The sequence below is a fragment of the Geotrypetes seraphini genome, chromosome 19 (genome assembly GCF_902459505.1).
Source record: "Geotrypetes seraphini chromosome 19, aGeoSer1.1, whole genome shotgun sequence".
Classification (NCBI taxonomy): Eukaryota; Metazoa; Chordata; class Amphibia; order Gymnophiona; family Dermophiidae; genus Geotrypetes; species Geotrypetes seraphini.
The window spans coordinates 35,500,377-35,644,555 of record NC_047102.1 but is presented as its reverse complement, the minus strand read 5'-3'; the positions used below and the strand labels follow the sequence as shown (position 1 = coordinate 35,644,555).

The following is a 144,179-nucleotide window of genomic DNA, read 5'->3' as shown; positions in this document are numbered from 1 at the left end:
CACAACGCTCACTTCGTTCTACTAACCAGAATCTTCTCTCAGTTCCTTCCCTGAAAATCATTGGTACAATGTGCTTGCTTATTATGTTGAGGGCAAGGTGGAGATTATGGAGCTGAGCAGTTAGTATGGATGGCTGGACTAGATAGGGAAAACAGGTTTGTTTGGGGGGGAGGTTTCTGTTTATACCAGTGGTCTCCAACTCAAACCCTTTGCAGGGCTACATTTTGGATTTGGAGGTACTTGGAGGGCCTCAGAAAAAATAGTTAATGTCTTATTAAAGACATGACAGTTTTGCATGAGGTAAAACTCTTTATAGTTTGGCTAACTCTTTCCTTTTGGCTAAGTCTTAATAATAATATTGTCATTTATAGCTAAAGAGACATACAATGAAGAAACTCTTTTATTTTACTTTTGTGATTATGATAAAAATACTGAGGGCCTCAAAATAGTACCTGGCGGGCCGCATGTGGCCCCCGGGCCGTGAGTTTGAGACCACTGGTTTATACCATCCTGTTCTAAAGTAAGTTACTGCTTCTTATCTTCAAGCTCATGTAGCCATTAGGGAACCTTCATGGGCAGACCCTAAAATACATTTTTCTCAAAGGCTTCTCAAGCTATTAGGGGATGTAGGACAAAAACCCTAAAATCAGAGGAACTGTTATAACTACTGTTATTGTAAACGTGTGATTTTGTGCTAATTAAAATATTTAAAGTTAAAAAAAATTGTGTTAAAATTTATGGCAAGGATGTCTAATTTTTGTAGATTATCTCACCAGGATCACCCGAATTTCTATTCTTGGATTGTATTCAAGTCAACCTTATTTCCTTATTTTTTGGGGGGGGAAGGTCACCTTGGTTTATATTCGGATCAGTTTATATTTGAGTATGTACGGTACTAGGTGGGTGCATTCAATTTCAATTTTTGACTTGGAATGCACACTACATTAACTTTCCTTTGGAAATTAAGAAGAACACATTCGATAAGAAGGATAGCTTAGAATAGTGTACTGCACTCCTGGGGAAGTGGGTTCAGTTCCCACTGCAGCTCTTTGTAACCTTGGGTAAATTACTTAACCCTCCATTGTTCCAGGTACAAAAACAGATTGTGAGACCACTAGGGACAAAGAAAATATATGTGTACACTTCTACATACATCTAGTAGCACTATACAAATGATTGATAGTAGTAAAGTCTGTGGGTAATTTTTACTGGCAGATTTTATATTAGTTTTCAAAGGAAAAAATTTCCCCTTGAAAATCGACTTGGGAAAATGACACGAATACTGGATGTCCGGTGCTATATTCGGAGAGAGCCCCCAGGAAAGAGACTTGGGTGTGTACTTGTAGACAAGTCAAGGAAACCGTCTGCGCAAATGTGCAGCGGCGGCAAAAAGGGCAAACAGAATGTTAGGAATGATTAAGAAGGGGATCACAAACAGATTGGAGAAGGTTACCATGCCGTTATATCGGGCCACGGTACGCCTCCACCTGGAATACTGCGCCCAACACTGGTCACTGTACATGAAAAAGGACATAGTACTACTTGAAAGGGTCTAGAGAAGAGCAACAAAAATGGTTAAGGGACTGGAGGAGTTGCCGTACAACGAGAGACTAGAGAAACTGGGCCTCTTCTCCCTTGAAAAGAGGAGACTGAGAGGGGACATGATCGAAACATTCAAGATATTGAAGGGAATTGACTTAGTAGAGAAAGAGAGACTTTCCACCCTCTCCAAGGTGAAGAGAACGAGAGGGCAGTTGCTAAAGTTAGAAGGGAAAAGATTCCGTACAAACGTAAGGAAGTTCTTCTTCACCCAGAGAATGGTAGAACTCTGGAACTGTTCCGGAGGCTGTTATAGGGGAAAGCACCCTTCAGGGATTCAAGAAAAGGTTGGATAAGTTCCTACTGGAACAGAACATACGCAAGTAAGGCTAGAGTCAAATAGGGCCCTTGTCTTTGACCTACGGGCCGCCGTGTGAGCGGACTGCTGGGCACGATGGACCATGCTTTGGAACTCAAACAGGGTTCTAGAATAGATTAAGTTTGGATTCCAAGGTACCACTGTATTCCTATATGAATCCGACTGGTATAGCAAATGTAATTAACTGTAAACTGTAATGCTATAGATGGGACTACAAAATCCACTGAGATGAGAGCTGGTAAAATGCAAGAACAATCCAAGTGGGCCAGGAGCATACATGGAGTCCACCGGTCACCCTTCTTTGATATTTTGCAGGAGAAGCAAAAGGTTTGGGTTAGCCAATTTTTCAAATCCACAAAATCCACAATCTCTTCTCCGTCCCTCTGTGTGTACAGGTGCATTACTTCTTTGCAGTCACCGAGAGCTGAATGTCACAGAAATGACTAGGTGGCTGCTACCCAGCAGATGGCAGAAGGGAAATGAAAGGGAGCGGGGCAGGCAGTGACACATTTGCAACAAGCCATAATTGGCATGTTGTTGATTGCTGATCCATTAAGAGCACTAATGACTAAGAGCAATTAAAAATCCACACACAAGTAAGTACACACCACGCACACACACAAAAAGGGTTTGCATATTATTTGCAAGTGGGAAAAAGCCATGACCGAAGTCTAAAGATTATCAGCTAGTATGAGGGTATTAGCGCCTAAGCAAACTTTCAGTCCTGTCCTCTCCCACTCCAAATTATCTCCCCCCTTCCCCCCCTCCGAGATGCTCATAATTAAATTCAACAACCACGATTATCCCAACATCATCTACACCAAAATAATGCATAGATAAGACTTCAGAGCTTTAAATATTGAACCTGCTTTGCCTGTATGTGTATAGTAAAGGTGCCTATGGTCTGGCCTTCCCCGAGTCGGCCTGTTTTTTTCTATTAGAAACTAAGCAAGCTCAGGCCTCGCTAGTTCCTGGATGGGGGGCCACTGTTTCTCCAAATTTCATGTTTTGTCTATTTCTTTTTTCCCTACCCCATTTTATTTTATTCTTGGTTTTTTAAAAATTCTTTTTACATTTTATTGTAAACCGCTTAGATTTACCTTGGGTTTTATATTAAATAAACTGAACTTGGTGCTGTATTTTTATTTAATTTTCTCTACTGTTCTCCCAAGGAAGCTTAGAATGGTTTACATTAATTTATTCAGGTACTCACAATCTATCTAATGTACCTGGGGCAATGGGAGGATTAAGTGACTTGCCCAGGGTCACAAGCAGGGCAGGATTAACCAATAGGTCAAGTAGGCACGTGCCTAGGGCCCGAAATGGTCAGGGAGGCCCGATGAAGGAGGGCATCAACATTGTTTTTTCCAAACGGCGATGGACCCCTCCAGCATCGATCGCCAATGAGGATAATATTACAACCACACCTTGAATACTGTGCACAATTCTCGTCACCACATCTTAAAATAGATAGAGCACAATTAGAAAAAATTACAGAGCAGGGTGACAAAAATGATAAAGGGGACGAGATGACTTCTATAGGAAGAAAGTCTAAAGTGGCTAGGGCTCTTCAGTTTGGAGAAGAGATGGCTCAGAGAGTGCCTTAGTAAGGGGAGGGACCACCCCAGGTGCCGGCAACTCTCTGCCCCCTCATGCCATGCTCGTGCCCTCCCTTTCCACCCCTCCCGTACCTCTTTAAATCTTTATCAGTGCGTGCAACTTCTCCGGCCTGCTCCTCGTGCTGGCCTGGCTCCCCTCTGAAATCACATCTGAATCATGGGGCCAGGAAGTGATGTCAGAGGGGAAGCCTATGCTGGCACGAGCAGCAGACCAGAGAAGCTGCTTGCGCTGGCAAAGATTTAAAGAGGTACCGTGGAGGGGGGAGGGTACGAGTGTGGCATATGGGGTGTGGAAGGAGCAAAGGGGTGGAGAGGTGGCTCGGGGGGGTTCCATTCGCTATATCACTGGACTCAGGGGAGATATGATAGAGGTCTATAAAAAACTGATTGGAGTGGAATGGGTAGATATGAATCTCTTGTTTGCTCTACCCAAAAAGAGAAAGAGGGTGGGACTTGATAAACCATCTTTCAGCGGTTGCAATTAAAGCAGTTATTTTGTATCTGGAGCATTGGAGGGCTAAGTGACTTTCCCAGTGTCACGAGGAGCTGCAGTGGGAACGGAATCCAGTTCCCCAACCACTGCAGTAACCGTTAGACTCCTCCTCTTTACTACGTAGTAGATTGAAAATAATCCAGAGAAAATATTTCTTCATTCAACGTGTAATTAAATTCTGGAATTGATTGCCAGAGAATGTGGTGATAGCAGATAGCTAAGCAGGATTTAAAAACGGTTTGGACAATTTCCCGAACGATAAGTCCATTATTAAGATGGACTTGGGAAAATCTACTGCTTATTTCCAAGATAAGCAGCATAAAATCTGTTTTATTCTTTTGGGACTTGCATTGGATTGTAAACAGGATACTGGTCTGTCCCAGTATAACAATTCTTATGTTCTTATGGGCGGAGGTCCCAATTACGCACGTCAGTTACTTAAGACTGTCACATTTAACAGGTCTATGGTTGGTACAACTGCAGCTGCACTGATACTGAATTACACTAGTATCCTATCACAAAATTTTGGTGCCCAGATACCCTTACAGAATAGACTCCCACTGCGCATTCTCAGGGCATCTGAATGTAGGTGCTCAGCTGGATTTTACATACATAAAATTTGGTAACCCTAAGAAGGATGCTAGGGTGCATAGGAAGAGGTATGGCTAGTAGGAAAAAAGGAGGTATTGATGCCCCTGAATAAGACTCTGGCGAGACCTCATTTAGAATATGGTCTACAATTCTGGAGACCGCACCTTCAAAAAGATATAAAAAGGATGGAGTCGGTCCAGAGGAAGGCTACTAAAATGCTGTGTGCTCTTCATCATAAGACGTATAGGGACAGACAAACATCTCAATCTGTATACTTTGGAGGAAAGGTGGAAGAGGGGAGATATGATAGAGATGTTTAAATACTTATGTGGCATAAATGCACTTGAGTCAAATCTTTCATTTGAAAGGAAGCTCTGGAATGAGAGGGCATAGGATGAAGTTAAGAGGTGATAGGCTCTGGAGTAATCTAAGGAAATACTTTTTGGTGGTAGATGCGTGGAACAGTCTCCCGGAAAAGGTGGTGGAGACAGAGACTGTGTCTGAATTCAAGAAAGCCTGGGATAGGCAAGTGGGATCTCTTCGAGAGAGGAAGAGATAATAGTTACTGCGGATGGGCAGACTGGATGGGCCATTTGGCTTTTATCTGCCATCATGTTTCTATATAAAATGTTCAAGATGTTTCGGGGAGAAAAGGTCAAAACTTGCTCTTCTTTCCCCAAACCATCAGCACTGCATCAGCTCTGCAAAGGCCTGAATATACAACCGTACAAAGATGTTGCCCAGGATGAAACCAAATGTCAAGTGTTTCTCCTTGTGAACTGTCTCCAGTGCTCTTCAGATTACAGAGCTCTGCTGGAAGAAGGAAACAATCCATCTGACCAAGTTTTCTGTGCTGTCTGGATTCCTCACTATTGCCTATTGGCGCTTGAGAGGTCTCCTGACACTTGTCCTTTCTGTTGTATTCTTAATGCTGAGTAAAAATTCCATCTGGAAAAAGGCGTATGCAACTTTCCAAAACGTACGTATTTCTTTTGCCAAAAAACTGGGATCAAAGTCTAATGTCTGAGAAGACTCGTCAGTGATCATAGTCTCATTAATGCAGTCGACCAGCTGATTCCCATCACACAGGAGCTAAAAGATACAAAAAATACCTCCTCTCCTAGCCCAGCTATGAATGAAAGGACCTGGCCATAGACGTCATAGGAAACACCAAATAACAGCTGTCTCCGGCCTGGCCCACGGACGCTTATCAAGGGCAAGCATGGACACACTGTGCTTTCTTTCTCCTCAAAGGTCCTCCATTCAGGGCGCTGTTTGCTCTGTGTGAGTGTCGCTGTGTGATAGGGGCTGCACAAAAGTTGCATAATGCAACCTCCTCCCCTCACCTTCCTCCTGTAAACCCATGCAGTCGTTTCTGTGGGGGGGGGGGCTATGAGCAGTTAAGATTTCAGTCTCTGAGGCTTTAGGTTCAATTTGTTCAATCTCTATTTTCTGTTTCTTATGGGGGGGGGGCTGATGAAAAGAAAATGTCTTACTGTACCAAGTGGTGAGATACAAAATGAATCCAGCAATGTGCTATGCAAATATACATCAGTTGTTCCATGCACTGGCACGGAGGTAATTGCAGAGCTCTGGGAATGCACCATGGTCTTTATCTGCTTTTCTCAGACCCAGTGCCACCAGTTTTCCTGAGCTGCTATAATGCCTGGCACAGCTGTGAAATGCATGCCTGTATTTCTGTGCCCCAAGGAAAAGGCTGGCTTAAATCCTTCCCAAACTGGGAACTCAGGAGTACAAGTGCTCTTTTGATCCGATGCTTCTCATCATTGAAAAAAGTAGGGCTGTTATCCAAACATACAAGGATGAATTAGACGGGCAGATTCAGACACGAGTGACGTTTTTGATGCTCAAATGGGGAAAACGAATGACACTATCACCAAGTTTAAAGAGAACTTTAAGTTCTAATTATTTATTGGGTTTTAGAATACAACAATAAACCAAGAATACAACAAGAGGTCAAACTTAAAAAATTCCACCGGGATGAAAGGAGCTACAAAAGCCTTAAAGGCTATTCGTGGATGCAGGAAGACGCAGCTACACCTGATACGCAAAAAGCGGTAAGCACTGCTCAACTCAAGTCATATTTTAAACAAAAGCAAGAATGTGACAAAAGAAGAGGAAGGAGCCAACAAGGGAATTGACCCTGGACAAGATCACAGGGGTCCAGGAATCAACCAGAATTAATGTATCTAATTACAGTTTGACCAATGAAGGGGCCAGTTCATTTCTCATGGTCTATCTTTTGTTCCCACAGACCCTTGTGACGATTTGGAGAAATTTCTAAGACGTTTAGAATTGAAATTATTCTTTGCAGAGAAAAATGACACTACTGATAGAACTATTATTCCACCAAAATCAATACGTAAGTGGACTGTCTATCTCACCACCTGAATCTTCAACTTGCAGGTGATGAGATAGACAGACCACTTACACATTTGCAACTTTGACCTTTTCACTATGGGTCTTCTGAGGCAGTCACCACGAAACGTGTCAGAACCCAAAGTACTATAGAATAAGCAGACACTTTTGCAGTCATCAGGTAAGTGTTTTAACAGTATAAGTCTTTTGCATAGTATAAAACATGTGTAATGTTTGAGGAGCGAAGTCGCAGCCATTCAAACATCCGGGTTCGTCCCGACTTCTGGTCTGACATTCAAGGAAACTCTTCTGAGAAGCAACGAAAGTATGTTATATGCAAGCAATTTCCTGACTGTGTGGATAGCTCTGTAGGATAGGCAGCGGAACGCTTTTTTGTTTGGGGATCCTGTAAGCTCCGCCCCAGACCCCACCCCATAATAGTACTATTTGTAATACCATTTTTTCCATTCATTTTTCATATATACACACAATATAATCTTATTGACAATACACAATGTTTAACCACAAAATTAAACTACACAAAGCACACTGTACTTATGCTTTTCAATATTCATTCCTACCAGAACACAGATAACCCCTATGGAAATACGGGACCACAAACTAAAAGTACTAATATATATATAAACGAACCCTAAGATTTAAGACTTTGCATGCAGTACAACCCCAGAGAAATAGAAACAAATGCATTTCTTCCTTAACAGTGCAAAATATAGACAGCAGATGTCATTTCTCAAAACTAACACAATTCAATCACTAGATTGAAACTAAAATCATTTCCCCTACCTTTGTTGTGTGGTGATCTTGGTGTTCAAACTATTTTTCCCAGTCTCTGGCTGCATTTCTTTCTGTCTGTGCTCTTAACTGTGTATGCAGGACCATCTTATCCATTTGCTGGTTTTCTCTCCTTCACTTTCTGTCAAACATCCATCTTTAGTATTAACTTTTCATATTCAACGTTCTTCCATTTTTCTGCTTTCTTTTCAAAATCTATTTTTCCATGCCTTCCCTTCCCATCTATCCATATGTACCATCTCCTCCCTATTCATAAGAAGCATTTCTTCTTATCTCTTCCCTGCTGCACCCTTTGCTGTGCACTATCTCTTCCCTCGGTCTCCCCTTCCCCTCCATCCCTATGCACCATCTCATCCCTCTCCCATGGTCAGACATCTCTGTCTTCTCCCTTCCTCTCCCATATGGTCTGGCATCTTTCTCCTCTCCTTTCCATAGCCTAGAATCTTTCTCCTCTCTCATGGTCTAACATCTCTCTCCTCTCCTTTCTGCCATCTGGCATCTCTCTCTCGCCTTCCCATTCCAGTGGTCTGACATCTCTCCCTTCTTTGGGTCATCTCTCCTTCCTCCCTCCTCTCCATCACTATCATGTCCAACAATTCTTCCTTTCCCCATATACATCATCTCTCTTTCCCTCTCATGCCACACACCTATGTCCAACAATTCTCCATTCCTTTTCCCTTCCCCACCGGCAGGATTTCTTTCTCTCCCTTCCCACTATTCCACCTGTGCAGCATCTCTCTTTTCCTCCATTCCTAACCCCTCCCTGCCCGTGCATTTCTCCTTCCCAACCCTCTCCCAGTATGTGCCATATCTGTCTTCCAAACCCCCTGAGCATCTGTCCTCCCTGCCTTCCCAGCTCCCTACCCTCTGCACCCAGCCTCTCCCTGCCAGGCTCTGCACCCAGCCCCCCTCCCTGCCCTGCCCTCCTACTTTGCTGCTAACCTGGTGGGTGGCGGCAGATGCGGGATGCATTTTCTTCTGCCACTCAGCAGCAACGAGCACGAGCGCGCTTTGGTGCACCTGATCGGCGCTGAGTAGCTTTTTGACTGGTTCCTGTGAATTCTTGGCAGAAGAAAACGCATCTCGTGACTGCCGCCACCCACCAGATTAGCAGCAGGGAGGAGCGTAGAAAGCTTGCACCTGCCCGCTGCAACTCTGAACCACCAGGGCTAAATTTTTGGGCCCATGTGACCACCCCCATTCTGACGCCTATGGACTCTGTAGTACATACAAAAAAATTACTGATACCCACTGATGTCCCTAATAGATGAGTACTGGAACCCAAGGGAGAGGGGGAGATCTTTTATTTTGTTACTAAAATTCAGAGGGCCCACAACAGAAAAAGATTCCATAACTCTGTCAGATACGTGCAGGCTGAATAGCACCACAACCCTGTTCACGTCTTTGAAGTGGGAATCCCTCCTTTGCATCCTAATCCCTCCATTTCTTCTGCAAATTAATGGCAGATTGGATCTCAGTTTGTAATTTGCTATAAACAAGTAGCAAGCACACTTGCCAATATTGTAGAAAGCATAGCAATTACATAGCAGGCCCGTGTTGCACTGTCCCCTTTTTCCCCCTCCCTGCATTGCATATCAGAGGATACTATTTCTAAGTCAATTTGGGGGTATAAATGACTCTATTTTGGCCTAAATGAAGGAGTAGTTGAAGAGATGAGTCAGTATAGGGAGGAAGAGAACAGGAGAGCGTGCAGGAAGAGCGATCTTTTGCATTCCAAAGTTCGTAGAGGAGGAACATCCACAGCCACTCCAAGTAATCGGGACAACGGGCAAAGGCATAAGCTTGGATTGGATTAGGTTAAAAGTTTATCTTCATTCCACAATGTCTTTGGGTTAGTATTAAGGGACTAAAGGCAAAAAAAAAAAGTCATTTTGTTTAGCTACATGTGCCATTTGCAATTTTCTGTTTTATTTCATTTTATTTTTGCAAGTTTTTGATTCAGGCACTTTTAAACCCTGTAATTGCTGCCTAAATAAAGAGCTGTACCCTTCTTCTCCACTGCCAATTCCAGACTTCATTCCTTTCATCTAGCTGCCCCCTATGCCCTGAATAAATTAACCGACTTTGTTTGCCAAGCCCCTTCCCTTCCATTGTTTAAAAACAGACTGAAAAGCCACCTTTTTGATATAGCCTTCAGTCCAAAACCCTACTCCCCACTCCCCATTGCCCTCCAATCCAGCCAGCAGATTAACTGTATCCATGATCTCCTGTTTGTCTGTCTTGTCTGTTTAGATTGTAAGCTCTTTGGAGCAGGGACTGTCTTCTTTGTGACTCTGTACAGCGCTGCATGCATCTGCTAGTGCTATAAGAACATAATAACATATGAATTGCCGCTGCTGGGTCAGACCAGCGGTCCATCATGCCCAGCAGTCCGCTCACGTGGCAGCCCCTAGGTCAAAGACCAGTGCTCTAAATGAGTCCAGCCTCACCTGCGTACGTTCCAGTTTTGCAGGAACTTGTCCAACTTTGTCTTGAATCCCTGGAGGGTGTTTTCCCCTATAACAGACTCCGGAAGAATGTTCCAGTTTTCTACCACTCTCTGGGTGAAGAAGAACTTCCTTACGTTTGTACGAAATCTATCTCCTTTTAACTTGAGAGTGCCCTCTCGTTCTTCCTACCTTGGAGAGGGTGAACAACATATCTTTATTTACTAAGTCTATTCCCTTCATTATCTTGAATGTTTCTATCATGTCCCCTCTCAGTCTTCTCTTTTTGAGGGAGAAGAGGCCCAGTTTCTCTAAACTCTCACTATATGGCAATTCCTCCAGCCCCTTAACCATTTTGGTCGCTCTTCTCTGATCCCTTTCAAGTAGTAACATGTTCTTCTTCATGCACGGTGACCAATGCAGGACGTAGTATTCCAGGTGGGGGCGTACCATGGCCCGGTACAGGGGCATGATAACCTTCTCCGATCTGTTCGTGATCCCCTTCTTAATCATTCCTAGTATTCTGTTTGCCCTTTTTGCCACCGCCGCAGATTGCACAGACGGCTTCATTGACTTGTTGACCAGTACTCCCAAGTCTCTTTCCTGGGTGGTCTTTCCGAGTACCACGCCGGACATCCTGTATATGTATATAAGATTTTTGTTACCGACATGGATTACACCTTATCCACATTAAACCTCATTTGCCATGTTGCGGCCCAATTCTCGAGCGTGCTTATGTCACGATGCAGGTCTTCGCAATCCTTCTGTGTCTTCACTACTCTGAATAACTTCGTATTATCTGCAAATTTAATCACCTTGCTCGTCATACCAATTTCCAGGTCATTTATAAATATGTTGAAGAGCACGGGTCCAAGCACCGAACCCTGCGGCACTCCACTCAAGTTTCAAGTTTTATCGTGATGCTTTTCCAGTCTGAGGATTGTCAATTTACCCCCACTCTCTGTTTCCTATCCGCCAACCAGTTTTTAATCCACGTGAGTATTTCACCCTCGATTCCATGGCTCGCAATTTTTCAAAGTAGTCGTTCATGCGGGACCTTGTCGATCGCCTTCTGAAAATCCAGATATACAAATAGATATAGAAATAATGCATAAAAGTAGTAGTAATAGTATGAAGAGTTTCAGTCTTTGGGAAGCAGAGCTAAGATTGTGATGTCATAATGCCTCATTCCACCAATAAGAGCCAACCTCATCAGTGATGTCACAATGGCTTGATTGTCCTGTACTCCCCACTGCCCTCCAACCCAGCCAGCTGATTAACCGTTCCTTTAACTGTATCCATGACATCCTGTTTGTCTGTCTTGGCTGTTTAGATTGTAAGCTCTTCGGAGCAGGGACTGTCTTCTTCTTTGTGACTCTGTACAGCACTGCGTAAGTCTGGTAGCACTATAGAAATAATAGTAGTAAATAACAGCTAAACACTTAAGACAAAGCACCTCAATCCCCCTTGATGACAACCCTATGGACATCCTCCCTTGACCCCCTCTGATCATCCCCAGCACCAGCATTAACTAATGTATTGCCCGTCCCTTACTGAAGAGCCAGCCAGTCACCCCCCTCCTCGAGAGCTTACTGGGAACATTGTTGGTGGTATAATATTGGTATAGGAGTGAGACTCTTCACTTCCAGTCCCACTGCCCTGAAGCAAAGATAGATGTAGTCTCTGGACTGGAGTAGCAGAAGCTGGAAGTTTGGAAAAAGGAAACAAGAAAGCGAAGGCAGATGTAACCTGGACTAGATGATAGAAGTGGGATTCTTGGAAGCTTAAAACCACACACTTGGGAATCTTGGAGCAAATAAGGGAACTCCAGATCTGGGGGTCTGTGGCAATTACAAAATCTTTCAGATTGTACAGAAGTGGATTGTTTTTATCCAATAGGGAATTAACCCATCATAAAGGTTCTCCTCGGGGTCTCTTTTGTAAGAAGCTCCTGTAGATGTGCCTGGAAGTCCTTCATAAGAAAACTCTCTAAAGCAGAGATGCCAAGTTGCCTAGTTCCAGGAAGGAGACTTTTTGGCCAATTCTGATTTAAACTTATACCCCAAAACAGTTTGGGTTTTATGGAGCATAATTCTACCTATTGAAATCCAAGCTGGTCCCTTAATGTATTATGATAGGGTTATCAAGAAGCTAGGGCTTTTTTTCTGTATTATTTTAAAGGTTTGTTCCTTTAAAAACTATGGGATTTTTAATGGAATCATTCCCCGATGTTGAGAATGATGTAATAAGGGGAGTGTGAATTTTGCACAGCACATGCATTGACGTTCTTTATATAAACTGGTGCCATTTGAGCGATTGTCAGTGTGTGATGCTGAATATGGTCCTGAGAAAATTAGAATCACGAGCTAGAAGGCAATGTTTTGTTGTGGATTAGGAATTGGTTATTGGACAAAAAACAGAGGTTAGGGTTAAATGGCCATTTTTCTCAGTGGAGGAGGTTGAATAGTAGAGTGGTGCAGGGATCTGTACCGGGACTGGTGCTATTTAATATATTTATAAATGATCTGGAAATTGGAACAATTGAGGTGATTAAATTTGCAGATGACACAAAACTATTCAAAGTTGTTAAAACGTATGCAGACTGTGAAAAATTACAGGAAGACTAAGAGGTGGCCGCCAATCATGTGTCAATCATGCATCACGTCTACATTGCTGAACAGATGCTTTAAATGTAGGCCAGCATTTTGCAGGTCTTCATTGGATCAGATGGATCAAAAATTGGCTGGCGGACAAGAAACAGAGGGTAGGAGTAAAGGGACACTACTCTGACTGGAAAGGGGTCACGAGTGGCGTCCCGCAGGGGGCAGTGCTGGGACCGCTGCTGTTCAACATATTCATTAATGACCTGGAATCAGGGACGAAGTGCGAGGTTATAAAATTTGCGGACGACACCAAACTCTCCAGTAGGGTTAGAACTGTTGAGGAATGTAAAGAACTACAAAGGGACCTGAACAAACTGAGTGAGTGGGCAAATAAATGGCAGATGAGCTTCAATGTAGAGGAATGTAAAGTCTTGCACATAGGGAAAGGAAACCCGATGTATAACTACACGATGGGGGGGAGGGGGTGGTGGTATTGGGAGAAGGCAAACTGGAAAAGGACTTGGGGGTGTTGGTGGATAAAACAATGAAGCCGGCGGCACAATGTGCAGTGGCCTCAAAGAAGGCGAACAGAATGTTGGGCATTATCAAAAAAGGTATCACTACCAGAACCAAAGAAGTTATCCTCCCGCTGTATAGGGTGATGATGAGACCGCATCTGGAGTACTGTGTCCAATACTGGTCGCCGTACCTTAAGAAGGACATGGCGATACTCGAGAAGGTCCAGAGGAGAGCAACAAGGATGATAAAGGGCATGGAGAACCTTTCATATGCTGAGAGGCTGGAGGAGCTGGGGCTCTTTTCCCTGGAAAAGCGGAGACTTAGAGGGGACATGATAGAGACTTATAAGATCATGAAAGACATAGAGAAGGTGGAGAGGGACAGATTCTTCAGACTAGCAGGGAAAGACCTTGATATTACAAACTGTCCTTTACTCACAGGCTGTGTTGTGGAGAGAATGATTCAACAGTTCACCCTTTTCTTTAGATTGCACTCAGTAATAACTACCCTTCTGTTCTCCACCGGGGTCCAAGTTCTGCCAATGAACCCTGATGGTGTCAGTGCCCTGTTCCTGACAGAAAGCAGTTCTCAAAGTGTTAATCCACATGGGCATTTAGAAAGAAAAGAGCAAAAATCAGATAATCCTTCTCTAAATATCACCATAAGCGCTGGAATCAGTGGGTGCTCAGAACTGGAAATGTCAAGGCGAGATTTTGATTCTTGTAGCTGTTCACATCTGTAATTATCATAAGCCATTTACAAGCTGCTTGGCTTGCCCCTCTTAACCTTCAGCACACCCTCCTTCCTCTCTTCTTAGCCTTCAGCATCCTTTTCTTCCTCCTTCCCCTTGCTCCCTCTAAATCTAAGCACACTTAGAAGGGCTGGAGGCGAGAGGAAGTCTGTAGATAGAGAACACAAGGCTCCTAGCAATAACTGATAAAAAAGTCAAACATTATTGTACTCATAAAGAGAACAAACTAGCCCACATCATCCGTGCTATCTGTGATCAATTTAATACCAGCAAAAAGACCAAGTGAGGGAATGAAGAAGAAGGAATGGAAAATAATGGGAGAGAAAGACCAATTGCCAGGTGATGTATTGACAGACAGTAAAAAAAAAAACAAAAAACAAAAATTTGGTCACTAAAAACTTTCAGTTCTGGGCCCATTCAAGGGGCTATGTCTTAGCTTCTGCCCCTATGGTGTCAGTGCTCTGTGTCTACAGACTCCATCTGTCTTCGTCTCTCAGGTCTTTTGCATAAACTGCATCAGACTATGGGAAGGTGCAATAATGTGGAAAGCTAATGTGGTTCCTGCAACAGTACACCTCAGCAAAAATGATGTAAGAATCCAGGTGTTCAGAAACCATTTGTGTCTCCTGTATCTGAGCTGGCAATCACTAGACAGTATGGGGTGATTTTGGTCCTACCAGAAACGAGCTAAGCTGATGGGTAGAGAAGAGGAGTAGGTCAACCAAACCATTACCACACCTCATCTACTGCTAGAAGAAATTTGTTGCAATAGTCTTTTCACTGAAAATTTTTTCCAAAAGCTCCCAATGCAGGTGTTAGGCGTTGCTATTATAAGAACATAAGAACCTTACTAGGTCAGACCAAAGGTCCATCAAGCCCAGTAGCCTATTCTCACGGTGGTCAATCAAGGTCACTAGTACCTGGCCAAAACCCAAAGAATAGCAACATTCCATGCTACCGATCCAGGACAAGCAGTGGCTTCCCCCGTGTCTTTCTCAATAACAGACTATGGACTTTTCCTCCAGGAACTTGTCCAAACCTTTCTTAAAACCAGCTATGCTATCTGCTCTTACCACATCCTCTGGCAACACGTTCCAGAGCTTAACTATTCTCCGAGTGAAAAAAAATTTCCTCCTATTGATTTTAAGAGTATTTCCCTGTAACTTCATCGAGTGTCCCCCTAGTCCTTGTAATTTTTGACGGAGTGAAAAATCGATCCACTTGTACCCGTTCTACTCCACTCAGGATTTTGTAGACTTCAATCCTATCTCCCCTCAGCTGTCTCTTTTCCAAGCTGAAGAGCCCCAACTGTTTTAGTCTTTCCTCGTACGAGTTGAATCTCTTTGTACTAAGTCAAGATGTTCCCAAAATGAAAATGATAAAACATACCAATAAAATTCCGACAAACTAATGCCGGTAGTAGAAACTCAGAAACTCTGATAGGCACTGAGGAGAGACAGACTGAAAGAGAAAAATAGGAAGAAAAAGAATTGAAGGGAAAGAAATTAAAGCCAGAGATACAGAAGGAAACGGCATCCTGGGAGAAAAAAATGCATTGTAAGTGTAATCCATTTTATTGGTGGAATACTGCCCCAGGTAAAGGTAAAGGCATAGGTATAGTTTGACTGTATCCTTTGGGGTCAAAGGGTGGGCTGTGACGCAGAAGCATATTTGGATTAGCTCCGCTATATCTCCTCTCTCATTTTGAATGGTACCGTTCAACTAGGCCTACTCGGCATACTGGTTTATTTACTTTTCCTAATCCCAAAAATTGCTGTTATAAAAAATATTTTGATCGATCTTTGGCTTATCATGGCTTAGATGACCTGATTCAACAATCTGCATCTTATTGCACCTTTAGAAAATTGGTTAATTCCTATTTGATAAAAAAATTTGTTACTTGATTGATGACTATGTCATAGTTTCTTATTGTATTTTTCACTATTGAAACATTATACTGCTTTTCTGTGTGCTTTGTATCATCACTGGAATGTCCAGTCCTCTTTATTCTGTGAACCACCTAGAACGTTTTAGGTGTTGGCGGTATAGAAAAATAAAGTTATTATTATTATTATTTACATTTCATACATATTTATTATGGTTAATTTTAAAAAAAAAATTCAAATAGACAGGGACAGGAACCTATTTTTTTGGACAATGGAGATTTCTTTTCCCTGAAATGAGCCTGTACCAAAGGAAGTTGGTCTCATGGTGCCCCCTCTCACATCCCCCCAAATCACTCTCCTCTTCGCCAAACTACTGCAGCAGGTTCTCTCTTTCTCCCTCTCTAAATCCCAGCTTTTTCTTTCTTCTTCCCTCCCTCCTTTCACCAGCATTCCCTCTTCCTCCATCATACCAGTATTTTCCCCTTTCCAGGCCATTGTGGACCTTAGAAATACGTAGGCTCTAGATCAGTGTCTCAAACTTTTTTTTTTAGCTCCGGCACACTAAACGGAGCAAAGATTTTTCTGGCACATTATAATTGAAATGATAAAATTTAAGACCCACAAAAAAATAAGATTTGAGATTTATTTATTTAAAGTTCTTTAAGCTATGTATGGGTAATTGTAACAATGGTGAAATTAAAGTGGATAGAATAGCATTGCTAATCAAAGAAATGGATAGGCTTGTTTTTTTTAGTGCAAATTAACTCAAAACGCGGCTTGATAGTCAACAAGCAAACAGGCATTTTATCATCCACCATCGGCAGTCGTCCTCTTTTTTTCAATTTAATTTCTGTCATAGCTGAAAATCGAAGTTCATACATGTTACATAAAAATTATACATGTAATGGAAGATAAGGCTTCCTTCTCAAGTCTGCAGTGGCTTGGAAGAACTGTGAGCTTCCTGTCCCTGCCTCTTCCTCACTTCCTTTCCCCATAACCGCTCTATAGGTACAATCAAAATGAAACTCTGTGCAGGGCTGTAGCCCTGTACATGCCACTGACTGCTCCCCCATAATGTAACTTCCTATTTAAGGAAGGGAGGGGGAGGGAAACCAGTAGAGCCTATGAGTGTCAGAGCTAAAAAAAAAAAACAAAAAACAACCACCCCCCCAATAACGTGGCTTCGTAAAAGGGGAGTAAGTTTTAATTGGTATAATAGATCTCAAACAATTAAGTCTTATGAGCCCTTCAGAGAACTACGGTATATAGGAATCCAGTTGTCTTATGTTAAGGGGAAGATGGTTCCAAACATGTTCCTGTTCTGGTTCCCACAAAACAATTGCTACTTTCCATCTGTACACTGTCGTGCGGTGACTCCATGTAAAGTCACGGAGCAGCTGTGTAACCAGCTTTACTCTGCTTTCTTTGCCCGACAGAGATTTATTCTTGATATCTGTACACAGATTCCTGTACCATTTTAATAGCCAGCTGGCTTCTTCGACAACACACTCTGTTGTTTCAAAGGATTTGTATTCAAAGCCATCTAGAATGAAATACACAGTATAGTGAAGAAGAACTCCATGCTGCTCAGGTTGCCTCAGGTAGACAAAACGGAAGGGGTGGGGGGTCTATTTCATACAACATTTCAGAACATTCCTACTAGAGGAAAGTCAAACAAGCTCAGATGTAACTTTAGTAGCTGTTGGAAGTAGGTCCTCTCTTAAACTGGGTAAGAGAGCTGCCTATTTGTTAGGGAAATTATTGACTGAGAAGCTATGGCGAAATATCCAGATCGATTAATGTCAAGAGGCTGAAAACTAATTTTTCATGGCTTTTTTAATGACTTTACTATGGGCTCCTTTTACTAAGCTGCGATACCGTTTTTAGGGCACACATTTTAGCATGCGCTAAACCCACGCTATGTGGCTAGAACTAACGCCAGCTCAATGCTGGCGTTAAGGTCTAACGCGCGGGGAAATTTAGCACGCGTTAAAGCCCTAACGTGGCTTAGTATAAGGAGCCCTCTAATTTTATGGCGTTCCTCTCCGCCGCACCATTGGGTGGAAGATTTCATCGCATTGTCTACGATGACACCCAGATCCTTTTCTTGGGCGCTAATCCCCAAGGTGGACCCTAGCACTTCTTCAGTCTTACCTGAGAGACATTGTCAACACATGCATGTTGTATGGTCAAACTTAGTGATTGCTTGTGGATGACAGACTAGGCAGTTGCCAATAGGATGGGTTCATAGACAACGGCGCGAAAGACAAAGGCGCCCCCGGACAATTGAGCGCAGCGTGGAGGCGCGCGCCGCTCTAAATTACTGTTTTTAGGTCTCCGACGTGGGGGCATGGGGGGGACCCCCCTAGTTTATTTAATAGACATTGCACCGGCGTTATGGGGGGTTTGGGGGGTTGTAACCCTCCACATTTTACTGTAAACTTAACTTTTTCCCTAAAAACAGGGAAAAAGTGAAGTTTTCAGTAAAATGTGGGGGGTTACAACCCCCCAAACCCCCCACAACACCCCCACAACATGGCACGATGTCTATTAAGTAAAGTGGGGGGGACCCCCCCACGCTCCCCCGTCGGAGCCCTAAAAACAGTAATTTAGAGCGGCGCGCACCTCCGCGCTGCGCTCAATTGTCTGGGCACGCCTTTGTCCCGGCGCGCTTTTGACCTGACACCATAGGATGAGGTGTATCTGACTAATTTCAGATAAGTGTGAGTTTTCTTTTCAAAGATGATTATTAATTAACATTTTCTTATATGTCATTATTTCTTTTTTTTTTTTTTTTTTATAGTTATTTGTTATTATAGTGATGTGTCTTCTGGTATACACACGCATTAGGAGTCTGATCTCAGATTAGTTTATTATAAAATGTGACTAAATAAAAAAATCCAGAGAGCATAATATAATTTTACTTGCTCATCTCTATTCTATCACATCTAGTGATGATTGTTATCGCTCCTACATTTATACCTGTTCTTTCTATTGCTATTTTTTCCTTATTAAACAATGCTTTTAGTTATGGAAATGGAAAACTGTATGTTATGTTATGTTAATCAGGCTTTATATTCTGCCTTTACCTATTCAGTTCAAGTTCGGATTACATTACAAGAGGTTAGGTCAGTTACCCAGGATGTTACAGTTTGACACAGATATTCAATAGAGTTGCTATTAAAGACAGGTCAGTACGGTTATTAATACACACAGTTAGGCCATAGTTACAAATTCAAGTAGGTCATCGTTGGCTCATCGTTATGACCCAGGAGTTGCATTAGACAGTTTTGAAATGGGCTTTTACAATGACCATTTCAGTTACTTCAGGGTTGGCTCCATGTCTTGATACAGAAATGCTTTTAGAAGTTTTCTGAACTTGAGATAGTGGTCACAAGACCATAGTGCAAATGGTAGTTGGTACATGCATTTTTGTATCACCAGTCAAACCTCACCCGTGAGTCTGTCTGCTTTTCACATGACGATATGTATTGTTGAACTCTATTCGCACCTTTACCAGACTATATACCTTTGCAAATGGCTTTTGAAATTGCTCTCATAGCATTAATAACTAAAATGTTCAATACAGCAAAGTTAAACATACCTCAGGAGTTGTAGTCAATTTTCTTTCTGGTGGTCTGTGTTAATATGTTCCACTAGAATGCTTGTCCTCTTCCTAATGTTGGAAAAGATGGGTTTTTCTGCTCCTCTCGTGGTGTCCACAAGAAGCAATCAGAAAGTGGTCCATGGTCTCATTATCAACTGTACAACTGCGACACTGTGCAATACCCCCACCACCTATATCCAAAATGTAACTTGGTCATCGTCTACCCTAAGAACTTCCATGTACCCTAAACATGACCATGTCACTGGGGAAGGAATTAAGCTAGTAGAGTAATGACCTGCGGTACTTTAACTCTCATTGCCTCAGGGATCTCTTTGGAGTACCTAAAACAAAAAAGCTGTAGCCAACTTGAGCTAAATTTAGAGGGGGCATCAAGAAACACAACATGTTTCCTTACCTTGGAACAACTGGACTTTCACATCTCTGTCTGGAACTCCCTATCCCACCTTCCATCAATTTTTGAGCTGGCGTTGCATGCAGCAAGTATTCAAATGGTCTTCTGCAAGTTAAGTGCCAGTGGCGTAGCGAAGGTGAGAGGCACTCGGAGGAGGTGGCGTCCCTCCCCAGCCATCTTCTCCATCCCCCCACCCCATCTGCTCCTTCCCCAACCCTCTCCTGCCACGTGCACGCGTGCCCCCTTCCCTTTCTCCACACTTCTTTAATGTTCCCAGCGCGAACAGAGAAAATGTTAATTATCAATTATATTTGGAAGGGTTTCAAAGAGGTCAAGGCAGATGACTTTAAAATATGCAATGTCACCTTAGTAACTATAGAAAAATAGATAAATATGGTGCAAAATATAGACAGCAGATATAAATTCTCAAAACTGATACATTTTGATTACTAAATTGAAAATAAAATCATTTTTCCTACTTTTGCTGTCTGGTGATTTCATGAATCTCTGGTTGCACTTCCTTCTGACTGTGCATCCAATATTTCTTCCTCTCCTTCAGACCTCATTCCATTCCGCAACCAACATCCAGGAGTCCAACTTTTCTTCCTCTCTCATCCCTCAGATCAGGTGCAGCATTTTTCACCATGGCTCACCAGCCTCATGCCCATTTCTCCTTCTATCACCCCTCTCCAACACCATGCCATATCTCTCCCTAAATCACTATGCCCAACATTCCATCCCCTTGCATCCCCTTTAATCTATCCCTTTGTTCCCTCTCCACCACCATATACAACATTTCTCCCTCTCATCCTTCTATTCCCTATGCATCTCTACCTCACTCCACTCTATGCCCAATTTTTCTCTTTCTTTCACCATGTGCACTATCTCTTTCCCTCTCACTCACACACTCAGGCCCAACAATTGTCCCTTTCTATTCCCTCCCTCCTTCCTATGTCCCAAGTTAGTGCCCCCCTTCCTCCCTCTCTTGTATAAAATGGCCACATTTACTGTTTTTCCTATTAATGCCCCCTCCTTTCCTTATGTGTCCTGAGTGTGTGCCCCCTCCCACTCACTGCCTTCCAGCCTTTGTCCCACCCTCTTCCTCCCTCCCTACCCTGAATCCAACCTGCGCCGAATCATGCCTGCCCCCAAGCTGACCCGCTGCCTGATTCCTTCTCCCCTCCCCCGGTCCACTGACACCGCCACTGTCACTACCACTCGCCACCCACCAGCTCCATTCAATTATCCCCCGCTGCAAGGAAGGACCAGGCACATGTAGCGATTGCACACCGCTGGCCCACAAGCCTCCCCCTGACGCCAATTCTGACGTTGGAGAGAAGTTCTAGGCCAGCTAAGCAGTGATTGGCTTGCCCGGAACCTTCTCTCCGACATCAGAATTGATGTCGGGGGAAGGCTTGTTGGCTGGCGACATTAAATCGCTGCATGCTCCTGGTCCTTCCTTGCCCAAAATTGTGGCGGTGGTGAAGGATAATTGAATGGAGCTGGTGGGTGGCAGTGGTGGGCGGCGGTGGGGAACGGGGGTTGCAGGGAGGAATCAGCGGAGCAGGCAGGGAGAGATCCTGGGCAGCGGTCAGCCCGCGTACCCCCAGCAGGCGGCCCGCTCACCCTCTAGGGTATGCGGACCGCAGGTTGAGAAACACTTCTCTAGCGTACAACACCTATTAACCAGCCACATATGGACACTGAGCTCCCTCCTGTGGCCACTGCCTTAAATGACAGGCCCCGTGCCAGATGCAAGTCTGATGCAATAATCCTTAAATAGTAAAGCACAAGAGTTCTTACACCATAGGTCTTTGTTTTGTCCATAGGTACTTAGCAACCATTCTTTATGGACATGGTTAAAGATTTAAGCTATTTTAGGAGAAAGGGATTATGGTGATGAGTGAGAGAAGAAGGAGCTTCTAGGAAGAGGCAAACAGAAAAAAAGAGAGACTGGAAAGTGAGAAAGAGGAAAAGCAAATGTATAGAACAAGAGTTCAGAAACATCAAGATGGGGGAGTGTGAGACGTAATATGTACTCTGCAATTATCCCTGGTGACTGGTGTTACCGGACAACTATTGCTGCTGGACATGGTTGGAGAATGACGATTAAATCTATTGCTGTGTCTTTTATTAATTTTTAAATGTTTTGAGCTGTTCTCTTCCCTGCGGATCCAGTGTCTCCTCTGCTTCCAACTTGGCTGACTGGGTAAAATCTGTGTTTGCATGTCAAAAAATTTCAAAGCAAAAGTATGCACTCACTTACAATTTGAAAATTCCTCTCTAAGAGAATTATTATAGAAGTACGAGGGATCTCCAAAAAGTTTCAGCACTTTCATATTTTCTTAGGAAATGGTTGGGGCCGGGAGAAGTGGTAAGAGGGTAAGTTAGTAGGATGCTGGGAAAAATGTATCGGAAAAAAAGGGTGATTATGTGGAAAAGTGATGTCATTTGCTTTTGAGATATTTAATAAATAGTGTTTAAAAAATAAATGTGGAAACTTTTTGAAGATCCCTCCTGCAGCAACCAGTGAACTTTCAAAAGTATGAACACCCTTAATTACCCCCAGAAATTTATTTTCTTATATTTTCTCCTTATAGGTTTTGTTGGGCTATTTTCAGTGCATTTTATGTTTATTTTTTAAAAATCACCTTCATAAACGCAAACTCCTTCCGAAGGCCGAGCCTAGGAACACAATTTCTTAGTTCAGGTGCAGGTAATGTTATAAGCAATTTTATAAACACCTATTTTTGCAGGTAAAACATTACTTTATATACAGACCTGGCATTTAAAATTGCTTTTCCACAGGTGAAACAGTGCTTTATGCATGGAAATATCCTTCTAGAAAACTAACTGGTGTAAACAGTATGTGTATATGAATTTACTGTCATGTTATTAAGGTTATTAGAGTTGGAGCAGTATTCGTATACAAGTATATTTTATAACATAAGAACATAACCACTTCCTCCCAGCATCTGCTCCGCTCTCTCTCTCCTTCCCACTTCCTTCCAGTTTCTGCTCCCCCCTCTCCACCTCCCTCCAGTGTCTGCTCTGTCCACTTCCATTCAGCATCTGTTCATCTCTCTCTCTCCTCCCCACTTCCATCAATAATAATAATAATAACTTTATTTTTATATACCGCCATACCACAAACAGTTCAAAGCGGTTTACAGGGGAAGAGACAATATACAGACAGCGACATTACAGAGAACTTTTGAAATTACATTGGCATGTTAAGCTTAGTCAAGTTTATCAGGAAGTGTTTTGGAAGTAAATCAAGGTTGAAGTGGGGTCAGAGAAATTTGTCAAAGAGATAAGTTTTGATTGACTTCCTAAACGTTTGGTACGTTCGGTTAAACATTTGTTCCATTTGCTTGCTTGGAATGATAATGTTCTATTGAGATATCTCTTTTAGGTGCAGCCCTTTAGAGATGGAAAAGTAAAGTAGGCACTGCGTGTATTAGTTATGGATGGGAATTCGAACTGGTGAGACAGATAGGTTAAAAACTTTTAAAAACTTATTTGTTTGAAATTTTTTTGACTTAATTGTATTTTTTATCTTTTATGATATATTTCAGCATGTTATTGTTTTGAAGCAAAGGCAAGCAAACTTTAAAATACCCTTGCTTCCACAGGTGCACCAATGTACGCACACAACTTTAGGAAGCATATAGAGAATTTGGGCCTATGTTGAAAGAGAGCAGACTCTTTTCCTGATAGGGAGAGCTTATGTACACTTGGGTGTTTATGCTTATTAAAACATAATATACTGCTTAATCTTACGTCAGGTCCAAGTGATTTATAAATATAAATAATAACAAAGAAAAGAACTCCATAAACCTACAAAACACAATCATACAAGAAACAGATGAAAGAAAACAATCAAACCAAAACACAACATGCGCACATGTGTGGTGGTTCCACTATTGAGAAAGAGTCTGTCCTCTTTCCAAAATAGTGACCCTCTTTCCACTGTTTCCAGAGAGTGCACACTATATGGAAATGTGGTGAAATCAGTTAGCTTAACAGGTTTTAAAAAAGGTTTGGATAATTTCCTAAAAGAGAAGTCCAAAGGCCATTATTGAGATGGCTAGGGGAAATCCACTGCTTATTCCTAGGATAAGCAGCATAGAATATGTTTTACTTCTTGGGATCTAGCTAGGTGCTTGGCTACTGTTGGAAAGAGGATACTGGGCTTGATGACCTTCAGTCTGTCCCAGCATGGGAATTCTTATATTCTTATGTGAGCCAAGTATAGGACAATCAAGCCATTGTGACATCACTAATGAGTTTGGCTCTTAGGCATTATGACATCACAATATGAGCTCTGGCATGTTGCTGCTCTTTAGGTTTCTGTCAGGTAACTTGGGGCCTGAGTTGGCCACTGTTGGAAACAGGATGCTGGGCTTGATGTTTGCCAGTATGGCAAATTCTTATGTTCTTTTTATCAGTAAATCATAAAACTCAAATTTTTTTTTTGTGTGTGTGTGTGTGGGGGGGGGGGTTTCGTTCTGCTAGTTTTCATTTAGTAACAACATGCAATGGCAAAGGATATATTGTTACAAGCAAAAAATAAAAGGAATGGACCCCAAAATATCCACAAAGAAGAAAATCCAGAGAAAATCAAAAAACCTCTGTGGAGTGACGATGTTCCCAAATGGACTTTATTTGAAAGTATCAAAGTTCCAAAGGTACACTGAAATCATCCACATAAAATAATTCCATCCACATAAGAGCCTTAAAGGACCTAGTCCACTAGGGATACAGGACCCAACGCGTTTCGACAAAAAGTCTTCTTCAGGGGTCCCTGGGGGTCCTATAAAGGTGAGTACGTGGGAAACAATTGTGTGGTGAACCAGAAGTGAGACACTGCTTGCATTTGCTCTTATGTGGATGATTTTAGTGTACCTTTGGAACTTTGATACTTTCAAATAAAGTCCATTTGGGAACATCGTCACTCCACAGAGTTTTATTGGTTTTCAAAGGATATATTGTTGACATTTGCTGAAATAAGAGCGGTGCTAAAGAAGACAGTCATACCTCATACGTTGTATGGTCTACTGAAAAGAGACAGAGGACAGAATGAGATAGAAAAGGAGCGTTACAAAGGTCTGCCATGTCCCCAGAAGAATGCTATGATGCCTTGAAATGATGGTGAGAAATGTCTCAGCAATTAATGTCAATTAGAAACAGAAAATGGACAAAAATTGCTGAGAGAAGATTGGTGGTGTCAGCACACAATCCCACACGCTAATATCCTCTCGGATCAATGGGAAGCACTTAAGTGTAATCTGGGCCTTATAGGCAGCAATTAAGCAGTGAACATGAAGAGAAGACAGGTTTAGGGTCTCAAGCAGAACTTCCAGTGAGATTTGGGGGGAAAACTCTGGCATTTCAGGCTGGTACAATGGATTCTTACTGGAATGCTCTTATCCCTCAAACTTATTTGTATGAAATTTTTTTGACTTAATTGTATTTTTTAGCTTTCATGATATATTTGAGCATGATTTCTATTAGCGTTGAAGCTTTTACCGCAACAGCTGGTGATAAAAAAAACCTGTAAAGTGGCTTGATAAAAGGGGACCTAAATAAGAAAGGAAGGGATTTTTTAATCACACAGTAGTAAGATTGTAGAACATTGTTGTGGATATGATGATATAGCTGAATACTAGAAAGAGAATTAGCACGATATTTTTGAGCTGATAACCAGAAAGGGTTTTTTTCATAGCTACAGAAAATAGCTCCAAAGGACTTTTACAAGCCAGATGTTAGCATACCAAATTTACAAAAATAAATGAAAAACATGTTTCACGTAAACCAATATAAGTTTTTTTTTTTTGAACCTTTGATAAATATGTGACAGTGTTTTCTCTTTAATATGGAATATGACTGGCAATTATATTTTGCTGTTCCTGTTTGGGTGCTGGGGAGGGAGGTCATGAGCTATCATTATGGGTTATTAAAATGCTTTTGTGGCTTTTGGTGATTGGGAATAAATTAAGCTGCGTATAGCAGAATGGATAAAACTCTACCATAATTGCTTCATGTGCCAAGCTGTAATTAACAGGATGCAGAGAAAGAAAAACTGAAAAAGAGAGAGAAGTGGAAAAGAGAAGGAAAAGAGAAGGAGAGCAGAGGGGATACTACAGGAGAGGGTCAACAAGAAGGGTCGGAGAAAGAAAGAACTGAGGAAATTAAGGGAGAGACAAAAGAGGAAGAAAAAAATGAAGCATAGGGATGGAAAAACGGAGAGAGAATATGGAAAGGGAAAAAAAGAATGAAGAATAAGAGAGAAAGAAGGAAAGAATAAGGAGGGAAAAGAGAGAAAGAGAAAATAGAACATAAGAACAAAAGAATTGCCGCTGCTGGGTCAGACCAGTGGTCCATCTTGCCCAGCAGTCCGCTCCCGCGGTGGCCCTTAAGTCAAAGACCAAAGCCCTAATTGAGACTAGCCTTACCTGTGTACATTCTGGTTCAGCAGGAACTTGTCTAACTTAGTCTTGAATCCCTGGAGGGTGTTTTCCCCCATAACAGCCTCCAGAAGAGTGTTCCAGTTTTCTATCACTCTCTGGGTGAAGAAGAACTTCCTTACATTTGTACGGAATCTATCCCCTCTCAACTTTAGAGAGAGCCCTCTCGTTCTCTCTACCTTGGAGAGGGTGAACAACCTGTCTTTATCTACTAAGTCTATTCCCTTCATTATCTTGAATGTTTCGATCATGTCCCCTCTCAATCTCCTCTTTTCAAGGGAGAAGAGGCCCAGTTTCTCTAATCTATCACAGTACGGCAACTCCTCCAGCCCCTTAACCATTTTAGCCGCTCTTCGCTGGACCCTTTCGAGTAGTACTGTGTCCTTCCTCCTGTACGGCGATCAGTTTTGGACGCAGTATTCCAGGTGAGGGCGTACCATGGCCCAGTACAGCAGCATGATAGCCTTCTCTGATCTGTTCTTGATCCCCTTCTTAAACAAGAAAGAAAAAAGTGAAGAATATGGATGGCAAAAGGGAGAGAGAATATGGAAAGGGAAAAAAAGAATGAAGGATAAGAAAGAAAGAAGGAAAGAATAAGGAGGGAAAAGAGAGAAAATGGAAAACAAGGAAGAGAACAAGAACAGAAAAGGGATTATGAAGAGATCAGTGAGAGAAAATAAAGGTGGGAGGGGGGCTAGAAGGAAATGATAATAAAAGATGAGAGAAAAGTGACAAAAAGAAAAATGAAAGAAAGAAAGATACAAGTTGAAAAGTTTGCACTTACATTATGACACAATAGACTTGATATTCAAAGTGATTTAATTGGCCAGGAGTCTTCTGGAAATTTAAATCATTTTTCCAGGGCTAAGTGGATATACTCAGTGGCTCTTAACTGGACAGTGCCACTAAATATTCTTGCTAACTGACCTTTCCCTAAACTGGAAGGTTATGGTGGACTAGGAACAGAGTTAGGACAGAAGGGTGACCTAGCTGTTTAGTGGTGATATTCAGTCTACTGACTAGTTAATTGCATAAAGTTGGGATGGCAAAAAGGCTGTCTTAATTTTATGTGGTGAGGTTAACTAGGCAGTGGTCTAAATTTGACTGGTGCCCAGTTAAACTTTGAGTAGTGGCAAATGTTTCTGCTGCTCTCTCCCCCCCCCCTCCCCTTGGAAGAACACCTAAGTTGTCCTGAGCTATCTATCCCACCACTGTAGGCCTCACCAGACCTAGCTTGTTGGCTTGTGGTGACCTAGGGGAAAATGGGCAGGAGCGATGCCCACTCATCTGCTTCTCCTCCTCCTCTATCCCTTTCTGCTTCATACTATCTCATCTGTACTCTTCCCTCTTCGACCCTTCACCAACCCCTTCCTCCACTAACTTCTCACACTATCTCCCTCTCTTTTCCTTCCCTTTTTCCCAAGCTTCTTTTTCCCAGCCCACCTTCCTTCTTCATGGAGGCTACAGTAGCAGCATGGGCTTTGGCTCCCTACAGCACACTCCAGCAGCATTTGCCATGACAGGCTGTCTCTTCAAGTACTTCTGACCTGAGATTCAAGCCGGCACTTTAGAAGTCTTTGCCATGACCGAAGCTGCTGCAGACTGCTTCCTCTGGTGCCACAGCACTTGAATTCCCCACAGCACACTTCAAGAGTCTGCTGGAGCCATAGCAGGTCACCTCCTCCAGAGCTGTAAGGTTTGGGCTCCCTGCAGTACACATATTTTCACTTTTCCGGCAACCCCAGGCTGCATCTTTTTGTGCCACATGTTTCAGGTCCCTGCGACATTGACTGCTCTGTTCATCACCATGTTTGCTTGTGTCTGTGCAACAAACTTATGCATAAGGATGAGTGAACAGACAGATGGATTGACTCTTGCCAATAGACACTATTGCTCAGTAAAATATGTGTAAAACTCATAAATGCAAGAAAAGATAGGCCGTGAAATGATATAAGAATGGAATAATTATTAGAAGAGAAGGGAAGTCGTTGAGGACGGATGCTTGAGAGGAACTCTCCAGTTCATTGCTCTGATTCAGTGAATCAGGGGAAGCTGAAAGGGACTATTTGCGTTCAGAAACCTCCACCCATGGGAGCCCCATCAAGTTTGACTCGGACCACGATCCCAGGATTGCTTACATTCCAGGATGTGGCTATGACTTCTGCTTCAGGAGGGAAGCCTGGAGCTGCGGCAAACCTTAGTGTAGACTAGGCTTTGCCAAGTTTCCAAGTTTATTTATAATTTAATATACTATCTACATGTATCTACCCGGTTTATAAAGCTAAAAGTATAAAAATAAATGTATAGAGGGGTCAATGAAAATTTAAACAAAATGAAGATGACATCGACATAACTGGACATGAAAGGAACTGGGGGTGAGGAAAGTTGATAATTACATCATAAAAATAAAAGTAAAGGAAGGTTCGAGGGGTGGGGAAAAGAGTATGGAATGGGGGTCGCTTCATAGAAGCGGTTCTTTATTTAAAAAAAAAAAAAAGTTGAGGAATGGTTTCTATCTTGTATTGTGGAATGAGTCTTTGAATATAAAGGTTTTGAGGTTGGTTTTGAATTTATCAAGAAAATTTTTGTGGCGGAGATGAGATGGCATGGCATTCCAGAGTGCAGGGGCTGTGGTGGGATAAATTGTATTTCTAGTGCAATAAGGTTCTTTGATTGGAGGAACGGTTAGTAAGTTCTGGCCTCCTGATCTGAGAGCCATAGTTGAAGAGTAGGGGATGATGTATTTCTCAAGGATTGCTGGAGAGCGCATAGGTTTTATTTTGACGACGAGAAGAAGAATTTTATATGTGAAGTGATGTGAGACAGGCAGTGCGCTTCACGGAGAACATGATTGTATTTTCTAGCTTTGTTTTGTTAGTTTGATGGCTGTATTTTGAATAAGCTGCAGACGATGTGTTTGCTTAGCCTGGAACAGCGTTCTGTGCCTCCATGCCCCGGAAGTCAAACAACTTGAAGAGAAGACCCATCACTGCAAAGCCGGGATGATGGTGTTTTTCTTCAGAGTGGAGGAACTGCAGTTCTGGAGCTCTTTGTGAGTGATGGATCTGTGGCAAGGAACGAGTCCCAAGCTGTTATAGGGTCAACTGTTACTGGAGTAAAATATTCTGTGCCTGTGGGACTGCAGAAACTGGCAGTAGTGGATATGAATGCCTTATGGGATGCTATAAAGGCCCTACGGTAGACAACCCTGTGAAATTTTCATCTTTGGAAATGAAGCAAGATATCAGGAATGTGCAAGCCAAGGCTCAAGCTCATGAGGTACAAGCCTTGTAACCTAGAGAACGCCTGGAATCTCATGAAAAGAGACTGGAAGAAATAAAGATCACGTGGAGCTTATTTTCATCAAAGAAAGAGAAGTTTTACAATGGGAAATGGAATATATGGAAAATCAGATGAGAAGAACCAACTTAAGGCTCCTGAATTTACCCAGATTTACACTAATCGCTCTAGTGGAGATGACACATAAGTACTTTCTTGAGATATTGACTATACTAGCTGAAAGTATGCCACCTATTGTGAGAACAAAATTATTTATCGCTCCCTGGAGCTGTTGGATCATCTGCTGCTATGGGCAAAGCACAGAGAAGCTCTAAATTTAACATCATTTTTTGAGAACTCAGAAGTTGTCACGGGTAAATCACACTTCTTGTGACTTTTGCCTTGGAGCATGACAGAAATTGCGTTCTTCATCTTTACTTCCATCGTTTCCATGAGCAATTTTGGGGGGGATCTGTAATTCAAATATTTCCTGATCTGTCTCCAGAAGAGTTCTTGGCTTTCAAGTCAAGAATTCTTATGCTTGGTGCTACATTTATCTTAAAATTTCCTGCTAAATGTCTTATGTCTTTAAGAGGTAGAAATGATCTTTTCTTTAATTCAAAACAGCTGCAAGAATGTTTGGTCTTTAAGGAGTTAAGAGGGGTAGTGGTTTCTTCCCATAATGTACACGTTTTGGCTGCAGTTTAGTGGCCTATATCATCTTTCTTTGTATAAAAGTATTTTAATCTCATTGGCTCCATTATTGTGGACTAAAGTAGAAGGTATTGTATATTGTGTATTTTTTTTTTCTTTTTTCTTATTTTAAAAAAAGAGAAGAAAAGAAAAAAGGCAGATAGACAGAAGAAGAAATAGAACTAGGCCAGCAATTTACCAATTAGCCATAGTGATTTGTTTGCATGTATACTGTGCTATAACCCAAGTTTCTGGGGCAGTACAAGTATAAGACAAGAAGTGCTGAAATACATCACAGCTCCAAATCCTCTCTACTGCATATTAGTTAGGTGCCATTGACTCATGCTCGAGTCCTAGCGACTTGATGAATTACAGATCTAAAAAGAAATCAGTTTTGAGTTAGTCCAGAAAGGTCCTCCAGCGTCATCCCCATGGTTGTTTTCAACATGGCCAGCCATCTGATTGCAGGTCATCCTCTTAGCCTGGTTCCTTCAATCTTTCCAAACATGATATCCTTCTCCAATGATCCTTCTCTTTTGACAGTATAACCAAAATAAGACAGTCGTAACTTCATCATTTGGGCTTCGAGTGATATAGCTGGCTTGATCTCTTGTAGTTCTTCTGGTGGTCCATTGCACACATAAAATCCTTCTCCAGCATCAAAAGTTCAGACAAGTCAATCTTCTTTCTGTCTTGTTTTTGCTCTTTTCCAATATCCATCTAACATTGGCAATAATGAATATTGGGGTGGGGTAGGAGTATTCTATTAAAAACCAAATAAACAAGCCCTAGTGTATGCAGAGATCCTTAATGACACTTATATACACCTGCTTTGGATAAGCTATTTTTAAAGACACATAGGTACCTATATTTCCTTAATAATATATACCTTTCCTGTCTAGATGCCCTGCTCTAAAATTGTCCTCTGATTTTTTTTTTAAACATTCTCCTTGCTATTTCACATTCCGATTCATTCTTTTCCCTATTTCTTCTTCCTGCTACCGTCCTTTTATCGTGCTCCCTAATTTTTCTTTTCTTTTCTCTCTCTCCTCTCCTGTTCTTTCCACCTTTTATTTAGGGCTCCTTTTACTAAGCTGCATTAGCGTTTTTTAGCACGCACTAAACCCGCGCTACGTGGCTAGAACTAATGCCAGCTCAATGCTGGCGTTAGCGTCTAGCGCGCATGACGATTTAGCGTGCGCTATTCTGCATGTTAATGCCCTAACGCGGCTTAGTCTCCCCATACCTTCCATTGATTCTCTGGGTTGTTTATATTTTGCTTTGTTTTGGGGTTTTTTTTTTTTTGCTTCTTGTCTCTCCTTTCCCCCCTCATTGTCGCAATCCGCTTAGATTCCTTGATGACACAAGTGGGCTATAAATGGTGAGAACAGCATAGCGTAGAATAGAACGATTTGCCAAAGTAGAACATGGCCATCCCTTTCAGGAAAAGGGTTAAATGCTTTGCACATAAAGCCTAAAATGGTTAAAATGATGAGAAAAAGGAATAATAGAAACTAATACGTCAAATACCGAAAATTTAAAAAATAAAGACGATTCTAGGATTCGGGTAACGATCAGTGTTTATATCTTTGACTATTCTTGCTCTCTCTCTGTCTTTTGAGGAAGGGGTAAAACGTGGATCGAAAACCTTACGTCCTTAAAAATCTGTTTCCTCTTGAGGGGGGGATGGGGTTTGGGGGGGACTGTTTTTGGAGGGGATGCCTTGTTCATTTAGGTGCCCTGGGGTCATCAAAGTCCAGACCCTGGGGGAATTTGGTCTGTGGTTTTTCTTATTCATGCCCTTGCATTCCTCTCCATTGGGGGGGGGGGGGGGGAAGGGGAGGGAGACTTGCAGGAAGGGGGGAACAAAGGGGGTCGGGGTTTGTGGGTGGTTATAACTGAGGCATGTTTTTGTCATGATGTACTTTCTTATGCGGATTTTTTCACCCATGTTCATTATGTTCCATAACTTGTTGTTTTCTTCGCTTCTGATGGTTTTTCATGTCAATAAAAATTGTTTACAATCTAAAAAAACCCCAAAATCGGTTTCCCCTTTCCTGATTCTCTTCCCTTTCTCCTGCTAGCTGTCTTTCTCATCCTTGTCTGTACCACTAAACTCTCAGTCCATGCTTATACACACCATACACGAAACCGTTTTGGCAAAAGCAGAGTCTGCCAGTTGCAACAGGATGAGAAGCGATCGCCTGATCGGTCCAGGAGTGGTTTTCTCTTCGCCCACCCCTTCTCACCCCCCATGCCTAAGGCTGGGCTCAGGGGGGGGGGGGGGGATGAACGACTTTGACGTCAGAGGCGTCCTATAAAATCGTTGACGGCAGAGGCTCGCTCACAGCAGGAGCCGGCGCAAACTAAGGCGAGACCTAAAGTTAGTCTCGGGATGCCAACTCCCAACCCTTCCAGCTCCGCGGGCAAAAGCTTCCGCAGAGCCGTGTCCGAGCTGGACTCCAAGCAAGCCGAGGCCATCATGGTAAGAGAACTCATGACAGGGCAGGGCGAGGAAGCAGTCAGACACAAGACTAAAAGCTGACTTTTTTTGTTCTCTGTTCATAAAAACGACAAAAAAAAACAAAATCGACCAGATTTGGGTGGTGGTGGAGTCTAATACAGAAAAATACGTCTTATACTCGGGGATCAGTCGGAAACAGGTTTTGCTTGATTCTTGCATGCAGGTTTAAAGTTTCCGAAGGCTGTAGCTCTAACCCTGCCACTTCCTCTCGTGGCTAGTTCTGTTATCAGCTTCTTTAGGATTCGGAGTTTTGAGCTTGGGGAATGTTAGGTCTGACATGTCGTATCGGGAGTTCCAAAGGCTCCCGGCGATTTCTTTCCAAAAGAGACTCCCGATGCAACTTTAGTCATCTAATGATGGGGTGAGTGGAGGGCTCACAAGGGTTAAACTCGGGCAATCAGTGACGAGCAAACTTTGAAGAAGGGGAAAGCAGCCACGAATGGCTTGACGAACTAGATAACGGGTGTCGTTTTGCTGTTGCCCATCAAGTCCGGCGATTTCCGTTGTGAAGTCGGAATTCTTCTCTCTTCCCCACAGTGCACCCTGGAGCCAGCCCAGAATATAACTTCAGATAGTCCAATATATATTAGAAACAGAATTCCTCGAAGGGGGGGGGGGTATAAATATTGCAGGTTTACTCTTTCATTGCAATTGTTTTACTTTGATATCATCTATTCTCCATTGGAATGATCTTCCTTTATCCAACGTCAACATAGGCGCAAAAACATCCTTAACCAAACTCTTGCCCATGGTCTGTTGCATTGAATAGGACAGACAGGTTTTCTTATTTCATTGTTATTAGGGATATTAACAATAATTTTGATTGCCTCTGTTTGCTATCCTACCTTACACAACAGTTCGTGCTCGCCTTGTCCCCTACTTTAAGAGTGAAGTTCACTACTGTCAGGGTTTGTCCCACCTAAGTCGTTTGAAGATATTGACAGTTCATAAGGTACCAGGGTCTCTGTTCACTTAGGCTGTTGGGTTTTCGGAAGAGTTGCAGAGCAGACTTTAGTAAAAGTAGCAACAGCTTAGGAAGTGTATAGTTATAGCATATAACAGAGTGGAAACTTTCCCATTGCTCCCATGGCCGACTGCAGAAGGGTGTGGTGACACGTGTCTCAGTTCCAATTCAGCAGGTATGTAAGGTGAGGGGGGTGGGGTTTAGATGTGTTCAAATTTCTAGATATGTTTGGGAGTGCATACACTTCTCCCTCCGTATTCGCTGTGATAGGGGATTAACAGAACCGCAAATATAGAAAAAACACAAATAACTTTTTCATATGTTATTCGCTGTTTTCTGTTAAAAACCATCGTGAATATGGTGAAACCGCGAGTAACATGGTGGGAGACCTGGTCTGTTCCTGAAGGAGAGGCAAAACACGGTGAAGAAAGTGCCGGGAATTGGCGATGTTTCTCTGTAAATGCTTGGAATCAGCGATTTTGCTATGCAAGCTGACGTAATTGGGGGGGGGGGGGGGAGAGAAGCCAGCAAGCTAAAAACCACAAATAATTGAAACGACCAATGCTGAAACCATGAATACGGAGGGAGAAGTGTACATGTAAATTCATGTGCACGAATGTATGTGTATACTGTATGTGTGTATGAGTTTGTGAATATGTATTGGTGTATATGTGTGGGTGGGCAGGAGGGGGATGGAAGAGGCACACGTTTTCCTCCCCCGTTCCACTCTCTGCTCTCTCCCCTCCTCCTTTACATCCCTCACTTTCCTCTTCCCACCCTCTCTCCCCTCCTTTTTTTCCTGCACTTTTTCCTTCCCTCCCTGCACGCTACACCCACTCCTTTCCCTCCCATTTCCCGTTCAATTGTATATCACTTGCTCTTCCTCTTTGAATGACAGGTACACTCTTCCTGCATCCTTCTACTATGTCCAAATAAAGGACTCAAATTCTCTGAAATGCACCTAAAACACCCCACAGGTAGCACGGTGGGTCTGGTGCCAAAAGCAGAGGAGAGAGCCACGTAAGGGTTAAAGCGGAAACCATCCACATGCAGGGCTGATTCTTCCAAAAGCTCAAACAATTTAGACCTAGCAAAGGAAGATATGAAACCTTCGAGTGAATCCCTTTAATGCACTCAGATAGAATCGTACTAGGAAATCAAATCACTGGAAGGCAGCAATATATTCACCGTGATATTTTTGTGCCAGGCTAACAATTAGAATTTCACTTTTCTAGGGTTCCGCGGAGTCACTGAGGGGCTGATTTTATAAAGGGCGTCTAAAGTTATGCGCCTAACTTAATTTGCAAAATACCCTTAATAGGCTCAATAATTGCTAAAAAAAAAAAAAAACCAACCCCAATTTAATTAAGTACTAGGCGCCTATCTGATTCTATAAAAGATAGACGTCTATTGCTTGGTGCTTATTGGCTCATAACTCCTAAATGGGCGTTTCTATGGGCGGAGCATGACTTATGCTCCGCTAAGCATGATTCTCTAAAAACGTTGGCGCCTGAAATGTAGGCCTTTCAATCCTCGCCTACATTTCAGGCGCCTAAGTTTTCACATATGCGCTGCTAGCCACGATTCTGTAAACGATGCCTAGGTGAGATTGACATGCTGCCAGGGCTGATTTAGGCATTGTTTATAGAATTAGCCCTTTAGTTTAGAAAAATGAAGGGTCTAATAGTGAAAATCACTTGTCCGTATAGTGGCAGCTGCTATGTGGGCAAATGCCCTATTTGTGAAAATAGAGAATGCCGTTGAACTTTCGTACAGTCTGCTCCAGCAACCATTCTTCCTAACGATGTAGTGCAGGAGTGTCCAGTACAGCGCCAGCTTAACCATTGGATCAGGTGATGGGCACCAGTAATTAAGGGTGCCAAATACCTCATGTGATCTTCTTCTGCCATGTCCTGCCTCCTCTGATGTAATTTCCTGTGGGTGGGACATGGCAGAGGGAAGACCCAGGGACTGGCCAAAAGCAGCCTGTCATGCTGCTGCCCCCCAGTGACCTACATAAACTTTATATAACAGTGGGGGCTTAAGAGAGGTGAGGGGAAAATGCTGGACCTACAGTGAGGGGGATCAGAGGAGATAGAAAGAGACTGGACAGGGAATAAGATGCCGGAACAAGGGAGGGAGAGATGCTGAACCTGCATGGTGGCAGGAGGGAATGAGGGAGGGGGAGCTGGAAGTGATACGAGGGGGGGAGGGGCACTGCCAAAGCAAGTTGGCTCAGGATGCGAACCGCCAACAAGGAGAGGGCAGTGGGAGAGGCAGGAGAGAGCAGCCGGAGCGCCGCGAGTGCAGGAAATCACTCGCGGTACGCTCCGACCACCTCTTCCTGAACTCAGTCAAGCTTTATCCAATCAGGAGCTCTTTGACACACAGCTCCTGAATGAATAAGGCCCGACTTAGTGCAGGAAGAGGTGGTCGGAGCATACCGCGAGTGATTTCCTGCACTCGCAGCGCTCCGGCTGCTTTCTTGCTGCCCTCTCCCGCTACCCTCTTCAGGCTCCTCCATGAAAAACCGTATTCGTGGTTTTTCGAGATTCGCGGGGGTTCCTGGAACGGAACCCCCGTGAATATCGGGGGAGTACTGTATCTGCAAACCATCATGATAAGAAACAGCGATCGCCATTCATTAATAGAAAAGTACATATAAATTAAATTCAATATCTGTTAATCTACATATCAAGGCATGAACAATGTATGTCTACATTTTAAAAATGAATATGAAAAATTTTATTACAAACAAGTGGGAAATGAACCAAAATATAATACAAATTATTAAAAATATCTAAAATATACAAAGATTCAAACATAAATTTATTCTGTGTATATCCTTGTTAGAAACAGAAGTGTTTGTATGCAATACCTGCACTTGCAATGTTTTCCGGTAAGCCTAATTTAACCTCAAACAGCATTATGATGTCACAGAGGTGACCTCTTGAGTTTCATCTTGGCACCAGCAGAGATAAGGCAGTAAGATGTCTGAGCATCTTAGAAACAAAGAAGTTGTTTCCACACACAGACTGGGCTGCTGACTTATCTGTTTATCTTTATGTGGATATTAAGCTGTGCTATCAATTTAAGTAGAATGCTATATATGTGCTCTTACAAGTAAATGGATAAATTGTCCATTTATACTGGGACAGCTGTTTATGCCGTCTTACTTAAATAGATTAAATTTAACTAGTTACGAGAGGGGTGCTGAAAAGTTCTCAGCCCAGCCAAGAAGAGAATGACATGGATATGGTTCAATCAATGCTCTGAAACAATGTCAAAATATAGAATTTTGTTTTTGCAAATTGGCACTTAACGAAATAAGATAACGCTCTTTTCAGCTACAGTGACAAAATAACGCTCAGAATTTAGGAAGTTGCTCGGTTGGGTGAGAACTTTTCAGCACCCCCTCGTATGTAATAAAAGTGAGCCAAGTCAAGCCATAGTGACATCACTGATGAGGTTGCCTCTTATTGGTGGAATGAGGCATTATGATGTCACAATACCAGCTCTGCTTCTCAGAGGCTGAAACTTTTCACACTTCGAGGGGGGGTGCTGGAAGGTTCTCAGCCCAACCACGAAGAGAATAACATGGATACGATTCGCAAAATGCTATTACATATAAACCTCGCACAAACTTAGGAAGGAAAGTACCCGCTGAACCAATCAACGATCTGAAACAATATCAAAACTTAATGAAACAAGATAACATTCTTTTCAGCTACAGTGGCAAAATAACGCTCAGAATTTAGGAAGTTGCTCGGTTGGGCTGAGAACCTTTCAGCACCCTCTCATATAGGACAACCAAGCCATTGTGACATCACTGATGAGGTTGGCTCTTATTGGTGGAATGAGGCATTATGACATCACAATCTCAGCTCTGGTTACCAGACACGGAAAGTCTTCACACTATGAGGTGGTGCTGAAAAGTTTCTCAGCCCAAACAAGAAAAGAATGACGTGGATATGGTTCGATCAGTGATCCAAAACAAGGGTGGGCAACTGCGGTCCTCGAGGGCCAGAATCCAGTCAGGTTTTCAGGATTTTCCCAATGACTATGCATTGAAAGCAGTAGATGCAAATAGATCTCATGCGTATTCATTGGGGAAATCCTGAAAACCCGACTGGATTCCGGCCCTCGAGGACCGCAGTTGCCCACCCCTGGTCTAAAACAATGTCAAAACATAGAATTTTGTTTTTGCAAATTGGCACTTAACGAAATAAGATCACACTCTTTTCAGCTACAGTGGCAAAATAACGCTCAGAATTTAGGAAGTTGCTCGGTTGGGCTGAGAACTTTTCAGCACCCCCTCATAGTTGCTGAATATCATCACTGTCTATTTAATCTCTTACGTATTGCCTGCAAGCTAATGAAGCCGTGTACATTTGGGTACAGGAGACATTTTACCATCACTGTTTAAGTTTGTTTCTGAGGCAATAGAGAATTACTAAACCTGTGCTTCCTGCAGGTTAAAATCCACTATTGTGGGGCATGCACAGGCATCCAGCAATAGTTTAGTGTTTGGCACATGCTACCCACATGCTAAAACATAGGAAAAAAACCAACTTAGCACTGGGGGGCCTGTTTCAGGGTGAAAAGTAACTGCATCACTGTGTGTTAACCCAGTGGTTCCCAACCCTGTCCTGGAGGACCACCAGGCCAGTCGGGTTTTTGGGGATCGCCCTAATGAATATGCATGGGGCAGATTTGCATGCCTGCCACCTCCATCATATGCAAATCTCTCTCGTGCATATTCATCAGGGCGATCCCCAAAACCCGACTGGCCTGGTGGTCCTCCAGGACAGGGTTGGGAACCACCGGGTTAACCGATTAGTTAGCATGGGAGCCCTTGCCACCTAGGAAATGGGTGTCTGTAAGGACTCCCATTATAGTGGCCACATGCCATTAGGAAATGGCCATTAATGGAAGAAAGAGGAAATGGGACCATTTACAGTCATCTAAAAGTGGATTTTAATGCAGCTTAGTAAAGGGCCCCTAAGTGATTTGACCACAGATGTAATTCCCTCTTCCTACTTCTACGTCTTCCTATCCTATTTTAAACTGTATTTATTTCCTCTTACCTCTTATAATCGCGGTTAGTCCATAATGTCCATGTGTACATTTACATTGTCTTGTTAATGACCAATGTTTGTATACCTCCATATTTAAAAAATTTTATTATTGTAAAACCATTTAGAAATCTGATAAAAGGAATAACAAATTTTAATGAAACTTGGATACGGAGCCGTGGCGAGATCGGAACCAGACTCCCCTTGGGTTTCAGCCCGCTACTTCTGCACGCCTATCGGGTTCCGTTTAAGCCCCATCTCCAGACAGCCTTGTACCCATATAGCTTTTAACTAGACTTTGAGAAGTTCTGGCAAAAGTTGAGCGTTGAAGGGACCAACATTTTCATCCCTAATTATCCATTCACTTAACTTTGAAGTTAAGTGCATAAATCGTTTTGGATACTGGCTTCCAAGTATTTATTTTAAAAACCACTTTCCAACAGAAAACAAATTAGTGTAAAAACATGGAAACTCATTTTCAGTGAGAGTTATGCATTAATCCATTTTTGTCAACATTTAGAGCTGGTCACCTTGAAACTTTTGTCCAGGTTTCTCTAGTTAGTACTGCACGACTATTAATGTTGTTTTTGTTCTGTTAATCAGTTTGTCTGTTTGCATCATTTTCCTTGATATGAAAACCGCCTCATAGACTTGGAAAAGGGCTGTACTTAAATGAGTTAGTTCACAGTTCAGTTTGATGAACTGTATTTCAATGGCAGACATCTAAGTAGTTTACAGAGTAAATAAAATATAGACGGGTTGAAGACAAAATGACAAGCCTGATAAGAAGGGAGAAATGGGGGCAGGGAGTACAAAGGATAGCAAGATTATTTAATCATGGTTTGAAAATTTGTGGACACAAAGAGGTCAGACAGGGAGGGAAAAATAGGGACCGAGGATAGCTATCCCACGGAAGAGAAGCAGGTAAGGTAATCAGCAATCATTAGGGAAATCTTGAGAGAAAAAAGTCTTCAGTGAGGTTTTAAACTTCCAGAAGGACAGGTTTATTTAAAATTTGTTAAATCACCTATACTTGGTTTGTAGGCGGCTTACAATTAAAAATCGTGGTAGCTTTACAATAATTAATATATTTATGGACGATAAATAACATAAACAGACTTACTTGTACAAGAAGATAAGAGGGGAGAACTACATTTTTGATAGGAGAGAGACATTTAAGGATAAAACAAAAGGGAAGGGTAAAAAAAAGAAACTCTCTCTTCTACGAAACCGCGCTAGCGTTTTTTTAGCGCAGAGAACCATGCTGAATGGCCTGCGCCGCTCCCAGCACTCGCTGAGTTCCTATGAGCGTCGGGAGCAGCGCGGGCCATTCAGCGCGGCTCCCTGCGCTAGAAACTGCTAGCGCAGTTTCAAGGGGGAAAATGTTTCTGCTCTGCTTAAAAGAAAGATATTAATAAAATTAAAATGAGATCTATCATCCTGATAAGGACGGTTAGAGGTTATAGGCATCTTTAAATAAAAATGTCAAGAGGAAGGTTATTCCAAAGACTAGGAGTCAAGATACTGAAACAAGAATGGAGGTGTCTACTTTCCTTTACAGAATACTAGTTTAACAGTGAAAAAATGTTCCTATAAGTTAGATGCGAGTACTCGCACCAGCTATATAACTGACGTGTTCCTATAATTTCAGTGATATGCCCGTAACTCATAGTATTTCCTAAGTTGTGCATGTGTGAGAACTGCCCACACTCCAATTTTGGGTGTGCTTTCTTATGAAATGCATGCTAGGTGCATATTTGGACAGAATATTGGTATTTGACCATTGTGGAATCCATTGTGGAATCTATAAAAAATTAAATAAACACTAGCTTGTGCTCTGAATTAACAATCGTTTATTAATATATCGATATAAGAGGACATACTCATCTTAAATGTAGACAAGACGTGTTCTAAATTCTGGTCTGAAGCCAGTCCTTATATAGTGAATTTGGCTTCTTAAACACAGAGAAAACACATGAACACATAAAAATAGATTCGTTATTACAGGTGCATACAGTAAGTTCGTTTACTTCTCCATAATACTCTCCTTCACCCCTTGACCATCTGGAGGCCTAGCGTTTATTAGGGTTATAAATTGGTAACTACCCAAGATGCAAGTGACTTCTTATGTTTTTCCAGAAGGGCAGTGAGATGCAGATTCAGCAAAGAGGTCATACATAGTGCATGTGGTCAGTTATCTTACTAGTTCCCTTTGGGGCAACTACAATGCTGTAGCAATTTATAATACTGTCCCCTAATGATTCTCCAATCTTTCCAGGGGCTGTGAGCCTGTGTCTTCAGCACCTCCAGTCCCAGCTGATTCCTAGAATGAATCCCAATTCAACACTCTCAATTGAACTGTGAAACCTCTTAATCACAACAGGAAAGATTTAACTTCCACCTTTTTCAGTAGTAGGTGAGCTGATATTGCGGAAGGGTTGCCTCTTTGCAGATGACACGCCGGATGGTGTGAATAACATGAAGAAAGACCTGGCGAAGCTTGAAGAATGGTCTGCAATTTGGCAGCTAAAACTTAATGCTAAGAAATGCAAGGTCATGCATTTGGGCTGCAAAAACCCGAGGGAACGGTACAGTTTAGGAGGTGAAGAACTTAGGTGCACGACAGAAGAGCGGGACTTGGGTGTGATTGTATGTGATGATCTTAAGGTGGCCAAACAGGTTGAAAAGGAGATGGTGAAAGCTAGAAGGTTGCATAGGGAGAGGGATGGCCAGTAGGAAAAAGGAGGTATTGAGACCTCATTTAGAATATTGTATACAATTCTGGAGGCCACACCTTCAAAAAGATATAAAAAGGATGGAATTGATCCAGAGAAAGGCTATTAAATGGCATGCGGTCTTCATCATAAGGCGTATGGGGATACACTTAAAGATCTCAATCTGTATACTTTGGAGGAAAGGCGGGAGAGGGGAGATATGACAGAGACGTTTAAATACCTACGTAATATAAATGTGCATGAGTCGAGTCTCTTTCATTTGAAAGGAAACTGCAATGAGAGGGCATAGGATGAAGTTAAGAGGTGATAGTCTGCGGAGTAATCTGAGGAAATACTTTTTTCCCAGAAAGGGTGGTAGATGCGTGGAACGGTCTCCCAGAAGAGGTGGCGGAAACAGAGACTGTGTCTGAATTTAAGAAGGCCTGCGATAGGCACGTGGGATCTCTCAGCGAGAGAAAGCGATAATGCTTACTGTGGATGGGCAGACTAGATGGGCCATTTGGCCTTTATCTGGCGTCATGTTTCTACACTCAGGCACTGTATGTATTTTAACCCCCCTGATTCTGCTAGGTGATGCCTAATGGTGCCGAAGTGGTGATAGGCCCCGGTAGACATTAAAACCTTAGGTGCACTCCCATTTGTGTCAGGATTTTCTTGGCCTAAGTTAAGTGCCTAAGTCACACCATGCCCAGAATCCACCTCTAACCAGGCCTACTTTCTGGTAGGCACCTCAGAATGAAGAGAACAAGAGGGCACTCGCTAAAGTTAGAAGGGAAAAGATTCCGTGCAAGCGTAAGGAAGGTCTTCTTCATCCAGAGAATGGTAGAAATCTGGAATGCTCTTCCGGAGGTTGTTTAGGGGAAAGCACCCTTCGGGGATTCAAGACAAGGTTGGATAAGTTCCTACTGGAACAGAACATACACAAGTAAGGCTAGACTCAAATAGGGCGCTGGTCTTTGACCTAAGGGCTGTCGCGTGAGCGGACTGCTGGGCACGATGGACCACTGGTCTGACCCAGCAGCAGCAAATCTTATGTTCTTATGCCTACCTCGAAGTTTTAGGTGCCTACCAGCTAATTAATTTTTTTAAACTGTTTTAAAATTACCTTTCAGTGGTATGTTCAATTATCGGTGCAGATTAAGTTTAATTAACACCCCCTTTTACAACCGCGTAGCATGGTTTTTAGTGCCAGCTGCGGCAGTAACAGCGCTGACGCTCATAGGAATTCTATGAGCAATGGAGCTACTAGCGCCGTGGCTGGCGCTAAAAACCCCCATTTTTCTAGAAAGGGTGGATGGGTAAATAATTAAATTAGGTGCATAAATCGGCTAAGTGTACCAGTCTAGGTGCCTAACTTTAGGCACCTAGATCGATAAGCTTTTATTGAATCAAGGCTTATAATCTAAGTTTGAACTTGAGGCAATGAAAGCTGAAGTAATTTGCTTAAGATCACAAGGAATAGCTGTAGGATATTATTGAAGGTACTTCTATGAGGCTGTTACAGCGTAAGATTTTAACCTCTTTGGGCTAGATTCACTAACGTCAGCGATCGCTGCTAACCGACCCGATTCATTAAACAGCCCACTGTGTCTTTACCCCTTGATCGCCCATTTTCCAGTCCAGCCATACAAATTAGTAAAGCCCCATGCCTACTCCCTCCTGCCATAAAGGACCTCCCCCCTCTGCCCCCAAAGAAAAAGCCAGGAGAGATGCCCACTCCCTCCTGTCCCCGAAGGTGCTTGCCTGCTCCCCGAAAAAAATCAGCAGGAGGGATGCCCACTCCTTGCTCCGAAGGCACCCACGCTCCCCCTAAAAAATGGCAGGAGGGATGCCCACTCCCTCCTATCCGCAAATACCTTCCCCCTCACCCCCAAAGAAAATGGTAGGAGGAATGCCCACTCCCTCCTGCCACCGGAGGCCCCCCTCCCCATCCCACGTCCCTTTGACTTTGGGAGCACCTCCTGCTCCAGCTCTTCTTCAATGACACTGGGCCTTAGGCCTTCCCCGGTGCATCATGTGATACACGGGGAAGGGACTAAGGCCCTGATTGTCTGAAACGCTTGGGCTCCTCCTTTGGAGGGGCCTGAGGCATCTGAGCCAATCAGGGACTTCCTTAGGAAGGAGCCTAAGTCCCTGATTGGCCATTTGTTTTGGCCAATCAGGGACTTCCTGATATTTGTGGGGCAGGAGGGAGTGGAAATCCATCCCGTCATTTTTTTCATGCGGCGGGGGCACCTTCAGGGCAGAAGGGAGTGGGCATCCCTCCTGCCATATTTTTGGGGTTCGGGGGAGGGGATGGTGGCTCAGAAATGCTAGCCGGGGGGGGGGGGAGGGGGCTTTTTAATGGAACAGATGGTGTACAGAACTTCTGTCCCATTAAAAAAACAGCAGTGACAAGAGGCTGCTTTCCCTGTCACTACTGTTAGGGCTCTGCATTGTGTCAATCCCTCACTGAGTGACTGAGTCGGTGGGTTTGCGTGCAAATGATTTGCACCTCCGTGCAAGTCATTTGCACGCAAACTTAATAGTGAATCAATCGCTGTTGGGAAATCGGCCAGAGAGAATTGGCCAACAGTGATTGAGTCGCTATTGTTAGTGAATCTAGGGCTTTAAAATGAAGAAACACAGTTTTATCACTGCATAGTGTGAATAAATAGGAAACATCAAGGCAGATTATTATGGAGCTGTCTGGTGTCCTGCAGCTTCACTCTTCGCTTGTGGGTAGGTCACTTGATCTCATCCATGTGGGATTATGATGGGCTTCCAAATCAGGTTTGTTTAATTTCTTGGTCAAAGTCTGTTCAAATTGATCTCACGTGCCGCAGAAGAACCCGAGAAAAATCCAACATCGTTTTTCTCTTTTAGTTGAGTTACCCAACTACGGTAAATAGAATTCTAATTGTGGAAATGGTGATCACTTGAGGAAGAAAATAACACAGCTTAGTCTTCCTCTGGTATGTTAACTCTGCACCACAGTAGGCATAAGAATCCACGATTGGCACCTGCGCTATTTCGTTATTAAATCACTTGACCTCTTTGGCATGCTCTCCTTAACTTTCTTTTCTCTTTTCCCTCCATTCTGGGTCAAAACGTACCACTCCAGAGGTAGCATCATGAATTTGAAAAATACATAGAGGAGTATAAATTCTTGTTATCAGATGGACACTGTAAAAGATTGGAATCTATCTCACAAACACAGCTGTGCTAGGCAAACAGCCTCCTCTCTCATCATTAGCATGTAAATGACACAATAGGGCAGGAAGGGGAAAGAGTCCTAATTAAAAAAAAAAAAAAACCCAACAAAACTTTAACGCACTCATTGCTGTAAATAATGTTTTTAAGTGGCAAAAAAAGGATGTTTTACTACTTGGGATCTAGCTAGGTACTTGGGTCATAAGAACATAAGAACTGCCATCTCCGGATCAGACCTTCGGTCCATCAAGTCCGGTGATCCGCACACGCGGAGGCCCTGCCAGGTGTACACCTGTCGTAATTTATAGTCCACCATATCCTTATATGCCTCTCTTAAGGAGATATGCATCTAGTTTGCTCTTGAAGCCTAGGACGGTCTTGGGTTGGCCACTGTTAAAAACATGATACTGGGCTTGATGGACCTTCGGTCTGTCCCAATATGACAATTCTTATGTTCTTAAGTAATTTAATACAGCCACAGTGCAAAACATGTGCGTTTTTAATAATATTACCCTTCACGTGTGCTTCAAACTAAGTTTTACTTCATGTTATAAAGCTGGAATTAGTAGACCAGGGAATCTTTCTCTTGATTTATTTGTGCATGGATGTGCTAACTGATTCTAAATGAGCCACAGCTATTAAAACCAATTTAGGAAAAAAAAAGGAAAGCAAATAACGCATGAGGCATCTGCGCCCGGAGGAGGCCGCAAGGTGTGGCTGGGCTTCAGAGTTGCAATGCTGTCTCTCCTAATCAAATCAGCAGCACTTCAGATTCATTTGAAATGGTTATCTCTGCTAATAGCAGCAGGGAAAGGACAGAGAGGTGAACAGGAAAGTCTAATGTTAGAAGAATGATGTCTCTGGCCTGAGAAGCCATCAGCTTCAGATCTATTTCATGCCTGATGTTAGGGATATGCACAGACAAAAAAAAACACTTGGTTCATTTTTGAGGCTTTATTTTTTTGCATTGTTTCAGACATATCTTAATTTTTTTTAACTTATAAAAAATGTAATGCACATTAGAACCTTTTTTCCCCCCCCCATATATTTTATTGAATAACCAGGTTTTCAGATGTTTACGGAAGAGTTGGAGGGAGCTCAGATTCCTAAGAGGGGAGGTAAGGTTGTTCCAGAGCTCAGTGATTCTAAAAGGGAGGGAGGAACCTAGTTTTCCTACAAGGGAGACGCCTTTTAGAGAGGGAAAGGAGAGTTTCAGTTTTTGGGTGGATCTGGTGGTAGTCTCCTATCCAGGTACCAGCTTGGCCCAACCCTGCTTAGCTTCCAGTAGTAAGAGCGGGCCTACTCAAGAGCAGCCAGGCCGTGGACAACTGCATAAAATTCAGTCCGTAAGCCTGGAAATTCAATGCCGGAGCTCGGATGTAGCCGGCCTTGAATTTCTAGTCTGAATATTGACCCTCACACGTTCATTTATAAATGTCCATCTCTATCTGGTATTATTGAAGACCACTTCACTAGATTCCACTGACAATCTTACAAGTTCATCTCATCTGTTAGTGGCAGCACTGCTGCTATTCCAGCACTGAACCCTATACATACTCCTCCTTTGCACCACTATTTTAACCTACCACACCATCTGCTAGACCGCCAATGAAACCTGGACATACATTTGCCAGTGACCTGTAAATAGCCTATGTAATTCATGCTTCAACTGAACTGAATTTATTTATTTAAAAATGTATATACCACCTAAAAACCCCAGGCGGTTTACAATCAAAATACAAAGAAATTAAAAACAATACATCACATAGTCAATAAAAGCTGTCCTGCCGACTTCCCTTCTGACCAGTCTTATTTGACTCACATAGACGCATCAACAAATGACTGTCTGCAAACGTTTATCGCTAATCTTGCATAAACGCAGCTGACCTGGCGATGAAGTCCAAAATTTCACTCCTGCTATTGAAAAACAGATAATTCCCAACCCCTCTCTCTCTCCATTGATAGTCTCATACCATTTTTAGATCTTAATTCCCTCCCTGGACAAACCTTGAATACAAAAACCTGATGAACTACTGATAGCACTTTATACTGCACTCTTTGCTGTATAGGAAGCCAATGCAGCTGATTCAAAAATCGGCATTATATGGGCCATCCGTGAAGCACCCATGATCGGTCTTACAGCAGAGTTCATCAAAAGCTGCAACGCCGTACTCTTTGTTTTCACCAAACCTAGATGCAATACGTTACAATAATGTAACCTACGTACCTAATACCAACTTTTGCACCACAGTGCGAAAATTGTGTGGCTTCTGCTTTAGACCACTAGCTTCAAAACAATATTAAAACAGGCATGGAGCCACGATCTTCATGGCATCAGTTTCCTGTTCTGGGGCACAGGACTGGCAGAGCTGACAGCATGTGAATGAAGACTGTACCCCTGTGACTGTTTTGTTGCTGCCGGTCTGGAGAAGCAGCAACTGTATCAGGGGTAACAGAAGATGCCGAGGGTACAGGAGAGACAAAAGATGGAGGGTGGGGGGAGAGGCACCTAGTCTATGAAGGAATGGAGCGTCCATGTTTCTGACCACATTGCTGCCACATGACTTAAAGGCGGAGCACTGCACTGTGTGTGGACGAACTAACCAGCGTTGTAACGGGGAGTTGAGGTCAGTGCTAGGCGGGCCTCCATCCTCATTACTGTACCCAGCTGAGTGGTTCTCTGGAGTGGTCAAAATGATAATTGCCTAAATTGAAAATAAAAACCAAAACATTAGGTTCAAAAAATAAAGCTTTTTATTCAGTCCCAGTCCCAGGGACATGCGAGCAAAAAAAACAACAAAAAACTCTGGATGTTATCACCTCACATCCAGCCAGTTCAAGTTCATGAAATCAGAGTCGCAAAATAGAATTCACTTTATTAGTTTCAAAACACAGTTCGTAATACAACTTCACAAATATCAATTCTTTCCTAGATTCTTTATAAGCAATTCCCATAATTCTGGATTCTTTATGTAGTCTTTGCATCGTTTACTTTTGTTTGAGATTTGGGAGGTTAGGCGAACTCGTCTTTTTATGGAAGTTTGGGATCCATATATTCAAAACCTTTCACCTAGAGTAAGAAGTTTAATTCTCAATGATTTACGCTGAAGCTAAGGTTGTTTAAATTACATTCCCAGTTCTTTATTTTTGTCAGCTTTCATCCAGGGAGGGGGAATTGATTATGGGATGGAAGGGAGGAAATGGGGGAATTGGGGTTTATTATATAAAATGGTTGAAGGAATGGTAGAATTTTATATAATATATGGATTAGAATTTTAACGTTTGTGAATTATTTATTATTTGTAAAGAATATCTTGTAATATTTTTACTGTCACCATTGCTCTTCGTCTTGGTTCTTGAACCATTACTGTTGGCCATTAAATAGGAACCTATGATTGAAGGAATACCTTGTGGTTCTGAAATTTATAAATTAAATGAGACTAGGTCATGAAACATCAAACTGGTATAAAATATCTGTTCAGCTGGAGCAGCGGAAACAAAATATAGTTAGTTAAAAAGATATATGGTCCCTTGAATTGACTGTGTCAATATCTGATGATCAATGGAAATTTATTCTTCTGAAGTACCTCAGATGCTGTCAGTCTGCTTCCATGAAACTCAGACGAGTTATATGGACTCTTGATAAATTAAATAAGATCAGTACTGATAAACTCCACTTTATGCTGGTCATGTGAACGTGAAAAGGGACAGCAAGTATGGAGTCATGTTCAATAGTATTACATATGATAATGTCTTTTTATCAATGTATCATTGCTGGGTATGAAAACTCAAGATTTATAGCTATACCACCAAGAATTTGCTCCATTAAGCAAAATGAATTGCAAATTTTAAGAAAAACGGAGCTTTATGCAATCAGTGGCTTTGAGCAACTCCAAGATGGGCTTTATAAAATGTTTTAAAATTATTTTCTGATCAAGCACAATCAGATTCATGGGGAAAACTTCAAGTCTTTGGAGGAAGGGTAGGCCGCAGGGGTGGAATCAGAGGCAGATTAACGAGAACTAATCATTTCCTCCCTTGTTATCTTCACAGTCGCCACGGTTCATAGGGAGAAGACAAAGCCTCATTGAAGATGCCCGGAAGGAGCGGGAAGCTGCTGTGGCAGCGGCAGCAGTGGCAGCAGCTGAGGCCAGTGATGTCATGGACAGTATTGTGTTTGAAGAGAAGAATGGGAAGGCCATGGTGAATCTGGTCTTTACACTGAAAAATACCAAGTCATCCTCCTTATCTCGCACGCTCAAAGTATTTGAGGTGAGGGTCTTGTGCTTTTACTCCTGTGCTTTCATTTATTTTATGTGTCACCTTGTGTACTTGCACATAAGGATATATGAAGGCAAAAACACTGCAAATGTGTGGTGAAGTATCTTGGGTTTAAATATATGTTTTTGGAACCTCAACAGTTGAGAATCTTCGTAGATATGAAAAAGATCACGAGAGGAATAGTCAACTAAGGAATGAATAGATATTGGCTCAATTGTTCTCTATCATTAGCCTTTCTTTTAATGATTTCTTTTTTTCCTACATGACCCCTCTGATAAAATTATGGTCTAAGGAGGATTACTGTGTATGTTTTCTTATTCCTTTCTCATTGTGAAGAAAGTGTGGAATTTTTTTTCCCCCTTGATTTATTGTTTCTTCCATGTTTTTGAATCAAGAGTGAATCTTGCAAATTTTTGTTTAAAAAGATAAATAAATAATTATTTTTTTAAGTAGATCTGTTTTCTATAGTTTATTTCCAGAGATAATATTTTCCTTATGGACTTTTCCTCCAAGAATTTGTCCAATCCATTTTTGAATCGCACTATTTGCTCATGTTGATCACGTCCTCCCGCAACAGATTCCACAGTTTACAAGGTGCTTCATTAAACAAATAAAAATCTACACTTTATTTTCATTCTGCTGGCCATTAGTTTCAGGGAGTGTTCTTTTGTTTTTGTGTTGTTTGACATTCCATCCCACTCATCAATTTATACATTTCTATCACTTCCTATATCAGTCTTCTTTTCTTCAAGCTGCAAAATCTTAGCCCATTTAACATCTCTTCAGAAGGAAACTGTTCCATTACCTTTAGAATTTTGTTGGTCTTCTCTGAACCACTTCTAGTTGAGATGGGGAAACCTGAAACGCATACAGTACTCAAGGTGTAGACAAACCAAGGACCTATACAGAGGCATAAAAATATTATCAGTTTTATTCTCTATCCCTTTTCAGATAATTCCTAACATTCTATATGCTTTTTTTTTTTTTTAAAGCAGGCATAGAAGGCCATTTATATGACGTCCTAATCCGAGTTTGGACGTTTTGTGGAACACGCACAAAAATCCAGCACCAAATGGCCATTTTCAAAACTGCAAGATATCTATCTTGTTTTTTTCAAAAATGGATATTTCTGCTCACTGTGTCTATCGTTTTGAACCAGTTATGAAAAAAAAAAACTCCCCACATCCAAAAGAAAAACGCACAAAACAAGACACTGGGATGTAGGACAAACTAGAATTATTAGTAGACTGACCACACAGACATCTCAGCAGAGCAGTGGGGCACCTTATTGGGCCACTGTACTGAACTTTACATAAAAAGGTCCAGGTGCACATCTCTCCATAACCCCCTTATATTATATGGTGAGCCTCCAAAAACCACCCAAAACCTACTGCTCCCAAGTGTACACCACACCAGTCGCCCTTTTGCCTGCAGGTGTCACCTATATGTGGGTTCAGTGGGATATGGGTGGATTGTGGAAGTCTAACAGATTCCAAAGAGAGAGCCCAAAAAGGCCTCAACGACAATAGAAGCACAGCACAACGGAGGAGTCGTGAAGATGATATGTCAATAATTCAGCCACGGTTATACAGTTCAAAGTACACTTTATTGGTAGTAGCACTGCGAAGATCGAAGACTCAACACCAACAGTGTTTCAGAATCAATACCTTTAGCAAGAGTTCCAAAGGATGGTTTCTTTATCACTTGAATAGTGCATTAAACACAGGTGAATGTTTGAAACGAGCAGAGCCAAAAAAACTGGTGACCAAAGAAAGGCTAATGGTCATGATAAATCATCCTTCGAGACTCTTGATAAAGGTATTGATTCCGAAACACTGTCGGTGTCGAGTCTTCACAGTGTTACTACCAATAAAGTGTACTTTGAACTGTATACCTGTGGTGGTTGAACTATTGACATCTCATCCTCATGACTCCTCCATTGGGCAGTCTCACACCCATAAGTGTAGTAGTTAGAGTGGGATATGGACCTGAGTCTCCATCTCAATGGTTTATTACACTGAACATGAGGCTACTCCAGGAACCTGATTGCGGCTGTACTAGGATTGGCCATAACATTTGAACCTATCATACGGGCAAGTATATACTGTTTCATTCACATCTTTGGGGGTTGGTGGTAATCACTGCATTGATACTTAAACATGTGCACTGCCCTATACACCCCAAAACCCTTTTTTACTCGCATATAAGTGGCTCTTGCAGCCATAAGGGCTATTGGGGTGTTAGATAAGCAGGTCTAGGGGATTCTGGAGGTGGTTTGGGGGGTTCACCGTAACCTATAAGGGAGCTGTAGGGAGGAGAAGACATGGCACCCTTTTTGTGAAGTTAACAGCAGTGCCCTGTAAGGTACCCCACTATTTAGGTGGCATGTCTGGGTGTGCAGACCCCTCCCATATCTAACAGGGCTTGTTCTAAGCGTTCTGGACTTGGACGGAAAGTTGGATGGAAATGTGGTATAAAGATGGATGATTTAGCAGCTTGGACGATCAGATCAGCAGGACGTATAATTAGACGATTTTCGAAATGAAAAAAAATGTTGGACGTATCTTTCGAAAATGTGTCTTAAGCTGTTTTTTACTTTGGACGACTTGCGAGATGGACGTAAACGGACTTAGACGTCCCTTTCGATTATGCCCCTCCACGAATCCAGTAGCTTCCAAGTGGAGGTGTTGTCACTTGCACACGGAAATGGCAATTTCACAACTTCCACATGCAGGTGGAACCATTTTCACATGCAATTTTGTACATTTCACAAGCCCCCCCAATGTATAAATGTTGCCGATTAAAGTGATGCCACAATTTTAATTTGGTTTCATTTTGGAGGTGGGATTAATGAGGACGACTCCTTTAATCTGTCATGTGATCCCTAGCTGAAACTAAGGCCCTCTTATTACAGTGCGCTAAGCATTTAGCACGCGACTGGCGTACGCTAAATCAACATGTGCGCTAATTGCTAACACATCCATAGGATAACATGCATGCATTAGCGTTTAGTGCATGTTTAGCGTGCACTAAAAAGCATAGCGCACCTTAGTAAAAGAGGGGGTAACTTTTGAAAAACCAACGTGTGCCACTGAACTAGTGTAAAACCTAACACGAACATTTTTTCTGTACATATTTGTCCCCTTTATAAAATGGGAATTTATGGTAGATCCAAGAAAAAGTCTCTGCCTATTTGGTCGACATTGCTGTGTGGATGTCCTGTCGCCATCTGAAATGAAACATGTCCAAAACTGAGCTGCTCCACTTTCTTCCTAAATCCTCTGCTCCTCTCCCTCCTTTCTCGTCTCTGCAAATAATACCGTCATCGTTTCAGTCTCCTCTGCTTGCAGCCATGGAGTCGTCTTCGATTCCAACCTCTCATTTTCTACGCACATCCAACAAACTGCTAATGCCTGTCACTTCTACCTCTACAACATCACCAACATTCACCCCTGCCTCTCTGAGCACACTACCCGGACCCTTGTCCACACTCTTATAACGTCACACTTAGATTACTGTAATCTACTTCTAACTGGTCTCCCACAGTGCCACCTCCCCCCATGCAATTTGAGCAAAACTCTGCTACACGACTCCTCTTCTACCAACCTCGCTACACTCATGTCACCCCTTTCCTTAAATCACTTCACAGATTCCCTATCTGCCTTTACATACAGTTTAAGCTCCTATGCAAGTGTATTCATTCTGCTGCCCCTCAATATCTCGCCTCTCTTCTCTTTCTTCCAGAGAACTCTTAACTGTACCTTTCTCCCCCATTGCCAATTCCAGACTTCATTCCTTTCATCTATGCCCAGAATAAACTACCTGAGTTTGTCTGCCAAGCCCCTTCCCTTGTTTAAAAGCAGACTGAAACCCCACCTTTTTGATATAGACTTCAATCCATAACCCTGCTCCCCACTTCCCCCAGTCCCAGGGCAGGAGCAATCTCCAGTCATTCTTTCCTGAGGTTCACATATACCCACACATGCTGTGTAGATCACAACGTGGAAGGCGCATGGTTCAATTTCTATGTCATATCTATTGCTCCCTGGGTCAGCTGGAGATAGGGATGCTTTGGAAGCAGTACTTGTAGCCTCTGGGTGAGGAAATCATGGTCTCTGCAGGAATGCCTAGAGCTGGAATCTTGGTCTGTGTAACACTACTCTAGCATCCCCACACTGTCCACTGTGCCACAGCCACTATAGGGAAGACAGTGGATGAGGAATGCCTCCCTTGCACAGCCCTAGACTTGCAGAAGCCCTAGATTCAGGGCCCATGATTGCAGGCTCCTAGACTGTTGCTGTAATGACATGCTTAGGTATGTTATTGATGAGGAGGAGGTGTGAAAACAGTGAAGGGGTGACAGAAGGATATACTCCCAAAGCAAAATCAATTATCTTGAGTTTGCAACAAAAGCATGACATATCCTGTCTGTAGATCCTTCATCTCCTTTCTCTGTGTGGACCTTGGCTATAACTCGGTGTTTGCACAGCCCCAGCTCATGGCTCATATCACAATGCAGCACTGGCGTCATCAGTGACACAGTTAGTTCTGTGCCTTGTCTTTCTGGACAGGCATGAATTTTGTGATTAACATGAAGGAATTAAAGATTCTTTGATGGCTCCGAAGCCTGTTATTGACAAAGTAAGAATTAACCAAGGATGACGAGCATGAGTTTTTGAGACCTAATGCTTTCCTTCTGAAGGGGGCCACGTTGACTTAGTTTCGATATTCAGCTGCACTTAGCCAGGTAGGAGTAGCCTCTCACTGTGCCCACGCCCAGATATTCATAATGCCACTGAAAATTCTTATTGACGACCTTGGCACTATCTAGGTTGAAAATCAGAATTTATCTCGGTATTGTTAGGTGCCATTGTCTTGTGTTCGAGTCCTAGCGACTTGATGAATTACAGATCTAAAAAGAAATCAGTTTTGTGCTAGTCCGGTAAGGTCCTCCAGCATCATCCAGATTGTTATTTTCAACGTGTCCAGCCACCTGATTGCAGGTCACCCTCTTCGCCCGGTTCCTTTGATCTTCCCAAACACGATGCCCTTCTCCAATGATCTTTCTCTTCTGATGGTGTGACCAAAATAAATAACAACCCAAAAAGGAGAAATATAGTAAAGATCCCTAAGTTAATTGCATTGTTTAAAAAATTTTGTGGAGAAAAAAAAAAAAAAAGAGACCTCAGAAAAATTGCCCACATATTTCAGCACACAATGCCCCACATTAAGGGCTAATCACAGTCATTGGTCTCTGTAACCCCCCCTCCCCCCATACACACACAAAATTACTGTAAATCACAAATTATCCATCGTCATGTAATGATATACTGATGCAAGTTTCCTCTTCTTAAACAAAGGGATACTAAGGACATTATACAAAATACCAAAAAGCAAAAGCAATTCAGAACACTTGTTCAATAAACATAAAATTTAAAAAAAACAGAAAAAATAAAAAAATAAAGCAGAGGCATAAGATAATATCAATACTAAGAAGTTAAGCCAGACCCAACTGCAGCCCTGTTTAGCAATGAAGCTATCTCAAGGGCCCTGGCATACAAAATTTCTCCCCAGCACACACGTTCCGATTAAGCAACAGCAAAAAAAAAAAAAAAATGTCCCATGAAAGGCTTATCAGCTTGTTCTGAAACCAGTGTGTTAAATCTTCTAGTTCAAACTCTTGCCGGTATCACCTGTCATTGTGAATCATGAGACGCCACGTGATCCCGCAGCGTTGTCACGCACAATCAAAATAAGATTGTCATAACTTCAGCATTTGGGCTTCAAGTGACACAGCCCAGAATCGATATCGGTGGAACCTGATATCCATGTATGGCATGGCACGAATGCCTGGGTACAACTTTATATGCTAAGGGCAGTATTTTAAAGCAATGCTAGCCACAGAGTTTAAATATCAATGGAATGTATTTCTCTCCTTGCATTGAGGATGAAAAATAATGAAATCTCTGATTTCTGGAGGTAAAATGACATTTCATCTGTAGAAAAGTTCTATTATTGCCCATCTAATCAATAACGTTATGCCATAGCCACAGCAGGGGTAGCATCGGGCTTCAAAATTTTAATTGAGTTGGAAACCACAGGAGCAGAAAGGAAAGTCACAGGCTTCACCCCCCTCCCCCTCCCCCCAAAAAAAAATTATATCACAACCTCGAAATCCATTCACTGGGTAAAAATTTATTTATTAAAAAATTTATATACCGCATATAACTAAATCCCAGCTTACACACACTTGTAAGAGTCTCTCTTGATGTGAGAATCATACAGAAAAATATACGTCCTGAAACAATAGGCATGGACTGAAGATGTCTACTGCCTGAGTTAATGCTGTTCCTTCTTGCTAGGCCTTTTGTGTGAACACATCCCAGGCGCTGTGCAAAGGCTTGTCAGATGGCGAATGTGAGGCGCTATCTGAAACCAGAGGATCATACCTCCAGCTCCCTCTGCTCATGCACAGGAAGGCTATGAGAAGAGACGTCCGGAATGACATTTACATGTTGAAGGCTGTGTCTGCTTAACACAATCAAGCTGTCAAAATAGAGCTTAATCTTTTCATTATGCCAGGATGGTGCAACAGGGAACTTGAAAGATAAATTAGAAAGCTGGAGTTTTAAATTGAATTCATTGGTGACGGCGTCTGTTCCATCTTGCATTTCTAATCGTGTAACAATCAAATACTGAAGAGCTAGAGGATTCTAGTAGGCTTAAGCCTGCCTGGATTGTTGCCCTGTTTCCTGTGGGAGTAAAAGGGGTTACACTTTTCCTCTTTCTTATAGCAGGAAAATCAATGAAGGAAACAAAGCTATTTTATGGACTGTCTGGTGATCCCTCCCTGACTGTCTTGTACTCCATGAGTAAGAATGTGCTGTTCCCCTTGGAATTGAGAGGGCCAAAGACCCTGAATTTGCTTCCTCCTGTGGCTGTTCATTTTCTTTCTTTTTTTAAATTTATATCACATATATGTGTGTGTATGTATATATGTATGTATATGTATACTGTCTCATTTCTAGAAACCATTTTCCCCTGGTTTGTGTTATTTTCGAGACATCTGGAAACATGGAAATATTGCTATTAAAAAAAAAAAAATCACCTCTTTCAGCCTAAAGAAGAGCCTAGAAAGTGATTCTTTGTCCTGGTGAAAAACAAAAATAACCAGAAGTGTCGAGCGACTTATAACTTCGTCCCCAGAAGTTTCCAGAATTCTTGTTATGTTCAATGGACTAGGGGAATCAGGTTGAGCCGTGAGAACTGAAGCTACTTTTTTCTTTGAGATCAAAGGGAAATATATTTTTTGAAGAGGAGGAAGTCCATCTACAGGGTACTTAAATACTTATTTCAAAAATCTATAGAATAGTTCCTTAAGTGACATTGTAAGTAATTTAGGAAAGTTTAGGATCCTATGATTCAAAGCTTTTATATAGTTTAGTTATCAAAGTTCTCAGCTTTCCTTACCAGCAATAGTCTATCTTGCATTAAAGAAGATTGTAACCCTTGGACCTTTTGGTCTGGGTGTATTACTTTTTCCCCCTGGGCTTTCAAATCTTCCTCAATTTTATCCAGCCTCATTGACTGAGCTTGTACCAGGGGAAAGGTTCCAGCACATCATTTATGGAGAGAGTCTAATGCCGTCTAGATTGACTCTTAAGCTGGACATTCACAAATATTCTATGTACTTATGGCTTTGTAGGCTCTCTTGCCATCCTGTAATTGAACCCGAACCAGTGAGTTGCTGTGGTTGTTTCCAGTTTGCTTCACTCTTTCATCTTCTGTATCCTGTTAGTTTTTGGGGTTTTTTTTTTTTTACACCAGTGGCATGTTACCATTTTTTTATTGATTAAAGCCTTCAATCAAAAGTCCTATCTTTTTGTGACCTTAGTGGAATCTGTTGTGTAAAGATATATAGATAGTGATTCACAAATAGATAGGGCCTCTGAGTTTAGGCTGTAAATCAATAACAACTGATCAAATACTACCTGTCCAGAAAAAGTAAAATAGGTGTTTATTGGATAAACACCAGAAACCCCAGAAACCCACTCTTACAATCTCTTTCCCCCTAGCCTGAAGCAAACTGCTAAGCTCCTCATACAGCCACCTGCCAGTGGCTAAAAGTACCTCATGAGTGCTTCTGGTGTACTCAGAAGACTTCTTTAACTGGTAAATTAGATAAAAAAGTATCGGGCTGTCATAAAACTAATGAAAATGTAACCAGCAAATATTGCCAGTCTTCCAGGAGCAGTCTGCTGAGGGAGTTTAATGCAGTCTCCAATGTAGTTGGAGTACAGCACCATGGACAGAGCTAAGCTCAGCTCATAAGGTTCTTTTTCTGTTGTCATTTTGCTTTCTCATGGTAGTTTGATTACACTATGACAATATTTTTTTTTTTTTTGTTCCCGGGTAATAATTGCTCTCTCTTAATTGCCTATGTCGCAAAAGTATAGAAAATGGCTACAATTCCCCTCAAACTTTGCTTTTCTGACCAGGACACTAATATGAAATTCACCTTTTTTTTGCAGAACATTCCAGATTGATTCCAAGCTGAGCAAACTTAGGGGCCCTGTAACTAAGATGCAGTAGGGAATTGCCATGCAGCAAATAATACTACAGGTGTGCCGCACGTGCTGCTGTGGATAAAAAGATTTACCTGCAGCTAAGCCACTGTTGGAAACAGGATACTGGGCATGATGGACCTTTGGTTCTTATGTTCTTAATTCAAGTGGAAGGGATTACTGCAGCTGTGGGCGGAGATGGGCAGAGGAAGGGGCATGGTGTGGGAGTGAATACCCACAATGCACTGGGGCACTGTGATAAAACTCCTGCGCTGAGTTAGCACAAGAGCCTTTACCGTCTGCGTTTGTGGGCAGAAACCTGCCTCTCGGCAGACATGCCTATAAGCTGTGCTTTGTTGACCTGTGGCAATTTCTGAATTGCTGCAGGCCAAAATTAGCGGTAAGAGCCTGTTGTGCTAATCTTGGCCATAGACCTTAGTAAAAAAAAAAAATAAAAAAGTCCTTAGAGTAACTTCAAGAACTTACTAGAACTTTCCATCAATATAAATAGTAGTATAGCATAATTATAGAGATCTTAAGCCCATCAGCTCAGTTCAGTTCCGACTACCTAAGTGGTAACATATCTGCATTATTTTAGATGGCATCCAGAGACTGAAAACTTCCAGCAAATGCATTGTGCTATATATGCGAACAATTTATCAAGACAAGAGGGGAAAAGTACTCCATCGAAGCATCTGCTAAGATGTGTGATGCCTACAAGGCATACTTAAGCATGCCTGTTGGGGATCAAGACAAACTGTGGGCACCTCACTTCACATGTGAACGTGCCCAAAATACTCTGAAAGGTAAGACAGTTTTGTTTCCCATTAGGAAAGTGGAATTTTCTGCTATAAAATTTTAGAATGTTTCATTTTTAAAACATTTAGGCCCCCCTTTTATCAAGCCATGTTAGGGTTTTGCTTTTTGAATATCTGGTTGCTGTAGTTAAAGCTCCAGCACTATAAGTGTCATGCAGCAGCTGGTGATTAAAAGCAAACAAAGTGTGGCTTCATAATAGAGGGTCTTAAATTTTAAAATTTTCAATGTTATTTGAAAATATATCATATATGAAATATGTTGTCAGAATCTCATGCACATTAGTCATAGGTGAAATAAATGTGTTTTCATTACCACAATTTAAATTGTGCTCTTCCACAGGATGGTACAGAGGGGGAAAAGAGCCATGAAGTTTGCTATCCCATGAATTTGGCAGGAATCCACTGACCTCTCAAGCAACTGCTACTTCTGCATGGTGGACCCTTCCAAACATCAAACCGACAAGTATTCATCTGCAAATACAAATCCGGACATTCATTCATCCATTGCCCTGAGCTCCCCATATCCACCCCCCCCCCCCCCGAGAGAGAGTAGATATAGTCAGAAGAGAGCAGGAAATCAGAGTGAGGGAGATGTTGTAGATCTAGTTTACAATATTAGTGGTGCAGTTGATGAGAAAAACCCATACTATCCAAACCAAAAAGAAACATAGAAACATGAAGGCAGATAAAGACCAAATGGCCCATCCAGTATGCCTATCCGCAGTAACCATTATCTCTTCCTCTCTCTAAGAGATCCCGCATGCCTATCCTCAACTTGATCAGAGATCTTGGTCTCATCAAGTCCAGTGCCAACCTTTGATGGCTAGGCTCAAGCAGTGGAATGTGTTGGATGAAAGTGTGCAAGTCACAGATTAGAGAAATGTCATTAGGATTATTCCACTTTCTTCACTCATCAAGACAGCTCATCCAGGAGCATCAAAGCTGTGCTGCTCCATAATGGGAACAAGTAACCATCTCTTCCACTGGCTCACTCAGTGCACCTCAAGGAGGATTATAACGCCATCAAGATCTTACTAGGTGCTGGAAGATCATAAGAGACTTCAAAATGGTGTCATTTCTAATGGGTCTTCAAGGTGGTTTTACCAAGTTCTCCTACTGTCTCTGCCTTTGGGTCAGCAGGGACACAAAGGTGCACTACCAAAGGCAGGACTGGTCAAAGTGGATCAAGTTCTCTGTGGGGAGAAACAATATCAAATGAGAACCACTGGTGGACCCCCAGAAGGTGAGGCAAAAGTCAAACCTGGTGTCTTTGTCAGTCCACAGATAAAGAAGATCCTGGAGTGCAAGAAATTTCCCAAAAAGCTAACCAGGAAGTTTAAAGTGATTTGGAACAACTTTGTTGCAATGGTTTGGGGCTTCCTGGGCAATCAAAGGCCAAAAACTACATGGAGTTCATTGAGTATCTGGTGAAGAATTACAGTAAAATGGGCTGCAGGATCTCAAAATCCATGTCCTTGATGCTTCATCTTGAGACATTCAAGGAGAACATGGGAGCAAAGTGAGTGCTTCCACCAGGATATACTAGACTTTGAATACCACTATCAAGGACAATATAATGAGAATATGATGGGAGACTACACCTGGGGGTTGATTTGAGAAAGTGACTTATAATGTAATTGCAAATCAAAAAAAAAGTATTCACTTCTAAATCTTTTGTGGTTATCTTTGTATAACTTAAATATAAATACATATTCTTTGTGATTCATATGTTACTTTTTATGATTTTATAAGAATGAAAAAGGTGAAAATTCAGTGTTTTTACATTTTAAATAGGTAAATTGCTAACATTTGACTATCCTGATCACAAGTTGACTCCCCAGTCATTAGTAGCAGTATAGAAGTTTTCAATAAACATAAGCAAAGTTTTATGGAAATAACAGATATTTTCTATACATTTTAGGCATGAGCAATTAGGAGATTAGATGTTAGTGTTAATGGGAAAGGGTGAGCATGTAGGTGGAAGCTGAAGATTGGTTGGAAGAGGAGAGTTACTGTAAATGGTGTGAAAATGTACAAACTATTAAGCAATACGTGGAACATAAGAACATAAGCAATGCCTCTGCTGGGTCAGACCTGAGGTCCATCATGCCTAGCAGTCCGCTCACGCGGCGGCCCAACAGGTCCAGGACCTGTCAGAAATCCTCTATTTATACCCTTCTATCCTCTTTTCCAGCAGGAAACTGTCCAATCCTTTCTTAAATCCCAGTACCGTACTCTGCCCTATTACATTCTCTGGAAGCGCATTCCAGGTGTCCACCACACGTTGGGTAAAGAAGAACTTCCTAGCATTTGTTTTGAATCTGTCCCCTTTCAACTTTTCCAGATGCCCTCTTGTTCTTTTATTTTTTGAAAGTGTGAAGAATCTGTCCCTCTCTACTCTCTCTATGCCCTTCATGATCTTATAAGTCTCTATCATATCCCCTCTAAGTCTCCTCTTCTCCAGGGAAAAGAGACCAAGTTTTTCCAATCTCTCAGCATATGGAAGGTTTTCCATCCCCAATCCCCAAGTGGACACTTTCCCTTGAAGAAAAGTATTACTGTTGAATTTTAGCTTTGAATTCTGCATATGTAAATCTTCTGAGGATGCACTTTAAGAGGTAAATAAATTAGGAAGAAATTGTGTTTTTTGATTACACACTTTTAAAGTTCATTTATCTTGAGTATGCTGGATTATTGCAACATTATATATCTAGGAGCCTATAAAAAGACACTTAACAAGCTGAGATTAATTCAGAACACTGCGGTCTGGCTAATCTTTGGCTTAAAAAAATGGGAACATGTCACCCCATATTTCCAGATGCTCCACTGGTTGCCGGTGGAATCCAGAATTCTCTTCAAGTTTGCCTGCATCAGCTACAAAGCAGTCTTTGGGTTGCTACCAACTTACCTTGCCTCTCAATTCATCCTCAACATCTCTAACAAGAGCTCCCGCAGAATAAATCTCTTTAATTATCCTCCCCTGAAATCATGCCATTGCAGGAAGTTCCTTGACAGAATGTTATCATTCCAGGCAACCAAACTGAACACATGGCTCGTAAAACCCATACTCGAGGCCACCTCATATGCTGACTTCAGAAAATCTCTGAAGACCCATCTATTTAACAAATTCTAATCCTAATTCATGTCCAATCCCTCCAACTTTCCTCTTCTCAATCGCCTTCTCTCTAGATTCTAGATTACTCATGCTCTTCCCTTTAGTAATTGTATTCTAACTCAAATCAGTCTTTGACTATTCACATCTTTAGATTCAAAACAACTTGGTTCTCTTCCATTTGTAATTTGTATCCCAGTTCAAACTGTTTTTTCTCCGCACTTCACATACTCACTGTATGTATCTTGTTGTAAACCGCTTTGAACTTATGGTATAGCGGTATATTAAGAAATAAAATTATTATTATTATTATTATTATTAATAGAAAAATAGTAACCATAAACAAACACTTAGTATCATTAAGGGCCACGTGTTACATGTTTAGGGTCTGATTTGCTACGTTTTTTCCTCATAAGCATGCCACTGAATGTGGGGAAAGTCTTAGGGGCCCAGCGAGCAGTTACTGAATGAATTAGCACATAGCTGCAGGAAGAGTTACCATGATGGCATGACAGTGTGTGCTAATTCACCTACGAAGGAGATAATTCTATAAGGGACTGTCCAACACTAGGCAGCACATATGCTCAGAAATGCTGGTCTTCTAGTCATTTACAAGTATGTACATAAATAATAATTCAGCTATGTACTATACTGCAAATATACACAAATTTATCTTCAACAGTGTTTACTTTATAGATGGGAATTCCATATGGAAACAGCTTATAGACTATTATAAGTTACTAGTCTTTAAGCCCGTTACATTAACGGGTGCTAGAATAGATCTGTCTTTCTTTCTTGCTCCTTGGCCGTTGTCTGTCTGTCTTTCTCTCCGGCCCCCTGCCTGTTTGTCATTCTTTCTGTCTGTCTCTCTCCCTGGCCCCTTGTCCATCTGTCTTTCTTTCTGTCTGTCTGTCTCCCTGGCCCCCTGCCTATCTCTCTCTGGACCCCCCCCCCCAAGCAAACCAAGATTGCTGCCTGCCCCCTGCCTTTTCCCTCTCCCCCTCCACTTCCCTGTGCAGCAGTAGCAGCCGGACGCCTCGCAGCACCTCAAAGGACACCCTCCTGCCACACGCACAAGCTGATGCACGCTGCACGCACCACAAGCTGCTGTGCGCTACAAATAAAACACGGCACGGAAGCACAAATCACAGCACTAGCTCTATGGTTTTCATAAATAACTATAATACCCTTGTTTATGCAGCTTCCTGCTGTCTAACACTAATACTGACCTCTTGTGCATAAATTAGCATATAGGGGGCCGTGCTATAAGAGGCTGTTTAGATCTATGTGCATAAGTGCCAGTATTTTAGTCATTTGCATGCATATGACAGGTCTCTAGCTACACACCATTCTGTAATATCAACAATATTTGATAGTCCGTATTTTGCAGGTCGGCATTTCAATGGGCAGAGTTTGGGCAGAACATGTGCAGGGTGCATAATTACATACATAGATGACCAAATATTATAATTTATGTTTATACTTATACAATATAGTCACTCATGCCTAAAACATAGGTGTATAATTGATCTATTTGGTTAATATTCTATAAAGAAAAATAGGAATCTATTTTTCTTTATAGGCTAGGCTCCATTCTTGGCACCTAAAAATAGATGCTGCTTTATAGAATCACCCTTATGGTATGAACACCTGTAATCACTGATGTCTAATCATCTCTGGTTTTGTTTTGGGGTTTTTTTCCTGAAGACATTTGAAGCCAAAATTCATCACCTAGAGACGAGACCCTGTAAGAAGGCCCAGGACACTGTGACAGAACTGGAATACTTTATACGTTGTGAAGTTCACAGCTCAGATCTCAGCACCTTGGTCAGCTCCATCAAAAGGATCTCTGAAGATGTGCGGAGTGCAAAAGAGGACAAATGTAAGTTATTTAGCCCAGTGGTTCCCAACTCTGTCCTGGGGGGACCCCCCAGCCAGTTGGATTTTCAAGATACCCCTAATGAATATGCATGAGAGAGATTTGCATATAATGGAAGTGACAGGTATGCAAGTCTCTCTCGTGCATATTCATTAGGAATATCTTGAAAACTTGACTGGCTGGGGTCCCCCAGGACAGGGCTGGGAACCACTGGTTTAGCCCATGCAACTTGTCCGTTTCCATAATTTTTCTGTGTTTGCTTTATCCTCATAACAAAAATGAATATTCTTTAGAATAATATTAAGGCCATTGTTTGCCCAGAATCAGTAGCATGGAATGCTGCTACTATTTGGGTTTTGCCAGGTACTTGCGACATGGATTGGCTGGTAACTACCCTGACAAGTTAGGACAGAAAAACTGGAAACTTTCTGAATTTCTGGATATTCGGTGGCTTTATCTATCACTGACTAGGTTTGGTGAGCATTGGTGATCCAGGTTGCAGATGCTGCAATCTGGCTAACTACCGTGTTTCCCTCAAAATGAGACCTAGCGCTGCTGCTGGCAAATCCAGAGACTAGGGCTTATTTATGGGTTAGGGCTTATTTTCAGGGTAGGTCTTATTTTCGGGGAAACATGGTAGCTATGAATGATTGCCCCTTAATAAATACAGTAGAAATACAAATAAAATGGGGGTAATATTCAGCTCATGGCAGTGAGCTAATTGTAATTTGCTTACAGCTATGGCCAATATAATCTTGGATATTCAATGCTGGGCCATGTGCAACTCCCGGAACTGCATATCCAGGTATGTGTGCTGACCCAGAAGTAAACTAGGCATGAGTTGATATTCATACCATTGCCCAGATAACCTGGTACATAAAGTTAGGACAACCTTTTTGCGGTCCTTACTTTATGTGCTTACTTATCTGGTTAGCAGACGGAATAGGATTAAGTTAGGTGATAGGCTCCGGAGTAATCTATGGAAATACTTTTTGGTGGTAGATGCTTGGAAAAAGTCTCCCTGAAGAGGTGGTGGAGACAGACTGTGTCTGATTTCAAGAGGGCCTGGGATAGGAACGTGGAAGCTCTCAGAGAGAGAAAGAGATAATGGTTACTGTGAATGGGCAGACTGGATGGGCCATTTGGCCTTTATCTACCATCATATTACAATGTTTCTATAACCATAAAGTTCTATGACATCACAATGCAAGTGTAAAGAGCCTTAGCCAATAGGGAGAGGAAGAGATAATGGTTACTGCAGATGGAAAGACTGGATTGGCCATTTGATCTTTATCTGCCATCATGTTTGTATGTTTTTAATACTGTCACTAACTGGCTCCGCCCAGGCTCCAACCTGACTGCCCCTATCCTAACTGGTTAGGGATATTCAGTGGCATTAACCAATTAAATGCTGCTAAAAATCGGCACCTGGCTGACTCAGTGGCGTTTAACCAGACAGGAGCTTGTGCTGTCCAGTTAAACCCCTTTGAATATCTACCTTTAGAAAATTACAAGTCAATGCTGCGTTTCGATCAAATAAAGATATATGATCTTATTTAGACCAGGTGCAGATATTGAGCCAACATTAGTGCCATTACCAGAACTCAATATCAAGATGATATCATGAGTTACTGCACAGACACATTTTGGATAATGCACTGAGGGCTGGGCTTTCCCTGGAGATATTGGGGGTTTCTAAATTTTAATAAATTCTACAGCTATCAATGTGGGCTACTGTTAAGAGTTATTTGACCACTAACACGATATTTCAGCATAACTCTCATTTTCTACAAAAAGACCTATCCCCTCTTTCACAAAGCTGAGCTAGCCCTTTAAATCTCTATGGGTTTCGGGGCCGTTACCGCGCAGCTTTGTAAAAGAGGGGATTAGTTACTAATAACTGGGGTTAACCGTAAAACAACATGGTAGCCCAAACTGATAACTTCCCCCCCTTAATTAAATATAAAATGTCTTTAGAAAATTGAAATTGCTGCTAGAAATCATAACAGTGAACCCAGTATGGGACAGTGAAGCCATTGTGACATCACTGATAAGATTGGCTTATAGGCATTGGTGGAATGAGGCATTATGACATCACAATACCAACTCTGGTTACCAGAACTGAAACTCTTCACCCTATGGAGGGATGCTATGTTATATTTTACCACTAATTCATGCTATTTTAGCACAAATCTTTTTTTTTTTTTTGCAAAGAGACCTAGTTATTAATAACTGGGTTTTATAGTAAAACAACATCTTAATGGTAACCTACATTGATAACTTCCACTCTATTTTATTCAAATTATTGCGAATTGCAAGAAGAATGGCATTTTGTCAGTGAATGCAGGTGGAGATGTAGACGGAGGCCCTGCCTCTACTGACTAGGTCTAGAAGCACATACAACCTTGGCTCTATCACCTTAGCAGTCATGACTACATCGTCGATCTGGAAATGGCTCACCTCCCCCGACTCTTTCTCTTTCCTTTTAGTGCACTGGTTTCCGAAGAAAATTTCTGATCTAGACAAGTGCCATCATCTGGTGAACAAGTTTGATCCAGACCTGGATTTGGATCACCCGGTGAGCAATTTCTTAACTCTTTTTGGCTTAGCTCTCAAGAATGAATTCCATCAGCATAACTGTTAAAAACACAATTAAACTTTCTGGGCTGTCTCAGTCCTTATCTTTGTTTCTCATCTTCTTACATATCTCTCAGCTGCCAACATTTATGCGATTCCTCACTAAGATTTTACGTTTTATTCTCTCTTTGTAATGTCTTTTCCCAGTCTCCATACAGTTCTTCTCTCTGTCTCTCATTCTTCAGCATTTCCCTTATACTCATTCTTGCTCTATTTTCTTCCAGGGCTTTTCTGACCAAGAATATCGTAAGCGGAGAAAAATGATCGCAGACATTGCCTTCCACTATAAACAGTAAGGCATTACGGGGATGTGTTGGTCTCAGGGGAGGCTCTCAGGGAAACTGCTGTCTGCCACTCCCCACAAACTCTCGGCCACAAGGCTCCGAGTATTATCTCTCCGGTCTCTTTAATGTGTGTTCAATTCAATCAGCATCCAAGGACCTGGCAGGGTTGACTGCTGGACAATGGCTTGAATTGAAAGCGGAGCTTGGATTCTACTAAGCCACCAATTCAAGTCAAAATGAGTGGTCAGATGTTTCCCTTTAATAAATACTAATCTGTTAGGATTCACAGCTTTCTCATGGTAGAAGACAGGCATCAAGTGAGAAAATTGTTACTCAGAGCAGTAATAATTAGATTCTTGTTTTTCTTATGTAGCAGCCCTCTCAGTAGTTGGGGATGAGGGTCACCCCTGAAGTGGATACATAATTAATTTGTAGGGTTTGTGGTCAACAATATTCGCCTTTCCTCTTCATTTTTAAACGTAGATGTACAGATTGTAAAGGGTTCCTTGCTAGTTAGTGAGCTTACTTTAGCAATTATACGAGGGATCTTCAAAACTTTTCCACTTTTTTTTTTTTTTAATACTATTTATTACATATCTCAAAAGCAAATGACATCACTACCTGCAAGGTGAGCTGGCTTACCTTACTGACTAGTCACATGACATTCTATCACTTCTCCCGTGAAAATATGAAAGTACGGAAACCTTTTGAAGAACCCTTGTAAAGAGTTGCAGGGGTATTCTGTGTATGGCACCTAACATTAGGTGCTGTTTCCAAATTTTTGGCACCAAAAAAGTGTTCAAATAGATACAAGGGGCAGAAATTGGAAAAAAAACAGCAGATTCACAGGAAAACACACACGCCCATTTATAGAATAGCGCCTAGGTGTTTCTCTGTGGATCTGCAAATGGGGCCTTTCCTTAAGATGGGCGGTACTGGGCTTGATGGACCTAGTAAGGCTATTCTTGTGTTGTTATGCAAAATAGAGCAGATCAGTGCCCAGCTTGAGTGCCAGGATTTGCACCAGGTTTCAGCCCAAAGTTGAGCGAGGATCCTGGCGTAGGGTTACCATGTGGCTCCAGAAAAAAAAGAGGACGGCTTCCCCATACCAGATGCTGCCATTATAGAGACATGGAATGTACCTTTCTGTTCTCATTTTTGTGTGGTGAAAGTTGAGTTACCAAATGGCTCCAGAAAAAGGAGGACGGTTTGAGACATCTGGGTTTTACTTCCATTGAATGCAATGGAAGTAAAACTCGGATGGCTCAATCTGTCCGCCTTTTTCTGGAGCCATATGGTAACCCTATGCGGAAGGAGGTCAATGAGCACTGGAGGAGTGTGGGAGTGTCTTTCGTTGATGCATGCAGTGGTCATCTGGTCAGTTTGGATACCTTTGTGGCACTTAGACGCTTCTAAAACAGGTCTAGTTCTAAACGTCTAAGTTCCATCCAGGATATCTTGTAAAATGTTTAATTATCGCTGCAAGACGTCCATGTCTAACCCGCCAATGAGACCATTCAAAGCTCGTCCATAACACGCCTCTACCTCCCCATCTCGTGCTCTGGACATAAAGAGGCCGGAACACCTTGCTAGACGTACAGAAAGATGGTTTTGATTATTGGCAATTAGGGTGCCGATTTAAGCTGCTTTTTCAACATCTAGGTTTTTTGATTATGAGCCCGATAGTGTTATTTGTGAACCAAATGTTCTGTGCTCAGAAACATTCTTGCAATACACAGAACCCTCTTTTACTTGTTCAAATATGTGATTATATATTTTTAAGCATTGTTTTAAGTCTCCCATATATTACATTCCAATAGACAGCAGCAGCTCACTACTCCAACAAATTGCCTAGAAAATACCTCTCAGAGAGGGGTCTATAACGTTAAGTAACAGAAAATACATTTCATTATTTTTATCTATATGATACTGACCACCACCAAAAATATATCCAAAACTGTATCGTAAAACAATCATATTTTCTGTATTACAACACTTATACAGGACCTCTGCAGCATTATCAGCTCTCACTTCCAGGTCCCTAAAAGCATACATGCTCATAGAGCTCCCCCTGCTGGCTCTTTCTCAGAATTGAACGTTTGGGCTCTGAACAGGAGTCAAACCTCACATTCACCATACAAATACAGTATAACTATACCGTTATAGGTTACAATTTGCCATAGTTCAATACAAGTTTTTATCTTGACGTAACATATACCAAGGATCTATTACCAATATACATTTCCTTATGATCCATCGGTCGTGGGCAGGGGAGTTAAGTGAAGGAGTATGTTTTTATTGCTTTCCTAAAGTTCAGGAGTCCTTCAAGGGATCTGATCTGTGGGGGGAAGTCGATTCCAGTAGGAGTAGGAACGTCGTTTGGCAGTTTGCAGTTGAAAGGCATGACCGTGCATGTGAAGTGAATTTCGGGATCAACTGCAGAATGAAGTTTGACTAGAAAATAATCTATATTAATCCTGAGTAGCGTTTTGTAGCAGACTTTTGTAGTGTGAAAAGAATAGACCTTATCCAAAACTGAATACTGTAGTAATTGCTTCTAAGGATGGGCTGCCATTTGCAATGCCATGAGAAATGTTAGCAACATATTCCCATGTTGTTTCATGTTGTTAATGAATGAAAACCTCGACAGAACTCATCTACCATCAGTCATTCCTCCCCCAAGTATCACACCTAATCACCCTTCAAGTAAACAGACCATAAAAAGATTGTAATCTTGCCTACTCTAACTGTGTTCCATTTGCTAATATCACACTGCTAAGCACTGTTAGTTCTCTATCCAACCCATAAGTTCCCCAAGAAAAAAAAAAAAAAAAAAAAATTTGTATCCTCACTGGAAAATGTCCAGTAAAATCCTCTGTAATGTGATCATCACTGGAAATGTCCAGTCAAATCTTTTGTAATCCGCCTTGAACTGCAAGGTATAGGCGGAATAGAAATCCGTAATGTAATGTAATGTAATGTAAAACAAGCAGGAACCCCCCCCCCCCATGACATTTGGGGCTCGATTCTTTAAATGGCACCTACCGAGTTAGCCTCAATAATAATTACGCTCAGAATATCTTATACAATCCAATGGGAATTCTGATTCCACTTTCTCAAAACGAGTCAGTGGTGTTGGAATTCTTCATCATTCCCAATACATGGAAAGTACTCAATATGTTTTTTTAGAGATATATTTTTTTCAAAAGATTTTTTCTCTCTTTTTTTTGCTTTTTAGAGATTTTTTCTATTTTCACATCAATATAACTTATTATGGCTTAAATAGCTTATATATAGAAAAAGGTTTAAAAGTGCATCACTTAACTTAAATCCTTATCGGTTCCCCTTCCCGACGCGTTTCGGAATTCTTTTTCAAGGTCGGGGGAACTGAAAAGCAACACACACACCATCAGAAATCACACCCAAACAATCTCTAAAACGTTTGAACCTTCTAAGTATTCAACTCACCAAGAGATAAGGTTAATCCTCAACCATACATTTACTGCCACTGGCTATCAAGAAAGATGGCCGCGGCGTTCATTCAGAGCATTATATAGTCCAAACGCATGGGATATCCTGTAAATAACGGGGTGGTTGAATAGGTTGGAGTGAGCTTAGATGGCAACTTAAGCATTTGGAACCTAGGACAATACCAGGTGGACTTTAGTCTATGGCCCAGAAATATCAAAGAAGAGACAAGTTAACTTAATCATGTATTTCTAATGAGAATAACTAATGGGCAGACTGGATGGACCGTTCAGGTCTTGATCTGCCATCGTTTACTATATTACTATGTGTATATGTGCAAGACTCGTGAAACCTTTTTAGTTGCAAACAATTTTTATTGATGAAATCCAGAGACAACTGGAAACGAGAATATTGCAGATATAAGAACAAATAACTTCCAGCATCAAATTTTTTGTTGGGTCCCTCCCCCACAATGATTATAAGAAGACAACAATCAATACAAAACATTCCCTCACAGGAGTCCAACAGATAACAGAACAGTTCTTGAGCTCGAAAATCTTTCCGATCCCCCTCCCCCTAAACAATAAATGTCAACTACTAGAAAAATGTTAAATATTCATACCACTTATAGAATACAATTAGATGAAAACAAAGAAAATAGCATCAGTTGCAGGATAAGAATTTCCGAAACAAGAATGTTTTCAAAGGACCTCACAATCCAAGAAAAATAAAGAGGATTCGGCTAACCATCCAAGCCAAATGAAAAGGAAGCAGGTGCCTAAAAGCGAGACTATTCTCCACCGTTCCAAAAAGAGCAAACAACAATCCTCAACCTTACCTCCCCCCCCATCCCAGAACCATAGGACTCTTATGAGCCCTGGCACATGTCCTTCCACAAACAACCAATCTCCTACCCTCAAACCCCCCAGATACCCCCTATCTACCCACAACTCCCCCTTATCCCCCACCCCAAACACCCTTAACCCCTCCCCCCTCGGTCATGCAGTGAAATAGAAAAGATGGTGGAAATGTGCACTCCACAGTCAGATCTATCCATTACACACATATTCTCAGAAACATGGGGTCCTGCTAGGGATAAACCCTGTTACTGGGCCCAACCATCCAATCACTGCATATGTGCTACTACTGTGCTTTTTGAACAAATTTCTAATATAATTTTTGTATATCTAATCTAATCTAAACCTTAAGTTTATATACCGCATCATCTCCATGAGAATGGAGCTCGACACGGTTTACAAGAACTTAAAATAGTGGATAGAGAAGAAGAAAAAGGATTACATGAACTTATGTGTAGAAGGGGGGAGAGAAAGGGGGGAAGGATAGAGCTACAATTTGCTGAAAAGCCAGGTTTTCAGTTGTTTGCAGAATAACTGAAGGGAGCTCAGGTTCCACAGCGGGGTGGTGAGGTCGTTCCAAAGACCTGTGATTTTGAAGAGAAGGGATTTTCCCAGTTTGCCTGAATAGTGGATGCCGTTTAGATAAGTTTCTGGAGGAAAAGTCCATAGTCTGCTATTGAGACAGACATGGGAGAAGCCACTGCTTGCTCTGGATCCTTTTTCAACATTTTTCAACATTTTCAACAAAATCCCTTGATTCTTAACTCCCCCTTTCAAATCCGAATTGCAACCACCCACCCCTTCTCTGATTTGTGGTTACCTGTTCCAATTATTATGTTATAGACCTCTAGCATATCTTCTTTCAGCCATCTCTACTCTATGCCACTCATCTCTACTGAAAATATCCTTGTCTCAATGGAAATTGTTCCATCTCCTCTATTATTCTGGACACCCTTCTCTATATGCTTTCTAATTCTATCATATCTTTTCGTAAAGGATTTCTTAGTCAGGAGATGTGTTACATTGATAAGGGACGGCTTATTCCTTGTTTGCCCCTTTTCATGAACAGGCCTATAGCACTGATTTTTCTCAGCAAAACCAGACTACAAGTGCGTCCATGCAGCAGGAGATAAATTGGGGGCATAGCTGCAAAGTAAGCAGGTACTTGTAATCTGTGGACTTTGCACTTATTTCAAAGTACAGTTCTACTACTTAAAAAAAAAAATAGGGTATGCAAAGTTTTGAAAATACAAAAATGTAGGCATTTAGAGGTTTAGCAGAGTAGAACAAGTGGATCGATTTTTCATTCCATCAAAAATTACAAAGACTAGGGGACACTCGATGAAGTTATTAAAACCAATGGGAGGAAATTTTTTTTTACTCAGAGAATAGTTAAGTTGTGGAACGCGTTGCCAGAGGATGTGGTAAGAGCGTAGCTGGTTTTAAGAAAGGTTTGGACAAGTTCCTGGAGGAAAAGGCCATAGTCTGTTATTGAAAAAGACATGGGGGAAGTCACTGCTTGCCCTGGATCGGTAGCATGGAATGCTGCTACTCTTTGGGGTTCCGGAATCTTTTGTTACTCTTTGGGATTCTAGAATCTTGTTACTCTCTGGGATTTCGGAATCTTGCTATTCTTTGAAATTCTGTATGGAATGTTGCTACTCCTTAAGTTTTGGCCAGGTACTAGGGACCCGGATTGGCCACCGTGAGAACGGGCTACTGGGTGTGTTCCCCTATGACAGACTCCGGAAGAGCGTTCCAGTTTTCTACCACCCTCTGGTGTTTTATATTAAGATTGTAAACTGCCTAGAAGTAAATGAATAAAACCTTGAAACTTATGCACTTGCTTGCACCTACGTACAGAATGGGCAATTTTCAGACGGCTGATTTATATAGAGCGGTTTCTGAAAATTGCCCCGTAAAAACAAGAACTGGTTCAGGGTGTCCCTCGTGATCTGAAGTTGTACTGTAACCTACTTAGGACTGCCATTCTCACTGCACCTGCTTCTTCCTGTCTCACAGTGGGGACCCTATCCCTCGAGTGGAATACGCACAAGAAGAGATTGCAACCTGGTGAGTACCCATTTCATTTGGGGCCTGGCAATGGTTCTCTGCTTGTTTGAACATTTGCCTTCATGGAAAACAGCCTCTGTTGGACTCTGTTGGTCTCAGGAGTCTTCATTGAGCACTCCCTGCGGTTCCCCTATTTTATGAGATCTCCTCACAATTTCTTAGTCCAGGCATCACACACAAAGTCCTTGACCAGTGGGCACAAACTAGCTCCCTATAGAGTGTGGCTAATGTGAATCCTAAATCCTTCCACTTGAGCGATAGCTGGGACTCCCATATCCCTTCCCACCTAAGAGCTACGGATATGTCTTGTAGCCTCCAAGGCCAATCTGAAAGTGGACTCCTTGACCAAAAATCAAGCTCAGGCACTCTGAGCTGACCCTACTTCAATATCCATGCCTCATGACTATGTTTACAGCCGTGAAGGGACATTTTTGATATTACATCTAAATCCAACTTTGGATGTATCCTGCAAGCTGTTCAAATATCGGGGCAGGAAACATCCATTATCGAAACCGCTAGACCTCTAAATGTTTTAATGAAAATTACCTATATGGACGTCTTGGCCTTTAGGATGTCAACTTTTGGGGTCATTTTCAAACACAAAAACGTCCATGTTCTAAACATCCTAATTTCCATGTGGACATTGGAGGTGCCAGCATAGCAATGGATTGACCACATCCCAACAGAATAGTGGGGCACCTTAGATGGCACTGCTATCAATGTCACATAAAGGATGTCAGATCTATATCTCCACTAATGTCTCACCATAAGGTAGACGACAGATGAAATCAATATTATCATTTGTATGGAACTTCTGACTACAGCCTGGCACACGATGCTACCGGTTGCTTAACTCTTTGTCAGTCCAACTTTTATTGTATATTTGTAATCTATTTATTTTAACTCATTTTTATCAATCTTTTAATCTACAATTTTTCAATGTTTTCAATATAAAACCAGAAGAACGTCACTTAGCTTTATAGTGATCTATCCTTCCTTCTCCCAACCTTTTGTTAGACATGCAGGGACCCAGGGCAGAAATTAAACCCCCTGCCTATGTCCCCCCTCCTCCCTGCCCCGATTTCCCCACCCACCAATTGCCCTCCCATCCTGCATCTCTCCCTTCTTCCTCATTCCCTCCCTCCCTCCCATCCCCAGATCCACCAAATGTTCTCCCATCCAGCATCTCTCCCTTCATTTTAAAATCAGCTGCTTCAGGGAGCCCCTGTGGGTCCTTTCTTACTCCCCCACCCAGTTCCAAAGTCCCCGTCACCAGTAAAAATGCAAGGAGGTTACTGGTATGGCAGTGATTTTCTAATGGTACCTGCAGCCTCTTCCGCTGTTCCTCTGCTGAAACCGAGTAGAAACAGGAAGTTGCAGCAGAGGGGGTGGACTGCAGCAGAGGAACAGCGCTGAGGAGGCTGCAGACAGCCCTAGAGAATTGCTGCCACGCTGGCGACCTTCCCACCTACACTTTGCAGGTGAGAGGGCTTTGGAACCAGGTGGGAAGAAGGGTAAGACATCTTGGCCCACGAAAGCCCCCTGGAGTTGTGGGGCCCAGGGCAGCTGCCCTATTTGCACTCCCCACCCCAACACCAGCCCTGCAACCAGGTATATGCATGCTAGTGAAATGTTTTGTGGGTAATTGTTAAGGACATGCTGGACACATCCAACAATTACCTTCAGCCTTTGAACTTAGCGTGTTTAATTAAAAACAGCACACTTTAGTAAAGGCTTCCCTAGTCTCACATGTGGCACAGCGGTTAGCGCTACAGCCTCAGCACCTTGAGGTTGGGGGTTGAAATCCCATGCTGCTCCTTATGACCATGGGCAAGTCACTCTAATATTTGTGTGTCGCGCACACCTAAACAGGCTCTAGGTGATGTAATGTAATGTAATGTAATTTATTTCTTATATACCGCTACATCCGTTAGGTTCTAAGCGGTTTACAGAAAATATACATTAAGATTAGAAATAGGAAAGGTACTTGAAAAATTCCCTTACTGTCCCGAAGGCTCACAATCTAACTAAAGTACCTGGAGGGTAATAGAGAAGTGAAAAGTAGAGTTAGAGGAAAAATAAAAATAAAATAAACATTTTAACAAGACAGCATTGATCTAAATACTTTGGGAGGTAGAAGAGAGGAGAGAAAGGAATAGAAGCAGAAAGGGGAGACGTTGAACAGTATAATTCTGGAGAAATTTAAATGATAGAAATAGAACAAAACAAAGACAAAAGGCAAAACAATAGATAAGATTAAAGATAAATCATAAGCTGGAAAGAAAAATAAAATAAAACTTTGTCTTAAATCCACGGTTTCAGCGTCAGTGATGAAGTGGAGCAAGTAAGTTTAGGAGGAGCGATTGACGTTTCCAGAAAGGGCTTCTTCAGGTGACTTGAGGAAAGAAGAGAAGTAGGGTAGGGAGGGAGGAAGGAGCGGAAGGGGGGACAGAAACATAAATCCCAGACGAATTAAGTAAAGGTCAGGTGCTTATGACGATCTTAGAAGAATCCCCCATTGCCCCAGGTACATCAGATAGCATGTGAGCCCTCCGGGACAGATAAGTAAAAATGTTCGAGTACCTGAATGTAAACCACTTAGGTCATAAATGATATAAAAATGAATCAGTCACTGAAACCTATCCAAAATTAGCAAACCATGAAAATGTCCTCCTGCAACACAACAGTGCAATGACCATTCCCTGTCTCTGCTCGTGGCAGGAGAGAAGTTTACCGAACGCTGAAGAGCCTGTACCCCACACATGCCTGCAGGGAGCACTGGGAAGCCTTTCAGCTCCTCGAGAGGTTCAGCGGTTACAGCGAGAACAGCATCCCCCAGCTGGAGGACGTGTCCTCCTTCCTTAAAGGTGGGTACGGGTAGAACACTGAAAGAGGGGGGGAGGGGTTCAGTCATTAGCACTCCGGGTCCTGTAGTTGCTCGCTTGCACATCCTTTCTAGCGAAGCTAAGCAGCTCTGACAATGCGAGCATTGTCAGAAATTCTCTTGTTTCTTTATTGCTGGCCCAACCCAACATTTCCTCCTTCAGCCAGCAGAAAGCAGCCGATTCTGTAAACGGCACCGATGTTGGATGCCCCCGGGTGCCCTAATCACGGATACCCAGCGACGCCTAACTAAAATTTGCCCATAACTTGTTTAATTGGTATGGTAATTGAGCATGCCATTAAAAAGTAATTTTAATTTGCTAATTAGGGTCGTGCGTGGATATCCGCGTGACAACTAGCAATGCCCGAGGTACCCTCTGATGCCTAATGACACCTACCTGAAAACTAGGCTCAGTTCGGGATGGAGAATAGGTGTGGTAGACTTAGGTATCACTAAGTAGGCACCGATAAATTAGGTAAGTTAAACTTGGCCTAATATACTGGCACCTACTCTAGGACGCTTAGTGATGCCTAAGTCTGCTTTAGGCAGATTCTATAGATGGCACCATGTGGTCAATTGACAACCAGGCGGAGCAGCATCTACAAGTTAAGCACCACTAGGCACCATTTATAGAATCAGGCCCAAAGACTTATCAAGCAGCACAATATTAGCATTACCCAGCTCCAGACAGCCTTCATCTGCTCAAACATCCATCCTAAATGTAATTTGCTGAGAATGGCGGATAATACAGGATGGAAGTATTTTAAATAAATAAAATTTGTCTGGGTAAATTTGTTGAATAATTAATGGTATTTTAAATCGTGGTAGACCACGGCATTGATCTAAATAAAACTAAGGCCAACACATGGACAGAAGGTAAAACTACAATCCAAGATTTTAAAGTTACCTCATAATGGCGGCGATATGGAGACCACAGGAGGGAGGCCAGCTAACTCCCGCCGTCAGCGCTGAGCCTGGATTTCAATGCCGGGCTGTTTCCAGTGACCAGCATTGAATATCGAGTCTATGTTTGGCCGGCTCAAACTTACCCTATATACTCAAAACATAAACCGAGATTTTTTTTGTCCAAATAAATGGCCAGAAATGGGGGGGTCTTGGTTTATATTTGAGCCTCTCATCTCTCCATGACACCCAATGACCAGCATTTTTCTTCAACCCCACCCTATTCTCCTGCACTTGTCCTCATCACCATTGCCTCCAACCCCCTCAAAACAACAGACATTTCTTTGCAAACCCCACTTCCCTTCCCCAATTCACAGCAACCACTTCGTACAGTCTCCAACCTCCTCAGCAACCAACATTTCTTTCCAACCTCCCCCCCCCCGACTCCGATGCCACCGCCACAGCAACCAACATCCCTCCTTCCCCAATCCAATGGGTCTGCAGTAAAAGGGAACTCCAAAACCAAGGAAAAGACTGCAGAATGGAATTTACAAGGTACAGGAATCTTATTAAAACAAAACCCCCCCAAAAACATATAAAATTGTAATCCTAAAAATGTCTCTCATATACATGGAATATGGACCCAACAAAGTCCGTGTTTTGGAGAAACATTCCTTCCTCAGGGGTCCGGGATGTTCAATATATCACATGTAGAGAGTAATGTAAACAACTTTGTAATTTTGGAATCAGAGGCTCAAAATAATCCTTCTGAGCTGAAGCACGGAGCCTCCGATTCCAAAATTTTGATGATCTCATTACAAAGTTGTTTCCGCATTACTATCTACATGTGATATATTGAACATCCCGGAACTCTGAGAAAGGAGTGTTTCTCCGAATCACGGACCATGTTGGGTCAGTATTTCATGTACATGAGAGCCATTATCAGCATAGCAGCCAACATTTCCTGCCTGCAACCCCCTCGCAGCAACCAACATTTCTTTAGAAAACCCTCTGACTCAGATGCCACTGCAACCAATATTTCCCCCACCCTCCGATCATCTTATAATCAGCTGTTCACTTACCGGCTTTTGCTTCCTTGGCACACACTGAAAAAGTTTTGCGCTGACTGGATCGGAGCAGGGCCTTGAGCATCTGTGCATGCTCTTTGGTGTGCCAGCTTCTGCCCTCTCCAAGACTATTGGAGAGGGCGAGAGCTGGCAAGCATTCACAAACCAAACCAAACAATTGCTGTCCAAGCCTAAAATATGCCAGAATATTAAAGCCTTATTCCAACAAAATAAAAGGCAAAACTCCCTTGGGGTTAGGCTTAATGCCCCAAGGGTGGGATCCTCTCCCATATTTTTTCCCTCAATGGATCAGCTTGGAAAGATCCCTTCCCCAGATCCCAACAAAATGGCCGCCTGTGGCTTATGCTTTAAAGTTCAAACAAAACTTCACTTTCTCCACAATAATCTTGTGCCCAAGTTCCTTTCATACAACCCCCACCCCTTTAATAATGGCCTTCAGCTTATTTCCATGCCTTCTGGGCTAGGTAAATCAGTGCCTTCTATTTCCATGTCATAGAAACTTTCACTAGCAGCCATTTCGAAATCTGGCTCAAAAGCAGCATTATCCCCTTCCTCACAAACTTCTACCTTAGTTTGCTGCTTTCTGGTTCTCATAGGCTGTAGTGTGCTGCCTTCCTTCTGCTGTATGGCTTTGGGTTGCTGGAGCTGGAACTGTTTCTAGGTGAAAGTTACTCCCTTTTCTTTCACAGCAGTGTGATGATTAACCCTTACTGCAGGTGAGTGTGAGTAGCTTGCCCTCTGAAGGCTTCTAATCTGGCCTGAACCAATATCAGGCTGATTGGGTGTGGCTTGTAGTCTATCCCTGCTTTTCTCCTTCCCTGGCCCTGTAGCTGTTGGGACATGTAGTCTTCCTAGCTGTTTCCTTACAGCTAGCTTGGGGAAAGCTAAAGCAGTGCTGGATGCTTTAGGCATGGCTTGAGGAGGTTTAACTATGGCAAGGCTTGGCTTTTGAATATTCCTAGGGGCGGCCTTGGGAGTTAAATTAGCAGGTTTAGGAATACTTTTAATGTTTTTAACTTTACCTTCCTCTTTTGGCAAGGCTTCCTCATTAGGAACAGGGGCAGCCCTGTGACATACCTACCCCCCTCCCTTAAAACCTGGTTTAGATTTTTCCTAGGTTGGGGTACTGGTCTGCCTGGCTCTCCCTCACTCAGATCCCCTTTGTCATCCCAGGACCATCCTTCCATGTCACTGCCAATGCCCGTAGAACACAAAGTCAATGAACAGGGCATTCAGCAACTAGTGAGAATGCCGACTTCATATAAGCAGTTATATTTAGCAATCTTGGAACATTGCTTTCAACCCTAAGAATTTCTTCCCCTTCCCCACCCATAAGAAGCATCATTGCTTTGCTAATGAACTATCCTTCCCCTCCCCCAAGATATATGGAGCACCTGCAAGCATAGAATATGCTCTGAATGTGATATGATATCTCACCCTGCCAATGTTGTTGAATTATAAACTTGATGCTGCTTTCCATATTTGAGACTGTGTTAGTTTCTTGATTCGTAGGCTTTGATGGGGGGTGGGGTTGTCATCTAGAATGATGTACAGTCACCAACTATTTTCATTCTTTGCAGAAAAAACTGGCTTTCAGCTGCGGCCCGTAGCTGGCCTGCTTTCTGCACGAGACTTCCTCTCCAGCCTGGCATTCCGCGTGTTCCAGTGTACACAGTACATCCGTCATGCATCTTCGCCAATGCATTCCCCAGAGCCGTGAGTAAGCTGCATCTTCCTATTCTTAACGAGCTATACTTTTCCTCAAAGAACTGCCTCAAGAGTTTGCCGTAGGGTTGCAGGTACTCACAGCTTACAAAGCATTCATATAATCCCACCCAAGGTCTTGACAAACTTCTCCCCAAAAATCAATTCTCAGATCCCTTGAATTACTTCATTAAAACCAAAACTGTTGGTGCATCAAACACAGTAAGCACAAGAAAGTGTCCTGTCTCCGCCCTGCATGAGGCAACAGCAGTGCTAGGGCCCATTCAGTCAAGCAAACAAAAAAAAAACACCTCTATATCACAGTTCTTGGCTATAATGCACTCAGGAACTCCCAAAACAGCAATTTTAAAAAAAACTATTGCACAGAAAACTTCCATCAGAAAAAAACAAGCATAGTTTTAAAGTCAGAAGGCTTTGCAAGCTATTCTAACCTCCATAGCTTCTTCTGGTGCAAATACCTCCTCACAGAGTTCCATCTGTTTCTCCTGGGGTAGGGCTTCAGCTTCCGGGCTTGGAACTATTTCTTCTACCTCCATGAGTTCCAGATTATTAGCTTGCCATGGGCTGAGCAGTAGTGAGAGAACATCCCTTCTCCTTGTCATCTCTAACTGTGGCTTTTCAGTATGTGAGCCATGCCCTGGTCACTGTGTGCCTGCACTGCTTTGAGGCTTTCTTGGACTCCCCCTGTGGATGTCCGGGAAAGTGCAAGGCTTTCTAACAGAGGTATCTTGCCTGAACCTTATGTTAATAGGTTTGGAGACAAACCTTCCAGTGCTAAGTTGAGTCTCCATTTTCTCTACCTTTGAGCTATCAGAGAAAAACTCCTTTTCTGCAAGGTTCTCCTAAGTAAACTTGGGGAATCTAGGCTGCTGTACTTTTCTGGGCATTTGGGTAGTCTGCAAATTATTAGTGTTCTGATATGATTTAATTTGATATGGGGAATTTGCATTTGTTTATTGTTTATAATTGTCATTTTTGCAAATGTTTTATTGCATTCTGCCTTCCTAGTTCACATTGTCATTTGTGTTTCTTTTGAAGAGACTGCTGTCATGAGCTCCTGGGACATGTACCCATGCTGGCTGACCCTACGTTTGCTCAGTTCTCACAGGTAAATGAAAGCTGGAATTTGCTATATGCAAGCCAGATATAACTGGGTAATGTCATCAGGAACCTAAAACTGCCAAGGAGGCCTGACTCAGCCAGTCACAGCCCATCTGCAACAACCACACTAGAAAATGGTATTGATGGGTGGGGGAAGATCAATCATGTACAGTTTCAGGCTCTCTCAGCAGGGGGCACTGTAGGGAATCTGGAACACTGACTGCAGAAGAGCTCAGTGCTGCTCCAATTAATGACTCTTACATCAGGATAGTTTAATGGGTTGATATTCAAAGTGATGTGGAGGGGCATTTTCAATATGACATCTAAATCTGAGTTTAAACATTTTGGGAAGGATGTCCAAAAATCCAGTAGAGAAAAATGACCATTTTCAAACCAGAAAAATGTCTATCTTACTTTCTTTTTTCAAAAATGACCATTTCTTTCATGTGTTAGCCCTCAGTGCGTCTATTTTTTTTTTAATCATTAAAAAAAAAAAAAAAAAAGTCCAAATAAAAAACACATAAAAACCAACCGTTGAGACGTAAGAGGACCCAGCATTCTTAGCATACTGGCCTCACAGCCATCCCAGCAAAGCAGTGGGGTAACCTAGGAAGCATTGCATTGACCTTCACATAAAAGGTTCCAGGTACACATCTTACCATAACCCCCTTGAATTGTACATTAGTATTTAAATGAGCTCTCCTTGCAATACACAAAAGGAAACACCCCCTTTTATGGGGCACAATTTTCCAGCAGGGGTGGACCTGCCGGTAGCTGGCCTGCGTGTGTTGTGTGAGGCACACAACACACACACACAACAGTAGTGTCCATAAAAAACAAGCAAGCATTTGTTGGGGCCAACTGGGAGAGCAGGGGCTCAGCTGTGGCCAGCTTTTTTTTTATTTTTAAGGAGCGCAGCTGTGACACATGCACAACAGCTGTGTCTTTCTTTTAAAAAATTAGTTGATCGTGGCTCTGGAGCTGGCAGGGGAAGCCGCCAATCAGTTGAGCCTGCAGCCGCCGCTCTGCCAGCTCGCTTAGCATGGCTTCGGAGCTGCCATCAGCAAGGCAGAGGGGAGGAGAATGGTGGCTGCAGACAGGAGGAGGAGCTGTGCCTAGCGATTGCTCTTCTGAGCAAGCACCAGGCACAGGCCCTCCCCTTTTTACCGGGGCTGCTCCGCACAAGTAGCATGCATATAATTTGCATGCTGTTTGTGCTGAGCATCAACTGATCAAGAAAAAATGCTCCCACAATGGTATATTTTACCGTGGTGTCAGAGTGTTGTGTATCGGAGTCTTAATCGATTAGGTTTAGTGGTTAAATCGGATTGCATAAAATTCAGTCCGATCTTTATGCAGTATCACTTAGGCGATTAAGTGCTGAATATTGTACTTAAGCACACAATAGATAGCCAGACATATAAACCTGGATGTTCAGTGCTGGTACCCGTTCATGGCCTGGCATTAAATATCTGGCAGCAGCAGATGATTACTGGGCAAAGCTCGGATGCTCTCCCCAGGGATAAAGTGATCACTCTAAATGATGTTTGGCTTAGTATTAACAGAATAGAGTCATCTTTACAAAAAACCGTTTTGAACTTATGTCAATTTTCATCTGATGTAACTGTGAAAATTAAAGAACAAAATAATAAAATTGGAGAAACAGCTGTAAAGGTTGAAAAGTTAGATCAGGCAGTAGGCAATTTACAAGCTAGTGCTGTTTCTAATATAAAGGATAGTATGATGTTACATGCTAAATTAGAAAAAATGGAAAATGCTATTAGAGTTAAGAATCTTCGCCTGTTAAATTTTCCAACCACACATTACCTTTCTTCAATGGAACTCTTGAGAATGTATTTGAGGGAGATATTACATTATAATAAAGTGGAGACCTTTGAGGTCGATAATTTATATTACATCTCAAGAGATTCCAAAGAAAAGGTAGAGGAAGGTGGAATGGATAGAATAGTATCACCTGAGAGCCTGAATGTATCACAGTTTTTGGAGTCATCTAAAGACATAATTGAGAAACGAGCAACTCTTCTCGTGACCTTTAAGACAGAGCTTGAGAAACAAGATATTTTGAAATTATATTTCCTGAAAAAGCAAGAGATGTTTTGTGGTCAACGGGTGATAATTTTTCCAGATGTCTCTAGACAAACCCAGTTTAAGAGGAAACAGTTCCTTCAGCTAAAGCCAAAGGTTTTGGCAGTCGGAGCTACTTTCTTTTTAAAATTTCCATGTAAATGCCTGATTTCATATGGAAATGATAAATATGTGTTTTTTGATCCAGCCCAGGTGGAAGATTTTATCAAAGAGAAACCTTTGTTGAAAGTTTAATTCCTAATATTCAGTTTATTTTTGGAGGATGATGTATAATATATATAATAGCCATTTGCCTGTTCCTAGATAGTAGATAGAAAGATTTGCTTTGATGTTTTATTTGTACTGGCGATCAGCTTTAATGTGGACTAGGATATGGTTGAATTAGTTTCCTTATATATTATGTTAATTCCCGTTAGGGAATTTACATTTGTACTTTTTGTGTTCATTCATGCATGTTTGTTACAAAGATATTGTAATGAATAATCCAATAAATAAAGAATAAAAAAAAAAATATCTGGCAGCAGTTATAAAAACATTCGCTGCCAGTGACTGCAAATCAACTCCTCTATTACTATGTTCGGCAGTTGAGAAATTACCATCTTGGGTTTGTTTCTTGATGTGGAAATCAAAAATTATCATGTGAGGTTTTACCATTATGACAGCATTGGTATCACTTTTATACAGCTCCTTTGTAAGGCACCCATTTCTCTTCCTCAGGACATCGGAATTGCTTCTCTAGGAGCAACAGATGAAGAAATTGAAAAACTCTCAACGGTATGTATAATGCGGTCCATTGGCATAGGAAGGTGGGATGGGGAGGTGGATCGCCCCGGGTGCTGTCACCTCCTCTGTCACCACCTCCTCAACACCCACCGCCTCTACAAATCTTTGACCGGGTGAACGGAATCTTCTACCTGCTGCTCGCGCCGGCCTCAGCTCTGCGTCTGACGTCACTTCCTGGTCGTGGGACCAGGAAGTGATGTCAAAAGGAAAGCTGAGGCTGTTGTGAGCAGCAGGTGAAAGATGCTGCCAGCAAAGATTTTAAGATGTATGTGGGGGGAGGGTTACGTGGCAGGGAGGAGTCCGGGGGGGGGGGGCATGTGGTGTGACAATGCCAGGTGCCACCACTCCAAGTATTTCCATAACTCGCTATGCCACTGGACTTTGTACAACTCCTGGGTGGAAGTAATATACTAATACAGGGGTAGGCAATTCCGGTCCTCGAGAGCCACAGGCAGGTCAGGTTTTCAGGATATCCACAATAAATATGCATGAGATAGATTTGCATCTCAAGGAGGCAGTGCATGCAAATCCATCTCATACATATTCATTGTTGATATCCTGAAAACCTGACCTGCCTGTGGCTCTCGAGGATCAGAATTGCCTACCCCTGTATTAGTATAACTGTACCTTATCAGTAAATAGGTAAATCAATGTCTATCACTTGTTATCGATGCAGTGTGCGCTCTTTTCCTAAACTGGTGGTTTTGCTAAATTGTGACTACTCTTGGTGCAGTAGTAAAACTTTGAGGTCAATATTTGAAGGGAATAGGCAAAGTAGGAATATAGCTGGTAGATTGAAGTTTATGAAATTTGACTAGATTAGCTGGATGTATTTACCCACCTAAGTTTTGTTAAGTGGTTCAAAATTCTGGCACTTACTAGGGGCAGGATTAAGAAGGGAAGCCAAAGTTAGGTGGCTAGAACTGATTTTAGGCACTAGCCACATTACTTGGCTACCTACTGCAAAGACGGATTTACATCTGGCTAGCCACCACCACCCCTGCTGACAGCAACGTACAGGCTTTTTTTTTTTTTTTTTACAGCATAATAATAGTAAAATGAAGAAATATAAACAAAATACAATCAATGAGGTAAATTTGGAAACAACAAATTATAACCTAATAATAGGACTACCATGAAACAGTTTAAAAAAATATACACATTAAAGAGCATTGCTGAATAAACTATATAACAAATATGATAAATACTAATAATCAAATAACAGATTTATATGATGTCAGAATAATATTGAAACCCCTACTAAGCATGCATTAGAACAGTCAAATAGCAGATATGATGCTACAGTACAGCCTACAATGTAGCCAAGTGGCCAAGTGTAGATATATAGAGAGGGACAAAGTGGGTGGCACAGAGTCCGTTGGGATAAACAGATGGATGGCTAAACTCAAGGCAAGCTCTTTGTACAGTTAAATCAGATATAAGGAACTTCTAAATTACAGTGTGTGTAACAAGCTAGTCCAGGAGCGGAATGAGTCATTATATGTATTAAAGGCTTGGGAAAAGAGCCAAGCTTTTGCCTGCTTCCAGAAGAAGTGATAGTCTTGAACTAGATGTCGCCCCTCTGGGAGTATATTCCGGGGCGGGGCTACTCCCGAGAAGGCTCACTGGCAGGCATCACATCAAACAGCTTATTCTAATGAAGGTACAGCTAGCGATGCTCCTTTAGAGGACCCTAGAGGTCTCAAAGATGTGTAAAGGGCTAACTGGCCCATTTTGTCGAGGCCCTTTGAAAATCAAGCATAGAGTTTTAAATTTAGCTTCGGTAAGATACCGGGAGCCAGTGTAGTTTTTGCAAGAAGGGCGTGATGCTGTCATGCCTTCAGATGTTATTCGCTCTTTTCTATGAAAAACCATTGTGAAAATGGTGAAACCACGAATAACATGACGGGAGACTTGGCCTGTTCCTGAAGGGAGATGCAAAACACGGTGAAGAAAGTGCCGTGAACTGGCGATTTTCTCAATAAACGCTTGGAATCTGCAATTTCTCTATGCAAGCTGATGTAATTTGGGGGCAAGAAGGAGCCAGCAAGCTAAAAACCACAAATAATTGAAACCGCAAATACGGAGGGAGACGTGTACACACAAATCATTGTGGGAACCATTGTATCTAAGCAAATGGACAGTGTTATACTGTACATCAAGAGCATGCCTCAGATCAATTCAGGATTACAGATTATCAATGCCCAATTTTTTTAAAAAAATGCATTCTTCTGGCTAGCGCCAACCCTATGGAATAATTTACCAAAGAAATACATTTACAAGGGTGCCGTAAATAAAAAAAGTGGCACCCATAGATACCCCAGGTTTCATCAACAAGAATTCACAGCAACGCTTCTGGGTTTCTCGTGTCAGATCAGGAAACATTTGTATTTTAAGGCCTATAAATTCTTTCTGCCTAATTAAAAATTTTTATATAGGACAATTTAAATCTTAGAAGGAAAGTGGAATTGCTTGAAAATAATTCACGTTATAATAACTTAAGATTGATTAACTTTCCTAGGCTTATGTCTGTAACCCCTAGGGAAATGCTTCAAAGATATCTATTAGGAATATTGGAAGTTTCGGAGGAAATGTTACCTCCATTTTCTCCTGTATATTATCTTCCTGAGAAAAATCAAACCTCATTAGATCGAGAACCTTTAAATGTTTCTGAAATCTTGGAAATATCAGATAAAGAGGCAACAGTGCATCTACCTTGACTATATCAGTAGCTCTGTCAATAGATAAAACATGGCTGTTTAAAACTTTTCTTTAAAAAAAAGAGATGTTCTTTTTAATACTTGCAAGATACACTAGATTGCAATAATCCAGTTGACTTAAGACCAAGGATTGAACCAACTCAAAAAATGCCCTCAGTGTATGCAACTTCCATAATATATTAAACCCCTTTCGTACAACAGAGTGAAAATAAAGTGACATTTAACTATATGTCAACCCCACACTGTGCCGTAAGGAAAGCGAGGCTAGATGAAATTCTGTTATTGAATGTCACCAGTTCAGTAACTACCATATAGGAGCTGCCTTGAGGTATTTCACACTCAAATCACTGTCAGATCATTCTTGAACTTTCTGTTTTCCATGTAGCTTTACTGGTTCACCGTGGAATTTGGACTCTGCAAGCAGAACGGATCCATCAAGGCATATGGAGCTGGACTTCTGTCCTCTTATGGAGAGTTAATAGTGAGTCAATAAGTCTGGCATTATCTGCATTCAGATTTAAACTTAGGGGGAAGAGAGAGTCTCTTTTCCTACTGAGCTGAGTGCCATCTGGCAGCCAATCGAGATTTTTTTTGGTTGTTTTTTTTTTTAGAAAATGTACAACTCGGGTGAGGAAGGATGCCTACATTGTAGGTGTCTGTTGCTACATCTATGGAGATGTGTAGTGGTGCTTGTGGACACCCAAGGCGTGGTGTGGATTCCCCCCAGAAATGGCTTTGGTTGTCAGAAAGCTTCTCTAGGCGTCTCCTTAGGTGCGAGGCAGATGCCTTAAATGAAGACCTCTAAAATGCTAGCCTATATTTAAGGCATCTGTCAGGAAAACTAGCCGCAATATTCCAAAAGACACCGATGCGTGATTGACACGTGATCAGCAGACATTTCTTAGGCGGTCGCCGAGATCAGTGTCCTATAGAAAATCAGGCCCATGGTGCCTAAAGTTATGCACATACACCAGTGTGCGTAGCCAATGTATGTGTATAACTTAATTAAATAATAGGCCAATTTGATGCCGATAACTTGCAGTTAGCACCTCATAAATGATGCTAATTATGGAGTTAATGGAAACTTGTGCGTACAACTTGGTAGGTGTACAACACAAAATGTTATGCATTATGTCCAGTATACATATAAAAGTGGGCATGATTAGGGGTGGATTGTAGGCATTTTTGGAGTTATAAGCAAGGGATCTCCCTGCCGCGATATGTTTAGCGGTCGCGGCAACCCATCCTCCCACGAAGACTACCGGTAGGAGGGATGCCCAGTCTCTCCTGCTGGAACCCCCACCCCCCACAAAGATTGTTGGCAGGAGGGGTGCCCAGTCCCTCTTGCCGGAACCCTCCCCCCAAATATCGTCGGCAGGAGGGATGCCCAATTTCTTCTGCTGGAATCCCACCCCAAAATGTAGCCCATCCAGATTCCCCAAGCTTACCCCCCCAGGCCCCCCCTACCTTATTGAGATGGCCGCCCGGAGGCATCCTTCCTGCCTCCAGCCGGCTGACCTTCTATCACTAGCATAGTGGGTCTTCTCCTTCCTGGTGTATCCCACGATGCACCATGGAGTGGCCTACGGGATTTGGCCAATTCGAATCTTAGGCCATTCCCAGTGCATCTCAGAATGCAGTGCGAGAAAGATCTAAGATTCTGATTGGCCAAGGGGCCTTAAGCACCTGAGCCAATCAGGGCCTTAGGCCCCTCCCTGGTACATCCGGGAAGGGGCAGCCCCCCATTCTAGTGAAGGCGGGCCAGCCAGCTGGAGGCAGGGAGGATGCCTCCTGCCAGTCATCTCAATAAGGTAGGAGGGTCCGGGTGGGCTACTTTTATGTGGTGGAGGGTTCCATCAGGAGGGACTGGGCATTCTCCTGCCCATGATCTTTGGGGGGGTGGTAAGGTGGTTCCGGCAGGAGGGACTGGGCATCCCTCTTGTTGGTAGTCTTCGTGGGGGGGAGGGGAGGGAGACAAGTGGCCACGGCCACTAAACTGCCATTCCTCACCCATAGCAGAGATGATTCAATATATAATTAAATGGTATTGCATCAAACTCATTTCTCTTTCTAAATTTCATGATTCCATTCTGAATTTTAATCTGGTTCAGCATTCCTTGTCAGATGAACCGGAGATACGCGAGTTTGAGCCAGAAGTAGCAGCCGTCCAGCCATATCAGGATCAAAACTACCAGTCAGTGTATTTTGTGTCTGAAAGCTTCAGTGATGCGAAAGACAAACTCAGGTAGGAAGCAGAAATGTTGCTCATGTTTCTGGAAAGCTCTGGCTAGGATGTCTATAATGTTCTCCCAATCACAGGTTTACCAAAAACACATTGTATTTCTATTAAAAAATCCTTTTTCTCATACACTCAAAAATCATCATCAAAGTCCCCTCCTGCCCCTGTCCCAAGCCACAGCAAAAATCCTTATCATTCCTAGTGATCCGTGGAGCAATAGCAAACCCCCACTTGCTTCTGCCCCTTGCAGTTCCTCAATGAAAATGGCCCCCACAGTCACTACTGCTGGTATCATAGCATTAAATTTTGGAGCTTAATTCAGTCCATTTGGCTAGTTTGTAAAAATCTGCTGACTGATATGCTAATGGAAAAAAAAAAAAAAAAAAAAGCCAGTTCTTCCTGTGGATGATATGGCCACATTGGCGGCAATCTTTAGCCAAAACAGGGAGGTATTCAACAATATTACCTGGCTCCTGCCTACTTAAATCATTTTGGATATAAGGTCCATAATGCCCTCAGCCATGGTTCAGCTTGGCAACTTTCAGAAGGCAGCTCATTTCCTCCATCTTCAGCAGAATCCTAAATTCTTGAAACTTTGGTTCATTTGCAGGAGTTATGCTTTAAACATCAAGAGACCATTTGCGGTGAAGTACGACCCGTACACATTCACCGTGCAGGTGCTGGACAGTCCCCAGAAGATCCGCAGCTGCCTAGAAGATGTGAAAGATGAGCTCCACTCTTTAATTGATGCATTGAATATTATCAGTTAATAGGTCGTAATGTTCGAGAAGGAGGGCCTTCTCCGGTAATTAACGACTGCCTACATGAGTTTTTGGGCCAGAGTGTCAGCACATGAAAAAAAAAATGCAAATATAGGGTTCATTATCTGTATTTAAGCTGGAATATATAAAGATGTAGTCCAGTGAAAGCAATTTTTGCCATTCAAATAAAAAAAATGTTTCTATAATAACTACGATAAAACACAGATTTTTAAAGTAAAACAATAAACATTAGAGCTATCCTGACCCTAAGAAATAGCTGAGTATAACTAATTGGACCCTAAAACATTTCTTGAGGGGATGTATGCCACTACAGAGAGGTAATACACCAGTGACCATATGTAGACTATAAGGGCAAGATTCTATAAATGGCACCGTTCAGTGCCCTTTATAGAATCATGCATAGCAGTACCTAAACGGACTTAGGCATCGCTAGCAGTCCTATAGGTAGGCGTTGCTACATTAGGCCAAAATTTCACAGGCCTAATTTGACTGCACCTATCTTGGTATCTAGGGATGCCTAACTCAACCATGCCTATTCTTTGCCCCTGTCCATACTACTTTTCAGGGAGGTGTCATTGCGCTTCGGAAGGCGTCTCCGCTTAGGTGTTGCTAGGCGCCGCTTGGAATTCTGTACCGAACCTAATTAATTTTTACTAATTAATTAAATTCAATGGTGCCATCATCATTTAAACTAATTGATTTAATTTAGGTTAGGCATGGATTTTCGTTAGGCTTTGCTAGGCAGCCTCAATTACGGTGCCTAGCCGCGCCTAATTAAGGCACCGTTTAATACTGTAGAAAATAAAAGACCCAGAAATAGAATAAAGATCTGAAATTGTGTTATATTGTGTTACGTTACAATATTAAACTCAAAGGAAGGAAGCACAGTAAGAGAGCAGCGATGCATTGCCTAAGGCAGTGTCTTGCAAACTTTACGAGCCGCGACACATGATGCCTGGAATGCGCTCCCGAGAAAGGTGGTGGAGAGGAAAACAGTGACGGAGTTCAAAGAAGCGTGGGATGAACACAGGATCTAGAATCAGAAAATAATAGTAAATATTGAAGAACTAAGGCCAGTACTGGGCAGACTTGCACGGTCTGTGTCTGTATATGGCAGTTTGGGGGAGGATGGGATGGGGAGGGCTTCAATGGCTGGGAAGGTGTGGATGGACTGGAGTGAGCTTTGACGGAGACTTCAGTAGTTGGAACCTAAGAACAGTACCGGGCAGAGCTTTAGATTCTTGTCCAGAAATAGCTAAGAAGAAAAAATTAAAAAAATTTTAATTGAATCAGGTTGGGCAGACTGGATGGACCAATCGGGTCTTTATCTGCCATCGTCTACTATGTTACAATGCAAACTGGCAGCTGTGGTTTGAGGGCACCTGGAAGGGCATGGATGTTGCTTCGATGACTTCATATGCATGCATAATGTCATAACGTTGACGTCCGCGCATGCGCTAAGGCCCTCCAGACAGGATCCTGAGCTGCCAGTGGGGGGTGCTGAAAAAGAAGAGGCGAGGAAAAGAGGCAACACGTCAGGGAGGAGGGGAGGCGTTGGCGGCGGCTGACCGCCTACAGAATGTATCTCTCACCACGAAAGGCACTTCCTGTAGGCAGTCAGCCGGTACTGGCGCCTCTCCTCCCCAGCATCTCGCGGCACACCTGAAATCTTGTAAGGCACACAGTTTGCGATACACTAGCCTAAGGGGTACGGATGTTTTCAGAGTCTGAGTTTAAGTGCGTCTTCTTAATTAGGTATATTTCATTCAAAAAAATTATAGGCTCCAGTGTGTCTTCTATAAAACTTAAACTGAAATCAATGTTTGTTGCATTACTATTTAGAAACACAGTTCTTTTACTAAAGGCTGAGAGATAGTGATAATACATATTTTAAATTGGTTCAGGACTTCGGAAACTGTACCTACTGAGGTTATTATTTCACTAAAATTTATATAGGGTCAGTAGTCAGAAAAACACAGTTTATCAATACACAAACAATCCCAATGTCAATAATAACTATTAATAATGCTGTCAGAGGAGAAGGAAAAGCCTCAGAGTTGGGTGGGGGGGTTAGTTCTTAACATTTAAGTGTAATACACCCCCTCAATTCAGTCAAAAATAACTTCCTTTTTGCCTTTCAACTCTTCACAAAAATGTTTTCACAACTATCTCCTGCAAAAAATATATCATTTCATAGCATTTTTAAAAATTATATATCATAGTGTTCATAATGTTCTTGCAAACCTTTCACAAATCCATTAGCACTATTGTTGTTTAATTCCAAAGTATCAGCCATCACTTTTCAAACGCTTCATTTTAGTGCAAAAAAAACAAACAACAAACCCTGGACTTATCTTGAGTGCAAATGTAGAAATGATGTCCACAAATCACCAGGTTCTTCATCTGCAAAGTTCATGTTCTCAGTCACAATTCTGGACACTTGGGAGCATCAGTCAACTTTAAAGCACCAATTGAGGCAAGATGAAGTCTGAGCAGCACACATAGCTGAGTGCTCCCAGTCTGTATTTTTCGCTACATAGGATGCACCTGACCATAAGACGCACCCTAAATTTAGAGGAGGAAAACAAGAAAAAAAATCATTCTGAACCAAATTGTGTACTAATATATACCAGGTTCTGCATCCAGCCCCCTTCCCTCCCTGCCCTATCAGGCTATGCTGGACCAACAGGAGATGCAGCTAATCAAACCCTAATGCAGGGGTGCCCACACTTTTTTGTAATATAACGCAGTTACTGTACCTCTTCCCAAGTTTGCTGACTGGCACAATGTCCAAAAGAAACGCAATCTTGAATAAACGCTGCAAAAACCTCAATTGTGTTTCTTTTGGACATTGTGCCAGGCGGCAGAACTTTTATATTACATATCGCAAGCAACCATTTTGGCTTGATTGTTTTTTGCAATTTGGCGCCATCTACTGGGCTACTTTTTACACCCCTGAGGAAGGCTCATTTTGCTGAAACACGGACCGTGTTGGGGTCCAGTTTATATTTCATTACAAAGGACTTTTTATGCATACATATGTGTACTCAATTTAAATTTGTTGACATTTCATTAAACTACTTGTTCTTATAGTGGTTTAAAATATTTTTGTGAACATTTAAAAGGCAGGAAGGTTTTTATGGTGATGACTGAATTGAGGGGTATATTAGACTTGAATGTTAAGACCCCCCTAACTCTATGGCTCCTCTTCCTTTTCTGTTTTTCTTTAGAGAAACACTGGCAATGTTAATCAAATTATTGGCAGTGGGATTGTTTATGTATTGATGAACTGAGGATAATATTTCTAAATGTTCCCTTCATGTGCAAAGCTCCTGCTAAAGGTTAACTTGCTATCATCGCAAGCCCTCATAAAAATCCAAAGAACAAAATACAGATGTTTCCAGATTATGGCATCAAAATGTCAAAATACCCTCCCCCCCAAATCACAAAGATGTATCTTAAATTATTAATGACTATTAATGTATTTTTTTTTTTCGTATTTGTGCTTCTAAAACACAAGTGCAGAGATACCTTTCAACTAGAACATTGATGTTATTACCATGTAAAAGCTATAAATGTCAGTCCATTGCTGTCTGTCTTGGTTGAAAAAAGTCCTTTCTTTTCAATGGAAGTCTTGTTGATGTTCAAATAAAATCTCTATTTCTGGATCATCAGTCTCTGCCCTGATTGTGTTCCAGGTGGCCTGTAAAAATACAGAACTTTAATAATAATAATTTTATTCTTTTATACCGCCATTACCAAAAGTTTGAGGCGGTTTACACCAAAAGAAACTGGAGAGCCAGCGAAATACATTCATACCATAAGAATAAAATCGTACCTTAAAAGTTAAAAATATGGTTACAATCTTAAGAATACCCAATTAAGTAATATCTTGACCAATTTTTGAAAAGAACAATAGGACGTGGCTTGATGAATACATTCACCAAGCCAAGCCAAGATTCCAACCAAGTCATTAAGTACAAGTTTGGTCCAAGATAGCTTTTACCATTGCACATATGACTTTCAGGGAGAAATTCTATAACAGTGTGCCTGTATTTAGGCATTTGAAGGGCACCTAGTCTCAAAAGGAAAATAGATGCCTACTTTCCTCAATAGAAGACTACAAGGGGTATTCAATAATTTATCTACCTCAGTAGGAAAGAAAAGTTTTGTTTTATTTTTCAGTATAGTCCCCTGATAGCTCCATATACCTCATCCGCCTTTTTTTTTTTTTCCATTATTTGGCGACTGGAGATCCCGAGTCTAAAATGGAGTCAATGCAGTAGAAGCACAAGTCCTCCCCCAACCCAAAAAAATATCAAGGCAGAAAAATCTGCGGGCAAAGTCATAGGAATGGTCTGATTTTAGAGTTCATGCCAGGCAAGATAACCATAACTAGAAAGAATTATGCCAACACAATGATCACCTTGCAGGAGTCAATCAAGATGTAAAGATGAGGAAAACTCACAGCATGTGTGCTGCTTATTCACAACAATGCGCCAGCGCACATGTCATGCCAATCATAGGTTGCCATCTGAAAATGTGGATTTCAGCAGCTGAACCTTTCACCCAACAGTCCTGACCTGGCTCCGAATTTCCTGTTCCGAATTTTGAAGAAATCTCTCCGTGGACGGCAATTTTCAAGCAATGAAGATGTCAAGGAAGCGGTAACGTTCTGGTGTGAAGGTCACCCAGAAGAATCATCATTTATCGTTAATTAAAATTTGATATACCGCCTCAGTTGCAGCACAATTCAAGGCGGTGTTCTTTTCAAAAGGTTTAAAAGTCATTGCTACAAAAGTGGATGAAGTGTATAGAGCTATCAGGGTACTATATTGAAAAATAAAACAAAATTTTTTTGAAAACTCTCTTCTTTCCCACTGAGGTACTTTCCTCTGTAACAGGTGAAATAAAAGTAGACGCCTACTTTCTTCTATAGAACATTACTATACCAATAACATAAACTCAGCTTTTTTACCTACCTAACTTTCTTTCTGTGTTCATGTGCTCTGATTTGAAGTATAGAAGAAAAATATATGGTATGGTATGAAATGAATTTAGACACTACTATAGAATACTACTATAACCTATGAAATGAATGTAGACGCCTACTTTCCTCTATAGAATACTACTGTAACAGGTGAAATGAATTCCACAAGACGTCCAACAGAAGACGTCAAAAGGATTATATAAAATTAACATTTATTATATCCATCCACAATGGTCTTGACCCGACATAGCACTGTGTTTTGGCGTAAAATATGCCTGCCTCAGGGGTCACATATACTGCAATACAAAAACAGATAGACAATAATAATGAATAAAAGAGCATTGCATACAAACATTATAAAGATTAAAATTGAAATTAGAAACCACATAGCCAAACCTATACAAAAATATTGCCAAACCTGAATGAAAATGTAGTGAATGGAAAGGAATTAACACCGTTTATAACAATGAGCCCTTGTGGATATAAAAGAGCAAAAAACTTATTTCTGAGAGAACATAAAAAAGAAATACACATAGACCACGTCATTATCATCTATTATGTACATAAGCGAGATGACATATTCATAGGTTCATATTATGTTTCACTAGTTAGAGGTAAAAAAATTTCTATAAATGTCAAAAATTAAATGAATTCTCGCTTATGCAAATGGATTAAAATGATAAGTGATATACATGTATAATATGAAGGCTTGAGAAATAAAAAGGATAAAAATGTTGTACCTCTTTTATACATTATTGTTGTCTGTCTGTTTTTATATTGTAGTATATGTGACCCCTGAGGCAGGTGTATTTTACACTGAAACTCAGTGCTGTGTCGGGTTAAAACCATTGTAGATGGATACAATAAATGTTCATTTTATATAATCATTTTGGCTCCTTCTACTGTGGAAAGTCTATTGTCTCATCCCACGTTTTGCTTGTTTACAGGTGAAATGAAAGTAGACGTCTACTTTCCTCTATAGAATACTACTATAACAGGTGAAATATTTGACTATAATTTAGGCGTAAGCACTTATACCAGCCATCAATAATTGTACTGAGCATAAAAACACCTAAGAAATGGCCATTTTCGAAACAAAAAGTTAGATATTTTTCAGTTTTGAAAATGGTCATGTTCGCTACTGGATTTTTGGACATTTTCTGCAAAATGTCCAAAATCGGAATTAGATATATCAAAAAATGCCTCTCACTGTGACAAAATTGTGCACCCAGTTGTTCAAATAGTTCACACTATTAACAATACAGGATTAAACCCCAAAATTCCCCCCCCCCTCCCATTTTACAAAGCCATGTTTAGTGGCTGCTGCGTGGCAAAAGCCCCGAAGCCCTTTAAATCTTTAAGAGCTTCGGGGCAGTTACCACAATGGCTGCTGCTAGTGTGGCTTTGTAAAACGGGAGGGAGGGAGGGTTTTGCCTGACCTTTGGGGTTAAAAATGACATGAAATGATAGGAACAAAGAAAGCACCAAGGGCCTCATTGAATGGGGACAATCATTTTTTAATGGCAGACCTGACACGGTTTGTGCTTCGGCACAGATGTCTGCGTCAGGAGTCAGCACAAAAGAAACTTCAACGTGAGATCAATCCAGCACCAAAAGGATTCTACATCAAGTTTGACAGCGTCTTTCATTTGCGCCGAAAACATTTGCTGTTGGATTTATCTCACATTTATGTTTTGCGTCCCGTTGCATGAGGCCTTTGCTGCTTTCTTTGTTCATTGCTCTGCTATGTACTTTGATTCCCTCTCCTCGCCACGATGAAATATGTGAAATGTTAATGACATACTGTTTCAAATACATAACCCTACTTAGTAAACCAATTCAGTATAAAACCGATTATTTACCACACTGATTCACTAAAGATTTATAATGCACATTAATTGTCTTAAGGGGCTCTTTCACTAACCCACATGCATTAAATCACATTATGGCAGAATGGTTTTCAGTGATTTAGTAAATTAACCTGCTGTTTAATATTTCTGCAAAAGATATTTCGTGCCTTTTTTCTTAATAAATCATTTTCTGTTTTGCTTTGCTACAAAGTGTGTGGCACAGGGGTTGGAGCTGCTCCCTGTGACCCTGGGCATGTCACTCAGTCCTCCATAGCCCCAGGTACGCTAGATAGATTGGGAGGCCCACTGGGACAGATAGGGAAAATATTTAAGAGTACCTGATTTAAGCTTCAAGTTTATTTACGTAGGTCTTGATATACCGCTTTTAGAAACAAAGCGGTTTCCAATTTATACAGATTATTTCAAAGTTTGTGTTATTTGAGAGCTAAGAGTCAAATCTCTTCTAATAATAATACATTTTTGCTCATCATGACAGGGGTTGCCATACAGCAAATTATGAAAAACTTGTCTAACTTTGTCTTGAGTCCCTGAAGGGTCTTTTCTCCTATAACAGCCTCCGGAAGAGCGTTCCAGTTTTCTGGGATCACAATTTTAGAAATCAATCAATCAATGAGTTCCTATGAGTGTCGGGAGCAGCGTGCCGGCCTGTGCTAAAAAACACTGTGGTTTTGTAAAAAAAAAAAAAAAGGGGTGGGGGTATATTAGAATCCATTTATTTTTTCACATTATCCATTTCCATCTACATTTACTAGATATACTAAGAAATGTTGTTTTTTTTAAATTTTGTGTGTATGGGAAATATCACATGATCCGTGTCTATTCTGCAATGTTATGGACAAGCTCCTCTTTGCCCCTCCCCCCCCCAAAAAAAAGCAATAATCCCAGATGCCCAAACCCATCCTGGTAATCCTGCAGTCATTCGAATTTTGGGATGCCTACAATGAATACGCATGAGGTGAATTTGCATCTTCTGGATCTCCTATAAATGCAAATTGATTCCATTCATATTGGTTGTAAATATCCTGAAAACCTGACTGGTGGTGGGGTCGTCAGGACAGGTTTGGAAAACTCTGCTTTCACAACCCTGCTCCCATTTATCCAGACCATCAAATTGACTCAGATTCAATAACTTTCCTCACTTTTTGGAAATTTTGTGGAAACGCTTATGGAGTGTCCTGTTTTTATTGACAGGCAAAAGACTTCCAAGTCTAATGTCCCACAGCATACAGCAGAACATTATATGACTACCTTGCTAAACACTTCCTAAACCCTGTCCCTATTTATCAGAGTGACTGAGCACTCCAAGACAGAAGGTATTAAATGATAATATTTATTTGCCTTAATTCTTCTTGTCAGCCATCACTTAGGAGAAGCAGCTCTCAAGATGGGCAGCTGTCACACCTCTTAAGTGCAGCAGTACATGTTTAATGGCTTCATTATCTACTAAAAGCTACCTGGATTGAAAGCCCTCAGGTTTCTCTTTAGCAAATGCCTGTTAAATGAAGCAGAAATTTTGATACTAGTCCCTTTTTCAATGGCCTGTTGACGCTCCTCATTCCCTTAATGTGCATATCCAGCAGAAATTCTGAAAAGGGTATGTCAAAAAAAAAAAAAAAGGCCAATCTAGGCAGGAACTGTTGCCGAGGTAACCAGAGCAAGGCCAGTGAGCACATATATATGGCCCAAAGTCCTGGGAAGATACTCAACCAGATCCACCTCTCTGAAGAACATCTGTGTTGTCTCCTGATCCAACAAGCTTGGTAAGTCGCTTGATCCCATTTCTCATTTCTGTATGGAGAGTGTGTTTGGAGAGCACCTGCCTTTGCTTCAGTTCTTGCCTTTACTTTGATAATGCTGCTTTACAGATTTCTTGTTTGTGAGTTTAGGGATGGTGGTCAATTTTCAGATTGATGGTGGAGGAAAGAGAAATCCCTACTTTTTCTAAAGAACGGGTCCATCAATATACTTCAACTTTGTTCTTAAGGATCACTTCATGGGCAAAAAAAAATGATATGGGGGAGTTCTTTTCTCTTGTACATTCACTACTTAGCAATTTTGCTAAAATATGTACCTGTAGACATCTGAATGGTGTAGTTTAGGGACAGTGGATCTAGCCTTAACAGGAGAATGGCCTAGATGATCTCTTGGATTTCCTTACAACCCTATTTTTCTCTTGTGGCTTTACAATTAGGCCCTGATTCTATAAAGTCCACCTAAAGTTAGGCACTGATATTGGCACCAATTCTAGAAAACTTAGGCACCCATTATAGAATCATGCATAGGCAGTGCTTAAAGTTCTAACATTTAGATGCCAAATAAACGTCCTTTACTAACAGTGCAGGACAGACTGGAGTAAATGAACTGGGTATATGTTGGGTTTTATTGGAACAGAAAACAAATAATAAAATTATTGAACCACAAATGCACAATCGCCACAAATGAATTTCCAAAGAGTCTCTGGTTGGGTGCTGGTCATGAAACCAATCGCCCTTATGCGTCTCAAACCAGTTTGTGGACGTAATAGAGATCCTAAATTCATTTGTGGCAATTATGATTTGTGAGTCAAGTATTTTTATTATTTATTTTATTTTCTGTTCCAATAAGCCTCGACATATGTCCAGTTCATTTACTCCACTCTATCCTGCACCGTTTGTTTTGTGGTTTCCTTTTTAAGAGGAGTATTGGGGTTTCTTTTCTTTGTTTTGGCTTCTAACATATTTATGCAAGGGTTTTCTTCGCCTAAAATTAGGCACGGATATCAGAGCCTAATGGCACCTAATTCATAAAGAGGCGCCTAACTCGAAAACACGCCCATGATACGCCCTAACTACATCCAATTTTAGTGTAGGTGCTTCGGGCTAGGCGCCTACTTTTTATAGAATCTTCTAGGTAGGCGCCTAACTTTCAATCGGGTCAAATTAAAGCCAATTTTGAGGTGTTGTGCCATTAAGCCTATTAAACAATTGACTTAGACGCCTAACTTAAGGTAGACTTTAAAGAATCAGGGCCTTTGTTTTTTTAATTAGTTTTATAACTTTTAACTACTAAAAGCAACGTTTCTCAATGCTAGCCAGTTGAGTCTTCAAGATTCTCACAATGTAAATGTATACGATAGATTTACATACTATGGGGTCATTTTCAAAAGAGAAATTGTCCAAAACCCCCCAGCATAAACCGTCACTTAGATGTTTTAATCGCCAAAATGTCCAAGTGCCAATTTTCAAAACTAATTTTTTAATACGTACGGCAGGGCATTCACCCTCAAGGACATCTACATGTTAAGGGGGCATTTCAGAGGCATGGTTTGAGTGGGATTTGAGTGGGCTTAGCTCTTGGATGTCTTGCAGGGATAATCAAAACTTTTTCAAGATGTCCAGGGTGTCATTTAGACGTTCGGAGTTAGACCAGTTTTAAAAGCAAATAAGGGCCAAAAAGGTACCTAAACTGACCAGATTACCACTGGAGAGATGAAAGTATGGCCCCCTCACACTTTTGGAAACAGGCTACTGAGCTTGATGGACCTTTGGTCTGTCCCAGTAGGGCAATTCTTATGTGAGCCAAGCATAGGTCAATCAAGCCACTGCGACATCACTGATGAGTTTGGCTCTTGGACACTGGTGGAATGAGGCATTATGACATCACAATATGAGCTCTGGAATGTTGCTGCTCTTTGGGTTTCTGTCAGGTACTTGGGACCTGGGTTGGCTACTGCTGGAAATCAGGATGCTGGGCTTGAAGGACCTTCGGTCTGTCCCAGTAGAGCAATTCTTATGTTCTTATATTGCCAGCGAGGTATCACCTATCTTGAGATTTGATTTTCCACAGAAAGTTGGCAATCCTAGTTCATCCTGACTGTTCATTTACAGGAAGGAATACTTACATATGAGAAGTACATTACGAGAGGAATTCATCAAGGGGCACTAATCAGTTTAGCGCGTGCTAACGATTAACATATTCTAAATGCTAAGACATCTTAGCAGCTTGTTGGACATCATAACCAAAATGCCCCCGCACATAGTAGCTAGTTCTTGGTTTCAAACCACCACAGAGAGGAATAACATTAATGATTCTAATTGAAAGGTTGTTGTGAATTAGACATCTTAGCATTTAGAGCATGCTAAATCGGTTAGCACTCCTTGATAAATTCCCCCCCTAAGACCCACAGACAGCTGCTTCTCTCATGGAAACAAGCTGTAAACTTTCATGCATCGCTGTGAATGTCAACGAGAAAAAAAAGATTTTTAACTGTATGCACAGACTTGCACCAATTGGGTGTCATTTTACTGAAAACTATGGGAGGGTATTAGAACACCAAGGGAATAAGTACAGAAAAATAAAAGGAGAGGCCCAGAGACAGAACCCTGAAGTAGCATATAGGTCAAAAGTAGGGTTCCCAGATTTTCCGTTCGGAAAATCTGGACCCCTTAGACCCGTCCCAGGCAAGCCCAGTTGCACGCATCTCCACTCCAATACGAGTACATACAGTATACACGCGTCACATCATCACAACTAAGCCAATGGCTCTCTCTGACACTGCAAGAGTGTAGTGGAAGGGGAAGAAAGCGATTTAAGAGCCAGTTGAAATGCTTTTTTTTTAAAGATGCTTTTGACTGCTAGACATCGTAAAACCCTTTTGAAGACTCAACTACTTTTATAAAAAAATAAAAATTTAAAAACCCACCCCAAAACCCCTCCTTTTGTAGTTTCCCTTGATTGTCTCATTTGCCTTTAATTATTGTATTTCCATCCCTACACTCCGCATTGGTACTGTTTGTCCTGTAAGTCATGTATTTGGTATATGAATTTTTGTCGTAAACTGTTTTTCGAATTGTGCATCGCCTTCAATCAAATTTTAGAAAAACTTGAAAATTGAATACGAGTACATATAGTGTACACACACCACATCACCACAACTGAGCCGATGGTTCTTCTCTCTCTGACGCTACAAGAGTGTAGTGACTGTTCTAAACGAGCGAGGTCTTGCAATACAACTACGTACAGTATTTAGTATTAAAGTTTTTCGATGGCGGAACGAATCGTCTAAGTTTCCATTATTTCCAATGGGGAAATTTGCTTTGATATACGAGTGCTTTGGATTACATGCATGCTTCTGGAACGAATTATGCTCATAAACCAAGGTTTTACTGTAGATTATATCTGGCTAAACTTACTAAAGTGTGTTCCTGTGTTAGCACGTGCAAACAACGCTGTGTGTTGTTAGCAAATAGATCCCATTGTAATTCATATTGTCTGAAGGGTCTCCACTTATCCACATCTTCTGTGGTGGAGAATCCCCTCTTCAGTGCTTAATTTGATATTTTGCTTAATTTGAATTTCTGGCAATGCTTTTCTGACAGAATAATCACAATTGGACCCATTTACTAATAATGCTAATCTAGGAAAAGATTTTGGTACATCTAGCCAGGTATAATCAACAGAGTAGATTCCAAAACCACAAAAAGTTTCTCAAGCAGGAAAATTTCAAGACTTTATGTTTGACATTAAAACTGTTAATACTCTTTTCTTTCTCTCTTGTTTGCATTTTCTCTCTTTATCTCCTACATGCATCACTTCCCCTTTCCTCCCTTTCTCCGTGTGATAGGTTCTATTATGGCGCTGTGGATTCAAACATTACCATTGCTTGCTGTCTTGGCTTTCTTTGCGCCCACCTGCCAGGCTATGGTCAACCAACATCTCTGTGGTTCTCACCTGGTAGAGGCTCTCTACCTGGTGTGTGCTGATAGGGGCTTCTTCTACATCCCCAGAAGTCGACGAGATGTTGAGCAGCCTTTGAGTAAGTAAATAGCCTTTCCTTCATGTTTAGAAATCTGCCTAATTATTTTTTTCATACTGAGGGAAATTGTATTGGGATGTGGAACAGGAGAACAGACACTATTGAGCTTGTATTTCCTGTGTTGTGAGGAAATTTCTCTCCTTGCCCTTGAAGGAAGCATTCCTCTCACCACAGGGGACTACTGATAAAGTTATGTTCAAAGACAGGGAAAGGGCATTTCTTCTACTTTCCTGTCCGAAAACTGAAGCTTACATAGTTGGGAGGTGTAAGGTATATGTTGTGACCTGCCATGGCCAAGCTGGGCTCAGCAAGTGGTCTAACCCAGTGCACACCAACCTCGGCCGAGCGGTTTGCGAGGTTGTTTTGGTAGCTTGGTAAGACTCAAAATAAAAGAGTTCAAAACTTTGGGTGCAATTTTCTTGGGTACTATTTATTGTTTCACCAGCATAAACAAGTGTCAAATAAATTCTCAGGTTTGTATCACCTTGGCTTGAGTCCAGCATTCACAAACCAAAACAAAACAATTGCTGTCCAAAAATATGCCAGAATATAAAAGCCTTATTCCAACAAAATAAAAGCTTATCTTCTGCTAGGCAAAACTCACTTGGAGTTAGGTTTAATGCCCCAAGGGTGGGATCCTCTCCAAATAATTTTCCCTCAGCTTGGAAAGATCCCCTCCCGAGATCCCAACAAAATGGCTGCCTGTGGCCTATATTTAAAGTTCAAAACAAAACTTCAACATTTCCAATAAACTTGAGCAGACTTTACTTTTCCCTCCAGCTTCCTTATTAGCAATGGCTCTCAGCCTATGTCCATCCCTTCAGAGCTGGGCAAATCAGAACATTCTATTTCCATATCCTAGGTAACGTCATTATCCACCATTTCACTATCCTGCACAAACCCAGAATCAACCTTATCATTAGCCTCTTCATCACAAACCTCTGCCTGACTTTGTTGTCATGAGGTGGACTGTTGCTTTCTGGTTCTCTTTGGCTGGAGTCTGCTGCTTTCATTTTGCTGTGTGGCTCTGGTTTTCTGAGGCTTGCCCTGGAACTGTCTCCGTGTGAAAGCTAAACTCTTTTCCTTCATTGCAGGGAGCTGATTAGTCCTCCCTGCAGGTGTGCTAGGGTAGCCTGACCTGACCTCAGAGAACTTCTCACCTGGCCTAAACCAGTTTGAGCCTATTTGGCTGTGGCCAATATGCCATTCCTGCTCTTTCCTATCTCTGGCCTAGGGCTGCTGGGAAATGTAGTCTTTCTGTCTGTTTTCCCACAACTGGTTTAGATAAAGCTAAACCAGATCTGCCTGTTTTAAGCAGGGCTTTAGGAGTCTCCATGCTGGAAGGCTTGGCTTGTAAGTATTCCTAGGGACTGCTTTGGGACTCTCCTCAGCAGGCTTAGGAATACTTCTTTCCTTCTTCCGGCAAGGCTTCCTCGCTAGGAAGAGGGTCCGCCCTGTGACAACGTATATGAGGTACAAGCAGTCCCCGAGTTACAGATGCCTGATTTAAGTATGACTCATACTTAAGAACGCGGTTGCAGCTTCATTGATTTCACTGAGCTGTATTTCCAGTGGCATAGACTCCTACACTTCTGTAGGAGATTCAGGAATGATGCATGGTCACATTAAGAACAGTGTGTGGTTGTTCCTGCTGTATCTTAGAGGGAACACTGGACTAGGGACAGTCTTAAAATCTACAAGTTACATAAGAATAGCCTTACTGAGACAGACCAATGGTCCATCAAGCCCAGTAGCTCATTCTCAAGGTGGCTAATTCAGGTCATTAGCACATGGCTAAAACCCAAAGAGTAGCAACATTCCATGCTACCTCTCTTGATTTGTATCTGGGGATTTTTTGATTGTTATTGATCCAAGGCAAGCAGTGGCTTCTCCCATGTCTATCTCAACAGCAGTTTATGGACTTTTCCTCCAGGAACTTGTTCAAACCTTTTTTAAAACCAGCTACAATTTCTTTGTTCATGTCATTGTCACAGTATCACAAGGAATCATAGGTAGTTTCTGCAATCTGGGTGCATGACAAAACAGTAAAACATTTGCTGAATGTCAGCTGATTTTGCAATTGGATCTGATGTGAATTAAAACTCCAAATAAATTGTTGATTACACTGCACAACAATTTTTTGGTTAAGTCTTGATTCCTGAAAAGTTTTTGGTGATTATGACAGGTACCAACTTGGTATGCTCAAATATGGTTTTGGTTTTACTGCATCACGTAAGAACTATGAGAAATAGACATTTTTATGTTTACTGACAATAAAATATATAGTCAAGTTTACGTTTCGCACAAGCGACTAAATGAAACAGAATTAAAAGTGTTTTGCTCCCGAGTTTCTTTTATATTCAGTGTCTGGTGCATCACGTTGTAGCATCCAACAATAGTCGGCAAGCATTGACGGATTCCAATTGCCCTGGTATCGTTTCTCCATCGTAGCTATGTCTTGATGAAACCTTTCACCGTGCTCGTCACTCACAGCACCGAGATTTGCGGGGAAGAAGTCCAAGTGTGAATGGAGGAAATGAATCTTGAGTGACATATTGCACTTCATTCTCTTGTATGCTTTGAGAAGTTTGTCTACCAGCTGAATGTAGTTTGGGGCTCTGTAATTGCCCAGAAAATTGTCAACAACGTCTTTCAAGGCTTTCCAGCCAATTTTTTCCGGCCCAACTAACAGATCTTCAAATCGCTTGTCACTCATAACATGTCTGATCTGGGGGCCAACAAAAATACCCTCTTTGATCTTGGCATCAGTTATTCTTGGGAACATCTGTCTTAAATAACGAAAACCTTCCCCTTCCTTGTTCATTGCTTTCACAAAATTCTTCATGAGTCCCAGTTTAATGTGAAGAGGAGGCAAAAATATCTTTGTCGGGTCAACAAGCGATTCATGTGCTACATTTTTCTGTCCTGGAACTAACTTTTTACGGAGTGGCCAGTTCTTTCTAGAATAGTGCGACTCTCTGTCTCGGCTGTCCCATTCGCAGATGAAACAGCAGTACTTTGTATAGCCAAGCTGCAGTCCTAGTAACAGAGCAACGACTTTGAGGTCTCCACAGATATTCCAGTTATACCTGGTATACTGGACATACTTTAGTAACATTTCCATATTCTCATATGTTTCTTTCATATGTGCTGCATAGCCAACAGGTACTGAAGGATAAACGTTGCCATTGTGCAACAGAACAGCTTTCAGGCTTAACATTGACGAATCAATGAAAAGACGCCACTCTTCCGGGTTGTGATCACAACCAAAGACCGAGAACAATCCTTCAATGTCACAACAGAAACAGAGACTGTCGACTTGTGCAAAAAATTTGGTTATATCATGATGCCGGTCTCGAAACACAGAAATTTTCGTACCTGGTGATAGCAAACACCATTCCTGCAGTCTCGAACCTAGCAGCTCAGCTTTTGCTTTTGACAGACCCAAATCTCTGACCAAATCGTTCAATTCGGACTGTGTTATCAGATGTGGATCGCCTGATGAGGATGGTTCAAAATCCGGGTCAATGTCACTGTTAGAACCCTGCACTGCAGTTTCTTCATCTGGTTCGTCTAAGGTCCAATCCTCTGGTGGTTTCGGAACTGGAAGACTGTCATCATGTGGCATGGGTCTCATTGCTGAAGGCAGATTAGGATATTCAATTGACTTCTTGTTTTTGGCAGAGAAACCAGACACATTAGTCAAACAGAAATAACAGTCCGTCACATGGTCTTTCTGTTCTCGCCATATCATCGGAACAGCAAATGGCATCGTCTTTCGAGTACCTCTGAGCCAGGCTCTCAGACTAACAGCACATGTCGCACAGCAAATGTGAGGCGCCCATTGCTTGTCTTGATCACCTATTTTGCAGCCAAAATACAGATGATAGGCTTTCTTTACAAGGGCAGTCATCGAACGTCTCTGAGGCGTAAGTGTATATTCCCCACAGATATAGCAGAATGTGTCGCGGATGTTACGACACCGACGAGACATATTGCCCGACACCAAAACGTCTATAGCATCAAGCTTACTTACTGTTATATTGCTACAGCTACTATACTACTATACTTTACTATACTGATACTATATACACACACGGACTATCTATATTAACCAAATGAGCAGGATCGGTGTATGGAAGCCACCATTATAGCATGGTGAGACAGCGCAAGCTCGTTCAGACCTGCCCAGACATGCCCAGGATGTCATCTTCCATAAAACAGCTTCCAACCTGGCTAGATTTTATGCATGGACATACCCAGGCGGCACAAACCGTTGTTGATAAGACACTTATGGGAGAAAAAATTGTTTGCATCCAAATATAAGAAAAAATCACGACAAAATTGAAGATTTCTCTGAAATGGTACGTGATGGGTAATTTTTGATGTAATATTCATGATCAGCACCCAAAATTCTATAAGAAACACCCAGCAGTGTTCAGGAAGCAAAAACTTTGTTGTGCAGTGTTATCTCAGGACCAGAGAGTAGTGCATTGTTGAGTGAGGTTCTTTGGATTTTAGCACTGGAATAAAATACAGTACTGATGGCCTGATTTCTGTAGGCCTCAAGGGCTGCAATCCAGTTGGGTTTTCAGGATAGATCTCATGCATATTCATTGGGGAAATCCTGAAAGCCCGACTGGATTGCGGCCCTCAAGGAGGGCCTTTGACATCCCTGCTGTAGGTGATACATGCCAATAGAAGGCAGATACCAACACCCCTTTTCTTTTAAAAGCGGAGCTGGCTCTGCATGGACATTAGCCAACCTATCTCGCATGAAATTTATAAAATGCTTCTTTGTCTCTAGTTTTCTGCTTAGAGTTTTTTGTTTTTTTTAATGAAGTGAGTTGAGACAGAGCTTGGTCTTTGTTGTTAGGGAGTTGATGTCCGGGCATCCAGAATGATAGAGGAGCCACCCAACTGTTTGACTGGAGAATTCCTTGTCCATGATTCTCAAGAATTATTTGTCTTCTATTGAAACAAAGTCAGTTTGTCATTATCTCTGGTGACTTGAAATACAGAATTTCCTAGGTGTTCTCCCATATCTGATAGAGAGATGATTTGGCTGATAGACGAGCCAAGGCTTGGTTCTCCATAAGTAAAAACCTCTTTTGTCTGCAGATGGTTAGAGTATGGCTTAAGGTTGTACGCTCATTTTCTTGGTCACTAGTGGTATATACTTCCATGCTTCCTCAATAGAATGATGTCTGCTTCATTCTATTGAGGCAGACGTCACCTACTATTACCCATCCCAGGGCAAGTCGATAGGCATATAGAGGTCAGACGATCCAGCAGGTGACTACTGAACTTTTACCAATGTTCATCTCTACCCAACAAAAGCAGAATTTTGGCATTTGAGTCTAAAGGGCTTCAAGTGAGTGTAGTGCTTTACCACCTCTGGCGTGGGAATTTCATCCTGGTTATCAGGTATCTAATTGCACTCAATAAGATTAGGTAATTGTGTCTTATTACTGCCATCCATTGCTTCTATGATCTATTCACTTGGCCCAATAGATGGAGCAGCTGCCTCAGTAACCTGAGGTTGTGAGATTGATTCCCAGTGCAGCTCCTTGTGACTCTGGGCAAGTCACTTAACTCTTCATTGCCCCAGGTACAAAATAAGCACCTGTGTAAAATATGTAAACCACTTTGATTGTGTAAACCACACAGAAGAAAATGGTATACAAGTCCTATCCCCATTACTCTCGCCACTCCTGAACAAATTCTGAGGCTGTAGGAAAAATAATCTCTTTGGATGCTGAACAAATTAAAGAATTCTGACCACTCGAAACTTGTTACTCTGAACATATATGACAGTATACATTTTAACTGCTTTCTTAGGATGCTCTTTGGGATATACTCTGACTAAGCATATCTTGGTACGTGACTTGCACTGAGGCCTTCTCTACACACTTGTGTGCAATTTCACGTGTCTTGCTCTGTCTCTTTCTCTCCGCCATGACTTGACTCAAGAGCTAAGCTTTCTGGAGGAACAGATTTGACTTTGTCAGAATGCAAAGTCCTGACATGTCGATCGCTGTCACCTTCTGTACATTTGATTGTGGTCTTGCAGTCATTAGCTATATGATTGGTTGAAGAGCAGCATCTGTAACAAAGTCTGTATTTTTTTGCAATAATTCTTTGTGTTCCTTCAAGAAGGCTTCTTTCTAAATTCAACATTTTTTGAAAGGATGAGTTTTGTGGATTGGACAACGTCAATTCATATCCTCTACTTTCTAATTAGTAGAAGGATGATAGGAGGGTGTGGATGCTTCAGACGCCACCTCAGTCTTATTGACAGATACAGGATTGCGATACTTCTCAACTGGCTTGTCATACAGGAAATAGATTGATTTGCTTGTTTCTGGTGTGTAGACCATGAAGTTAGGATTTTTTCTCCTCTTTGCCAGGTCTCTTATGACCTTTGTGACGACTTTGAAAGGAATATATCTCCCTTGATTTTCTTCCTTGTATTTTGTGCCCAATGATGACCACTTCTCATTTATGTCATATGGTAGTTTTGCTAAGATGGGCCTTGTACTTCAGGCTGTGACCAACCGCTCAAGGCCTGGGAAGATCTCCTCAGCTTTGGCTGCTAGTAGCTCTTGGAGAAGATCTCCTAGTTCTAGTAGCTTGCGACTGTTTTTACTCGATATCATTGGAAAGTTATCCATTCTTTTGAACAATGCAGAATTGAATCATCAAAATAAGACCGCACCATCTGTAATAATCGTAATACATAAAAAACGTTATGCAATTCCTGGGAAACCTGCAGCTCCTACATAACTCCTACATAAGGAAAGGTTTGTCTACTCTGAAAGAAACCATAGCTCAGAATGCTAAATACATTTAAATGTCTAAGAGAAACTAAATGAAGGGGAAACAGCAGTATTTACTACCTGTATCAATGCTTACCCTTTTAAGGCTTACCGACTGGAGACAGAGCAAGACTGTCTGTTCTCACTGGAGATTAACATAACTTTCCCCCTCAACCACCAAAACAGGGACAGCACTTAAAGGCAATTCCACAGGGTTTGATTATCCAACTGGTAAATAATTGAGTAGCCGTGATAATTATATTCTATATCTGGTTAGTAAAGAAAACATTTTCCTCCCAAATGCATTGATTTTTCAGTCAAGCTACAGACACATTTTGCACTGAAGCCATGCTGCTGAACTGATGCATAATTTTTTAAAAAATATTTCACCACAGAATTCGATAGGTCTTGCTACAGAATCTGCCCGCAGCTTTCTGAAGTGTCTTGTTAGGGATTTATTGCATCCAGCAAATAATAAATGCATCAGATTTCTGAAATGGTTCAGTTTGCTAACAAATACTTAATTTGCCTACTAGCATTCTCCTACCAAAAGTTCAGTGCTGTATGGAAGTGTTGGGTGCAGAGTGGACATCCTGAAAATCTCAGCAGCAAATGAGGAACCAACCGCCTTGTAACAAAACTGCATGCAATAAACAAATCTTTCTGTAAAGCTCTAAAGGGATCAGATGTCTAAGGCAATTCCTCTTCCTCCAGCCCACCTACCACTTGCATAAGTCCTTTTTCCAGTCAAGGGAAAAAACTCTTTATCGTGAATAACCACTAGGGAGCACTGTTGAAACATAATATGAAGACCATCTTCACGGGATCATGGATGGCAGTGAGGAATGTGCGGTTGTAAAGGTGGATAATTAGGATAGGAAGTCAAATATGTTGAATTATTTAAAGTGTGCTCACACTTTTCATTGTTAGTTCCAAGTGGGTCGCATTTAGGCATATTAGGTACTTCCAGCCTCTGTTAACTTGCATTGATTTAAATTGAGATCGTAGTGAGTAATCTAATCTAATCTAATCTTCAATTTATATACCGAATCTACTCCCTAAGGAGCTCGACTCTTTTTACAGTTCGCTAAAAAATGAAACATAACAAGTAAAAACTGTGGGATAAAAACCCTTATCTGCCGTCTATTTCTATGTTTCTATGTTAGTTTGAATTCTGGATTCCCTAGTTCTAAGTCAGCTGCTCTCTATTAAACTATGCTGTACAGCAATACCCCAAATAATAATCATAGACTTTTCCCCCCAAGTTCTTGTCCTGTCAATGGCAGGCATAAACTTTTTTCAAATAGGCTTACTCCTTCTATTTTGTTAAGGGTTATTGTGTTTCCAATGGGGTCAGATTGGAAGGACCCTTCCTCTACAGGTCTTAGGCCCCAATGTTCCAAACCTACGGTGTAGAGAATGACACGGGGGCCATATTTTTCCCTGTCCCGATGGGAACTCATTTTCCCGTCCCGGTGAGTTCTTTTCTTGTCCCTGCTCCATTCCTGAATGCTCTATCCTCATCTGCACAAGCCTCAAACACTTTAAAATCCTAAGTGTTCAAGGCTTGTGTGGTTAAAGCAGGGACAAAAACTCACCAGGACAAGACGGGGAAATTGAATTCCTGCGGGGACGGAGAAAAATGTGTCCCTGTGTCATTTTCTACTTCCGTGCATTTAACAATTGACACTAAACCAGTTCTAACCAGTTTAGCATTGAAGTATTTTACCATTCCGAAGCACATAATGGTTCACCACAGTCTTTCCGTTCTGCTATGCAAACATAGTCAAATGAGGTCATTAATATTAAAACGAGCACTCTGGATGATGCCCTAACATTGCCTGGTGATGCAATAAATGAAGCGCCGACCTTTAACAAGCCAAAATTACTGACAGGTCTGGAGGTGCCAGTAATGTGTTAAAAACACATCTCAAATGTGTGCGTTACAGGCGCGTCTCATGCGCACATGCATCAAAGCGTACATTGGTGAGTCTGGACTTCAGATTCGAGAAATTGAAATAATAGGATACATTTTTCGTATGGAAGGCCATATACTATAAAAGCGTCACAAGTGCGTGTCTTAAAGGCGTGTCTTATGCACAATCGTTAAAAACTTCCAATTGCATGAGATGTGGAATTAAAAAAAAAAAAATCAGGGGCCAGCATATATGTGCCACAGAGGCAGTATAGAAAAAAAGCATTCACATTTGCATGGCTTGCTGCTACTTCTCTGCACCTTCCCTCCCACGCTATAGATGTATATGACGCACGCCTATGATTGATGCTCATGCGTAACTACGGCGCAGATTTTCCTGGCGCACTCGCGCATTTGTGCCTCTATTCGTGAACTACTCTGCACATGCGTCGGTTGCTTTCTCCTATGACCGATTGGATGGGATTCCTGTGGACCTCCGCCAACCTCATTTGTATGCAAAGTTGTTTGAACAAGATACCAATCCAATCCAAAAAGATCCAAAAGGACCAACAGACCAACCATTCAACTACAGACCTATTGCCTCAATACCTCTATATGTCAAACTGACAGAAGGACTAGTAGCCAAACACCTCATCAACTATCTAGATGACCATAATATACTTCACCCCACGCAATCTGGCTTCAGAACCAACTTCAGCACAGAGACATTACTAGGCTCCCTCATTGACACAGCCAGGCAACACCTCAGCACAGGAAAAAAAAATGTTTCTCATACAACTAGACCTTACCGCAGCATTTGACCTGGTAGATTATAACATCCTACTACAAATCTTGGATGCAATAGGCATCTCAGATAAAGTATACTCTTGGTTTGAAGGCTTCCTAAAATCTAGAACATACAGAGTAAAATCAGATAAAGAAAAATCTGAACCTTGGTCCAACCCTTGCGGCGTACCACAAGGATCCACACTATCCCCCTACTCTCTTCATCCTATACACTGCATCTCTCGGAACATACCTAGATAATCTAAGTATCACCACCTACAGTTATGCAGATGACATTACCATTCTCATACCTTTTGATCAACCAAAGACCGCCATGACAAACATACTACACCGAACACTAGAAACAGTAGCAACCTGGATGAAAGATCACAAACTGAAACTCAACGCAGACAAAACTAAATTCATCCTCCTTGAAAACGACAAAGTCCCAACCATAACCAATATAGAAATTAACACAATCAACTATCCCATTCAAACTACCATAAAACTACTAGGAATGAGTATAGACCGATGCTGCACCATGCAACCACAAATAAATAAAACAATACAGAAATCCTTTGCAGTGATGAGAAACCTAAGACAAGTCAGGAAATTCTTCGAAAAAACACAATTCCAGCTTATAGTACAATCCCTAATACTAAGTCTACTAGATTACTGCAACATCCTCTACCTCCCCTGCCCTGCTACAATGACTAAACAACTACAAACAATCCAAAATACAGCTCTGAGACTCATCTACTCATTGAGAAAACATCAACTTACATTGGCTACCAATCCAAGAAAGAATACTATTTAAATTCTACTGTATGTTATTTAAAGCCTTAAACGGAGACAGCCCAACCTACCTGAACAACCGCCTCATCCAATCCACCTCAATCAGACATAGAAAAACACACACCCCATTCGCACACCCCTCGATCAAAGAAGTAAATGGAAAAAACTATACGATGGCCTCCTAGCCACTCAAGCAGCTAAACTAGATAACCAAATCTCCAGTCTACTGATAATGACACCAGACTACAAGACGTTCAGAAAAGAACTAAAAACTATACTCTTCAAGAAATTCCTGAAACAGCCTTAACTTCAAACTTACCGTACTTCCCCCCTCCCTCTTTCCGCTACACTGACACTACATAACCTACTCTTTACCTCTCTAGAAAGGATAAATGTTCTTCCATTGTAACCCTCCATTTTTTTTTTAAATCTCTTTTGTAACCCGCCTTGAATCGCAAGGTAATGGCGGAATAGAAATCTCTAATGTAATGTAACATCGATTATCATTTTCAAATTGACAATTTACTGGGCACCAAAGCGACCCACAGAATTTTAACAGTGATTTTAGAGCATGGGGGGGCCTTAATCTTTGACAGAAAGCTCATAATCTGCACGATGGATCTCAAAGACTGCCGTTTTCTAAATTGGGGGGGGGGGGGGAAGTTCTTTCTTCTGTGATCAGCCTTTATCCTCTTGCCATTTACTATGTGGTGACAGCACAGTTTAGCATTGGTGACACTGCAGAGCATTTTAAGGCGATTACTATGTTGTAGCTCGGACTGGCATTTTAATTGCAATTTAGTTAAAAAATGTGGCAATAGGAAAATACAGCTCAGTTATGTCTAGTTTTCAAAAAGAATGTCCAAAACAGGGTGTCCACAATGTGCAGCGTATTTCGTGAAATATGCCTAATGCTGCAGGAAAAATATGAATACGTGGGGATATGTCCAGCAAGAATAGGACATTTTACTGTACAAAGGAGCTAGTTCGGAAAAGAACAGCATTCACTTAGAACAGGGGTGTCCAATGTCGGTCCTCGAGGGCCGCAATCCAGTCAGGTTTTCAGGATTTCCCCAATGAATATGCATTGAAAGCAGTGCATGCACATAGATCTCATGCATATTCATTGGGGAAATCCTGAAAACCCGACTGGATTGCGGCCCTCGAGGACCGACATTGGACACCCCTGACTTAGAATGAGGGTGATTTTGAACACCAGAGACGTAAACAGTTCCTCTTGTAATCACTCCTCCAGTTTCCTGGTCCAAATAAGGAGTTAGCTGTGATATGTGCTTTTGTAAATGTAGACAAGAGAATTTTGTGTGTGTGTGTTATGAATCTCAATGCAACAGGAAATTCACGTATAATTTTAAGGTACACCCACACTGTGTCCCCTTTCAACTCTGTCTACACTGGAAACATACCGTCTATGAATAATTGCTGCCTATACTTGTTTGCTGATTTCCAGGTATAAATCAGGCTAATATACTTTTTAATAGTGCTTAATCCTTCCAAAATCACCTCTTAGGGCTACGCTCACTCTGACACTGGTAGAAACCAGGCATGGCTTACATCAGTAAACTCTTTCTATGACAGTCACAGGCAGAAGAAGAAACCACGTGTGGAGAGAATGGCCAAGTGAGGAATTGGACGCGGTGTGATGTGTAGACATTCTAGACCACAGGTGTCAAAGTCGGTCCTCGAGGGCCAGAATCCAGTCGGGTTTTCAGGATTTCCCCAATGAATCTGCATGAGATCTATTTGCATGCACTGCTTTCAATGCATATTCATTGGGGAAATCCAGAAAACCCGACTGGATTCCGGCCCTCGAGGAGGGACTTTGACACCCCTGTTCTAGACCAAACCTTTCCCGTGGTCATGCACCCTTTCCAATAGTGCAAATGAGGTTTTCCAGTGAAATCACCTCAAATACATCTTCGCATTTCATAATTGATTCGATTCCTTATGTATGTGGATGAAAGAGGAGTAAGTCGTGTTGTTTGATATTAAAATCTGAATAGGTCACTCTGATTGGACCTTATCTGGGTAACAATCCCAGCAAGCAACCGTATGAAAGGATCGAGCCTATGGCTGTTATGCTGCAGACCATGGTCAGAGTACTATTCTATTTTTATTGTTGATTTGCAGTGACTGGACCTCTGCAGAATGAGCTGGACACTCTACCGTTCCAACAGCAGGAGCACCAGAAGGTGAAGCGTGGGATAGTGGAGGACTGCTGCCACAGCACCTGCTCCCTGTATGAGCTGGAGAGCTACTGCAATTAGTGGGGGAGAGAAAGGGGAGGTTTGGGGGTAGGGAAAAAGAGTGGGAGATTGCACTTTTGGTACTGCACCTTAGAAGAGTTTATTAATAATAATAATAATAATAAAAAAAACTTCTGCTGTGAATGAAACTCTGTTGCCGTGTTCCTTTTATTTCATGGGGCTCAATATACAGCAGTGGTCTCAAACTTGTGGCCTGGGGACCACATGTGACACCCATTGCCCCAGGTACATTAGAGAGATTATGAGCCCACTGGGACAGATAAGGAAAAATGCGCGAGTACCTGAATGTAAACCACTTAGACTATAAATAATAATAATAACAGTTTATATACCGCAGGGCCGTGAAATTCTATGCGGTTTACAATGATTAGAAAGATGCTACAAATTGAGTGGAACATACATAGTTAGAGATTAGTGGCTAACAGTTTAAGGGATCAGTTTTGATGGGAGAGATTGTACAGATTCGTTTCCTAGGTACTTCAAGAACAGGTATGTTTTTAGGTGTTTCCTAAATTCACTATAGTTATTTGCGTGTATAATCAGTTTTACCAGGTCTTTGCCCCATAAGGCTGCTTGATACGATAGAAGATGTTGGTGATGTCTTTTAAATTTACATCCTCTAGCCCAGTGGTTCCCAAACCTGTCCTGGAGGACCCCCCAGGCCAGTCGGGTTTTCAAGATAGCCCTAATGAATATGCATGACAGAGATTTGCATATAATGGAGATGCCAGGAATGCAGACCTGCTCCATGCATATTTATTAGGGCTGTCTTGAAAACCCGACTGGCCTGGGGGTCCTTCAGGACAGGTTTGGGAACCACTGCTCTAGCCGACAGGGAGACGAACTTCAGGTGTGCGCTTCTCTTATGTCTGTTGGTTGAGAAGGAGAAGCTTTGACAACAAATCCAGCAGTGGGGTGGTGTATTCGATGATGAACTTCTCCTGTCCGTATCCATATGCAGCAAGACAGATCGGAAGCAAGTAGGCATACCTTATACCACATTCATATCATCGGAGTACAGGTCTTGCCTATCTCGAGGGGAGCGGAAGACATCTTATAGGGCAGGAGTGGGCATGCCGGTCCTCGAGGGCTGGGATCCAGTCGGGTTTTCAGGATTTCCCCATGAGATCTATTTGCATGCACTGTTTTCAATGCATATTCATTGGGGAAATCCTGAAAACCTGACTGGATCCCAGCCCTCGAGGACTGGAGTTGCCCACCCCTGTTATAGGGGAACCTAACAAGTAAAATGAATAATTACCATGATTGTTGGTTCCGATGAACGTGGCTGTTGGGCAGACTGGATGGACCATGCAGGACTTTATCTGCCATCATCTACTATATGTCCAGCTCATGCAAGTCTTGCAATTGGCTCTGGTACCTAGTTCAGAGTAGCCACAGTGCTGGCTTAGAAGTCAGGCTAGTTCTATTGCTTTAGAGAGGGTACAGCATGGGGGAGATCAGAATCTCATCACGAGTCATAAAGTGACCCACTTTCCAAACGGGATGAATTGGGACATATGAGCTTGAACAAAGCACATGCTCACAAATCTCCAGCTTTCGACAATATATCGGTGTGGCAAAAGAATAAAATCCTAAAACACAAATAAAGACTGCATTGCTATGTTAGAAGAGTTAATACGAGAGTAATACGAGATCATGTTGGTTTTTGAAAGAGTTGCCTGAAAAGGTACAGTAAAACAAAGAGCATGCTAAAGGAGCATAGAAGGCTATCGAGAAAACCTGGGCAGTGGCTGAGTAAAGGGGGTGCAGGGGGTTGCGGTCCGCCCCAGGTGTGGTTTCTCTCTGCCCCCCGCTTCTCTCCTTGCTGCGCGTGCACCCCTTTGCCTTCCCCCATACCTTTTTTAACTTCCCTGGCGCGAGGTTGCAGCCCGCGTCGGCATCGGCGCTCTCTCTGACGCCACTTCCAGGTCCTGCGCCTAAGAAGTGACGTCAAAGGGCGAGCCGACACCGACGTGGGCACGCCACTCACACCGGAGAAGTTAAAAAGGCACAGGGAAAGGGAAGGGGCACGCGGCGGGGTGGGGGGTGCGTGGAAGAGGGCAGCACCGCCCCAAGCGTCGCCTGTCCTTCCTACGCCACTGGCTGAAGGAGTCAGAGAAGTCAGTCAGGACAGAGATATTTGTGAATACAGTAAACCATAGCTAATGTCATTGAGCAAGATCAGGGGTAGGCAATTCCGGTCCTCGAGAGCCGGAGCCAGGTCAGGTTTTCAGGATCTCCACCATCAATATGTAGGAGATGGATTTGCATGCTCTGCCTCCTTGAGATGCAAATCTATCTCATGCATATTTATTGTGGATATCCTGAAAACCTGACCTGGCTCTGGCTCTCGAGGACCGGAATTGCCTACCCCTGAGCAAGATGATAGAACTTTTTCAGACAAGCATACAAGATGCAGGCTATGTTTATTATTTAAGTTATTTCATGTGGTTAATGTTACCACCTTTTTACAAACCAAGGGACCCGACACGGTCCGTGTTTCGGTTAACACGCCTTCATCAGGGGTTTAAGGTTAACAGGGTATCAAATTAAACCGCAGAAAAGAATAAACCTATATGAATCGGATAAAATCTTTTGCTTTGACGCGCAGCTCCTGGTTGGTGTAGCCCGACTTTACTACAGCAAGAGGCGGTCGGAGCAGATCGCGAATGAGCGAGTCAGCGATTCGCGAACCGCAAATTTGCGGGGGAACACTGCATTCTATATCAGTGCGCCTAACTTTTAGGAACGCCCACAACCCGCGCATGCCCCTCCCCTGGTCACTTCCCCTTTTGAGATCTATGCACTGGAATTTATAGAATATGCTTAGAAAGCTGAGCTTGCAGAGTTCTAATTATTCCTTGCTAATTGTCAATTGCAAGCACAACTTTGGTCACGCTATACAGAATCTGGGCCATAGTGCAGACTCTTTAAGCAAAATGTGCACTCATTCATTCATGATCAACAACAAAAAAAACCACAAAACATTTCTGGCTGCCCATGCCCTTGTAATTAATGCAAATCAACGCGTGACCTTGAAAAGCAGGATAATCGGTTTTGTTTTCCCTCTGTAAGGTTCTGAAGACAGAGCATTCCCTATCTCTTCCCCCCCCCCCTCTTTGTTTTCCTGCGTTATCGATTCTGTACATTGACAAGATTAAGTCATATCTCAAAGCTACAGTATCAGAGAGAAATGTTTGTGGCAGACGCTTAAGGGACTGACGTCATCTAAGGGAGAGAAGAAGAGGATGACATCCCTGTCTTCTCACTATGGTGTCACTCTCTGTCCCTGAGGCGAGTTGACATAGGCTAATTGAGGCATTCAACTCCTGTGGGCTGCATGTCTGGGCATGTTACAGTGTCTCAGGAGGTAGGCACAGTCCTCAGCATAGACAACACTGCAGGCTCTAGTCATTTCAAATGCTCAGTTAGTCTATTAGAACTACATTATTCTAGGACCAGGTCTAAAAAATGCCACAGGGACAAATTTTTCCCTGTCCCGTCTCTGTTAGTTTTATCGCTGTTTCTCTCCCTGCCCCATTCCTGTAAGCTCTGCCTTAACCACACAAGCCTCAAACACTTACAATATTAAAGTGTTTGAGGCTTGTGCAGATGAAGATGGAGCTTGCAGGAATGAGGCAGGGACAGGAAAAGAACTCGCTGGGATGGGTCGTCCCTCTTTAATTATGCAGGAAAATATGGTAACAAACATACTAAAGAAAAGATCTTAACCCTCCACTGCCTACCAGCGATAGAGAACGTATATGTAAACCGCTTTGGTAGCTCAACAGAAAGATAGATCCCACCATGGATGGAGGGCAGACGAGGAGTTAAGAAACACAGATCTTTGCTATTATTCAATAGACAGTGATGAGAAATGGAGCACTAGATAACTGTCACCTCCTCTTTTATTTACCACACAGCACTCTTTCTCAGCTCGGTCCTGGAGCACCCCCATGCCAGTCAGGTTTTCAGGATATGCCCAATGAATATGCATAAACTGCCTCCATTATATGCACATTTCTTTGAAGCCTATTCATTGGGGACATCCTGAAAACCAGACTGGTACTCCAGGACCGAGTTGAGAAACACTGGACTATACAGTACGCTATGAGGTTGTTTTACAATGACCTAAGACAAAACTCAGGAGCGACCCATTGCAAATTAAAGCACGTTTGTCTGGAGCTGACTTTTGGCTCGCAGGAGCAACTGGTGGTATGCATTGCACATAATAATCACGGAGCTCCTCTAATGGAGGGTTGCAGCCCAGCTGGGGATGGGAGCAGAAAGTCCCTCCTCCCGTGCGTTGTGTTTCAGAAGTGAAGCACATAAGGTTTATAAAGAAAAGTGACATGTTCTTTCGGCATGCGCAGCTACGCATATGTGCGCATGTGTTTCGAGGCTGAAGGAGAGGGGTGTAATGCAGAGTGCAGGGTCATTTAGTGAGGGCTAATTCAATGACAAACACGTTGGGTGATGGTGAGTAGAGGGAGCCCACTGCTCCAAGGCCCTCAGTCCCTTGGGAGTTCCAAAAACATCCTCCACTTTGCTCCGTAAACATAGTCCCATTGGTTGGGTGTTGTCCTAAAAATCACCTTTCACTGGTGACATTAAAAGTGCACACAGTAAGAAACAGAAAAGGAAAATGCTGATTCAGCACTCAAAAGTGTCTGTTCTGTCTTGTGATTCTCTTCCTCAAGGCCTAGCTGGTCATAAAAACTATCAGCTTCCTTGGGCTCACTCTACCCTCACGAGAAAAAAAAAAATCTCCTCTCTGGCCTGGTTTTTGCAAGGTCTAATATTGATGGATATTCCATCCTCTGTGATAGGGGTGGGCAACCACAGTCCTCGAGGGCCAAAATCCAGTTGGGTGTTCAAGATTTCCACTATGAATAGGCATGAGGTTGATTTGCATGTACTGCTTCAATTGTATACTAATAGATCTCATCCCTATTCATTGTGGAACTCTTGAAAACCCCAACTGGGTTGTGGACCGTGAGGACGGTGATGATCCACCCCTGCTCTACGATATCACTTCATTAACAGCACAGGCTAGGAGCACAGACTCCAGAAATTTCCTCAGGATAAGGTACCTTTGCTCCTCTTGTTCCTCTGCTATGGAATGTTTATAGATTTTCATACGCGAGAGGCATTCATCGATTTAAACTTTCTCTTCCTTCTAGGAAAGGAATTCAAGGAGTTAAGAATTTGAGCAGCTCTCTGGCATTTAAATTTCCCCAATTATGGAATGAACTTCCCCTAATTTTGAGGTGTCCCAGTTTCTTCCAACTCTTCCGTAAACTTTTAAAAACTTTTTTATTCGTTAAATATTTTGAAAACTAACTCTCTTGTATTTCAGTTTGCTTTATTTTTAAAAATTTATTGTTAACCGCGTCAAGCTTCCTTTGGTTGAAGACCCAGTATATAAGGTTAAGTTTTAGTTTAGTTTAGATGAATATCATATATTTATGCTACAGGGAGGAGGAGATTGGGGATTGATGAACATAAGAACATAAGCAGTGCCTCTGCTGGGTCAGACCAGAGGTCCATCATGCCCAGCAGTCCACTCACGGGGCAGCCCATCAGGTCCAGGACCTGTATAGTAATGTAATGTAATGTAATGTAATTTATTTCTTATATACCGCTACATCCGTTAGGTTCTAAGCGGTTTTCAGAAAATATACATTAAAATTATAAGTGAGAAAGGTACTTAGAAGTTCCCTAACTGTCCTGAAGGCTCACAATCTAACTAAAGTACCTAGAGAGTAGTAAGGAAGTGCAAAGTAAGGAAAGAGAAAAAATGAGAAAATAAACAATCTAACAGAACTATGTACTTTGAAAGATAGAAGAGAAGAGATATAGAGGAGGAACTGTTGAAAAAAGAATTCTGGAGAAATTTAAAAGATAGAAATAGAACAAAATGGTAAAGCAATGAATAAGATTACAAATAATTCATAAAACTGGAAAAAAATTAAAAGTAAAAAATATTGACTTCAATCCACAATTTCAGCTTCCAGGTAAAGAATGAATCGGATTGGTAGAGAAGCTTTAATTTAAAAAAAAACCCCAAATAAACCCGGTGCATTGCATGTTTATAGACTAGAGTAAGGCATGAGTTCTGGAGCCACAGAGTTGCATAGAGCTTTCAATCCTTAACCTCCGTATCCCTGACATCCTGTTTAGATGGTAAGCTCTTTGGAACAGGGACTGCTTTCTTCCATCTTTGTGACTTTGCGCTGTAGACACAATTAACAGGAGCGGTAACAGCGCGGTAGTAGTTGAGGGGGGCGGCCAGCCCTGCAGCCCTTTCTTACGCTATAGTATTCCTCTGTCTATACCCTTCTATCCCTTTTTCCTTCAGGAAATCATCCAATCCCTTCTTGAACCCCCAATACCGTACTCTGTCCTATCACACCCTCTGGAAGCGCATTCCAGGTGTCCACCACCCTTTGGGTGAAGAAGAACTTCCCAGCATTGGTTCTGAATCTGTCCCCTCTTAATTTTTCCGAATGCCCTCTCGTTCTTGTAGTTTCGAAAGTTTGAAGAATCTGTCCCTCTCCACTTTCTCTATGCTGTTAGATTTTTTTGTGGGATGCTGTGTGCACAGTCACCCAATAGGGCAAAGAACCTATTAGAAAAACAAATGTTGACATAGCAATGAAATAATACTTTACAATGATCAAACTTCTCCATCTGACACTTGGGATATTTCTTTAGCAGAGCAGACTAGAATGATTGGATGGGCCAATTCTGCTATCTCCCTCTATATTATTAGGGTTAACAGACGTCCGGATTTCCCCGGACGGCTTTTCCAAAACCCAACACTTTGTCTGGATTTTGAAAAGCTTGGAACAAATCACCGTCGGGCAGGAGGGCATCCGATGCCATGCGATGACATCACGTGCACGTGACGTCATCGCATTGCGCCCGCGGATGCCCTCCTACAGATGAGCGCAGGTAGTGGGGGGCGGGCCTAGGGCGGGATTGGAGGGCGGGACTGGGACATAACGAGGCAGGGATGGATAGAACTGGGTGGGCCTTGGGGGCGGGTCTAGGGGTCTGGATTTTCTAAATGGAAAATTGGGTAACCTTATATATTATAGTCCTGGATTTTGATTGAAGGGATTAGGACTACCTTTTTGTAGTTATACAACCATACTCAAAGCAGTTTCCCTATCTGTCCTAGTAGGCTCACGATCTATCCACTATACCTGGGGCAGTGGAGGATTAAGTGACTTGCCCAGGGTCACAGAGAGCAGCACAGGATTTGAACCCACAACCACTACACCACACTCACCACCTTTCTGTGCAAGTACTTTTTCTGTCCTTAATGGACTCATAGCCTAACAGGCCAATGTTCAGAGCACTAACGCCAGTGCTACAGGCAATTAGTACTAGACTGGCACCGGCATTAGGCTACACATATGTCCAAAAGGCACCAGGCCAAGGAACGTGGGCGCTGAAGAACAGTACAAATAGCATGTAGATGTTTAGCTGTTCCTTTCCGATACTCAGAAACGGCGCACCAATTAAACCCAACAGCAGCTTGGAGCTGGCATTAGGAGAGGGTTCCTTGGGACCTCCATCGTTGGCCAACTCCAGTTAATCGCCAGCCTGTCATTCCGTTCCAGATTTTGGTTTCAGTGGCCATAGAAGAACTGGAGGAATTTGGGCTGAGCGCTGAACTTCCTGGCCGAGACGGGGAAAGCTCAGCTCTTCAGTGCTTCGCTTGCCTCCTTTCCTGCCTCAGAAAACAGCAGGGATAAAAAACAGAAGCAACCACTGCACTGGTGGGGGTAAGCTGAACCGACGAGTGCATTCCGAGACTGTCCTCTTCCCAGGTCCCTACTTTGACTGGACATGCGCACAGGAGCTTTTCTTACGCTCAGCTCTGGTGCACATAATTTGCATGCGATTAGTGCTGAACATTGGGAAGTTATTTTTCCGTGCTGTCCCCTGTGGTATTTGTGAGCGTCGGCTTGTAAGTCTTGTGCCTGGGGCAATGGAAGGTTAAGTGACTTGACCAAGGTCACAAGGTTAAGTGACTTGACCAAGGTCATAAGGAGCTGCAGTGGGATTTGAACCACAGCCCCCCCTGCTTCTTTTGCTTGCCGTTCTAACAATTAGGCCATTCCCTCATATCTTTTCCCAGCGAATCCCGAGCCAGCGAGCTAATCACAGAAAGTGGCAAAAAATAGGATCACCTAAACGTATCGCCTGCTTCACTGCTGAGAAAAGGCTAGTCCCAATGGTTTGCATCTCTAAACCTTACAGAAATCCTCAAGGGTATCTTGACCCCAGCCACTTTCATGGTTTTTCAGGTCACTCTAGTTCTTTCAGTGGGTGAAACCGGTGCCTCATTCTTCACTGTCAGGAGCTTTGTTCGTGGGGAAGCGAAGGAGGATCCTGGGGGAAACGCAGGAGAGGATTTCTGTTTTTGGACCACCACTGATGCTAAAATTAGAATGCGAGTGAGAGAGGAGGTCAGAGAGATGAAGGGCCCAGATGAGCTCTCGGTTTCTCTTCCTCTTTGGCTTCCGCTTCGGCACAGCTGGATCACGGGCAGATGTTTCCTTTTAAGAAACCACCACAGACAGCTAACAGGGCAAAGGTTCCCTGCTCTGCCAAGCGTCCTCAACATACTTTCCACATTGACCCTGCCAGTTTTGAATAGGCAAGGCGACGAAATAAAATCAACCCACGGATTTGTCAAGCAAAATAAAGCAGAAATGGTTGGCCCTCTAGAAGCCCTTGTTTTCAGAGGGCGGGCAATGCAATGCTGAGGTTCACACGTGTGTCCTGAGCACAGGGCTAGACAGTTTCAGTTGTGCAGTGCCAGATATTGATCAGTAATTCAGGTTAATCGAGGCATGAACATGCTTAGTCACATTCAGCCCCATGTGAATCTGTTGTCAGAAGAACCTCTCTCCTCTGTCTATGTAAAGCTGTTATTTCTTAGCATTTCTGAGGGACGGAATACAACAGAGGGCAAGCAAAGTTCAAGATTGCAATGATCAATTTACAAGTCATGAATTGTAGAAAAGCAGAAAAAAATACCATCGGCATTCCAATTAAGTTTCAAATGACACCCACCAGTACATTTCCATTCCAGTCTTCTACACATAAGTGGAAGCCCTGCCCATCTAAGCCTATAGATCCATCCCCTCATATTTACACACTGTGCCACTTATTTGTGGTCTTACTTTTGCTGGTGAGTACATGGCTGGTGAGTACAGGCTTACATGTGTACGTGATAATAATAGCTTTATTTATATCCTGTCATACCTTTTCAGTTCAAGAGGGTATACAATAAGAGATGCTGTAAGGACAGCGAGGTTCCATCAGTTAGGGAAAGTGTGGAAGACAGTTGAATGAGCGGGGTGGTAGGGTAGGAAGAGGCGAGAGATGAGCAGAATTGAAGAATCAGATAAATTGTTCGAATAAGTGGGTTTTTAGTGATTTTCTGAATGAATGGTATATTGGTGTGTTCAGGATTAGGTCACTCAGGGTGTTGTTCCAAATCCCTGCTTGAAAGGAGAGTGTCCTGTTGAATCTTTTGAATGTGCATCCTTTGGGAGAAGGAAATGTGAGTGTGATTCTCTATGATGCGTCTGTGCGTTATAGAATCGCGCTCAGCTGGATGTCTAAATCACACCTAAAGTTAGACGTCTTTTACAGAATCTAGCTCAAAGTGGCACCTTCTATAAGAAGTGCATAAAGTTAGACGTCTAAATAAATAGGCACCTAAAAAGTTAGGAGCCTAACTTAACTAGCAAATTGGATTCAATTATGAGCTTTAACAAAAAAAAAAAAAAAAAATTCATTGGGTGCGATTCTACAAAAGATAGGCTTCTAATTCCAAAGTAGGCGTGTGTAGGGGTAGAGAAAGACTTAGGCACCACTAGGCATGATTCTTTAAAGGACTTAGGTACCACAAGGGTCATTTCATAAATAATGCACACTATGCGAGGAGTGTGTGGCGCAGTGGTTGGATCTACAGCCTCAGCACCCTGGGGTTGTGGGTTCAAACCCCGCGCTGCTCCTTGTGACCCCGGGCAAGTCACTTAATCCTCCATAGCCCCAGGTACGTTAGATAGATTGTGAGCCCACCGGGACAGAGAGGGAAAAATGCTTGAGTACCTGATTGTAAAAACCGCTTAGATAACCTTGATAGGCGGTATAGAAAATCCTAATAAACTTGTATTTATTTAAATTTACATGTTTTATTTTTTTCCCAAGTATTTCTTTACAATCCTTCAATATATTTTCCCTGTTTTGCAATGACCGAGTCCCAACGACTGGGAAGCTTCATTATTCCATCCAAGACACCGTTTTTGTTCAGTTGTCGAATGGCTCGGGTACCGGCAGAAGAAAGCTCTTCCAGAGATGCAAAACGATGTCCACGCATAGGTTGTTTCATATAAGAACATAAGAACATAAGAACATAAGAACATAAGAAATGCCATCTCCGGATCAGACCTTCGGTCCATCAAGTCCGGCGATCCGCACACGCGGAGGCCCTGGCAGGTGTACACCTATCGTAATTTATAGTCCACCATATCCTTACATACCTCTCTTAAGGAGATATGCATCTAGTTTGCTCTTGAAGCCTAGGACGGTCGATTCCGCAATAATCTCATCTGGGAGGGCATTCCAGGTGTCAACCACTCTCTGAGTGAAGCAGAACTTCCTGACATTAGTCCTGAACCTGTCCCCCCTTAGCTTCATTTCATGTCCTCTAGTCCGTGTCAAATTGGACAATGTAAATAATCTTCTCTGCTCTATTTTGTCGATTCCTTTCAGTATTTTGAAGGTCTCGATCATATCCCCACGCAGTCTCCTTTTCTCAAGGGAGAACAATCCTAGTGTTATAAGTCTGTCCTCGTATTCCAGTTTCTCCATACCCTTCACCAGTTTTGTTGCTCGTCTCTGCACCCTCTCCTTTGGAAAAAGGTCAAAGTCTGGTGGTCTCATGTCTGGACTGTAGGGAGCATGAGATAACACCTCCCAGTCGTTTTTGTGTAGTTTTTCAATGACGACATTCCCTGTGCGCAGGCGAGCATTGTCGTGAAGAATGATTGGCTCAGCCAAGAGCAACTGAGTTCGGGTTTTGTGTATTTTTCTGCGCATTTTTTGACTTAGGCTGGCTTTTGGAGGTTTTTCTCTTTCGATTATGAGCCCCATAGGTTCTAAGAGACCTTATGATTTGAACCTATCCAGCTCTATGATATACACTCCTCCTAGTTTCATATTAAGAACGTGGGGTAGCTTTGAAAATATTAGTGCAACATTTACATATTAATAAATAAACCTACATCACAGTTTCAAAAAAATAATTAATTGTGTTCAGAGCCACAACCTATTAGTTTAAGTTTTAAGTTTAAGTTTATAAGTTTATTAGGATTTTATATACCGCCTATCAAGGTTTTCTAAGCGGTTTTACAATCAGGTACTCAAGCATTTTCCCTATCTGTCCCGGTGGGCTCACAATCTATCTAACGTACCTGGGACTATGGAGGATTAAGTGACTTGCCCGGGGTCACAAGGAGCAGCGCGGGATTTGAACCCACAACCCCAGGGTGCTGAGGCTGTAGCTTCAACCACCGCACCACACACTCCTCCAGAGTATTAGTGTTCAAGTGTACAAAACTAAACATAGGCTGCCATCAGACCATCATTGCAACTAATATTCATAACCAGAATGTTAATAACAAAATCAATTATCTTGATAAAAGGAGCCCTTGAACACTAATAGGTTGTGGGTCTAAGTACTATTCACATGTTTAATTATTTTTTTGAAATAATTAAACATGCTTATTTATTGTGTATATTATTACATTACTTTACATTACAGATTTCTATTCCGCCATTACCTTTCGGTTCAAAGGTATTACAAAAGATTACAAAGGATAACAAAAAGAGTTATGGAAGAAGGGTTACAACGTTAGATCAGAGAAGGTTTCCAAGAGAGGGAAAAGTAGGATCTGGGGTTAGGGAGGGGATGGTAAGAGGGGGGTTAAGCTTTATCATGGTATTAAGCTTTATTAAGGGATTTCTTGAAGCGTATAGTTTTTATTTCCTTTCTGTAGTCTGGGGTTGTTGTCAATAGGTTGGAGACTTGGTTGTCTATCTTCGCTGCCTGAGTGGCCAGTAGTCCGTTGTATAGTTTTTTCCGTTTTACTTCTTTGATTGGGGGGGGGGGGTAAGTGAATGGGGTGTGTGTTTTTCTATGCCTGGTAGAGGTGGTTTGGATGAGGCGGTCGTTTAGGTAGGTTGGGCTGTCTCCATTTATAGTTTTAAATAGTATACAGTAGAATTTAAATTGTATTCTTTCCTGGATTGGAAGCCAATGAGAATTGATGAATGCCTCAGTAATGTGATCATGTTTTTTCAATGAATAGATGAGTCTCAGAGCTGTATTCTGAATTGTCTGTAGTTGTTTAATCATTATTGCAGGGCAGGGGAGGTAGAGGATGTTGCAATAGTCTAGGATACTTAGGATTAGAGATTGTACTAGGAGCTGAAATTGTGTTTTTTCAAAGAATTTTCGGACTTGTCTAAGGTTTCTCATAACTGCGAAAGATTTCTGTATTGTTTTGTTAATTTGTGGTTGCATGGTGCAGCCTCTGTCAATAGTCATACCTAGAAGTTTTAGGGTGGTTTGCAAAGGGTAGTTGAAAGAGTTGATTTCTAAGTTGGTTATGGTTGGGATTTTGTTATTTTCTAGGAGGATGAATTTAGTTTTGTCTGGGTTGAGTTTCAGTTTGTGGTCTTCCATCCAAGTCGTAACTGTAGCTAGAGTTCTGTGTAGTGTGTCTGACATTAAGAGCATTGGTTGGTCGAAAGGAATGAGGATGGTTCTGTCATCAGCATAGCTATAAGAGGATAGGCCTTGTTTGTTCAGGTAAACGCCAAGATATAGGTTGAAGAGAGTAGGGGACAGTGGGGACCTTTGTGGAACGCCGCAGGGGTTGGACCAAGGTTTGGATTTTTCTTTGTCTGATTTTACTTTGTATGTTCTGGATTTTAAGAAACCTTCAAATCATGAGTATACTTTATCTGAGATGCCTATTGAGTCCAAGATTTGCAGTAGGATGTTATGGTCTACCAGGTCAAATGCCGCCGTCAGGTCCAACTGTATGAGCAGCATTTTTTTTTCCAATGCTGAGATGTTGTCTTGCTGTGTCGATAAGGGAGCCTAGTAGTGTCTCTGTGCTGAAGTTAGTTCTGAAGCCGGATTGCGTGGGATGGAGTAAGTTATGGTCCTCGAGATAGTTGGTGAGGAATTTGGCTACTAATCCTTCTGTCAGTTTGATATATAGAGGTATTGAGGCTATTGGTCTGTAGTTGGATGAGAAGTCTGTTGGTCCTTTTGGGTCTTTTATGATTGGGGTGATGATGATTTAAATATTAAGGGCTCCTTTTACTAAGCTGTGTTAGGGCTTTAACGCAGGAAATAGCTCACAATACAGTGCCGCGCGCGTTAGATGCTAACGCCAGTGTTGAGCTGGCATTTGTTCTAGCCGCGTAGCGCGAGATTAGCGAGCGCTAAAAACGCTAGTGCACCTTAGTAAAAGGAGCCCTAAGTTTCCCCTGGCTATAGTGTCAATTTACATATTAATACAAGAAGGAGGGATTATTCTAAAATTTGCAATCTTATTGCAGTAATGTTGAATGCCGAAAGTTAAGGTGTATAACAATCCTGCATTTGCCCAATGTTTCTACGATGCTTTTACACAGTGAAACACACACACACACATATATATATCTATAGGGATGGAGCAAGTGATCAGCTATTTGTGGCTCTGCCTTCATTTTATTTCCAGCAAAGAAATGTGCCCATGTCATCAGTTTTCACAAATGCTAGGAAATGGACTGCAGGCTTCCCAGCTGTGACCCAGGCTGGGAGGGGTGGAAAACAAACAGGCCTGGAGGATTCAGTTTGGGTACAGGCGTACCAGCATCGGAAGGCTGGCTAAAGGACTTTGCTCTCTTCCTTCCCTGAGCTCCGATGCCTGGTTAACAGAAATACTGACTCTGCACCTCAGCTCCCCCTCCCCCCTCCCCACCAGTCTTTCCCATTGAACTTCAAATGCTCTCTGGGTTTAGCTCAGCCTTAACTCTTTTTCCATTCTATCACCCTTTGCTTCTGTTTTTTATTTCTTCCTTTTAACACCCCCCGTACCCTCCACCAGCTCGTTCTGCCCATCTTTTGTTTTTCTTTAATTCTCATTGAGTTCTAAAGTTCTATAAGATGAAATCAAAATGATCTCTTTGCTTACTCTCCATTGCACTGCAAATTTGTACTCGTACAATCCAAGAACAAATTACAAAAATGAAAAATGTGAAAATCAATAAGATGCCAAAACTAGAGGAAATGTGCTGCTTTTAAAGGACCGGCCAGCCAAATATTTGCTGAAATTCAGCAGGAGATAGGCAGCTATCTTCCACTAAGTATCCAGGTGAGCGGCTCTGTCACGCGGCATAGCCCGTCACTGCCGATATTCAGTGGCTGATCAGCTAAGATCAGCAGTCAGACAGACCTGCCTAAAAAAGAGGTTTATCATTGGCTGCTAGGACTTAGCCAGCCAGCTGATGAATATCGACTTTGGTGACTATGTCTCGGTGGGCCAAAATCAAAACTGGAAATTCAATGCTGGTCGCCGGATACGGTGCTGGCATCGAATTTCTGGATTTGCCACTGACTGTGGGGGATAACCAGCTGTCTCCCGTGATCTGAATCTGCCAGTTGTTTGCATCTTATCCTGAAACAAGGACACTGCCACTGAATATTGGCAGTGACTGCGAATGTCGTGCGACACAGCCGTTCACCGGCCTAGCTGCACACCTGGATGCTCAGTGGAAGACAGCTGAATATCAGCAGATAGCTGATTATGTGCTATTTGGCCAACCAGAAGCTGAATATCGGCCAGATTAAAACTGGGCAAAGACAGAGTCCTCTTATCCTGTGACTCTGGAGGGAGTGAAGGGCCACTACTCAGACTGGAGAGAGGTCACAAGCGGTATTCCGCAGGGGTCAGTACTCGAACCACTGCTGTTCAATGTATTTATTAATGACCTAGAAAAAGGGACGAAGGGTGAAGTTATAAAATTTGCGGATGACACCAAACTCTGTGGCAGGGTAGGAACAGTAGAGGACTGCGAAGAATTACAAAGGGATCTGAACAAACTGGAGGAGTGGGCCAATAAATGGCAGATGAGCTTCAATGTGGAGAAATGCAAGGTCATGCATGTAGAGAAAAAGAACCCGAGGTTCTGCTACAAAATGGGGGGGTTGGTACTGGTGGAGAGCAACCTTGAAAGGGACTTGGGAGTGCTGGTGGACACCACAATGAAGCCATCAGCACAATGCACAGCAGCTTCAAGGAAAGCAAACAGAATGTTGGGTATCATCTGATACAACCGGAAACAGGAAGTTGCATCAGAGGAGAGCTTTCCGGCAGACGCACACAACTTCAAGGCTCCGACTGTGGTGGGAGGGAGGGGGCTGCTGGACCGTGCGAAGGGTGCTGGAGGGAGGGAGGGGTGGAGGAGAGAAACAGACGCTGAAGGGAAATGGGGAAGAGAGAGAGGGGAGAAGACGCTGAAAGGGAAATGGGAAAGAGAGAGTGGGGAAAAGATGCTGAAGGGAAATAGGGAAGAGAGAGATGCCACACTATTGGGATGGGGGGGAGCGGAGGGAAGAAGATGGGCACCAGACCAATGGGGAAGGGGTGGAGGGAGAGATGGAAGGGAGAGGCACTGTAACAGAGCATATGTTAGAGACAGAGATAAGGCAATAGATGGAAGTAATTGAATGAGGAGAAGATGAGGAAAGCAGAAACCAGACAACAAAGGTAGAAAAAAAAATTCTATTTCTTTTCTTTCTTTTTTTTTTTTGCTTTAGGATAAAGTAGTGTATTAGTTGTGTTGATAAACATTTATAAACAAAGCCTTGCCGGCTGAACATCTCTTTCTCTAGTTCAGCAGCTAGAACTTTGATTTATAAAATGACAATTGTACAGAATATTGTTTCTTTTTATACTTTAATAAAATAAATTCAGTATAAAACTATTTGAAGGCTTGTGTAGATGGGATCAGATGGTTTGCAAGGCGAGCGGGCCAGGGAGAGAGACAGACAGAAAGAAAGACAAACAGCGGGCAGGGAGAGAGAAAGAAAGACAGAAAGAAAGACAGCAGGCAGGGAGAGAGACAGACAGATAGAAAGAAAGAGAGACCGGGCCAGGGAGAGAGACAGATAGAAAGAAAGACAGACAGACAGTGGGCCATGGAGAGAAACAGACAGCCAGAAAGACAGACAGACAGACAAGGGGCCAGGGAGAGAGCCAGAAAGACAGACAGCGGGCAGGGAGAGAGACAGAAAGAAAGACAGACAGCGGGAGGGAGAGAGACAGAAAGAAAGGAAGAAAGAGACAGGGGCAGGGAGAGAGACAAAGAAAGACAGACAGACATATATTCTAGCACCCGTTAATGTAACGGGCTTAAACAGTAGTCTAGAATATTAGAGCTGTTAATTTTGAGTAAGTGAAAGGTATTTCAGGGTTGAAGTTGTTTAAGAATGATATGTTTGGTTGGTTGTCAATTCACTGAGATAAGCTTTCTGCTTTGTCACTGCAACCACACAAGTAATTTCCTTGAAGAACAGTGAGAAGCATCAGCGGAAACCTTCACAGTTATTGGGACTTTGCTAATTACATTCGACCAAGAGCCAGATAAGGAGTGGATTATGAAACTTTTCTTTAGAAATATAACTAAAATATCCGTGGGCTGTGAGTAGATTTCCTGATATGTTAAGAATGACACAAGTTTAGAGGAATAGTTTCTGGGCTTTGAGATTGGATCTATCACAGTGCCTCTCAAACTGTGTGCCAGGTGTCCCCCAAAGAGATTCTGTGTGCCACGAGAGATTCCAGAATTTTACTTTCATTTAAAAAATTCCCTTCACAAATATACACTAGAATAGATGACATGTACGTTGCGTACGCACAAGTCTGTCAATGTAATGAGCATCTGTGTGCATAAGGATACAACTGCCCAGACAGGCATCATTCTTTGACGTGATTGGTCCTTGAAAACTAACGGCAAGTAATGTTATTTTTATTTTTTATGCAGTATTTATCCTAACTTGAGCAATCAATGCTTTGTTACTGTTTGGATCTCTTTTGCGAACTTGGATTTTCAGCTCTGACAGAAATAAAAAGAAAAGGGAACAACTGCAGATGGTGGAAGATGAAATGCGTATGTGTTTGTTGACTACTGAGCTGCGTTTTGAGTTAATTTGCACTCAAAAACAAGCACATCCATTGCTTGAATAGCAATCCTATTCTATGTACTTTAGTTTCACTGTTGTTACAATTACCCAAGTATAACTTAATGAACTTTAAATAAATAACTCTGAAATTTAATTTTTTTTATTGGTTTTGCAATTTTATAATTTTAATTATAATGTGCCGCGGAAAACATTTGCTCCGTTTAGTTTACCAGAGCTAAAAAAGTTTGAGGGACACTGAGCTATCAGAAATGAGAACAACTTTCATTTTAAGATATCCTGCTACATGGACCACTTTCTATAGCTCCAACTTTATATATGATTTCTCAGATTATTCTGGGAGAAGGGTTGTTGGCGTGATCTTGATTGTTTGGGAGGGGGCACAAGGTTGCATGTCCTTGGGTGGGAGTAGGACCATCCTGTCAAATGGTGGTTCACTCTGCTGTAACAGATCTGCTGAGAGGGGAAAGGTGGACATGAAAGCACTGGGGGTAGAAAGATGAGGAAGCGAATTGCGGATAGTGGTGAGAGAATTGAGGGGATGTGGAAAGAAGGAAGATGGGAGAGCTCTAGGAAGAAGAGTTAATCCACTGGGGGGGGGGAAGAGATAAAAGGGGGAAAATACTGGAAGAGAGTACTAGGTGGGGAATTAGTGAGATAGATTACTGTATATACGGTATTTGGGGTTAAAAAAAACCTTACACCAGATTCCAGCTGATCATTGCCCTGCCACTACTAGAGGATGAGCCAGGTAGCAGAGACGAGGCTTCTTGACAAAACTATCTCAGACGGCATCCTGCACCTTTGATGGTCTGCGCCAAGCAGCTGCATGAGAATACTCAAAAAATAATGTAACATAAGAACATAAGAAATGCCTTACCGGATCAGACCGAGGTCCATCAAGTCCGGCGATCCGCACACGCGGAGGCCCATTTAGGTACTCCCTTTTGGAGACCTGAAAATACCGTATCCCTCAATATGATTTGCAAGAAGGTGTGCATCCAACTTGCGCTTGAAACCCAGAACAGTAGTCTCTGCTACAACGTCCTCTGGAAGAGAATTCCAAGCGCCCACCACTCGTTGTGTGTTGGAGGGCTGCAGAAAAAATAGTTAATGTGTTATTAAAGAAATGACAATTTTGCATAAGGTAAAACTCTTTATAGTTTATATATCTTTCCTTTTAACTGTTAAAGGAAAGTTTTATAAACTATAAAGAGTTTAACCTCATGCACAATTGTCATTTCTTTAATAAGACATTAACTATTTTTTTCTGCGGCCCTGCAAGTACCTACAAATCCAAAATGTGGCCCCGCAAAGGGTTTGAGTTTGAGACCACTGTAATATAGGCACCCTTTAGAGATTTCCCCAGATTGTGTTGGCCTGTATACTTGACTTTAATATCCTGTTCTATTGAGTGGTACTACTTAGAATTTGAGCTTTTTTTTTAATGTTCTGGCCTACTGTTAATATACTCATGTCGTTTGGCAGAGCCTCTATGCAGGTGACTTACAACTACTGATTGTGCCACCAAATTCTAAGAATTTGCTCAGGCGATTACTAAATGTTTATTCTTCTGAGAATCAGTATTGAAAATCCGTGCAGAAATTGTTTAATCAGTTTGCTTCCAGAAAATTTTTTTCACTGACCTACCTGCTATACTCTTGTAAAGCTATAGATCTATAGTCAAAAAGAACTTTTTTTTTCTTATACTATGGGGGGGGGGGGGGGAGACTTTATTGAGTAAAAGTCATAGACTTTATTTTAAATTTCAGTCAAAGAGCAAACAAAAAAGTTCCCAAACTCTGCAGTATCACAACTACATTTCTTTGGCTCAAGTATTCTCGATTTCTTGCATTTTATGCATTGATTGCCTGAAAATCAGTGTCCCACAAACTTCTCAGACGGAAGGCACACTAAAACCAGGTTTGGAAGGCCGGAAGGCACCTGGAAGTGCGCGGACGTCGACGTGATGATGAACCCGTCACTTCGGTGGGGGATCCTGGAGGAGGGGAGGTGCGGGGAAAGGAGGAGAAATGCCAGCAAAGAGAAGAGTCGTCAGCGCAGGCTGACTGCCTATAAGACATGCCTCTCACTGCGAGAAGAATGTCCTATAAGCAGTCAGCCCAGGCCGGCGCCTCTTCGGAGCACACCTGGATTCTTCAGTAGCACACTGGTGCAGTAAACATGGGCCTTAGCATGCGCTTATGCAGGTCTTTCCCAAGTATTAAGGCTGTTTTTACAATGGCCGTAAAATGGCCTTTATTCCATTTTATTTTTAAATTAATGGCCATTAGCGCAGGGCTATTTTTGGAATTTATGGCTGGGCAGCAAACTAGTCAATCTCTTCACAAATCTGATTGGTTGGGGCAGTGATCCCCAAACCTGGTCGTACCCCAGCCAGTCAGGTTTTCAGGATATCCACAATGAATATTCATAAGAGAAATCAGCATGCACTGGTTCCGCTGAATGCAAATCTCTCTTATGAATATTCATTGTGGATATCCTGAAAACCTGACTGGCTGCGGTGCCTCCAGAACCAGATTTGATAACCACTGGGCTAGAGAATTCTGGAATCTGGGACCAGTTATAGAAAAGGCATAGTCTGAAGTCTTTATTAACCTAGTTCGTTGTAAAGAAGGGTCTTTCACAATAATGGTGCAGGAACAGGATAAGGATAAGGAATGAGAGAAAGAATAAAAATATAACATGTAGTCAGTCCTTTGTATCCAGTGAAATAGACAGTTAGCAAATTTAGGGTTGGCCAACAGATAGTATGGATGGGCACGATGCATTTCTTCTACATTCCCCTCCCATCTACCCCAGTCACTTCCCCTTGCTCCATTCTCATTCCCACTCCCTGTTTCCTGCCCTTTCCTTAACCCTCCCCCAGCCAGCTTAATTAAATAGCTTAGCTAAGTCCCACCACTTCAGTGGTCTCAAACTCGCGGCCCACCAGGTACTATTTTGAGGCCCTCGGTATGTTACCATTGTTCTGGAACATTGCCCGCCTCAGTGCTGCAACCTCACGCAAGCGCATTCCTGAGTCTGTACGCGATTGTGAGGTGGAGTGGAGAGGACATTCGCGTACAGACGCAGGAAAGCGCTTGCGTGAGGTTACAGCAGTGAGGTGGGCAACGTTCCAGAACGTAAGGTAACCAATGGAAACAGCGCAGCTTGTGCGTGGGCACGCAATCTCGTGAACTCTCGCGAAATTCGGCACCTCTCCTGGCGGTGACTGCTTGATGTAAGATGGCGGTTGTGTCCCAGTGCTGGAGGAGGTGAGAGCTGAATGCGGTTGCGGATGTGACCACCGGACAATTAAGGCAAAAGTCGGATATTGATTCTCCCCTAGAGGACATCAAAATCTTGTCTCTTTCACGTGATACTTTAGAATCTAAATCACAATTTTGCATGAGGTAAAACTCTTTATAGTTTATAAATCCTTCCTTAATTGCTTCTGATCATTTCAGCAATACACAGCTGAAAGCAGTGCAACATGCAGAAAGTGATAAACTATCTGAACTTCACTTTCTGCAATTTGCTCTGCTTTCATCTGTGCATAGCTGAAACGATCAGAAGCAATTAAGGAAACTCATCTCTTCAAAAAACACTTCCCATCATCATAACCTCACAAAAGTATTAGAAAATGCTCTCATGACTACCCTAACACCACCACCAGCAACACCTCGAATCCGGACAGTATTATATGTATTCGTCTAAACAACAGAATCCGGACAATATTATCTCTATTCGTCTAAACAACCTATCACTATCTACTATCTGCTACCAATTTATCCTGGAAAAGTCCAGAATAACAATTGTAACTTAACGCATTCTTGATTACATGTACTGCAATGCTACTGGAAATGTCCAGTCTTCTAACTTGTAATCCGCTTAGAACCGCAAGGCACAAGCGGAATAGAAATCACTAATGTAATGTAATTTGTAAACTACGAGTTTTAGCTCATGCAAAGTTGTCATTTCTTTAATAAGACATTAACTATTTTTTCTGTGGACCCTCCAAGTACCTACAAATCCAAAATGTGGCTCTGCAAAGGGCTTGAGTTTGAGACCGCTGACCAGCTGAACACAGGGAAATACTTTTAAAACCAATAGGAGGAAATTTTGTTTTTTACTCAGAGAATAATTAAGCTCTGCAACGTATTGCCAGAGGTTGTGGTAAGAGCGGATAGCACAGCTGGTTTTAAGAAAGGTTCCTGGAGGAAAAGTCCATAGTCTGCTATTGATGAAAGACAGGGGGGAAGCCATTGCTTGCCCTGGAATGTTGGTACTCTTTGGGTTTTGGCCAGGTACTAGTGACCTGGATTAGCCACTGTGAGAACAGGCTACTGGACTTGATGGACCATTGGTCTGACCCAGTAATTTAGGTGCTCCTAAGTACAATTCTATAAAAGGTGCCTAACTTTTAAATAAATTCAGAAGGCATCATTAATAGAATCAGGACCCATGTGATCAAACTTCCTAATGTATTATTTATAAAAATTCAAGGAATTGTGCTTTGAAGACCCAAATGATAGAGTTAACAATAATCAGTGGCGGTTTGCACTAGTGAGTTAGTTCCGACTGTTTGAAGACTCCAGGCCAGGGACCAGTTGTTTCTGCTGTCTGTTTTGCTGTGGACCTGCAGGAGCAGATTAGACCATGGGAAGAATTTCTGAGAACAATGACTGGGTTGTTGTTGTTCAGGGGTTTTTGCTCGTCTACTTCTCCTCACCTGCGGAAAACAAATAGGCCACCCCTACTCTGTCCATCCATAAAGTGCTTTGTTTGACTTGCAATCCTTTGTGTGGCTGCAGTTTTCATTAAAGGCCTCGGCCTGTCCACTAGCCACACTGTGTCACTGCCACAATCTCTTTGCTGAATGCAAGTAGGCTCTGCCCCGTTATCTGTTTGCTAGGGATCAGATATCATTTGCAGCAACATGGGAAATGTCAATGACATATCCTATGTCATTTCATATCATTAACAAAATGAAAACGCCGTGTAATAGTTTGTAGAAAAGACATATTCTGTCCTGATAATGCGTGTATAAGTGAGCCATTGAGCACCATCGGATATCTATGAATTAGTGCAGGCTCGATCAGGAAAGAGTGAAGAGTGCAATTTTTGCACAGACGGCAAACTCAAGACTATATTCTATACATGGCACCCCATAAATCAGCCCAAATCCCCCCCCCCCCCCGGTTCTATAAGCCATGTTTAAAGTTTTTTCGATAAGAGTAAATTTGATCACGTATCCCCTCTGCTCAAGGAATTCCATTGGCTTCCAGTGTATCTCAGAATTCAATTTATGTGCATTTGTATTGTATTTAAGATCCTATTTGGCATTTTTGCCCCTTTGATTCTTTTAAACTGAAATGTTCATAGATCTCATCTTGCCAGAAGTTCTCAAAAATTAAAACTTACATTTCCCTCTCTCAGTGGTAAAAACAGACCCTTAAGAGATTTAGTTATTCTTTTGCTTTTAAATTAACTGAATTCTGGAATGCTTTACTGCTTACATGAAGAAGTTTAGGTTCTTTTGCTTTATTCCGGAAAGTTCTGAAAACTTTTTTGTTTGCTAAACATTTTGAAAATTAACTATTTCAGTCCATTTTCCCTTGTCAAGTTTATGTATTATATATTACATTATTGTTAACCGAGTTGAGCTCCTCTTGATTGATGACTTGTAACATAGTAGATGATGGTAGATAAAGACTCGAATGGTCCATCCAGTTTGCCCAACCTGATTCAATTTAATTGTTTTATTCTTCTTAGCTATTTCTGGGAAAGAATCCAAAGCTCTGCCCGGTACTGTTCTTAGGTTCCAACTACTGAAATCTCAGTCAAAGCTCACTCCAGCCCATCTACACCCTCCCAGCCATTGAAGCCCTCCCCAGCCCATCCTCAACCAAACGGCCATACACGAACACAGACTGTGTAAGTCTGCCCGGTACTGGCCTTAGTGCTTCAATATTTACTATTATTTTCTGATTCTAGATCCTCTGTGTTCATCCCACGCTTCTTTGAACTCCGTCACCCTTTTTCCTCTCCACCACCTCTCTCGGGAGCATATTCCAGGCATCCATCACCCTCTCCGTAAAGTAGAATTTCCTAACATTGCTCTTGAATCTACCACCCCTCAACCTCAAATTATGTCCTCTGGTTTTACCATTTTCCTTTCTCTGGAAAAGATTTTGTTCTACGTTAATACCCTTCAAGTATTTGAACGTCTGAATCATATCTCCCCTGTCTCTCCTTTCCTCTAGGGTATACATATTCAGGGCTTCCAGTCTCTCCTTATGCGTCTTCTGGCGCAAGCCTCCTATTATTTTCGTCGCCCTCCTCTGGACCGCTTCAAGTCTTCTTACGTCCTTCGTCAGATACGGTCTCCAAAACTGAACACAATACTCCAAGTGGGGCCTCACCAACGACTTGTACAAGGGCATCAACACCTTCTTCCTTTTACTGTCTATGCCTCTCTTTATACAGCCCAGCATCCTTCTGGCAGCAGCCACCGCCTTTGTCGCACTGTTTTTTTCGCCTTTAGATCTTCAGACGTTATTACCCCAAGGTCCCTCTAAGTTTTAGTTTAGTTTAGTTTAGAACAGCGCTTACACCCGGGAACTGTGTCTAAATTTAGACAAGGCCATTTGCATCAAAGAAAACATGGTGCAAATGCCGGTGCCTAAATTTCGATGCGGATGCCCATATTCTACAACAACGCACTTAACTGAAAGTAGCGCCTTCAATATGCTCAGAACAGCCCATGACCTACCCGTTTCCATGCCCCCCTTTTTGGATTCGTGCATAAAATGTAGACGTAGATCCCACGCTTAAATTTATACACGGAACTTATAATTGATTTTAATTAGTACCAGTAATTGCTTGTTAAGAAGCTAATTCTCGGCGCTAATTAACTTGCTATTCAATTAAATTGTGTGGGAAATTTGGGTATGTGGCCAAAATTGCACACTCAATTTTTAGTGCTTTTTTTTAGAATTTGGGGGTCAGTGACATGACCCTTGATACGAAATTGAAGACTAACCAAACCAAACCAATGCTGCAAATGACACAGGAAATTACATGAAACAACCCTCCCCCCCTCCTCATTTAAGCCACAGTAGACGTTTCCACCTCGGCCCGGATCACTGAATACTCCGATGCTGCTCTGATGCTCATGGAATTCCTATGAGCGTTGGAGCAAGTGTCAGAGCATTTAGCGCCTTAGACCACGGTAGAAACCTCTACCACAGCTTAGTAAAAGAGAGCCAAAAATTTTGGAGCGACCCATCCACAGTATCTACCAAGAGATGGTCAGGAATTTTGCCCTTCACAGTACTTTCTACCATTTTGTCCAGCATTGACTTTTGGCTAACTCTACTCTTCTCCCGGAATAGCAGACGTACCATGTATTTTTCAACATTTTCAAGGGTGGGTGGGATGATGAAGGGTTTCTAGAAAAATCTTGCTGCCTACTTATTTGGACAAATGGTATCCCTAGCAAGGAGTGCTGCAGGATGTAGAGTTATTATGGAAGCTCCATGATGGAAGTGCAGGCCAGGGAGGTAAGGAGAGTTCCTTGGTGGAGATGCACAGAGTGTTGCAGGACAGGGAGATGTAAAGGGCTCCAACATGGAGATTCAGGAAGTGCTGCAAATCCAAATTCTGGCTAGCAGAGCTGTATAAAAGCAGCTCTTACAACTCGCACTGTATCTGTTCTATGCAGCCCTTCAATTTTCATTTTCAAGAGCAATAATCATGTTTCAATTGGCAAGAAAATGAAAATATAGATCCCTGCACATAAAACCCAAGGGGATGAAACTAAAGTGCTGGTATACTTAGAAATGTGGAAAGAAAACCTTTCCTGTGGTCAAGGCTTCCGCCTGAAATTCATTCATACAGAAATTCCATTCAGATTTTTCTTGCAAACAGTTATCTCCCTGGGCTTGATTCCTAAAAATTTACGAGCACTTAATCCTCCTCACTTAAATAATTCACTGACTAGGCAGACTAAGGAAGAGAGAAAAGGGGGAGGGGGGGAAGTTTGTAAATGCTACATATGAGGATATATTCATTTATTAGGGATTATTTACAGCCTTTTTGAAGAAATTCACCTAAGTTAATGTACAGCACAATAAAAACATACAGTGGCAAAAAATATTCAATGATACAAATTACACCATAGTATGCCACCAATTATAACTCCCTTGCCAAGACTTACATGAGGGAAAGAGGGGTTTAACTTGTACCATTTTTAGCTGTAGCTCAGGGCAATTTACTTCCAGGCAGTAACTTGGCCAGACCAATCATTTTGGGTGTGTCCACAGTCAGGATGGATGGGCCTTCCAAAAAAACTTTCTCCCCTTTTCTTTGTCCTGCGTCTTTCTCCCTCTCCTCCAACCCCAGATCCAGCATTATTTTCCCCCCCCCCCCCCACAACTCACCTGTGACATGACAGTCCCCTGGTCTACCTCATCATTTTTGCCAGCACAGCAGTGACACATCTCCATTGCCTGTGCCAGCCTCGCAGGCTTCCCTCTGTTGCATCCAGGAAACAGGAAGTGGGATGCAGCAGGGCCAGCTTCACCTATGGAGCAGGTGAAGCTCTGGCCCAGGGCACTAAATGCCTCGGGCCATGATGTCACTCTCCCTTATGTTAAGCTTGGACACTTCCCTCCTCCTCCTCCTCCCTCTTCTGACGCTGCTACCAGGTCCTGACAGGGTACAACTTCATCAGCCAGTTGCCATGAGTGGGAAGGACCAGCATCAGCGGAGGGAAGTGCAGCACTTCCCTCCTCCTTCCTCCTGTGATACTACAGTACTGCTTGACACTGACACTAGCCTGTGAAGTTGCATCCTAACAGGGCCTTGCAGTAGCATCAGATGAAGCAGGAGGAGTTTGGCCGTGGACCAGGACAGGGTGCGGCGGGGCAAGGACCAAGGGGTCGAGCCGGTCCTGAATGCTGGCAGCAGAGGTGTGTCATTGCTGCACCAATGAAGATGCTGAAATAGAGCAGAATGGGAGGGAAGAGCTGCCAGGTCACAGGGGGTTGCCAGATTCAAGGGTAGAAGATGGCAAATGGAGGATGGCAAATGTTAAGGTTGCCCCTTAACATTTTTGCTGGGCCATTTAGGATGAGCCCGACCCAACAGTGGGTAGGCCCGTGCCCACCCAAGTCTACCCAAACTATGCCACTGCTTCCAGGTACAACAGGTATTTGTCTGTTCCCAGAAGAACAGACTCTAACTTTGTGTCCGAACAATGGAAAGTAAAGGGGATGAGACTTGATAAACTGCTTTTTCTGCTTGGTTACACAATCAAAACAGTTCACATATTTTTACACAAGTACTTATTTTGTGACTTGACCAGAGTCATAAAGAGCAACAATGGTAATTGAACCCGCAACCTTAGGGGATTGAGGCAGCTGCTCTAACCACTAGGCCAGTGGTTCTTAAACGTCTCCTGGGGGACCCCCAACCAGTCAGGTTTTCAAGAAATCTCTAATTAATATTCATAAGGCAGATTAGCATGCCTGTCACCTCTAATATATGCAAACCTGCCTCATGCATATTCATGCACACTGGCTGCCCATCACTCACCGTCTCACCTATAAAATACTCCTCCTTACTTTCAAAACAAAAAACTCCCACCTACCAGCTTTCACTGACAAACTTGTAATTCCGTACACATCCTGTAGGGCTCTCCGATCTAACGACCAAAACCTACTCACCATTCCATCGATACGAGAACTTTTTTGAGGACACTCTCCGCAAATCCCTCTTTGTGGAACGCCCTTCCAACAGACCTCCGATCAGAAAACTCTTTAGAAAAATTAAAAACAAAACTCAAGACCTTTCTATATACTCTTTAATGCCAGCTCTCTTTGAAAATTCACTTTCTCTCTCAGAAGTATTTTGGAAAATCAAACGCTTCTTTTGAAGCGAGCCTTACCTTAATGCATTTCCCTCTTCCATTTACCTGCTTTTATTTTTATTTTTGATCTCGATGTATTTACAAACGTCCCTTCCCCTATGTCCCTCTCGTTTCATGTACGCTAGTGCGCAAACGCTCCCCTGCTATTAGCCTTAAATACAATATTATTTTTTAAAATCTCGTTTTATTGTTAACTGTTTAGCTACTCGTCTGATAAACGGTATATCAAAAACAAAGAAAACTTGAAACTTGATCTTGAAAACCCCCAGGACGTGCCCACTGCACGAGGACAATTTCTCCACACAAGGGGTTGGGACTTGCTATACTGCTTTTTCTGTGTGGTTACACAATCAAAGCAGTGTACCTATTTTAGACAGATACTTATTTTGTATCTGGAGCAATGAAGTGTTAAGTGACTTCGCCAGAGTCACAAGGACCTACAGTAACGTGCCCAAGGGCATGGGGAGCATCAGTGCCATTCAAACCCTGGCTTCCTTGGTTATTAGCTTACTGTTTTAACAGTAAACCACTTCACCAGTTGTCTGGAGAGCATTGATTAGACCCAAATACATTTCCATGTACAGTATACCTTCTACCAAAGGAGAAAATGCCATTGGAGACATGGGGTAATACTTCAATCATCTGATCTCAGCATTTTCCCCCTGAAAACATTAATTGATCAATTTTAAGTGGTTGCAGTCACTACATAGCTACATTGGTAACTATACGTTGTGGAGGTAATTCTATAAAAGTCACATCAAGATAGATGTTACGGTAATGCAAGCTATATCAGCAATTACATACATAATTGTCATTATAGAATACTAGTGTAAATCAGCAGTTATGTACTTAGCTTTTCATATACTGTATAAGGCTGTCAATTATGCACATCAGGCAGGAGGGCATCCGTGTATGCACACATGTGACATCATTGAGTGGCATCCCCGGATGCCCGCTTGCCTGATGGCGATTTGATAGAAGCTTTTCAAAACCCGGACAAAGTGCCAGGTTTTGAAAAGCTGTCCTCAAAAGGATGACACGTCTGGGGAAATCCAGATTTCTGGTAACCCTAGCTATAGGGGTGGTAGACAGGTGGGGGTGGGGGGTTGGAGGGCTTACCATACACTAAAAGGGGGTTCTTGCAGCCCCCTAAGGTGCCTCACTGCCCTGTTGGCATATGTGTGTGGCAAGTCCATTAAGATGCTGGTCCTTCCCATATCCAATGGGCTTGATTTGGACATGTTTGTATTTGAAATGGCCAAAAAGGTTAGGCATCCTAAGAGCCAAGACATTTAAATAGGCCATTTTCAATTAAAAAAAAAAAAATTGTGGACGTCTTAACAGTTTCAAAAATGGACGTTTCCCTGCCTCAATTTTTGGACTTCTTGTGGGAAATGTCTGAAGTTTGACTTAGACACACTCTCGAAAATGCCCCTCCACATTCTAAAAGTTTAGCATTTAAGCGCCCGGCTTGTGGCTGCCTCTTCCACGTGAAAGCTGCAGAGACGCGTGAGAGGGGAAGACTTGCAGGTGGAATCTGAGAGAGAGGAGGGCCGATTTAGGGTTACCAGACGTTTGGGAAAACCTGGACATGTCTTTTTAGAGGACCGTCCGGGTACCCAGATGGACTTTCCAAAACCTGGCAGGGCATTTTAAAACTTTTACTCAGATGATTTCTTGAAAGTAGTTCTTGAATCAATTTGTTATGCTGATTCTAAAAATGACTTCCATTTTGGCCTATCACGTCAGGTTTTTACACCTAATAAGAAGTCACGTTTTCACGATTTTAACTATTGGAAGCACCGAGGTCAATTTTTATTACAAACACGTTAAAAACATATTGTAGTACCTGCAATCACAATAGAGAAATAAAAAGAACAGCACTGGTAATGCAAGCGTCTGAGATAAACACTTCCAAGGTCACACAATAACTAGCAGCAACAGTTGTGTCATCCTAAAGGCTTAGAGGTCTGTATTGAGAAATTTCCCTCCAACAATACTCATTACCTACTGGCACGGCAGTAAATCTTTGAAGTAAAATTGTGAAAAATAACTGTACGTGATAGAAAAAACTAAGAATAGTTCTGAAATCGGCATAAAAAAGTGAGGTAATATCACATATTAGTTTTCAGTCATCTGAAATCATGCAAACTAGTGTTATCAATTCTATCTACTTTACAATTACAATTACCTATATATACCTTAAAGAACTGGTCTTTGACCTGGGGGCCGCCGCGTGAGCAGACTGGTGGGCATGATGGACCACTGGTCTGACCCAGCAGCGGCAATTCTTATGCTATGTTCTTATAACTTTCAAATTTAATTTTTTATTGGTTTTGCAGTTTTACAATTTTAATTATAATGTGCCACGAAAAACATTTGCTCCACTTAGTGTGCCGGAGCTAAAAAAAAATGTTTGAG

The 144,179-nt window shown here is 42.1% G+C and overlaps 2 protein-coding genes and 1 long non-coding RNA gene across 6 annotated transcripts; 2 read left to right on the top strand and 1 right to left on the bottom strand.

The window, feature by feature from the left end:
* Positions 1–32,841: 32,841 nt before the first annotated feature.
* Positions 32,842–90,294, top strand: TH (tyrosine hydroxylase). 3 transcript variants are annotated; one of them, XR_004537541.1, is made up of 13 exons: positions 32,842–32,965; positions 49,024–49,242; positions 63,453–63,627; positions 66,114–66,202; positions 66,486–66,553; positions 72,893–72,943; positions 75,665–75,810; positions 79,399–79,534; positions 80,582–80,651; positions 83,468–83,524; positions 86,639–86,734; positions 88,378–88,498; positions 89,103–89,235. XR_004537541.1 is itself a non-coding variant. In XM_033927858.1 (13 exons), the coding sequence occupies exons 1-13, from the start codon at positions 32,876–32,878 to the stop codon at positions 89,260–89,262; spliced, it is 1,491 nt and encodes a 496-aa protein (XP_033783749.1). In that variant the 5' UTR covers positions 32,842–32,875; the 3' UTR covers positions 89,263–90,294. The 3 variants fall into 3 exon arrangements, 2 of the variants coding, with proteins under 2 accessions (XP_033783749.1, XP_033783750.1); XM_033927858.1 differs by having other exon boundaries at positions 88,365–88,498; positions 89,103–90,294; XM_033927859.1 differs by lacking the exon at positions 89,103–89,235 and having other exon boundaries at positions 88,378–88,534.
* A 231-nt stretch (positions 90,295–90,525) lies between these two features.
* LOC117352115 lies at positions 90,526–141,648 on the bottom strand. Of its 2 annotated transcripts, none has more exons than XR_004537581.1 (3): positions 141,556–141,648; positions 92,834–92,977; positions 90,526–91,839 (listed from the first exon to the last, which is right to left on the bottom strand). It is a non-coding gene; the product is annotated as an uncharacterized LOC117352115 (long non-coding RNA). The 2 variants fall into 2 exon arrangements; XR_004537580.1 differs by lacking the exon at positions 141,556–141,648 and adding an exon at positions 102,869–103,004.
* LOC117352114 (insulin-like) lies at positions 101,746–114,528 on the top strand. The gene is made up of 2 exons (XM_033928248.1): positions 101,746–101,929; positions 114,392–114,528. The coding sequence occupies exons 1-2, from the start codon at positions 101,746–101,748 to the stop codon at positions 114,526–114,528; spliced, it is 321 nt and encodes a 106-aa protein (XP_033784139.1).
* Positions 141,649–144,179: the final 2,531 nt, after the last annotated feature.

Coding starts and splice junctions, on each gene's coding strand:
- TH (XM_033927858.1), top strand. CDS start 32,876: ATGCCAACTCCCAACCCTTCCAGCTCCGCGGGCAAAAGCTTCCGCAGA. Junction 72,944..75,664: donor CAAGAAGAGATTGCAACCTG/GTGAGTACCCAT, acceptor TGCTCGTGGCAG/GAGAGAAGTTTACCGAACGC. Junction 86,735..88,364: donor CCTCTTATGGAGAGTTAATA/GTGAGTCAATAA, acceptor AATCTGGTTCAG/CATTCCTTGTCAGATGAACC.
- LOC117352114 (XM_033928248.1), top strand. CDS start 101,746: ATGGCGCTGTGGATTCAAACATTACCATTGCTTGCTGTCTTGGCTTTC. Junction 101,930..114,391: donor AGATGTTGAGCAGCCTTTGA/GTAAGTAAATAG, acceptor GTTGATTTGCAG/TGACTGGACCTCTGCAGAAT.